Source organism: Ruditapes philippinarum, unplaced genomic scaffold (genome assembly GCF_026571515.1).
Source record: "Ruditapes philippinarum isolate M1 unplaced genomic scaffold, ASM2657151v2 ctg3716_1_1_1_1, whole genome shotgun sequence".
In the NCBI taxonomy this organism is placed as follows: domain Eukaryota; kingdom Metazoa; phylum Mollusca; class Bivalvia; order Venerida; family Veneridae; genus Ruditapes; species Ruditapes philippinarum.
In genome coordinates this window covers 1,515-145,693 of record NW_026862329.1, presented here as the reverse complement: position 1 = coordinate 145,693, position 144,179 = coordinate 1,515, and the positions used below count along the sequence as shown (strand labels likewise).

The window sequence follows — 144,179 nt, the reverse complement described above, 5'->3', positions numbered from 1 at the left end:
GTTGACGGGGCGGAATGGAACCAGGACAACTTTGATCAATATCACTTGTCGAATCATTAAATTATAAGTTACAAAGCCTAAACCACGCCCACTATCAGAGAGGGGGTTCTCCCTCAACCGATAAGAAAGTACGCCAAACCGGTTACACTACGGCCAGTAAAGGGAGATCACTGCAGAACAAGGTTTCAAGGTTTCAAGGTTTATTTGAATACGTCAGGGCCCATATGGGCATGTGACAATATAAAACAGTGCATACATACAAAATAATACAAAATGGCAAATAATATGTAAAAACAAAATACTACAAAATGGCAAATTATAAATGGTCATACAACTCCATGATGTAATAAAATTACTGTAATAATTGACTGATAATGGAGGATGAGAGAGAAAAATCAAAAATCATTGCGAGAAAAAACAAAGAGAAAAGACATAATCTAATAAGCTAACATTATTTAAATAATAACATAATAAGTTTCAAAAGGATATCTTTATTACTATGGTTCATTAATTTTTCAAATTTTAAAGCACTTGGACGTTCATAGAAATATTTATCAAGATACAGCTTTCTTGTATTAACTAAATGTGAACATTCAAAAAGATAATGGAATTCGTCGCCTAAAGAGTTACTGGTACATAGGTTACAAGTTCTAAGTTCTCTTGGAATATCATCAAACCTTCCTTTTTCAATAGGAAGTTTGTGATTCATACTTCTAAATTTCTAAATTTAAAGAGAATTAAAGCTAAATTCATAGGTAACTTGCTGAGGTATGGCTCAAAACAAAAATCCTGTTTATAAATCCTGTAATTTAGACATTTACTGGAATTATTAATTGTACTTCTCCAATTTTGCATAAAATGATCACGCAATCTTAAGTTGACAGTATTCTTGAATGAAGCAGGAGATTCCACACTTTGATTTATCCAAAAATGCGACAATCCAAGATAATTTAAATTATTTCGAACAAAACAGACCCAATCTGATTTAATATTATTCAGAGTATATAAATTATGAGTTGTTCTATATAGAATGCTGATTATCTTATCATGTTTAGAATTAACTATTTTACCCCAGTAATTGAGAACTCTACTTTTAATTTGTGTTGAAAGTGGGGTAATACCCAACTCCCCATAAATCATAACATTTGGAGTACTCTGTTTCAACTGTAGAATTATCTTTATTTTAATTGAAATTTATCCACAACACTCACATCTTCAACACCCCAAACTTCACACCCATACAACAAAATGGGTGCTATCATTGTATCAAACAAGTTGTAATTGCATATCTATTGTAAATTAAGTATCCTAGATTTCCTAATTACAGAAAACATGGCTTTACGGGCTTGATCAATAAGGAAATGTTTTAGTTATGCTGAATTTACCATTAAATGAAAATTGGACACCTAAATATGAGAAATGCTCAACAATTTCAAGGACAGTCCCCTCATAGTGAAAGTTAGGCATATTACGCAAACCTCTATTGGTTTTCCAAAATATAATAACTTTGGTTTTATTTGTATTTACTTCAAGATTCCAAAGCTTGCAGTAGTCAGACATAGCGTTTAATGCTAACTGAAGCTGCTGAGAGCTCTCTGACAATATTAACAGTGTCATCTGCATACAATAGTAAATACAGTTTAAGATAAACTTCCATTTCCTCATCACTTAACATATCATTTATATGTTCTTAAACAGTTCGTCCTCAAAATCATTCGGACATTATGCAATTCGTGCCAATATTTGAATGGATATATTCTTGGCATATATTGTCTTGAATTTATATTACGTATACCAATCATTTCAATTTTACTTGTTATACAATTTATTTTGCTTCGACCAGACGTTTCAATCTTTATCGCAACAGAAAAACATTTCATAATTTCAGACATGTCATTACTTTGTGAATTTATGCATTAGGTTCTATTTTTTCACAAAAGTATGCAGCTTAATTATTAAACAACGAGCACATACCAAGAACATGGAGAAAATAATTGATTTGTGCTTTGAATATTCAATTGTAATAGAGAACGATTTTCAATGCTGATTGACTGTTCACATCATTTGGCGGCGTCTTTTATGTGTAGCATCAACATTTAACTTGTATATCAAATTATATATAAATACATATCAGTTGATATAATTTGCCGCCAATTACTGATTGGCCTTTGAGTCGGGGTCAGTTAGCAGATTTAAATGTTGTCTTTTAAAATAACGATTGCGCTCGAGGTCACTTATACCCAATACCTCTTAATCCATTTAATTAAATGAACCTGCTTATAATTATTATTAAATTACAACTTCTGTTGTTTTTTTTTTTGTTTTTTTAATGGTAATAATTACAAATCGTATGAATATTATGAACATCGTTTAGTATTAAATAATTATGTTTTATTCATTGTGGTGCTTGCTTTCTTAAAAAAATAATAAAATGCATTGATTTTTCAACTGGCTTGTACAGATTGACAAGACTGGGTACATTAGTAAAATTGATAATATGAGTTAGTGAGTGAGTAAATGTTTGAGACGAGTTTACACAGAAAGATCAACAACATGAAATTCAAATAAACGTAGCTTTTGTCGGGCGAGATGTTGAGGCTTTTCATTTTACCAGCACAAGTACGTCCTGATTAAGTATAGACGAGTATGTTTATATGATATACATAAAAAAATTGAACTTGTAATTTAAATAATTTTAATTTAGTGTTATCTGTGTAAAACTATAATAAAACATATGTCTTCTAGTCATAATCAATTTACAAATGCTTCCTGATGTAGAATTGAATTAATGTCAACAGGTAGACATTTCGTACTTTCGATTTCCACAACCATAATAATAAGTTTAAACATAATGCACTGCTTACTGTTATATCTGTAAATTTACTTAATACAGGTGCATTTTACTCAATATATTGGTATAAATTCAGTCTACTAGCATTTAAATATTATTCATGTTTAGTTTCTCCGAAATACAGTATCGTTGTATTACGAGGTTCTTCGGAAAGAGTAAAGAAATATTATATTATATAAGTACATATATTATATATTTTTGAAATTGTCACGCAAATAATGAAGTCAGCACTGAGTACTAATTCGTTACTTATAACATTTTGCTACCGTAATGACAGATTATTTCACGATTAGCGTTACTTTCTTCAGTTGATAAACATCTGACATGATACCAAATGTGTTTTAAAAATAGTATTAATTTTACGTAATACATTTTATTAATCTATATTTGGCTCACCTTGGGTAATTCCCGGTCTATATTTGTAACATATGAAAAATTACTTAAGAATGACAAATATAAGGAGTGAATGAGATGAGGATTCCATTTGCTAATAATCATAAAGCGATATCTATTCTCATTTGCTATTCTATGTCTACTTACATGCTTTATATCATATCTGTTCCAAATTAAAATATATTTAATTTACTTATATCCTGATATGATTAGAAGTAGGCTCACTCAAAATATAATATCCTTTTTCTTAACTTTTTCTTAAAGAGATTCACGTTTATATGCTCTTTGAAATTATTTTAAAATGTCTACAACAACATATATATTAGTTTGTAACGTATATTATGTAAAATAATTAATTGAAATATGTAAAATGAATGTATTATGTAAAAAGGTAAATGTAAATAAACGGGCCTTAAACGTGGTTCCAAAAAAAAAAAAAAAAAAAAAAGAAGTAGGCTCACTTGATAAAAAGTTGTGAAAGTACATTTATAAAGTTACCTGAACTTTAGGAAGAGTGTTGGACTGTGACTCAGGCGACCCGGGTTCGATTCGAAAACGGCGCAGGTCACTTTCGTTGTAATTAATCATGAAATCCTTTCTACGGCCATTTGCACTGTACCCCTGCTCTGACATCTACGGAAATTAGAAATTCCTTGAGATTTTTGCTCATGATCAAGCGCTTGCATTTCACATGTGACGTATAATGACGTCACTTTGACCCCCTAGAGATCATACTTTATTATCTTTAAAAAAAGACAGACATGTCAGATTTTAATAAATACATACATGTATGTATAATAATATATTATACATATATAAAATAACATTACCGTTTTTATTTCATCTTATTTTTAAAGAGAAATCTTCTATATATGGTGTTTAATATAATGCATGTGTCTGACGTTCCTTTATTTTCTCTACTAACAGGTTATTATATCGTTGCATCGACGCAACCGCCTACCGCATCAATGTTGGATCATATCAGTTATCCTCGTTTTGGATTTGGTATAATCATTGTAGCATGTTGCTTAAAGCAGGAAATTTGGGTGTTCATTGAAAACTTCAGAGACAGAAGACTTAGAAGACATGATGATGTGGAGAAAAATGATGCTCAAACAAATTTAGAAACAAACCGAATAGTTAGATCTGTATCAAATGAAAACACAAGTGATAGCGGCATATCAACCTATGCTCAATCTATTGACATTGAAAGATTTCCAAAAACAGTATGCAACGAATAATTAAAATTACTAATGCAAGCTAAGTGTTCCAGTAAAGTTCAACGAAATTGTGTGTTGGAAGGAGGCATTCGATATTTATTCATATGTAAAATAATATTAGCAAGAAGTCAATTTTACGATGATGTTCACTAATACGGCTCAAATGTTTTGTTATGTCCATATCTGTCCTCAAAAGTGCTTGTTATGTCAATTTACCATATCTCAAAAGTGATTTACTAATTATACATGTTTAAACCATGACAAATAATGTCTTTCATTGATATTAAAAATTATGTTAAGATAGCATACTAGTTACTCATCAGTTATTATGTGGTTTTTATTATAATTTAGATAGTGCTAGTAAATCACATGGGGTGATACGAATCTTTTGCCTAACGCTGCCGTTGTTTTAGTACCAGTTATAATTGTAAAGTTTCTATTCAAAATAACTCAGATTCAATTATAAAGGGTTGATCCATCGTGTAATATCCCGGTGTTTCTCTACTTCATAACTGTGGCAAGTATAAACTTGTTTCAGATTGTTGTGTAGTAGCCAATAATATTAACGATGTATCGCATGTGTTTTTAAGACCATTCATTCATTGTTTCTTCATCAAAAAGTTGGTGTTGGCTTCTTTCATTTTTAGCGTTAAATAACATTTTGGTTTTTTTTTCCTGTTCGAACATCGTCGTTTCTATAAAAAGTAACATGTCGGATATTCCACATAATTATATTTAGCTAATTTGGTACCGTTTAGGGAGCGGCATAGAGGATAACGAAATGTTCCAGAAAATAATATTGAAATTCTCTAAAAATAGTTGTTTTGTCATTTACGTTCTGTTTCAATTTCAATTGTGTGAACATTTATTTTTAAGTTTTTTAAATATGATAAAGTAGGATTAGTGACGGCATATTGTACCAACACAGAATCATAATGTATAATTAGGTAGTGTTAGGTGTAAGACAGAACGTACTACGGTTTCGTTAGAGCTTTTTATGTGTAGACACCACTTAACATAAATCTTACCTTTATTAACATAGCAATAAAAGAAATGAAATGATAAAAAAGATAAAAATAATGATAATAACAATAATAGTAATAAAAGAAAATAATTAGCATAAATCTTACTTTTATTGACCAAGAAACAAAAGAAAAGAATTGATAAAAAATAATGAAAACAATATTAATAATAATAATAACAAAAATTAATAATAGAAAATAATTACAGACAATGATATTACAGAAAATAATACGATGCAAAACAATTGTACAAAGCGTACAATTTAATTTAAAGACATTTTCTACAGTTTTATGAAAAAATAATCCTTTCATAGAATTTTCTAAATTTTTTGTATGATGAGTAAAATTTAATGACGAATTTAAAAATAAAAAGAAAAATATATGTTGACGTGTTGGATTTCTTGTAAAATGGCAGTTTCCATGGTAACCGTATATCTAAATACTGCCAAAATAGCCTAACTGTGTTATAACGAATAGAAAATGTATAAGATAGCTTAAAACACACAACTAGTATTGTTTTATGCAAAGATAACCTTATCTAATGATTCTGTATGAAACAAATGATAATCTGAACATATTTCTTTAAAAAATGAGTTTTCCATGTTCCTCAACCGAACAAAAAATGAGAAAAATGAATATGAATTCTCAGAATAATTAGAGATATTGAAAAAAGTGTTTCATAGGATTTTCTATTTTTTTTGTATATTGTGTAAAATTTAATGACAAATTCAAAAAGAAAAAGAAAAATATATGTTGGCGTGTTGGATTTTTTGAAAAATGGCAGTTTCCATGGTAACCGTATATCTCAAAATTGTCAAAATATCCAAACTGTATTATAATAATGTATAAAATAGCTTATTACACTCACAATAAACATAATTTTATACAAAGCTTGCTTTATCTTAGGGTTCTGTATAAAAACAAACGATAATTTGGACATATTTCTTTAAAAAATGAGTTTTCATGCTTTTTAACTAAACAAAAAATGAGAAAAATAAACATGAAAATTTTCTGTAAAAAATTAAAGCTATCAAGAAATTTCTTTTATAGAATTTTCTACATTATTGATATATCAAGTAACATTTGATTGTGGATTCAAAAATAGAAATAAAATATATATGTTGAAGTGTTAGTTTTTTGTAAACGGGCAGTTTCCATGGTTACCGCATATGCCAACTGTCAAAATTACCACGCTTTCTTAAGAAATATCAGTGTTATACTAAATGTATTGTCAAATATAAAACATGTTGTAATAAGAATTTCTTTTTCTTTTGATGTTATATTAAGTAAATGATACTGAATATTTTTTTTAAAACATATCTAGGGCCATATTATTTTTTTCACTCGACTAACATACCCGAACAGTAAGAAAGTATTCAGAAATTTACAAAGAAAATAATGAAATTCTGAACATTTCTTGGATATTAATTTTGTTTTTTTATTCAACACTTTTAAAATATATCATTTTAAACTTCTTTGCCCAGTTGTCTGCCAGTAATCAAGTCGCGACGAACTTTTGTCACTATACGTTCACATGTTGAGAAATTATTACAAATGAAACTTTAAAGGTTTATGCCACAGTCGTATATACAGTCACATACATTTTAAATAAAAAAATGTCCGGTTTTCGAGTTATCTACAATGTTGATTATTTAAAGTGCAAAAGGTTCATTGTGAACATTAGCTAGGTTTTTTCCTTGCTTCTCATGACGCTGACATTTTTTCGAGTGATTGGGCAAAAAATTCAAAATTTGTGAAGAAAGTTTTTTTCCCCTATTCTTACCTAGATTTATGCCAATTGTGATTGAGATGACATGGTTCTCAAAGCATTGTCTTAACTGAAACTGGAAATGTAACACTCATATTTAACGGAATTACATAAATGTTTGTTTTGTCAGCAATAGCTAAAACTTAAAACCAATGGCTAACATAACTTTTGTCAGACATATACATGTATAAGTTATCTGTCCTTGAAATTACCAGAAATAGCAAAGTAAAATTCAAATCTAAGTGACGATAACTCAAATATGGGCTCGGTGACCCTATTTATTTAGCTTAAAATGTTTCTGTTATCTTATTCTAAGTTCATGCAAAGTTCAGATAAATTGTATTAATACGCAGTTTTCAGCCTGCCTTTATATCCATATGTAAGTGTATAGCATACGTCTTAAATATTTTCTGCCGATGGAAAAAAATAATGACGCACAGTAAACTTGGTTTAGCGTTTGAAATTATCTTTGTCCGATGGGATTGCAGAATTTCAAAATTAAAAGTTACAATTACTTTGGTAAATCGGCTAAACACTAATCAGTCTACCAAATGGACCGCCAAACATTAAATTGGTAAGTGTTCATAAGTTAGCATTAAAATTAAATCTGCCGTTCTTGACCAATTCAAATTTGTAAATGCTTAATAAAATGAAAATTCAAAAACAATAAATAAATAAATAAACAAATAGATAATAAATCAATAAATCAATCAATAAATCAATCAATAAAACAACTATATGTTTATGAAATCAACCTTGAGTGACCCACAGATGAGACTTACATGCATAAAAATAGGAAATTGCTCAATTTATAGTGCAATTCGGTCGTAGTAAATCTTATTTAGACCTGTAAGCTCGGTTCAATAAGAAACTTTTTCGCATTAATTACTTTTTGAGAGAATATTACACCTGAAAGTTTAGCGTCTCGATTTTGATATTTTCCGCTTGAAGGGCGTTTCATCTGGAGCCTCGATAATACATTTCTGCTTGGCAGCATTGGTTTAGAGACCGGCTAATTTGGACGCATGTGGAAAAAAAAGATACACAGTGTTAATATTTGACTTGCGTGGCACTCAATTCCTTTCATTTATTTCAAACATGAGATACTTTGAACAGAAAAACAATCAATTTTAATGATTTTTAGGGAGCTGACACTTTAAAAACACTCATTGTAAGTTATCGGAGAAATGAGTCAAAAATTAACTGACTGTATAAACAGGCAATAACAGTAAGTTCATAGTTATAGAATTGTTCTTATTTGCATAATATCACTCAACACCTCAAGTTCGTAATTTCTAAAGAAGTCGAATTATAATCGTTTCTGTGGCATAATGTGTCTTTAAGCTAAACTTTATAACAAAACAATGAGCATAATATCCCTTTGATATGTAAGTATCTGTTTCAATGTTTATCATCTTTTGTTCACTTAGCTTGTAAAAATATTCTTCCTTTGTTATAAATTTCTAAATATAGTATTTTCTTTCGTATATTTGGTCTGTGATGTTCAATAACATCATTTTCATGCATCTAAGTCAATATAATCAGTACTCTTACAAAGAAAATAAGGGATTTGGTTCTCTTTGTATGAAACGAGTATTTTACGAGGATATAACACTGGCTGGGCGACATCGAGGCATGTTTTGCTAGAGAAATGTGGAGGCTAATCTAATTATGATGTAATCGATGGTTTCATATCTCATTCATAAGTTATTGTTTTATTGTGTTAGGGTACGTTTAAGCATGTTATTTCAAAATACGTTTATCTTTCTTATAATATCAGCTTATACTTTTTTACATTGATTTAAGATTGTAGACTTATATTTAGTTTAATCTATGAATAGATTTTAGAAAACCCACATGATATCTATATTTAATGTGTCTAATTATATAAAGGTACATTTAGACCTGTATTATAGATGTATGTACTTCGTAGTAGTAAAATGTGTACTTCCTATATATTATTATCTACATACGACTTTGAAATAGAACAGACTTTTAAATATTTTAACGCAATGACAATTAAGTATAGATAGCGCGGAATAATTTGTATACCTAGTGGATTTAAATTTTAAACAGTCCATAATTTCATTACCAAAATACAAAAAAGAGCTACCAGCAATAGAATGCCTCGTAAGACTGGGGGCAAAGGCTAATACTTCCGGTTTCAGCCAGTTAAATGTTGTATAATTGGCTTAATTAAATCGGTCCATATACCCTAGCCGCCTAGCACCGGCTAAATGTTTGGGAGATTGAAATCGGAAAATATCACTGCAGTAAATAAACTCTTTTCACTTGATAAAATACGAATTTAAACAATTGTAAACACAAATCTAATTTATAAACTGTATATCTATATCTAGATTTTTTGGCTATATATAAACATACGTGATTATATGACTCATAGTTATAATGATCATTTAATTTAATTTCAATAATAAAGCATGATATTCTATATCAATACATTTTCATGATGACATTATTGACAGGATTCCCCTCCATGCTATCATTTTCCCTTTTTTTACACATAATATATCAAATGATATACAAGCTGTTAAGCTGAGCCTGCAATTTCGTGAAAATATCACAATGCACATGCTTTTTACATAAAGTTATTAAATACAAATATAACAACATATTTGTTTACTTGATTTTTACGAATCAAAATAAAACTAATTAACACAACATGACATTAACTGCTAATAATAACAGCTCCTTCCATAGGCCAAAATAAAAAGCATTCCATAAGAGACGTCGCTGCTCACCGGTGTCGCCAATGAATCATTATACTTGTATATCGGTTGATAAAAATTACCGCCAATTACTGATTGTCCTTTGAGTCGGGGTCAGTTAGCAGATTTAAATGTTGGCTTTTAAAATCCCAGTTGTGCTCGAGGTCAGTTATACTCAATACCTTTTAATCCATTTATTTAAATGGACCAGCTTATAATTATTATTAAATTACAACTTCTGTTGTTTTCTTTTTTGAATGGTAATAATTATAAATCGTATGAATATTATGAACATCGTTAAATATTAATTTATTATGTTTTCATTCGTGGTGGTGCTTGCTTTCTTTTAAAAAAAATAATTAAATGCATTTATTTTTCAACCAGTTTGTAGGAAAGACATAATTGTGTTTGTCTTAAACGACTGGATGCATTAGTAGATTGATAATTGAACTTAGTGAAAAAAGGTTTCAGTAAAGTTTAAACTTAAAGATTAACCACATAAAATTCAAATAAGCGCGAGAGATTGAAGTTATTTTGACCTATTATTTTTACTTTAGCAATTTGTGCAATGTAATTATGGTCGGTAAACAGTGAGGGTTACACGCCTTGTAACCTGATTATACACCGTGTAAACTTATTTTGACTTTCACCTTTTTACTCACTAAATAGCCTTGGCTGGGCTTAATGTCACTTTAATGGAAAATTATTGCACGATCGGCGTTACTCTCTTCAGGTGATAAACATTCGACATGTTCTAAATATTTTTTATTTTAATATTATAATCAATCACATGTTTGCCTTGAAGTAAAAATTTATTCATTTCGAACTCTTAATGTGTCTTTATCTTAATATTAATCTTACGCAATAGATGTTTATCTATATTTAGTTCATCTTGGGAATTCCCGTGCTATATTTGGAACATACCAAAATAAGTTGAAAATAACAAGTACAATGTATAGGGAGTAAATGAGGATTCCATGTGGTTTCCATAATATTATTGTTTTCTTTAATTTAATGTTAATACTCTTAAAGGTATTCTATCACATCTGTTCAAAATTAAAATCTGAGGTATCGAATCGTGTATAATTACCAATAAAGCATTTAATTGCGAATAACTGCTGAGGAACGTCAAAGAAAAATCACACTGGAGGTTCAAACTAGGATTTTGAAGCAGTTCAATAAAATAGTAGATAGTAGATCTCCTAATAAATCAATTAACAATAGCTCTTTATTTATCATCAAAGTCAAGTAGCTTTTATATGTTTGATTCGCATGGACATGATATTAGTGAATTTCCTCATACCTGTCTAAAATTCAGGTAACAGTCTTCCATTATATTGATAAAAATGTTTCACTATATCATCATGCTATGCAAGTTTATTCATTTTTTTTAATGTACCATTATTTTTGTTAACGCGTATAACAAAAAAAAATGTCTTTTAGAAATTCATCCCAATTTTTTCATTCCAGTGTGTGTTCTACTTTCAGCATTTATCTAAGGCTTGAAATATAACTACTGTATCTTAAGTCCCATTCAGGTATTAATAAAACCTTTTTTTAATTTGACAAGAAAAAAATGCATGTAATATTACTATATCAGTCCCTTTTGTTACTATTTTTATATACTGTTTGTACATTTTTTACAATTATAATAATGAAAAAACAGACTTTGTTTGTTTTGACTACTGTTTTGTATGTTCTAAAGAAATACATTTGATATTCTAATCTCTAGCAAGCCTACCAAAGTTCATGATGAATAATGTCTTCCGTCCGCCTATTCATCTATGATACACAATTCTGGTAAAATCCAATTAACCATTGAGAAGAAAATTTGGTCATCAGATGTCTACCATTTCATCGTCACTTGCTGCATTTCTTGCTTGGACGCCCTTTGATGCTTTGCACCGATGCTTTTCTTCCTATATCATGATATATCATTTGCCTCGGAACATATCACAAACATTTTGAAAAATAAAGTCGATGAAAGTTTTTGTTTTTGCTTATTTACAGATGGATTTTTATATTTCTTACCATGAGTAGGTGTTGATATTTGCAGAAATTAGTATCATTTTAGGTGAAAAAGAAAATATACATGCTTTGATATTTTTTATCATCTAATATAACTGATAATTACTGACTATTACTGACTAAATGACACAAAGGGAACAATGTTGCACTACCGTCACGTCACATTACAAGTCTTGTAAGACTTGTTTGTATTGGAATTACCTTACTTGCCAGATAGGCATCAGTGAAAGCATATTTATTTTTTCAATTTGATATCTGGTCCCTCTTTCATGGACAAACGATTAGTATAATTATGCAAATTTAAATGATTTGCAAAACATCCGGAATAATATACTATAGTACTTAATCTAAAGAGAAAATGACCTGTGTAAATGAATGATTTGGCAAGGTATCTGTAGTGAGCGCATTTTTGCGCGAAGCTTCTCAGTTGCTTCATTGCAGCAACATTTGTGTAACGATGAAATAATTGTTTTATCAGGGTTTCCACTGACCAATTTTAATTTTTTGGCAATGCGGAGGGTTCGGGCAATTTTATGGAGTACTCGTACTCGGACTCCAAATGTATTATAGCATCGTTAGATACCCAGGGTTGATAAGTATGTAATCAAGCGGAAGGTAAAATTAATCGATTTGCGTCGATATACAGCAACAGGTGTGTAAAATATCAACCAATGAAATCGCATTTAACAAAAATCCCACGGCTATTCGGCCGTGGTATCTGACGATGGAAATATAGACTAACTTATATACCACGCTCAATTGTATTCATTATCTTTCGATACAAAGACTGATAGCTCTCCAATTAAAACAATCATAATAGTTAACATGACAAACGTCATGTAAACCGTTTGGTTATTTCATTTTTTTTATACTTTTAGCTGTAGTTCCAATATCAAATTTCAATTTTGTATCATTTTTAATATTTGTTTCTCACAAAATGATACAAATTAAATCTTTACACTAAAGCAAAGTTGATAAAATCATTTGACAATACCAGTCAAAGCTGTATGTATATATACACTATCTTACATTGAAACAGAACTTCTTTGATAAGAGAATGTGGTATAAAAGTTTGAGTTAAAAAGTTTTATTTTAATTTTGGTTTACAAATGGATTAGTCGATAAGATTAGTACATGTAAAGGTTACCCTAAACGATGCTTACACAATGTGAAGATATTCAAAATCTTCATTAAAAATCTATAGAACCTGCTGTACAGATATAATTATGTACTAGCTTTTATAGAATTAGCGTAGATAATAAAGGACATTTACCGAGTATTCCTAAAGGAGATTTTCACTGTAAAATCATATAGATTGCTTAAAAGCATTTCCTTACTTTGGGCATCAAACAATTCCAAGAATTATATAAAATAAACGTATTATTTATTACATTAAAACGGATCTATACAACACATAGATGTACTTGATTGTCACAGAAAAAGCAAAAATCATTTTTAATGTCTAACTTTATTTTGAATTTCACCATTTATAAATCATTTCACACGAAATGCAGTAATTGACAAAACTATAATTGTCGTTTAGCTGACAACATAGACACTGGTATTCTATGCTATGAAATGAGGTTATCTTAGTGTATGGTGACAACAATAAAAACATTATAACAACATTTATTCAAGATACTATACTTTTTGTTGCCGACACTGTTGAGGCTAGCTTAATTGGTGGTGAATAATTCAAGTACTTATCCATGCATTATCATGGACACCAGCAGACACCAAAGTAGAGCCACAGACCTTATGTAAGCTAGGACCCTGACGTGACTCTCACCTACAGCAGTGAAGGGCATGCGATTTAAAGTCTGCAACTTAAACCACTTGGTCATGGAGACCCTTCAACATTATATGAAATTTACTGATTGAAATACATGCTATAAATCATAATCACGTGAGTGTGTATCGTTATAAAACCGCAGAAAAAATTAGGTTCTAAATAATTTATCCCATTTTCTGCACAATTGTTATATTAATTATGACCCTAGTAATAAACAATAAAAAATTAACGTAGGAAATAGATATCAATTTTGAAAGCATTGTTGTAGAATAATGCACGGTTTGAATTAAATGCGTAGGAATATAATCACGAAGACCGATAGGCCTTACTGATTAATTACAAAGCATTTAACGATACACCGTGCACTGTTGTTTTATAATTCAAAGAAAAACTAATATCTATTTCCATTGCCAATAAAAGAGAATTGATAGAAATATGTGAACAACATTGAGCGTAGAAGTAATTTCCCGACGTAAAATTAATAATTACTTCTACTATCTTATCTGACGTCATTTGGCGTGTACGCATTCCTTTTTTATATTTTTGTAATTATACATTTCATTACCCTGTATGTTTTATATAGAGGAATAGTGGGAAGAGTGTTAGAATTTACAAATTTATCACATCTCCTTGCCGTAAAAATGGTATTGCACTGTTGTGTATACATTTTGACCTGACGTCATTTGCGGTATACAGCGTAAAGACGCGCTAAATGTAAGCATTACACTATAAGTGAGACAGTCATTTCAGAAATGTTTGCTGTTTTCAAAAAGAAAAATTATATAAAATCGATCAACATCAAATCATGGTTCAATAAGTAAAATATGTAAGGCAACTTGTCACAAAAAATGCTCACCAAATGTGACAGACTTTAACATTTTCAGTGTAACTGAAGTTTAACTTCTTAACAGAGTCAAATATGAAGGTTTTTACTCTTCTAGATCTCAGTTAATCTTTGTTAACACATATTGGCAATCAGAAAAGATCTTATATATGAAAAATTTATGGAATATATGACAAAAAAGACCATTGTAATGAAAAGAAATAAAACAGAGAAATATTCAAATCTGCAGGTTCAACAAGTTATTTTGTCTTAATAGAAAACAATTGTATAATGAATCTAGAAAAGAAAAAGTTTTACCCTTTTCTCCTATTAAGCTATACACATTCATAAGAAAAACGCTAGAATATATTGCTGTAAAGTACGTTTTCTTGTAGTTGTTAGTATTTCATGTAGGCACAGTAACGAAGTTTAACATTCAGATATTTGAAGTCAAACATTTTATATTTTACCTGAAATAACTTGTCTCTAATCTTTATGAGGCACGTTCAGTAAAAGTCATGCAGTATGATTATAAGCAATATAAAATAACAACAGCCAACACATACAAGCTGGTAAGATGCCTTCCCAGAAACAATGAAAAAGGAATTCATTTTTACCGTTTTGGATATGTGATAAGAAGAATAATATTACTTTTGTGTAGTTTTACTACTTGATTAATTGAACTTGTTGAATGAAATAACATTATGCAAGTCTTTGTTTATTCAATTCATTCAATAAATTCAGAATTAAGCCTTCACTTATTTAATATCCTCTATGTAAAGTCTAGGGGCCTACCAAAAGCAAATCAATAGAAGTTTCAACAATAATGCCTGATTGAAAATATGACAATACTGGAATCACAAACATTGTATTAAATACATGTACTATGAATTTCACATATTCTTCCGATACACATACGTTAGTCACAACTACGAAATTGACAAATGCAAGTAACTTGATTAACAGCGCAAAAATGTCAATTAAAGTTTATTTAGTAGACTTTATCCTTCAATGATCAATTTCTAATTTTAACACCACTTAATTGTTTCTTCATTTCTTTGTTTGTTTGATTTCTGGTTGTTTTGTTTGGGTGTCTATTAAGAGTCATGTGGTGATTTTCCAGCTTGAAACACAGGAATCTCTCTGTTCATTATTTCAGGCACGAGCGGGCACATGAGGAGAGTCACAGATCTGCCGTGAGCTAGCTTGTTGGCTATCTAAAAAGTCATTTAGAAAACGAAAAAACTTTGGCAAAAATGCTAAAAACTTTTGTAGAAATACTGTATCATCTTCGGTTGGCTTTGGATTTGACATGGTTGATATCTTCAATATACGCTCTCTTTCAGAGTCTATGTATAAAGAATATACAGATGGATACGATACAAAAGGAAGTAAACATTTCTCTTTCAACCTTTGACCGATACCATCAATTTCAATACCAAAAAGGAAATGCCAACCGTCTTGGATAATGGTTTGAAGCTTTTTAACTATGAATTCCTTCTCTTTTTGAGACAGTTGTCTAGAAATTAGGTTATCACCACACTCTAAAAAATGAGGACAACTACCACATAATACAAACTGATACAAAACCTTCAAGCAGTTTGATAAACACAACCAAAAGTTATATTCGTGCCATATTTCAAGGTTTGAATTTTCTATGCAATATAATAAAACTGCTTTGCAAACAACACTAGAACTTTGTACACGAAACAGTGAATGTAAGTATGACTTAATGATTATTTTCATTACGACCAAACACCTGATTTGTACTATATTAAGATTAAACATCAGGTATCTCTCTGCAAATGCGTGGTATATTTTCCATTCAAAGTTTACATTTTCTGTTAGTGCCATAGGAGAAGGCACAAGAAAATATTCTTTGTCATGTACATATTTGTTCATTTCTGGTTTTAGAAAAGTATTACAACCAATCTTGACCCGCGTTTCATAACAGGGTATACAAACGTTAATATTGCAAGGAGGTGTATGGACATAATTTGCGCAAATATTTAACATTCCTTGTTGCAACAAATAGTGGCCTGGAGGCATATTTTCTTTTTGTACAAGCATAGCATGTGATGCTTCATGTTTAGTTTGATCGCAAGACGGATTCAAACATATGCAATCCCTTAGCGTGTATACATCTAAGCCTGAATCTAATCCAGAAGTTGTTGTACCTTCTGATTGACTCCCAAGGAAATAAATCATTCCGTATGTCTTTCCTGAATTATTTCTAATTGATTCATACAATACTGCGGCTTTCCTTCTCTTCATAACGTTTTCTTCATTAACACCAATATCATCTAATACATCTGATAATGCCGAAGAAAACAGCGTTGCATCTTTCAATCTGAAAGCGAAAAAACACACCAAAAAACAGTGCAGTCACTGATTCAAGTTTTTATTTCAGTATTTCGTTGTTTGTGTAGCTCAATCAATAAAGAAGTATCTGTTAATAAGCTTAAAACAAGACATAGACAATACCCGAACTTCCAGACATTCAATTTCTCCGAAAAAAGTTTTGTGCACGTTTAATTTATCGCACCAATTAAAGCATATTTTAGCAAATGTAAACCTTTGTGCTTCTTTTTTTTCGTCAAATGCAATGGACATCAAATACTAGTAACTGCATGTTTACATGCACACGTCATATTGGCAGATTGGTCAGTGTTTTCATTGACTGAATCGTCCGCTGGGATTGTTGGTATTTGCGATTCATTTCAGTGTAATAACAATACACATGCAAATACAGAGGGTAACCTATTTAGCTTTTGAATTTACGAAAATGAAAAAATATTTCATTGACCTACCTACCCTACCAAAACTGGCATGTGTCGCGGGAGGGGAGACAAAGATAATTTTAAAGCTTGCCTAGAGACACACTTACCTACATGTAGATACTTTGTCTAGATTTTCTTCCGATGTAACTGTTTTAGATTCATCATGTCTTGTATGAGTGTCTTTCGATTCTGAAAGATAAAAAACATCTTTTCATATATTGTACGTGATAAGTAATAGATTGAATCAATATTAAAGTAAGAATATTTAGTAAGAGGTATTTCCAAAACTTCAGTAATTTGTCGATAGATAGTTTAGTTACATAAAGAAGCTTATACACAATGTTATTAAATTGAAAACTAGTGTGTTGGTAATAAAATCGTGAACTTATCAATAGATATTTATAACCGCCATTTAATTCACTGCTTAACATGCATGATTAAAGTATTTATAACTAAAACATTCTTTTCAGCGACGTGACAAGTATTTCGCAAAAGTTAGACACTTTATCAAAAGTTATTATCGAACGATTATTTTATACCAAATATACTGCACTTAATACTGACCAATGTTTTGCAGGGACTGTTTTAACTTTTTCAAATTGATAGAGGACGTAATCTCTATATTACCACCAACTATTGTTGACAGAATTCTAGAAATGTTTAGAAGATGGTGATTTATATCCCCCTCCTGGAATAATTTCCATACATGTTCAATACTTCTTATATTTCTACTACGGACGGGCAGAGTAACAGTCCTGTTTCTTGGTTCACAAGTCCCTGTCGTTATCTGAGTTTGCACTGAAATGTTGGAATCAATAAAATCATGTTAAATCTATCTAAATAGACAACAAACACTTTGTATTCTTTAATCTTAAGGTTTTTTGTATTTAAAGTGTTATTTGTTTCTTTTTTACCTAGCTTGAAATTGACTATTGAAAGTGCTATTCATCTTAAAAGCACATTATGCCCAGAAACAAATGAATGTTTACTTTTTTAGAAAGACCAAAAATGAATTTTCTAATGTTGAAATAATATGATTTTAGAGAATGTAAGATGTTTGTTACCTGAGAAAAGTAGCAAGAAATAATTTGACATAATAGTAGAAACATGTAAGTATTTTGACTTCCATACAAAATACGAATTTACTATCACTGGATTTAACGCCAAAAGGCAACAGATGAAAAAAGATGGTTCGGGTTATAAGCCAAAAGCTTTTCGGATACTATAAATGTACATCTAAATAAAAAGGCTTTTGAGAAATAAAAATAAAGCATTTCTACGGCATAATAAGCCTTTTAGATAAACAAGCAGTGTGACACTTGTCAGTATATTAAGCTTTATTAATGAAAAATCTATCAGCTTTTCAAAATAATTTATTCCGCATCTACCTTTATTATAATATTTACAAATTACTATATTATAGCGAACACGGGGCCTGCTGTTAAACTGACATGATCGTACTAAAAATATTTTTTTCTTAACATTTTCTTTATTGAGCGAACTAATGTTCTACTTAAACAATCCTTGTATGGCAGTAAAGGGAAAGTCAATATTTGTTTTATTTCAAAAACACTAAGCTCTACCACAGCAAAATACACTTACTTAGATTTTTCTTGATTCGCTGCAAACTATGAGCTGAAACCACCACTGTAAGAAATACTGATATTTCTGTCTGTTTTCTCAAGGCGGTTGTTATGTCTTGAATGCGCTGATCGAATGCCTTACTCTCTAGATATTCTAGAAGTCCAAGAAGACCTGTGTATGATTTACACCTTACCACAAATCGGATACAACATTTTTCTGCAGGGAGAATTGTAGTGCCCGATTGCTTAAGTACATCTATCATCAGTTCCATTACGGCAAGTGTCAATTCCTCTTCATTTGGATATTGTTCCTTTGTCTGAAGATATCTTTGCACGCGTTTTCGTACATGTTCCTCATTAATTGCTTTAGGTTCAGGTGCGCTATTGATTTCTCGAAGAAGTTCGTTTATTTTCTGAACAAGCATATCCTCAGCAGAAGAAGCAGTTTCATCATTTTTGCTTTGGACATGTAATTCTGTTTCAACATCTTAAGAAAGAAATAAAAGTAGAATTCATGAAATTAATATTTCAGCTATAGACAGTTTTACATGTGTGATTGTTTCAGAAAAGTTAATCTGATTGAAAGGCAAAAGTAGAACATGTACAAGTAATTAAAATGTAAATCTGAGAAATTTTTAAAAAAGGATATTCACTTGTTAATATATTACCTTCTTGAATATCTGTATTGCCATTAGTACTTGCTTCAGTTTCTCTTTTCAGCAACTCTAAAAATCAGGTTTCAGGATAAAAATACCATTCTATAATGAATACTGATACTCAATATTTTAAGTGAAATGTTTTCTTGATAAAATAATTATGATATTTTTTTTTCTTTTATTGCATCGTTAGTGTTAACATGGTTTAACATGTTAACACGCTGTAATTGTAATTGGTTGTCTGAGAATTATTATTATATTTTATTTATCTAAAGTTATTCTATCAAACCAGGTGTTTTTTGTTTGTTTTTTTTGACAAATACAATTTTCTGCTAACAAGTAGCAAGAGGTATATTAATACGAGGTCCAGTGGAAAAAAATCTCCAAAAAATCCAAATCCCTTTTTTTGTGTATTTAAAATTTTCTTTAACTCGCAGGAGTATTGTATAGTTAAATACAAGAGAATTGTTTTATTACAAGGACAAAATGAGAACAAATAAACAAGATTAATTGATTAGTGTTAAGTTTTTGTTAAAATTTGCTTTTACTTAAAATATGCAAACAATTGTATTGATAAATATTATTATTGGTTTAGTTTTCACTTTAATGGTGGTATGTGAAACCCTTAGTCATTTAAATCAAAATTTAAATTGTCTAATATTAACTAAATAAACCAGTGTAAACTTGTAATGTAGCTCATTTTCTTCAATCATCATTTAGTTTTTAAAAAAATATCATGCACTAGTCTTTCACAAATTAATAGATAAAATAATGACATTTTTTAATAATCTGCTTTAAAGCATGAGTATTAAATTGTTACCCTTTACATCCTTTAGCATTTGTATTATTTCATGTTGTCCCTTGTCCGATTTGCAGAAATAACGCTGGCTCTCTTCGGCCAATTCCCTTTGTTGCACATTCGTAACTAAGCGCATGCAATATAAGAAAAACAATCCATTTTACAACTGTTTCTTTGAATTTATTTAAGCTCGTTTTAACAAACATGTATCGAGTTCTCATCATATATACACATTGTATAAAGTAGCAATTTCACAAGAGGCTGTGTAAGTATATTTTGATATATAGGGACATGTTTCAAATATCGTTAAAAGTATATTACCAATCAATTTTAACTTGCTTCAATCGCCATTCACCTAAAAACATGATTAAAATGGACTGAGCTTTCATGTACATAAAGTAATGCCATTTTTTAATAATCCGCTTAAAAACATGAGCAAAAAAATCTTACCTTCTACTTTTTGTCTTATTTCGTCTTGTCCATTTTCCATTTTGCACATACGACGAAGGTTCTCTTCAGCCAATTCTTTTTGTTGCACAGTCGTACCTAGACGCACGCAATATAAGAAATACAATCAATTTTATAATTGTTTCGTTTGATACCTTAAGTCTATTTTAAGTGAGTATATTTTGATATATAGGGGCATGTTCCAGTTATCTTTAAAATAATATTACCTATCAATTTGAACTTATATGATTAAGAATAAGTAAATTAAGACGTTCCTTTTTTGACATCATCATTTTGTCACACATAAAATATTATGACACAAAAAGTCTACTATTTTCACAAAATTATGTTGTTATTTTAGAAAATTTAGATGAATAACATATTTATTTTAACCTTGTATCTTCTTGATTTCTTTGCATATGTCATCTAATTTGATACTGTTGGCCACAAAGTCAGCTTTAATTACTGTCAAGAGTTCGGTTTGAAATTCTTTGAAGTCCTCCAATGTTGAAGATAATTCTATAGGCCCAGACTTGGTTGATTTAATTAACTTTTGACATTCGTCATGGTATTGGCGATCAATTTTTGACGAGAACTTTAGAAGAACGATTATCAGATCACTTCTATATTCATTATATTCATCTTCAGATAATGCAAGTGATGCACTGTGTCCTTGAATTTCATTTCTAAAATCGCGAAGAATCTTTATATCATTTCGTTCTTTAGAAGTAAGGCTGCTTCTAAATATATTCAGAATTACTAAACACAATAGTGATGTATCCCAGTTATGTAGGTCATCATTGACAGATCCTGCTGATGGAAATATGCGTTCGTATTGACTGTCATTCCGTATTAGATGCCGAAGTTTGCCACTATTGTCCGACAGAATTTGTGATAATGGTTTTCCAACGTTTTGGGCTTCACGTTTTAAAATCCCTTTCAACACCAATGGTCCTCCTTTTCCCAACAACAGAATATACCTCAAATACCTTTCGTTGTCTGAAGTTGCCATAGCTTCAGCTAGAAAATAAACAAATTTTCGTATTTATTTATTTATTTATTTACAATGAAAATAAAGATCAACATTTATATATTACTGACTTCAAATGCGATACTACATTCTTGAATTCATGCTCTCATTGTTAGCCAACAACAAAATTACATTCTAGTCATACATGTATACATTAATGTGTATTTTAAAACAGTATTAATTAGTTTTCAGTTTTAATAATCGTTTCCGTTTCTTCAAGGAGTTGTAACGTATAATATCAATGTCATTAATTTTTAATAAACATCAATAGTTTACGTGAACAGAAAATAAAAGTCCAGAACAAAACATTACGTTAATTTTATCTTAAGACGGTGCTAGGGGATTTACATGATATATATAGCTTACATACCACTACGGCCCGATCAAACTGAGTCTGCAGCACTTTCAATTTTGTTGTTTTGGGCGTTCTTAGGACTCTGTTTTACAAGTATAAAGTATCTTTTAACTACTTTTATTAAAGGTATTTGAATCTAGAAATATGACATAACGAACACAAAGAAATTGCATTTTTGCACACACGTAGTTCTACGATGTAGGAATCATTGCTATTTGTGTTCAAGGTATATACGGTATCGTATGCAAAGTGTTTAAGCGTATCAAAATTAGTGAAACATTGTTGCATTATTACAAAATTTTGATGAAATTTTGAAAAATTTAGGTCTTATTTCCTTTCACTTCATGTTAAACTTTATGAATACGTTAATCGTATGAAAAATGTAAGCATTGTTAAAATCTATTAACTAAGTTGCAAACAATTGATTTAAGAAAATTTCACACCTAAACAAAACAAGTTGTCAATCCTTTAACTTATACAAGATGATCAAAAAGTTCTCGGCCCGATATTCTTCTAGCCACTACATTGACATTTACACACGATACGTCGATACCGATATCTTATTGAAGATTAATGACCGAGTTACACGCGGTTTTACACAGATAAAGTAACAGAATAACACACTTTAATCAGTAGAGGGGTGTGTCAATTAGACCAAATTGAAAACTTGAAATCAGAGTCCTCATTTAGTACCTCTGTAAGAAAGGGATGTCCCCCAAGCAAGTCCATGAAGACTTGGGAACGAGTCCCCTTCCTATAGCACTGTGAAAAAAATGGGCTGCTGAATTTAAGAGGGGCGGCAAGGACAGCATTGGAGATGATTAACGGCCTGGGCGGCCAAATTCGGCCACCAACTATGCAACTGCCTAAGCTGTGCACGATCTGGTAATGTGCGACAGAAGGCGAGACCTGCGAAGCATTTCTAGGAAAGTTGGTAAAAGCTTTGGTTCAGTTCAAGCAATTCTGACTGATGTCTATGGCTTGTCAAAGGTTTCCGCTTGATGGGTCCTAAGACAGTTGACTGACGACCAGAAACGGACCAGACTTAACATTTAAAGGTATCTTTTCTCTCGCTACGAGGATGAACCTGGTTTCATCTACCGGATCGTAACATGTGTCCATCACTTCGATCCAGAATAAAAAAGCATGCAGTTGAAGCACCCTGGCTCACCCCTCCGGTGAAATTCAAGAGGGTGCCATCAGCAGGGAAGATGATGGCTTCAACTTTTGGGATAGTCAGGGGATAATCATGATATTAAGCAAGGCCGTACCATAAACGGTACGTACTATATAGACGAATTGAGATGTCTGTGTCAAGAAATCGCGCATAAAAGGAAGTGCACACTGACTCAATGCGTTCTTCTCCGGCACAACAATGCGCCAGCTCACACATCCCAAGTTGCGATAGCTGCTGCAACTGACTGCGGCTTTGAAATTCTTCCCAATCCCCTATATTCTCCGGACTTGGTCCCCTCTGCCTACTCCTGTGTCCCAAACTGAAAACAAGCTTCGTGGTAGACGTTTTGGAAGCAATGAGTGTCATGGAGGCGGTCAATGAGTTCTTTGAGGACCAAAATAGAGAGTTCTATTTTGAAGGGTGCACAGGTGGGCAGATTGCATTGATGTAGAGGGCGATTCTATTGAAAGTAAGATCATTAGTTGGGTTCTATTACTACCGAAAATAACTTCGGGTCGAGAACTTTTTTATCAATCCTCGTAATTTCTAGTATCTGACAACTAACGTTTATGATAAAATTATTACAATGTGATATCACGGACTTCAGATAATACTAATGCTATCATTAACAGTGAATCATGCCCCAACCCGCCAGCTTAACCTGTTAACTTTTGACAAAAGAAGCGGTATAAAGCAAAATATTTACTCGACCTACATTGTATGATGTTTCATTTGTGTAACAAAGTTTATTGAGTTTAATTGCCTTGTTAAACAGTTATTATCATCTGTTAACCATAATCTATATGCTTAAGTTACAGTGCCGATGACCCCAGGGGTCCAAAAGCAATCCCGACTTGGGTCTTCATATATATAAAATACGATGAACAAGATCAAAAAGGAAAGGCGGCGTTCAAAGAACGCAACAATCACACGATCCAGCAAGAAGTACCAGTGGCAAAGAGTCCAGGAGGACCCCGAACAAAAACAGGACAGGGCGCAAGGAAGATCACAGGCATGCTTATCACTAAAGTGGTACATAAAAAGAAAAAATTGTAACCGACAAGAAAATCGAAAAAAACAAAATAAATGATTTTGATTTATGGGCCCACAATGTAAAAGGTCATTGGGAAGGGGAAGGAGATTTGGTGAAGGGTGGAGGCAAAAAAACAAATAAATAAAAATAGGGGCAAAAGTATAGATACTTACTGTTGACGAGAAAGAAAACAACAAGGGACACAAACAATAGTGTCACCAAAATAGTATGTTCTGATGAATACACAGGGGCGGCGCCTTGAAACGGTCAGCAGCATACGTACTGCTGGGGAGTTTACATCGCTTAATGGTGCACCAAACCTTGCTATAAACATGTACCATGTTTGATCCTTAACTCCAGTTATTGTTCGGAAACCATTTTTCTATTTTAGTAGGCTGAAACCAGGGAGTTCAAACGCAATCCCAACCTAGGTCTTCATATAAGTTTGCTTTATACCAAGTTTGATCACAATATCTCATTCCTATCTCTAGTTATTATCCGAAAAACATTTTTTCTTGCATAGCAGACTGGCGTTTCCGTGAGTTTCACAAAAGCCAGAAATTTTATCTGGCATTGGGGGTGCCAGATGAGTCGCGCGCCAAACAACAACGTAATTTTAGCGCACTTTATGAATGATCCGCGTTTAAATGACGTCGTTTTAGAAGGGAAATATGTGCTTAGGATGACGTCATTTCGCCGTTGTTATTTAAGTTCATAAGCAATTGTGAAAAAGTAGTTAGAGATGAAATTACTTTAATTTCCATGAACATAATTATATCCTATTGAAGTAATCCCTTTTGAATATGAAATAATATGGCAGAATATGCAAGAAAAAATATCTGACATATTTTTGCGGTTTGTATCGGAATATCCGTCTCTCGGGACTCGCCCATGGGTGGGTTGCCTCAGGACGGATATTCCGGTCCGAACCACAACATATGACAGGTATTATTATTCTTTTTTTAGTAACAGTGACCTTATACCAAGGGGGTCTAAAGTAATCACAAAAGATGGCTATTTAGAAATTTTGATTCGAATAACTCGTTTCAAACTCTAATTATCGTCCGGAATCAATAAGATGGGCCGACCGACAGACATAATGACGCCTTTATACCATAAATACCCCCTTCACTCCGTTTGTGGAGTGGGGTGGGATATAAAAATAGGGGAAAAAACAATCAACTACATATCCTTTTTATTAATATACTGACGTAACACCAAGCATTAATATATCAAAGAGGAAAATAGCTCGGTGGTAAAAATACATGTTGATGTTATCTTGACATTGTTGAAGTTGTGACATGTAACATAAGCTACAATCAATGCTGGTGTAAAGTTTTATCGCATATTTTATCATTGCGGGATAAAAAATGATGATAGACGTTATAGCGATAAAGTTTAAATCTAACCAAGCAATGTTTTGGCTAGGTGAGCAAAGAATATTGAAACAAGTATACAATCACAAATATGTTGGTAGGCCAAGGCGTTCGAAAGCATTTGCCAAACAATGTTTTGTGGTCAAAGTCGCGGTCACCTTAATCTTTGACGAGATTACCTCAAAATCCGAAGGGATCAGCTGTTACTCATGATCAACATTTACGCCGAATCCAAGGACATAACAATTGTCCGTTGTTGCTGGTCGGACGTAGTCTCATCTACAGACCGACGAAACGCTGTGTAGTGAAAAGGGCATCAAACTTGTATATGGTTCACCCTTAAAGTCTAAATAAGATTATTTTCGTTTTGAAAAATAAACAGTATAAGTATATATGATATTTCTATCGTGCATATTAGTGATTTTAGGCAGATCAATTTTCACTGGTACACATTCTTGAAATTTGAACACAAACGTTGTGATTACGTAAAGATGATAAGTGTTTGTCAGAGAATACATGTAAAGATATGTTTCTTCCTCGTTTATTTCCATGCAGTTTCTTAGTTTCAGGTGTTTCCCATCGATTTTGTCAGTTCTTTAAAATTCGAAATAGCCCTTATACAAAGTCGCGTAATTAACTGTAATGATTGTCATTCAGCTGTCTGAATCTTAACGTATATGTTCTTAATATAGAAGTATTTAAAAAACAACAAATTATAGTTTTGTTTTCTTTTACACACGATTTATTGAAGCGTTTGTCATCTAGAGTTTATAAAAGGGTTGCTATTTTCCGAAAACGCTACTTGCAAATATACGTGTAATAACATGTTTAAAAACGCCATTTTTGTTTAACCTTGATATTGATATAATCAAAATCACAATTATGTCAAAATTTTGGATATAATCTCGACAATATAGTCAACTTATTTATTCACCAAAACATATTTTAACAAAATTGATTAATCATTAGTGACCTAGACAGTGAGTTACAATAAATATGTATCGAAACCTTACTTTAAAATATTATGATATTTTCAATCCGTACACTTTTTAAATCAGGTCGTTTCGAAAACAAAATCATAATGTAGAGATCAGGTACAATTACCATGTAACACAATGAAACAAAATCAAAAAAGAAGCTTAGGTTTACCTCTTAATTCCTCATAAATAGAGTAATCTTGCAGATTCAACTAACTTAAGTCATCTTACTTAAAAAGAGAAACATCGGCTTCCATTTTGTGTTATATGTTATCATGAAGTAACGATCATTTGCGCAGACTAGTCGGAAAGCCTCGTCGATTACGCATATTATATCAATAGCAGTGTAGAAAATTGCCGAACATTCAAGATAGTATTACAAATATGTATTTGATTACCTCATGTCATTATTCAAATTTACCAAAGATTGACGAAGGGCGGCAATGGAGGACATGCCAAATAACTGAGACAACAGACAAAAACAAGAGATCAACGAAGATCCTTGTTCGGTCTTTTGAACAAGAATGTCATTGTTTATGTCACGTTATATCAAAATTAGCCATTTTGAAGTTAAATATGTGGTATAATGGAGTAAATTAACGCAAAATTTAAACTTTTACATTTTAACTTCTACAAGTGTACAACGTCTTACTTAGTCAAAACCGAACTCCAGACTACAGCAGGCTTTTAGATCAGTATATATATGACACTTACTCACATAAAAATGTCATCAGATTATGTTACAGAATAAGTTATAATGAGTAACTATTTATCATATCCGACATTTATCCAGTACAATCTAAGGTTATTTCGCATATTGTAAAACAAGGGGTATAATATAAATAAATCATGTCATATTTTAAGTTCACATTGTGAAATAAATGCATTAATTTGGTAAAACTGTGTTCGTCATTCATTTGAATTATATAGAATATGTATGACTAATTAACCTTTAAAGTGTGCAATGCAACAAAAACTTTTCGATATTGCATACATCAACATCTATTTTATTTATAAGATTGGATCGAATTAATACATTTCCATACTGTAGAGTACAACCCAAGATCATTTCTGTTATTTATCATTGTAAATCTATGCTGCAGTTGAGAAAATGCCATTATAATTTAAAGTTGTTGTTGTGTTTACATTTTAGCGGCTTTTTGCAGACTTGAAGGGTTTTGCTATCTTTGTAAAGGACTACACAGGGCAATATGACTACCATGCCTATGATACAAACTAAAAAGTAAGGAATACCATACAGCACATATATAGCAGTCAGTTAAACAAATGGTAAATAGCATGCTCTAGACCAATCATATATTTTAGATGAGTCCGACGCACTAATCGCTAAATTTATACGAATATATAATATAATCACTTAGGTAGTCAATTAAGGGTCAATAATTAATACATGCTGATTTTGTTGACAACAAGGTCCTTTATGTGTCATATGAACCAGAAATTGATAACACGAATATAATTAACAAGTATACATTCGCCGCTCAATAGCAAATATTTACTATGTAAACGTAATCTTAAATCATTCAAAATCTTACGTCCTCAACAGTAGCACATTTACTTCAGGCAAGATGTAGATAAGTAATGTCAAGAAATATATTGAGTCATTCTTAAGTATTATTTATCTAATTGTCACTATTATCAAATTAAATTTATAGCAATAATTAGATTTTTTATTAATTTCTGAAGTCTTCCAGATAATATATAAAAAGTCACTTAAATGAGTTCAACTTAGTGACTCAACAGACCCATTTTTCTTCCAAGTCATCAAAGTTAACTTAATACCCTTTTGCCTTTTAATTCATTCCCGTATCGGCCCGTTTTAAATGTTTTAGTTCTTATCATTTCACTTATTAAATGTCTCTCCCCCTCCTTTCACCGCCCTTGTGTCCTTTTCCGTTTTCTGTTCGGTGCCTTCTGGGTGCCCTGCTGGTGTGACTTGATTTTGTCTGTAACGTTAATCTTTGTTCTCATTTTTTAATTGTACATTACAATGAGCTGATGCTTATTTCCTTAATAATTCATCGTTGTCTAAATCTAGAGCAGTTTCAACGCATGATAGTGTATGGGAGTGTATAAGGATACCAACGAAAACTTTATAAAAGAAGAGATTTAAGGAGTGAATGGGGATCCCATTATAATATTTACATGTATAATATTTTAAGGCAGATCGAAAAGCAACCTTTTATATATTTTACGTACAAATGTATTCAATTTCTACATTACCTTAATCTTGTATAACTGTTTTTTAACATAATAAACATTGGTAAAAGATAGTTGTTTCTATCAGAATCTGTTTTGATTTATTGAATATTGAATTCTTGTGAAGCAAATCAAAGATTGCCTGTTCCCATATCACGCATATTCTATCAGTATTTTAGTAATGTGTTTTTGAGTTGTTATTATTATTATTATTATTATTATTCTAAAGTTACAATCTCATTTTCTTCATAAAATTGACACACTGTTTACGATCAGTCCAAAACAAGATAGCATGTAATTTTGTTGTAAATAAAATTACTTTAAAAGTTTAAACTTGTTCTAATTTTGAACTACTTAGTTTGGTACATACAATCACTTAAATGGCAAATAGGACAGTAGAGTTATATCAAACAAATCCATGATCGATATAATAAAACTAATACAGGTAAATTAGTTTATGTGCGTGAATACTATATACATGCTATCTAAAATATTTGGAATACCAATTGCGCATTGCTATTTTAATAGCACCTATTTTTAGAAACTATCGGAGATTTTCCTGATTTTAAAATTAACTTCACTCATTTGATACTTTTCATTACTAGCATCAACACTATAAGGTAAGTTTGAATTGAATGAAAATTGATAATTTGGTGTGAATAAAATATCCGTTGAAATATGTAAAACAGAAATAATACTCTTTTATCCAATATGTAAATTATTCAAGTGTACATAATGCAAAATTGTTAATTGTTGACAGTTATTTACGGTCAATTTATCAAATTTAAAACAAAAATAAAAACAACGAAATTTCTACCTGTATATTCTGCTAGATAAAATGATTGTATAATGTTAACATGATACAACCAGCTATAGAATGAATTTTAATCAAAACGAGTACATGTATACAGGTACGCAGAAAATATTAACTTTAATTAATCCGTTTTCATACAATTCAATAAACATCGGTTTTCAATATCTAATCTAAATTTGTAGCTTTACAAATTGACGATTTATGAAATAACTATAAAAATAAAGATGCATGTTGAAATGCATAATGTGTACATTCCTTGTTCTTAAGTTTAAAACAAACTGTAAAATAATCGTGTACTAAGATGAAGACTTCCTGCTATTATTGTATGTCCTAACATTAAAATCTATAAAAACAGTTCGGCATTGTTTGTGTTCAACTGCACAGTGCTTCTGTATTTTTTCAGTTCAGCGATGACTGGCGGAGACGGAATATCCAACTGTGATACTTTGTGTAATCCGGACAATCATTATGAGTGGTCCTGCAAAACATATTGCCCAGGTAAAATTTTCAATCACAACTATAAACTTTTATTTATCTTCCGGTTTTCATTTAAGTTCTGAAGTTTAAATTTTTTATCTTAAAGTTTACATTTTTATCTTTATAGATCTTTAAAAATAGACTATTTATGCAAAGTGGATTCATGTAAACGGTAATCGTATTTACTACCGAATACTATATGTACAAGTTTACAAAGTTTAAATATATTGGCGAATTCACAAATACCTTTAGTATTAACATAGTTATGTTCTTTTCTTAAAGATTATAGCTTCAGCCCTGCTGTATCTACCTCTACTATTATACCAACTATTTCCGGAGAAGCTACATTGCAATCTGATCTAACCGTAGTATTGCTGGTCGCATTTGGTGCCTTATTTGCAACGGCGTTTATAATTGTGGCCATTTATATAATTCGTAAACAAAGACGAAATCACAAATTCTGCCCTATTATATATAACGAACAACTTCCTATACCTGTTCAAGAGACAGCAATACGGTATGAAAATGAGTTAAATGAAATAAAAGAAGAAATGCAATCTTTATCAGAAAACAAGGATGATCAGGTTGTTGGAACCAACAGTCATGTTGATACCATACCACCAGAGACAACTAATCCGGGTGACACCGTTCCACTTTTAGATTATAATTCACCTAGTGCCAATTCATTGAGTAACACATCTGATGGCGTTGAAGCCTCCAGGTTAGCAAATTGCAACGGGTTGAACAATTTCAACGAGCAACGCGGTAATCATGCTGCAGTTTGTTGCAGATCTTGTATAGAAATGAACGAAACATTCGGAAACCAAAGGCAAATTCCTCAAACTGAAAATGTAGGGTCTAGGATTAGTGATGCTGGTTCCGAAACTGATTTAAGTGATGACAGTATTACTGTACAAAATGATTCAAGCGATGAAGAAAGCAATGACAGTGGTGCTGCAAGACCTAAACGTGTAGTACGCGTCGTTACTGAAATTGAAGTTTAAAGCGACATTATGCTGAGTGTTTCACTGTCAAGCTGAGATAAATTAGTTGTACATTTCAACAGATTGACTATTATGATGGCGGTTGAACAAAATTGATAATGCCAACTGTTTAAGATAAAGTATATAAACTTCCTAAAATATAAAAGACTGCGCCATTCTTTTAAAACTTAACATTACCGATAATTTCGTAAAGATATTTAATTTTTTGTGGGTAACGGGGTTATTGACTATACAGGGGACGTTTATCATAAAATTGAAATCAATATGAAAAAATACAAAATGTATAAAGTTATTTAGAATTCACCTGAACACTCAGCATTTACTCTTGGATGGGCATAATGTCACCGAAATAGAATTTTGATTTAAAATTTCAATTTAAAACAGTTTACAGTTGTAGTATGATTTTTTTGTTTTTAATGTTGAATGGACATACGTCAGAATGTGATTTTGTTTCAAATTTTAGCTCACCAATGTCTTTCTATATATTATAATTGTGCTCAAAAATGTTATTTTTATCGATCTATTGTTCAAGAGATTTTATGTTCAAGTTTGTTGTTAAACATATATATAAGTAGCTGATCGTTATTGTTTTCAGTAATGATCGGTTAACTATAATACAAATATATATAAATTTGTGTAAAGCCATAATTGTATTTAAAGTCAAATTGCACTCGTTGGCAAGATATCATTAATATTTAACAGCCGTTTTCTTCAGACTGAAGCTGTTCATGTATTTTCTGAAACATATAGGCTTTTTGCAGTGATAAAAAGTGCGTACGATAAGGTTAATTGTTATAATTGATTCATTATTTAATTTCTTGAACGCTTTCATCTAGACTGTAATAATGACATCGAGTTTTGTAATATTTTTGTCATCATAGAATTCTTATTCATAGGGCATTTGAATGTTGTATATAATATCCACAAACATTATTTGTTTTACTGATTTATTTCATGTTAATTCTGGCATGTTGGCCAAAATCCTAAATATTTGAAAGTGATACAAAATCGAACCCAACGGTCCTTTGTCGATCCGATGTGGTTCGGTTTAATTAAACTGTTGTGTTTTGTTTGTTCTTTCTAACAATAAAACAAATTAAAATTAATTATCTGTTTTAATTTATATTGTCCCTTGTCTAAATATAAATCCAAAAAGTTAATAATATATAATGTAGATGTAAAGCATAAAGGCTATAATGTAGCGTATGACCCATCGAGTATGTTCTTAGAAACGATGCCTCTGTCATTATCCAGAAAGCAATTAGGTATATTGTTAGTAAATAAACACACTTGAATACAGTATATGTCCAAATTCAGAAAAGAAATAGGTATATTATTAGTTGATCAATACATTTAAAACCACGGTACACGTGAGGTTATAAAAATTAAAGGGTGAGACGACACTTAAACGAATATTTCTATTACTAACATAAATGACCAGTTTTAACGTAACCGTAATTCAGGCAAGTTACGAAAGCATTGAAGACAAAGGGTAAATACTTAAAAATTGAAAAATTGGATGTAACTGTAATTAAACATGAGGTGAACCTCCATACAGGCTTATGCATATACATGTTTGGCTTACTATGTTATCGTTTGCGATAATTTGTGAAATACAATGTGTGAAATACCATAGATGCGTTGATATTAAGTTCTTCATATAAAAATATCTGGTTTATATAATATTTTCGCAACGGTAATTATAATATTTTCGCAACACCAAATTATATTAGTTAAATCTAGACGACTACACGTAACAGTGTCAAAATCATTGAATCATAAAATGATATGTATATATTTTTATATAATCATGAAATCCTATTATAAATCCAAGAAATGTACATATTTAAATTTTAAGGAATCCCTTGAATGAACTTTTGAATGTTCCGATTTAGTAACATTTATGAAAACCAGGTCTTTAAATAGATTTTATTGCGTTGTCTCCAAACTCACATTAATTCAGGACTGTTATACGATAGAGCGATATCAAGGTATTGTTTCTTTATTTTAAATCTTTTTGAGTTTACTTATGCATTGGATCAACAATTTTCATACGTAACATAAAATTTATTCAATATATTTATATACGGTTAAATCATTTATAAACGAAATTCAGTTTTTCACTTTCACGAGTATCACGAGTCAATGATAACGAAAAAATGTACTATTTTCAAACGTCTCTCTAACAAAGTATATCAAAACAAATGCTAAGAAATTCGAATTTTAATTTCAGAATTTTGCTTCGTTCGAAATAAAATGGCGCCGGTATATGGCAGGAATGGATTTTCTGACTGTAAGGTGATTTGTGATCCGAAGAATGGATACTCTCACCAGTCGTGTGTTGATGAATGTCAAGGTAAGCCTAAATTTAGATAATCTAGAAATTCAAGTCAAGTCATTGAAGTTTATCAAAATTGGTTCAATCTTTGTACTGTACAGCATGATTAAAATAGCCTGAATAACATTTTTAGTCCTTAAACATTCTTTAAGATAATCTTGAAATTATACTTTAAAATGATAAACATACGTGGGCTTTAAATGTCATAATTCTAACTGAACGTTTATGTACATGTAAATTTCGTTACGAAGACATTTGCAACTGATATAAAAACTGCCCTCGCAAATATAGATTAGTTTACAGCATGACATTGAAAATAGGTATTGATATAAATAGATGTAGAAAACCTACATGAGACTAAATATATAGGTATTGGAAATCCATAAGTCTTATTTATATTTGCTATATATCATAAACTATTTAGGGTATGTTATGAAGTTAATTGTTCAAGGTTGAATTATTTTCTTATTCATTCATATATTTGTTGGTATTGCTCTTCAGTTATCTATCTTTTTTCTTACTTATCTATTTATTTATTTTAATTGATAAAGTCTGCCTCTTGTAAAATGTATATTGTACGTTTGTCTTTCGACAAACTTGGAAACTTAAGGTTGAGGTGACGCATGATAAGCGTAGCTTTAATGAAATATTGTATTTGAAAATACTTTACTTACACACATTTTTCACACAATCAGATAAAACATAGACGTTTCCTTGTTCTGTAAGAGTTTCTGTTCTTATCTACTTTACAGGGATATACAACTTTACCACCAAAGCTATCAACAGTATTCCTTTGCCAACTCCAGCTATTAACAGCGTCACAATTGCAAACTATACAAACATTCCACCCAATACCAACAGCGAAGATAGTATCACTGGATTGTATTATTTATTATCTATTCTAATATTTCTCACTATTATTTTGATACTTGTTATTTGCTTCCGTAAAAACATTTTAGAATTCTTGCAAAACATGATTCAGTGGACAAGAGACAAAATGTGTGAGATAAGCAACAAAAATTACAGAGATAACGTGCAAATGGGTGACTTAAAAGTAGAATCTGAAGACTTGCTAAAAAAGAAAACTAATAATACTGGTAACACAAGTAAAAATCTTGAACGCGAGCAAACATTTGGTAACAAAGGTGAAAATCTTGAACGTGAGCCAACATTTGGAAACACATCAGCTATTTCCATGGGAAGTTTAAGAATTCCAAAGAATGCTACGGAAATAAATGACAACGTTTTAACTGCTACAATCACAAGTAATGGCCCCGACCACAATTCCACTGCCAACAATGAAGGGACAGAAAGCGAAACAGACACTGATACTGAAGTTGAAAGTGGTTACAATTCTAATATTTCACCTACAGACGAAGCAAATAGAGTAGCCAAAAGCAAAGGGGTTGTTCGCGTAATTACAGAAATAAATCTCCGATGAATTGTTGTTTGTTCCTCAAAAAATATATAATAAAATAAATAATAATAATAATAAGCTTAAAAAGACAGCACATATCTTTTTGCATTGTATGATATAAATCGGTGAATGTATGCATATATGTGGTCATGCATTAATATTTATCAACAATATAAATGTACAATGATGACCATTGCCATGTACTTAAAATGCTTACATAAATCTCGTATTTACTAAAATGTACATATCCATCAATGCCAAAAAATATGTCATCTGTGTATGCGTGGCTTTCTGTGAGTTCCGTGTTGTGCTCTATTAAGTTATTGGTACGTCCCACCCTTTCTTTCTCCGTCCTTGCGTCATATTGCCCCAATTTGGTTTGATGCCTATGGTTGAAGCACGTTTTGTTGAGAACAACGACCTGTGAACACCGCCTTGCCTTGTTGATTTTGTCACTTTTTTAAAAAAAGTATTGACTTTGATTGATAATTTGTCATTTAAAACCATATCACATGGCATATGTGAAACTGTAATGTCAGTAAAGAATAAGTTATAAGTACCATTATGTTATGTTAGATAATGTTAAATAAATTTCTCTGTCATTTTTTTTTATATTATTCATAAAAGAATTAATTTTGATTGATATATTGTCATTTAAAACCATATCACAGGGCATATGTGAAACTGTAATGTCAGTAAAGAATAAGTTATATGTACCATTATTTTATGTTAGAAAATGTTAAATAAATTGAATGATGCTCAAATGTGTGATGTATCATACATAAGGCGATAGTTGTGATAGTGAGATTTGTGTTGGTAAACACGCTAAAAACTGACAGTGGTTCTTTAACTTTTGTTATTCTATTGATATGTCATTTAGATCAGTACATCAAATAAAAGAGTAAATGAAATAGATTGTTGATTTCAGTGTTGTTATATTTTTCTGGTCCTTCGGGATCATTGATGCCAGCACTACTAAGTGTTGAGAATTGAGTACCGCTCAAGCCGGTGCTAGAGGGCGTGAGGGATGTTGCACTTGTTCATTATCCCTCATGTACAGACTCAATCGAACCGAGTCTGCAATTTTCAAGTAATTTTGTTATGATTAATAAGGGATAACTTTGTTTCCAGATTTTATTTTCTTATTGTTTTGTTTGTGTGTGGGAGTGGGTTTCATTAACCTTATACACCAAACTGATCGGCATTGTACATAGAGACCGAATTCTACTGATGTATTTTATTGTTTTAGGTCTTAAAAAGCTATATCAGATTGCCATAAAGAGTCAACAGTTTGTATTCATAGACACATTAGCGGATTTTGACCACTGACATGAAAGATAAAACATTGAAAACATTAATTTCAACGTCAATACATTGTAATATCAAACATGTTTAAGGTCGTTGACTTTAAACCACTTGCCCCTCGCCGACAGGGACTTGGATTCTTTCATGTGAGGAAGCTTTCCAGCTAGCTTATGGAACGTCAGTGGTTCTACTCAGGTGCCCGTTCGTGCCTGAAATAATGCACGAAGAGGCACCTGAGGTCTTCCTCCACCAGTAAAGCTGGAACGTCGCGATATGACCTATACTGTGTCGATGTGACGTAAAACCCAATCAAAACAAAAACAAACAAACATGTTTGTTTAATCAAAAGTATTCGACGCAGCCGTCCGATTAGCAGCTAAATAGGTAGTGCGTTGGACTGTGAATCGGGCGTCCCGGGTTCAATTCCCGGACCGTGCAGGTCACTTACGTTTTGATTGATAATAAAATGATTAAAATCCTTTCGACGATCATTCAAACTGTACCTCGGCTCTTGCATGTACAGAAGTTATCAGCTCCTTGCGAAAGTGAAGGCAACAAGTAATGGTTAACTGCTTGACAGGAACGATGCGGTGGCTGAACTATACCCTGATTGTTCAAAATGAAAACTACCAACACCTCGACAGTATATGAAGCAATCACAAATATCTCAAAGCCGAATGCATAGTCACAAAATTATATAAATGCGCTGATTTTAGTTAAATTAACAGTATTTGATTTTAATAAGATTGGGCTTGATCCCTCCTGTGATGACGACCCTGATGGAAGTGGCGTTGGTAATTTTTCATTGAATTTATAGAGTTCAGCCACCGCTTCGCTCCTTGACAGGTTGTCAAGCAGTTTAACAGTACTAGTTGCCTTCACTTTCGCAAGGAACTGAAACGTCTGTACATACCAGAGCAGAGGAACAATGCGAATGACCGTAGAAAAGATTTCTTGATCAATTACTATGAAAATGACCTGCACCGTTCGGTTATCGAATACGGGTAGCCTGATTCACAGGCCAACACTCTACCCGACGCTCACACGAAGACCCTGTTTCCTCATATGTCATAAATACTGGTTAGGTCCAGGAAGAGTCCTCCACAGTGGTTCCAAAAGTTTTAAATGATAAAAACCTAACGATTTTTTTTAAAGAATTTGTGACTGTTTATTGCTGATATTTAGTGTTTCAATATCAAACCACTTACTGCACTGACAAGCAGTCCTTTGTAATAGTTTCGTAATAAAGCAAACGTCTTCAGAAATGCCTCTTTATGTAGGTAATAAAAGAATATCATAGTTACCGCTAAAGTATAAAGGTATTCAATAGAACCTTTTCCACCAGTATCGGTCGGGTCAGGCCAGTCTCTAGTAAGGCCAAAAACTGTTTGCTGTTTTAGATTTTTTTTCATATTGAAATCCCTTTTGAAATGGACTGTTCAAAACTCAAAGCTGGACAAATCCATTTCACTAAAGCAGCAGTATATGAAGGTATTCTAGTAATACCAAAATTATTCGTGGGGAACTTATTTTCGTGGTTATCGTGAATAAGTCAATTCACGAATTTATGATCCAACGGAAGGTAGTCATATAAACACAGGAGATAGGTTGAAAAATATACATGTATATAAATAGTTGGCTATGGTGAATTCACTAAATTTCGTGGGCATGAAATTTTGTGGATTTGTCACAAAGAACATGTTCGTTGGTTCTTAAATTCGTAGACGGTTTATTTTTTCAAAAAGTAAAATGTAAATAATTTGATGTAAAAAAACTTACAGAAGACGTATTAGATGTCGTTGGATCTTAAATTCGTAAATTGACCTATTCACGATAACAACGAAATTTAGTTCCCCACGAATAAAGTTGCAGAATTTAATAACAAAAAGACGTCGATTGCAATAAAACAAAACACTAATCGCATTGTCTGATATGTACTATTAATCTTTTATTAAGAATAAATGCTATACATTTTTTTATCTTAGCAAATACATAACAATAATATTACAATGAAATTGTCGTTAATGACGTTTAGAAAATATGCTTAATAGAGATCTAGCATCTATGTATGTGTAACAAGTAATAAAAAGTATAAAAGTGTAAAAAGTTCCCTGGATATGAAAGAAAAATTGGTAGCAAAAATCGAGGGTCTTCAAAAATAAAGTTGAAGCAAATGTACAACAAGATATGTATGTGAAATAACTCTTATCGGTCTATTTTGCATTTTGGAACATATCGCCGATTACTCAAGTTTGGTGGAAATGGCTGATAAGTTTAGGCTCAAATGAAAGAATAAGTACGTATCAACTATGAAAACAGTATTTTAATATCTATATTAATCCGAACAAATCTAATATTGGAAAGAAGAAAAATATTGATTTACATATTAGATAGGAACAAAAACATGAATTATAACCATTATTTTCAAAATATTACATGCTTATTCCGTTTTTAATATAGTAAGTGATGTACTGTTTCATTTGTTTTATAGTTGTTTTGATAACGGTTGCTAATAACTGCATTTTTGGAGTCCACCACCCTTCCCCCCCCCCCCAAGTTCAGTGATATACTCATGTGTTTCACTGCCACATGCGCGCGCATTAATTTGCATTATTCATCGGTTCCATACAAAGAACTTCATTGCCCTTAGGCTAGGTACACATATAAGCCTACAGCGTAATAAAGCAGTATGCATGGTCCTTGTAGTAAAACACACGTGTTACAGCAGAAATTGTCACCATGGTAATTATCACCATGGAAATTATCACCATAGATATTATACATATAGAAATTATCACCATGGAGATTATCTCCATAGAAATTACAATTATCAGTAACGAAATAGAGAGAGAGAGAACGTTTCCATATACTAAAGGATTGGCCATGAAACAATTGGCCATCGTGCGCAATATAGCGTGTTTTATATTCATGAAATATAACAAAACATATAATATATCTTTAACATAAAAAAGTATAATTCAATTAAAATCTATGAAAATGACGTCATTGCTTGTGATGATCACTTTACATTAGCAAAACTGTTCTTAAAGGCAATGACATGTATTGTTCTTTTTTTATTGATAGTGTTCAACTTTTTTCTTTTTTGTTTACAATCTACCTACGAAAAATTAGTGACAACTGATCTAGTTATTTTCTTACTGCATTCAAGTTTTTGTTTTTGTTGTTTTTTTTCTATCATTTTATCTTATAAATGCCGGCTGTAAAAATTATGATGATTCCTTTTTTTCCTCCGGTGAGTTTTTGTTTATGAGTCATACTTTCTTAACTCACTGATGATGCAACAGGTAAAAATCACGCAGACGACCTGGAAAAAAAATATTGATTTATTTGGATATATGCTTTAAAGTTATTGGTCAGTCTTTAGAAAGGTCATTATATATTGAAAGGCGTTTGGAAATTGCTTGTAAGTTACAACTCATGAAAGTCAGTCTTCAGAAAGGTGATTGCATTTTTGGGGACAGGATGAGGGTTGGGAATGAAAATATTACTTGCAGAACATGTGCACAACGATCTTCGTTAAATTTTTTTTAACATTTACGTTTTTTCCCGTATCAGTTTCCTCGTCCCACAATGGCCAAATTTACTATATTAAACCACGGATTTATATTATTTTAGTTAATTAAGATCCGTGGTTTAACTCAAAAGATTCTAGATAAATGTTTAGATATTTACGTGAACACTTCACGAAATAAAAATCCAAAGATTTTTGCTTTTATTTTAAACAAAACCGTACTGTCAATTTCCTTTGTTAAATGAACGAATATCAATAAAAAATATATATCATAATTGTAGGCTCCTTTTTCATGTGAAGCCATAAAGATATGACATTAAAAATAATATTGATTACATCTGACTTTAAACATACAAAATAAAATTATATAAAAATGCACAATATATATAATTGTATATAATAAAAGGTTACCTCAAGGGCGACAATCCCGGCGGCAATTCCAATTACGATGGCAATTCTGTCCTTCAAATAACTTTCAATCGAATCCCAACATGGCTGGAAACAAAATGAGATAGTCATAGAATCAGTTTAATGAAAACTTCTTACAAATCATGTCATTCGTTTCTATTTTAATTAGTAAACAAGAACTGTCGGAGGACAGTAACGCTCGACTATTCGAAAATTTGTCACAAGGGTGTTTCATTGAGTATAATAATGCTTACCTATATGAATACATAAAATTGTCCGAAAAGGTACAAACTCTTCAAGTTTCAATACATTCCCTTCAGTAGTTATGGAGAGACAAGCTTACATGCAAAAACTTAATCAAGAATTCATGTGTCGAAAAAGGGGCATAATTATGCAAAAAAGCAAATCAGAGTTATGGGACTTGTACCAATCATCTTAGATAATCACAGAGACCAAGTGTGTGAAGTTTCAATCCATTCCCTTCAGTAGTATGGAGATACCAGCTTACATGCAAAAACTTAACCAAGAATTTCTAAGTCGAAAAAGGGGCATAATTATGTTAAACAGCAAATCAGAGTTATGTGACTTGTGCCAATCATTTTAGAAAATCACAGAGAACAAGTGTGTGAAGTTTCAATCCATTCCCTTCAGTAGTTATGGAGATACCAGCTTACATGCAAAAACTTAACCAAGAATTTCTAAGTCGAAAAAGGGGCATAATTATGTAAAAAAGCAAAATCAGAGTTATGGGACTTGTGGCAATTATCTTAGATAATCACAGAGAACAAGTGTGTGAAGTTTCAATCCATTCCCTTCAGAAGTTATGGAGATACCAGCTTACACGCAAAAACTTTACCAAGAATTTCTAAGTCGAAAAAGGGGCATAATTATGTAAAAAAGCAAATCAGAGTTATGGGACTTGTGCCAATCATCTTAGATAATCACAGAGAACAAGTGTGTGAAGTTTAAATCCATTCCCTTCAGTAGTTATGGAGATAACAGCTTACATACAAAAACTTAACCAAGAATTTCTAAGTCGAAAAAGGGGCATAATTATGAAAAAAAGCAAATCAGAGTTATGGGACTTGTGCCAATCATCTTAGATAATCACAGAGAACAAGTGTGTGAAGTTTCAATCCATTCCCTTCAGTAGTATGGAGATACCAGTTTACATACAAAAACTTAACCAAGAATTTCTAAGTCGAAAAAGGGGCATAATTATAAAAAAAGCAAATCAGAGTTATGGGACTTGTGCCAATCATCTTAGATAATCACAGAGAACAAGTGTGTGAAGTTTCAATCCATTCCCTTCAGTAGTTATGGAGATACCAGCTTACATACAAAAACTTAACCAAGAATTTCTAAGTCGAAAAAGGGGCATAATTATGAAAAAAAGCAAATCAGAGTTATGGGACTTGTGCCAATCATCTTAGATAATCACAGAGAACAAGTGTGTGAAGTTTCAATCCATTCCCTTCAGTAGTTATGGAGATACCAGCTTACATACAAAAACTTAACCACAGGGACGCCGACGCCGACGCCGACAAATGGGTGACTGCATTAGCTCGATTATTCTGCGAATAGTCGAGCTAAAAAGTGAATAATGCAGCATTTTGTTGCAGTGTCCATTGATTGAATCAAAAAGAATTTTAAAATAACGGAATCCCCAAATAACGCCCAAAAACGACAAAATTGAAAATGTTGCAGACTAGGTTTGGTTGAGCCTGTTCATGGACGATAGTGGAAAGTGTCTGTTACTGTCCACGCACCATAGCACTGGCTTAAGCAGGATATAAAATAATTCAAAGCTCCTTTTGCAATCTTTGATGATTGATGCAAAAGTCATTGGACTGTTTTGAAGGTTCGTCCATATTTACAAACATCCGATCAGAGACCGCTAAGTTGTCGAATGTGATAAACTATAGCCTTTTATGCAACCATAGAGATATTAAGAATACTCAAACTGATCATATGTTCGGATGTGGTAAGAAGTCCGTATACAATAACTTGGACAAATGATTCCGACAAACCTTCGAGAGGAACAAGAATTGATAATATATATGTTGAACAGGCTGACCACCGTTTAAATTTTCGAAGCCTAAAATCGTATAAATTTAGGTACTGATTTTAATCTGATTATATGTTGAAAAGTTCACTCAAACATAAGTAGAATTTCGAAGACCTGAGGAATCAATTCCCGATTTCATTTTCATGAATTCCCGGTTTCAACTTCACGAATTCACGATTTCAAATTCAAGAATTTAAGATGGAGATCATGAAGCTGAAATCGTGAATTCCATATGATGAAAACATCAATTCACGAAGTTAAAATTGTGAACTCACGAAGATAAAATTTGGGGATTGGTGAAGTTGAAATTAATGTCCCTACCGGCCAATTGTAGGAGAACCTTTTAGTTTTACAGATTGTGAACTTACCTCATTGATATTAGAATTAGTTCCAGTCGGACTGGTTGGGCAATTTTCGTCTTCCAGGACAGCTTTTTGATCTTTCAAGTACTCATCTTTATCTGTTGGTATGATAAAAAAATATAGTAAAGTGTATTAATTACTGCATAATCATCGTTATTATATTATTATGTCACATAGGGCCTATAAACAGCTTTTAAATGACTTTCTCCGATTGGTTGAGATGAAATTTTAAAAAATAGTGAATATCAGGGTATATTCACTGTTTTTTCTTTCTTAAATAGATTTTCTGGAAAGCTCACAAAAGACGCATGCAATGACGTGACGTCACGCCAAGTTTGTTGTTATTTATCTGAGAAAACGTTGGGCAACTCGCAAATAAACGTCAAATTAGACTTTTTTCGTTACCGTCTTTCTATTTTCAAGAATAGTTCGAATGTAGCGTGCCATTGCGCTCATTAAAATGTCGGAGCCAAATAATTGAATACGAAGACAAGCTTAAAAATGACGATTATAATTATAATCTTACACAGGCTGCCGGTAAAGACCAGAATATGTAGCTCGATGGTAACTGTTTACAGCGGTAACGTGGCTCTGCCGTGTTTCCGCTAAAAAGTTGCCCGAGAGCTAGATATTCCCGTCTGTACCAAGAGCCGGTGTTTGATTCTTTTTGTTGCATATCCAATGTAAATTATTTTCGGAACAGATATTATGACTGATATTCTCATTACGCACTTTTTTCTTATAGTAGCGTATGAACATACAACTTCATTCATAACGGAAAAATTACGTCATCCTAAGAACGCGATTCATTCATAAAAGGCCACGTCAATGAGGTCATTTAAAGCACGCGACATGTCTTACATGGGGGGTGTATAGCACCGGTGTAAACGGTAAATAATCCTGTCTGAGATGCAAGAATCTATCATATTCAATATCAGATTTGATACCCCATATAAAAGCGATTTATAGACTATATAATAAAACAGATATGTACTTTTTAGCTTGTGAATATGATGTGATATTTCCTGAAAAAAAATTAATATAGACCGAGGCGATATTTGTATATTATTCGTAGGCACTTTTTTCGTGGTTTTCGTGGATATGTCAATCAATGAATTAAAGATTCAACGAAATCTTATTTCGTCTACTATATACAATTGTTATAACAATACTATTTGCATTGTACTTTTTGCACAAACAGACAATCTGCGCAAAAACATTTTTTTGACTAAACCACGAAATTTCATGCCCACAAATTCATTAATTTAAGTGAATTCACGTTTCAATTTTCATTTAAGTTACAATGGAGTAAACTGCAAGACATACGCTTATTTCATTTTGATACGTCAAGACTGGGGTCACAGACAGTCACGAAGTTTTACGACGAAAATTTACGACGGCTTTATGGATAAAGTCCCGTAAACATCATGATACTGTATTCTACTTTTTTATTTATTTGAAATCAGTAACGTTAAGCGATAATAATAAAAATGTTTTCCAAACCTTTAAGTTTACAGCAAGTTTTAGGAATTATCACATTTGCTGAGTGGTTCCATTTTGTAGCACCTTCAAACTCCTTGTAGCTGTCAATGCCACAACATTGGAACTGAAACAAGTTACTTCATGGTTAATCTGTAAAACAAGATCTGCCGGAGGACAGTATTGGCTCGACTATTCGAAAAAGTTGTCACAAGGGTGTTTTATTAAGTATAATAATGCTAATTACCTATGAATAAATAACATTGACCGAAAGGATACAAAGGCTTGTTATTAAGATGTTTTATCAAGTAAATCACTGCTTAATTATCATGAATGCATGAAAGTGTCTCAAAAAAGGCAAAAACCCTTCAGTAGTTATGGAGATAACAGCTTACAAGCAAAACTTTACCATGAATTTCTAAGTTGAAAAAGGGGAGAAAAATCAGCCTAAATGCAAGGTAGAATTATGGATCTTGGTCAGTGACCTACAATTATGACCCTAAATGCATATGTGAAGTTTTAAATAAATATCTTTAATAGTTATTGAGATATGTAAAACTTGCATGTAAACATTCACCAAAAGACTAAGTAGAAAAGGGGAGATGAATCAGCCTAACTGTAAGATAGAGTTATGGAACTTGGTCAGTGACATACAATTATGACCCTCCAATTATGACCCTAAGCACATGTGTAAAGTTTTAAGTAAATATCTTTGATGACCTTTAACCTTTAACCAAAATTTCTAAGTTTCAAAGGGGCAAATAATTCTGCAAATATTGCAGGCAGAGTTATGCAATTTTGCAAACTGATGTACATTGTTAATATAAAAAAGTATTGTAAATTTCAATTGAATTGAATATCTCAAGCAATAATTAAGATATTTGACTTTACAAAAAAACTTTAACCAAAATTTCTTAGTTAAAAAGGGGCATAATTATGTTTATATTGTAGGAAGAGTTATCCAACTTGTCAATCTGATGTACCTTGTTACTTTAAAAAAAAGTATTGTAAATTTCAATTGAATATCTCAAGCAATAATTGAGATATTTGACTTTACAAAAGAAATAAACCAACGCAGACGCCGACGCCGGGGCGACTACAATAGCTCTCATATTCTTCGAATAGTCGAGCTAAAAACAACGTTTATGATTAAAGATAAATATAAATACACGTTAACATGTATGGCATATACTGACTCCATTGTGTATAATGTACACACATCTTTTGAGTTGTTTCATAAAAGCGAAACATGACATTGTGGTATCTAGTGTTACGTTTGCTACAATTGGTTTCTCCTTGGAAGCGTATTAAAAGTTTTTGGGTAATCATTCGATTATATCATAATCTATTCTCAGACAAAAAAGACGTCTGGCTCTGTCGAACATAATCAATCAAAGTTGTGTGTTTGTGTAAACTCGACTGATTATGAAACAAATTAACAAGGAGGAACATATACCGTGGTAATAGTAAAACATAAAAAAAATTATCTTTGCCATTTGGAACAAGATATGTTTGTAAAACATGTATGCCCCTTATCGGCAGCTAATTAGTCATGTTATCAGGTTATTATGCATGACTTCTGACCCAGTGAACAAACAATAATTAAGGGTTATCTAGTATCTACTGGTCATGACTAGTCACAAAGTAATAATTAGTGTGACCCATAGGTTGTGTGCAGCAATTTAAGTTATTACAAATCTTACCAAATAATATACCATTAATATTATGAAATTATGAGGCCTCATTAATGACAGCCAATTTGTTATATTACATAAGACCTTCAAATGTATATACCAAAATTATTTTAAGTAAAATATAACAATATCAACCAAGGCAACTGGAGTTGTTGAGTTATTGGTCAGAAACCGTCATTTAGTACAAGTTCAATGTGACATTGACCCTTTCCCCGAAAATCAATAGGGGTCATCTACTGGTCATTACCAATCATCATACCAAGTTTGAAGTTCCTAGGCCTAAGCGATTTTAACAATTGATCAGAAACCGCTTTTACCTACAAGGTCAATGTGACCTAGACCTTAAACACCAAAATCAATAGGGGTCATCTGCTGGTATTGACGAATCACCGTACCAAGTTTTAAGTTCTTAGGCCTAAGCGTTCTTTAATTATTGATCGGAAACCGTTTTTACCTACAAGGTCAATGTGACCTTGACCTTTGACCCCAAAATCAATAGGGGTCATCTGCTGGTCATGACCAATAATCATACCAAGTTTGAAGTTCCTAGGCCTAAGTGTTCTTTAGTTTTTGATCAGAAACCGTTTTTACCTACAAGGTCAATGTGAATTTGACCTTTGACCCCTTGACCCCAAAATTATTAGGGGTCATCTGCTGGTCATGAACAATCACCATACCAAGTTTGAAATTCCTAGGCCTAAGCGTTCTTCAGCTATTGATCGGAAACCGATTTACCTACAAGGTCAATGTGACCTTGACCTTTGACCCCAAAATTAATAGGGGTCATCTGCTGGTCATGACCAATCACCATACCAAGTTTGAAGTTCCTAAGCCTAAGGGTTCTTTACTTATCACTCGGAAACCATTTGGTCTATGGACCGACGGCCCAACGGACCGACAAATGCAAAGCAATATACCCCCTCTTCTTTGAAGTGGGGTCATAATAAAGAACTGTGCGCTTCAACACAACAGTATAAAACACCAAATTTTGAAATATTTCTTGAATGAAATGTATGAAAACCATCGAATAATTCAGACATAAAAACATGTAGACCAAAAACTGAAAAAAAAATAAATATATGTACTTACATATACTTGTGCGTAGTCAAGACCCAAAGAGAATTCTTCCTTTGTGTCGATTTTTCCTTCATACGTGGTGTTAATGTTTTTCTTTAAGAAATCTTTCAGCTCGTCTTGAACCTTAAATGTTTTAAAAACAAATGCCGATATAGAACTTTTTTCATTTTTCAAATTATGTGAAATAGATAAGGACTTAGTTCCGCTTGAATATTTTTGATCAAGGTAAAAGAAGCAAGAATTGCTCTATTTCATTCGCCAGAAAAATGATTCGGTCATAATCTCCATCGTAAAAGTGGAATATATTAATATGTTATATTATCAAACTGTAAATATATCTGTTTCAAATTTTTATTCTAAATCAACAACACTTACCTTTCCTTGGAATACAGCAGCGATTATAATGGCGGCCAACTCCACAATAAGTATTATTATCAAAAAGAATGCGTACTGAAAAAAAAAGTAGTTCGGACATTATTCATGTGTCATTACAATTAGACCGGCAAAAGTAGTTCTTTCTCATAGCTAGGTTTGCTCATTGCAATAAATTTCTGGTATATGGGAGAAAACAATATTTATTAATGACAATGAAAATATCGTAATTGTCTCTCTTTTCCCAGTGATATAAACATTATATTTAGATCTAACTTAAGTAATTGTTTCAGTCAAGAAATCTTAAGTCAAGTTTTAGTTTATTTTAGTATTGAAACACTCTCGCATCTGTTATTGGAACCAACCAGTACTAAGCTTCTTGCTCAAGGAAATAACGGCTTGTCCCTGACAGGGTTCAGCAATCCTTGGATAACTAGTCCGGCGCGTTAACAATTCCGCTACGCCGCCACTAGTCTAGTTTTATGGACGTTAAGCTGTTGCAACTTTTCATATTAACACTTATTTGTTATTCATAAAATACGGAAATTGACGAAATCTACCGAAAATCAACGAATGTGATGAAGACAATATCTACGAAATATAATTCTGATAAAACTCACCAGGCCCAGTAAGCACTTATTTTGTTTCATGGCACCACAACATCCGAGGAATCCGATCAGCAATATTGCTCCGCCTCCTACCAGCAGAACAATGGCGGCTGATTCCAGCAATCCTGGGGAAAACGAAAACAGATATACTACTAATGCAAATCTCATACAAGAACAGTAGAATACTTACAACGAATGGAGAAAATGACTATTTGAAGACAAAAGGTTTTAATTTTTTTTTCATTGTAGCCACTATCAGCTTGTCTTCCAAGTTCACTACTTATATACAAATCGTAATGTGTTCCTGTTTTCAAGGGAAACTTAATATATGTATTAGTTTAGTGTCTGAAATCAATTTAACCGTTGTGCCCTTTCACAACACCATCGTATCCTTTTCTTTAAAAAAATATTTTCTTCTTCTGTCTTCATTAATACCAAATAATAGATTATTCCGTTTTGTATTTGCATATTAGAGGTAACTAGTCAAGTTAACAAAAATCTTTATTACATTTCACACATATAAACAAACAAAACATTAGTTTACGGTGGCACAGAGATGACATGTGTGTGTTATTTAGTTAAGTGGTGCGCACGAGATACTATGTGGTGCGCCCGAATTAGTAAGTGGTGCGCACGAGTTACTGTGTGGTGACTGGTTAATTATGTTGTGCGCATGACTTAGTAACTCTATAATATCTCGTAAGCACCACATAATTTATGGTGCGCACGGCTTGTTATCTCGTCCACATGACTTAGTAACTCGTGCGAACGACTTAGTAACTCTTGCGCACGAGATAAATAAGAAAACGCACACATATATATGCATGTCACGTCTGTGCCACCGAGATAATCAATATGCACTATACCCTAAATCAAAAATATTAACCTCACAGAATCTATAAAAAATGTACCAACCAGTGACATTAAAATCCGAATCATCAGCACCAACCTTGGTGAGAACGTTCATCTTGTTTTTGTCTACAAGTGCCCATATTCCTAAACCGAAAGCTGCCGCTCCAAGAATCTGGATGAAACAGAAAACATGTTACTACATAAAACGCGTCTACTAAGATAAATTTTATAATACACACTACTTGATTACATATCCACGAAAAGACATTAAAACCAAACCAACATTAGATTGCGTAATGACATTCAAACAATAAGCCAAAATGGCCGCCGCGCATGTGCAGTAAGTAACGTTAGATACTTGCCAACTTCCCAAATACGCAAAGCATTAAATACGCATTATGCCTAAGAAATAAATTTTTTGCAATCTTTAGAAAGGGTAACGTTAAAAGAAAAGCATTTCTGGGGCAATTTGGGCCTTTAAAATTTCAAGTTTTCTATTGAATACTATATACTTAAACAATAGAATAAAGTTTCCCAATCTGATGTCACCTCATGTATAAATGTAAATAAAAACGTTAATGGAAGAGAGTAGATTAATCAGTTTTGTTCGTGCTTGAAAAACAGACATTTGCTCTCTTTTTTCTCTTTGTGAAAAACAAATTCCGAAACTAACGTTAGAATTCCTGTATTACTTATTTGATCTCTTTGTAAAATAAATTTCCAAAAGTTTCGTAACGAAACTTTGTTACATTCGAGTCATCAATTACTTCATTTTCTCAAACGTTTATTGTTCTGTTTGTACGGTTTTTGGTACGGGTTTTGTACGGTCAAGGAAGAACATGCAAAGCGATGTTTGTAAAATGTAGAAAAAATAGCATATTCATTAACTTACAAAGAAAAGGAAGTTGATGACGAACAGAATGTATTTCATACACGACTTTCCGCAGCCTAGATCCGCCATTGTGACTCTTTATGTTCTGAAATAAAAGAAATATCAGTAAGATTATTAAAGGCCCATTTAAAATTATTAAAGGCCCATTAAATGGACTCCACTGGGATTTAAAAGCCTAAAAATATAACATTTGAATATCAAACATAAAAGTGCTAGGGCATTTTAATGAGAGATATATGCAAAGATAGTTAAGAAATATACTTGGAAATAAATTTAAAATCTTATTTAAATGCTTTTCTTAGCCAGATTTGAGTGAAACCGTTTAAACGATTTTCATTTTGGGTCATTTTTTTACAATTTGAATAATTATTCTGAACTAAACGAAGTGCGCGTATAATCTGAAATTTTGCACAAAGATAAGTTTTTTTTAACCTACATCAAAATATACATTAATCTGGAAAAAATATTTTCAGTCCCATCATCTCAAAATAACTCATAATAAATTTTATTTACTACATAGTTACTATCTTTTGCTTCTTAAATTGTATTTTTGGCAATAAGTATAGCAATTTTCATTGTGAGATAGTATTTTGTGCGTGTCAAAATTACATATGTATCTTTTTAAAGTTAAGCACTATTTACTTCAGGTGATAAGCATCTCACATATTCTGAATCATTTAATTTCAACATGGTAAAACACATATTTCACCCCTTCTATAGAATGAAAAAAAAACATATTCATTTGAGGAGTAATTAATTTACCTTTAACCCTTAACATGCTGAATATTTTAAATGGACTTGTCCCATTTCCTTTTTTGGGACTGTCCATTATCAATTTTAGGGATATCAATTTGAATATGTAAAGTTTGTAAGCCAACAATATAGAGCCTGGTCAGACTGCATGGACGTGCAGGCTGGCCTGGCTCAATACTGGTGGCAAAGGCTTAAGGCTTTCGGTTCCAGCATTTTAAGGGTTAAGACATGTCATGGGGTTTCATTAGATTGATTTATGGAGAAAAAATGATTTGAACGAAATTCCTTTCTAGATAATAGTCATTTGTACTCTTCTTGTTTTCAATAATATAGATTTTCTTTCTTAAAATCATGGCACGCATAGTTTGATGCCATTTGTGTGTAAACATTTACTTTCAAAATTGTAGCAATTTTTAGTATATACAAAAATATTTATTTTATCGGCTTATATTACAGATGCAGCCAACTAGCAACCATAATAAATCAATTAATCAATCATTCATAGATAAATCAATCAATCAATCAATCAACCAACCAACCAAACCAACAAACAGCCAAACCAACCAACCAACCAGCCAATGAACATATATTTTTCGGAATAGTCCTCTTCGTAAAGACATTAATGTCACGGTTCAGAACTGTTCATTATTTAGGGGAGAATATGTGTAAGCAGCAGGATAGCTCAGTCAGTAGACCCGCGGTACGGTATTCCGAGGGTCCCGGGTTCGAGTCCCGGTCAGGCTGAACATAGTTCTCACCCTGTGACATTTGACACCCAACGTTGGGCTATATACTATAAATTAACCAACGTCATTCTTTTTTCTATTTATAACCAGTCCTGTAGACAACTAAATACATGTATGTAAAAATATCGTTTTGATGAGAAAAAAATTTAGCACTCAGGTCTTTGGCATTTGTGGTCAATTCCTACGCATCAAAACTCCAAACCGGTGTTTAATAACCGGTAAACACAGCCAGACCGATATTATTTCTTAACGCAAACTGAAGTTTCCCACTCAAGAGCTGATAACTGGGGGGGGGGGACATTAATAATTTGTTAAATAGAATGATTTCTTCGAAGCTTCCGGTATTTCACGTGCGTACTCGTTCAATGGAAATAGAAATATTGGTTTGCAAAGTCAAACTTTCACGTCTTAAAAACGGACAGACGGATACCTGTATCCCTTTCACCAAATACCACTTACCAAGGAAATCAAAACTTTAAACAAGACCAGTCCTATACTTGTTATGATAAATACTTTTATTGGGGTAAAAATATAGTAAAATCATGCATAAATATGTCAAAGGTTTTTTTATCATCATTTATATAAAAAAATACGTTCAGTCAATTAATGTCATAAATATAATGTATTTTTGTAATGAGCCATAACACTGTTATTACACTGTTACAAATCAAACGCATATCTTAACCAGTGTGGTATGAGACATTCCAGTTGAGATTTGATATCAAGGCGTGTTACGTGTCTTAAATCGACAAAAAAACACCGACAAAGTATGTATATAATATGAAGGTGTGTATTTGGCAAAGCTTTAGCCGTCTTAGTCTTGAAAAAACGAACTGTGTGTCACATTACAAAAAAAAAAAAAAAAAAAAAACTGACCAAGTTGAAAAGTCGTAATTAAAGTCTGATAGTTGCCTCGACAAATGACGTCAGATCACGTACATTTTACTCGGGTGTTTACGGCAGTTCATTCTACTAAGCGGACGGCTTTTATCCTTTTGATTTCATATCAAATTCGTACACACTTAAGTTAACGACCTTGGGAAATAGATAATAAATAATGCAATTTAAGACTTCTTCCTATTCTATATCCTATATAGTAGGTCAGTCAACCGGGATAGCCACAAAATGATTGCTTGCTTTAAAGTACGTCAATTATATAATGTCCATACACTGGTGTTGAAGGAGAAATAGAGGATATTGATTGAGTGTATGTTCAATTCTGAATTTATTGAAAAAAATCACATTATGCGAGCCACTATTTTATCTAACGACTTCAATAAATTCAATAATGATTTTACAAGAATATAGGTATTCTACTTATCACATACCCAAAATAAAGATGTTTTAGGTGAAAAAGATAAAAATATTTATTTTCGCGCCCAAAGTGTTTTTTACAACGCTAACATTAAGTACGTCTTTTACACTGTGTTTGTATACCGCAAATGACGCCATGGGAAGAATTTCAAATTATAAATGTCAAAAAAAGAGAAAACTGTTTATAATAAACAGAAAATTAAAGTTTTTTTTCTATAAATACAGGATTTCTTTTCATCTTGTTGGATGAAAATTATCATATTTCAATTGTGGTAACCGCCATTCATGAAATATTTAATTTCATACCACGCGATGAAACAAAATCCTGTATTTATAGACAAAAAACACTTAAATATCCTCTATTTATCTAAAAATAATAGCTCAAACATGAAGTAAAATATTGTCATAATCTTTTGTTGTCAAGTATAAATGTACATCATACTGAATTATTTTTAAAGAAAGTTGGTTGTTGCGAAATTGTATGATTCATACATGTATAATGTCATATGACAAGTTGTTAATGTCTATTTCAACATCTGAACGAGGGCGGTGTTTACGGCATATATGAGTCTTATCAGTAGGTGTTTCACTATTTATCGCACACCCTGTAATCCTGAAAAAAATCCATATCGCCTCTCCTATCACGATGACCGTTGTAAATGGATTTTTCATATTATATTTATTTTTCCATATTGATTTCTGTACGAATATGAGACCATTCAAGTATAGCAACGCAAAAATTAGATAATTTGACGCGTCAGTGTCAATTAAGCTTGGAATGACTTAAATTAGAAAAACGCTACAACAAAATACAGTATAAAACGATTGTCTTAACGAAGCGGGAATAAGGAACTATTCAACAGAAATCTAATCAGCGCTGAAATTTTTTTAAGGTGGTTCTTATTTCCTAAGACAATACTTTCATTATCATGTTATATATTCCCCTAGATTTTGAAAAGTCTTCGCAAAGGGAAAGGACATGTTTGCGCCTGGTTATCGTTACTTGCTATAGACTACAATTGTTCTTTGGTGTATTGTAAGTATGAAATGGTAATTATCATAATTTTCACATTCTAACGTATGCAAGAGGACCATTTAATATATAGCCGCTATTTTATATGTTTAAGCAACTCTTTGTATGGGTAAGAGTTTGTATTAAGACGACCGTAGGGAGTCTTATCAAACTCTTACCCATATAACTGCAAATCGGCTCCTACAACTCGGTATCAGATAAAAATATAGGAAGTGTCACCTCTTTAATTTAGCATAACATCGTTTTTATCCCAGCAGTCACGTACAAACATGGGTGGGGTCCAATAACTTAATCTGGCATGTAAAACAAAGAGTTTTCAACAATACATAGGATTGTTAATGCAATTCATTCCTGTCGTATGAAACAAAATAATGTTTTGCTCACTTTTTTCTAGAAAATATAAACAGTCAGCAATTAATAATTGACATTTTTCTTAGAGTTAAAAGGATATCAAAAAGTTACTGTGTACTCATTATAACTGCAAATCGGCTCTTACTTGGCTTACCTCAACAGACGGTAGGATTTTGAAGTACAACACCAATTAAAACTAAGATGTACAGACAAATCTTAATGTGTGAAGGCTACTATTTCTTGATTTCGGAAACCTTATGTCTAGATGTAAGGGATAGGACATGTTCTATTTTGAAAATCTTGTCGTACCGATTTTTACAGGCCTCCCACAATGACAAGTAACAGATAATCAAATTATCTCCTGATAATGGGTGTAATGAATGAAATTCCATAACAATTAGGGCTAAAAGGTAAACATAGTAGTAAGATGGGGTAAAAATGATGTTGAAAAACTCTTAAGGAGACCCAAAGTTGTGTTATGTTCGAACCCCAAATTATTCCGAAAATGATTAATTCACGGTATTAAATTGTTCTCTAATTAGGGGAGGGGAGGTAGTTTGCAGGCGGCCAGATAGCTTAGTCAGCAGAGCCGCAGTACGGTATTTCGAGGGTCCCAGGTTTGAGTCTCAGCCAGGCTTCACATTGAAAAAAAAATAAAATATATATATATATATATATATATATATATATATATTTAAAATGGAGGTGTTTCAATCATTACTCATGGCGAAAAAGTATTTAGTGAGTAAAGTATGTAAAGGATCAATGTAAAGGAATCCTTTTTAGGGGAAACCTCAGATGATTCTTACAGTGTAGAATTACCGTCTGAATGCAAGTGTTGCATAGCTTTGAAAAGTGTACATCTTATCTCTAATTAGTGCTGTACTAAATCCTACCGTCTGTTGAGGCCTTACATATCTTTACCCCGTCCCAAAACGCTAGCATATACGTCTGCCTTTGTTATCTTCCCTAACCCACGCACTAAAGCTTTCCGGACCTCTCGTCCTTTGCAGCTGTCAACCATCTATCGCGCACCCCTTCCCCACACCGCATACTACACACCCACTTCTTCTATACCGATTTTCCCCCGCCCAAATTTTACTAGCTATTTTTACATCAACATAGCATTCCTTAGCTAATTTATCCCCCGTAAAAAAAGAAGATATTATGTCAACACACATAAACAGGCCACTCAAATCATTTCATCACTTGGTCCAGTTATTAATAGCGTAAATAATACACCACCTATAGGAGTATATCTGTCAAAAATATAATAAACGCGACATTCCATACATGAGTCAAGGTTTTGAAACTGTCACCGTACATTGCTTTCAGTAATGTGCCCAGTGATAAATATTCAGATTATAGAAAAAAAACAGTGTGCATTAACAAACATGATACATGTGTACGTTTTATCGCTATCTCAGAAACTTTTAGACCTATCATGTTTATGATAAACCATGTATATGTATTTATTTACGACCAAATAACCTGTCAAGAATATTTATAACCAGTTCATAATACAGCAAACTTATTTTTTTGCAGAAAAAAATTAGATTTCTTCATAAATTGTAAGCAGCCGTGTATAAAACTATATAAATATCATGATTATCCAATGAAATGTGGCGTTACAAACGTGCAGTAATATAAAAAAATTACATGCATGTATGTTACATCATTATCGTGCTAATCTCGCAGATCGACAGTATTTTACATTTCATGAGGTAACTGATTTTGGTGACTCACTGGGCTATATAGTACTTATCTGATTTAATTTATTAAGTCAGTATCACGGGTAGACAATCTTTGATGTCTTTGATATTTCATTATTCAATTTTCGTAACGTGATTGTTTTTCGTGACAGTATTACGTCACCAATCTCACGAGTTCGGAAACCATTGACATTTAATAACTTAACTGTTTGCGTGCCAAAATTTTGTGTTTTAATCCCACATTTCTGTAATGCGACAATCATTGAAACTTCACTCTTGTACTTCATTAGCGAGAATCAATTTTCGTGATATTTCGGATCACTTTTCGTGATATTTCGGATCTTTTTTCGTGATATTTCTGATCAGCTGTCGATATATGTTGAATGACTTTTCGTGATGCTTCAGGATCACTATTCGTGATATTTCTGATCATTTTTCGTGATGTGTCTGATCAGATTTTTGTGATTTCTCGATTCGAAAGTCTCACAGATCTGTAAATTTACAATCTTTAAACAGCCTTTACTATCTTTTTTATAGCGATCTTTCTATTGTTGTTTATGTTTTACCAATTTGTGTTCGATTTATACGTACAGAATTTATTTTAGTTCGATTGTGTATCGAGCTATAAGTTTATAGCCACACTTTCGAATCAGTTCCTGAAACCAACGTGTAAAGTTTCTGTATCTTCTCAAGGAAGATAATTAATGCCATGACAGAGTTATGACCATGCGTAGCGATATAAGATTACTAGTTGACGGGATGAAGCACTGGATGCAGCAATTTGTCATGATGAAAAAATCAAATGAAATGAGAAGATATGAAGATCAAGATAAGATTGGAGCAAATGATGATATATGAAGAAGAAGAAGAAGAAGATGAAGATGAAGAAGAAGAAGATGATGATGATGAAGATGAAGATGAAGAAGATGATGAAGATGAAGATGAAGAAGATGAAGATGAAGAAGAAGAAGAAAAGTTTGATATGTCCAAATTCTACACATAGAGTGCCTCGTTGTTTCAAGTACATGAAAATTTAATATAATAAAAAATTAACAATGTCTCTATAGTTATGAGCTAAAAAGTAAAATATTTCAGCTTATTCAACACGAAATATATAGATCCGCATATCGTATTTACATAAACTTTCTTCTTGAATCAGTTTAACAAAGAACTAGAGCTCGTTAAAGCAGGAATTTAAGATGTGTTAAAAAATAATATCCGGGTACAAACAATATATATCAGTAACGGTTATTATAATGTTGTTTGATTCAACAAGAGTTTTCAGAGGAGTCAGCATGCTCGACTGATTAAATATATACTGGATGCATTTATGAAGAAATAATTAAAAATATTAACAAATATTGAAATAAATTTTGTATCAATATCAAGAAAGAACTGAAATGTTCAAGTTCAAGCTCTTCCCACCACATTATTATATAACATGCATGTGACCATGCCAATGAAAGCGAAACAAAAATATCAACAGACTTTCTATGCAATAATGGAAAAGGAAAACAATTTAAAATCCGAAACAAAGAAAATAAAAGTAAAAATTAACGTTTCAAAATTCAAAATTCGACGCCGGGGTCAGTAGGACAATCCTTCATATTTATTTAGTCGAGCTAAAAATAAAAAGCATATGTTTCACGTGAATAAAAGCATGCGCATAAACTTTAGTCAGATTTCTAAGAAATACCGATATCGATAACAAATACATATATAACGAAACTAAACTGATTTTGCTTGTTTTAAAACTTATACTTATAACCATAATGTAAATTCACAGTAAAAATAGCATAGATCTATGCATAGGCACTGTGACATTACCTTAAATGCAATCATCCGCATTTCTGGTTAAATACGGGGTGTGGCAAAAATTCAGTTCACAAAATTCAAGTTTCAATATTGTAAGCACCTTACTGATTTGAAGATTTTTACATAAAACCAACATAAGCATAGTCGATTTATGTTTCGCATGAATTGATGCATGCGCACACCTTGAGTCAGATTTCTATGAAATATCAATTTAAAAAAGCAACAAAATTGAGCTGATTTTCCTTGTTTTAAAGCGTATATAATCATTATATAAAGTCACAGTCTATGAAAGCCACTGTGGCATTACCTAAATACAATCATGCCCACATATTGAGTCAGATTTCTATGAAATATCAATTAAAAAAATGACGAAACTGATTTTCCTTGTTTGAATTAGTATAAAATCATTATGTTTAAAGCGTATATAATCATTATGTAAATTCACAGTCTATGCATAGCCACTGTGGCATTACCTAAAATACAATCAACTAGATTTCTATGAAATATCAATTAAAAAACCTATGAAACTGAACTGATTTTCCTTGTTTTAAGGCGTATATAATCATTATGTAAATTCACAGTAAAAATAGCATAGATGTATGCATCGTTACCGTCATTACCGTGGTATTACCTAAAATACAATTATGCGCATTTCCGGTTAAATACGGGGTGTGTCAAAAATTCAGTTCACAAAATTCAAGTTTCAATACTGTAAAGACTTTACTAAGTAGAAGATTTTTTACATAAAAGCAACATAAGCATATCCAGAAATTCCATCCTTATTTCTAATTAAATTTTATTTGTATCTACTGGGCAATGCACGACATGCACGTGTCTACTGACAGCATGTACGTTATAGTATATTTTCTAAATGTTAGACACATGTATATAAACGCTACCAATATACACGTGACTACATTCGGAGCTACATCCGGGCACTTGCTGAATAATATAAACCCAAAATCATATGTATATTTATTCAAGAATATAAAATCAATATATGAAAAAGAATTATTCAACCATAGAGTACACAAAAATTTCAACATATATGAACATTTTTCCGAAGAATTCAACATAAAGGTCATATTAATTTTAAGCTTATGTACCAAAAATAATTTACTTTTATTTCTAAAAAGCTTTTTTATATTCTATTTACTGCTAAAGTTCTCAAAAAGTAACTCATATCCCAATTACCTTAACAATATTTTGCTTCTGTTGCTTTTTAGCAAGAAGTAATAAATAGCGATTAAATATTTTTTATTGAAGTTCAAAATACTATTTTGTTTACACTTTGCTTCTTTTATGATAAATTATTTCAAATTTAGCCCTACTTTCTTCAGGTAACAAGCATTTAACATGCTCTTAAACCATTATTTTAACTTTTTTAAACTCATTTCCGCTATTTAAAGAGAAGTCAAATGTATTTGTTTCTTAATCATAATATGCCTTTTATTATACTTTATAAAAATTATTGTTAATTTAAAATATTTTAAGTTAAATTCAACATCAGTGAATTGATAATTTTTGTGAAGACATCAAGTTATATTCAAAAAGAAATGAAAAAGTCCTGCTTAAAAACAAATTCGCATGAAATCTGGCATTAAATCAACTAGCATCCCACCATGCAATTAATGACTGATTTTGCAGTAAATGTATTTATCAACATATTTCTAAAGCGTGACTAACGCAGTAATGGCTATTTTTGCATATTCTGACCTATTTTTTGGTAATTTTCATAGATCTTATGTGCCGTTCGCAGTGTGTAAATTACTTCCTTCTTTTACCTGATATTTCACCTTTAAATACATTTTTAATTTTTTTATGAAAATTAGCAAGAATCTGGAGACATTTTGCGTGCACAAACGGACATCTTAACTTTAGTCAGATTGCACTTGTATTTTTATGCTATCAGGTTTATTAAGGAAGTTTAGAACACGAAACAATGTGCTTGGTTAGATTTATATAAATATAAAAAAGTCAAGTATTATTTACGTCAAGTATTATTTACAAACTATGTTTAAACTACATATAATAATTTTTAAGCCATACAATACACACAAAAAACCCGCCAACTTCCTGTTTGATAAAATGAAACCTCCCATGTCCTTATTGACTTTGGTCTTCATAGCCAATCTCCAAAACAGTTTTATCAAAGGTTCAAATGATAAAAGCATTGCTTACGTAATAATTTTTCCTTAAAGGATAAGTCATTGGTGAAGTATTTTACTATTTTTATAGAATAACACCTCATTTCTGAATAATGTTTGGCAAAAAGCACTTACATTTTTACAAAAGTGAGGTCATACGGCTCTAAGATAGTTTCGCTTTTCGTATTGCTGACATTTTTATGCTTATGTGCTGTTGGTTTTTCCTCCCTTTTTTGTTGTTGCTGCTGTTGGGTTTTCCTCCCTTTTTATTGTTGTTGTTTTTTTATAATTATTGTGCGGGGGCGGGGGGCGGGGTGCATACATAATCTTTAGACATTACACACCATGTGGCGGTCGAAATAAAACGCCCATATGCTTTATTTCAGTTTTGTTTCTCAATATGATTCAGTTTCATCTCCTCTTATGCTCTTTGATGTCATAATCAATGGTGCCGATTTGAATTAAATTTCGACCAAACAAGTAATTCATATATACATGTAAAATATCATTGAAGGATACCACGCCCATCGGATATGACCCAGTAACTTTATTTAAACGTCATTATTTACAAAAACTGGAAATACGCGGTTGACTGTTCCCATTCAAACGACCAAACATTCCTTTGATAAAGATAAAAATAGTATAATAGTATAAACTTTCAAATTCCATCCTCAAATATCATACCCGGGTTGCTAATGATCACGTGGTTATAATGGTACTTTAACTAACCATGAAATACATTTTAAAATGTTAAAGTATTCGCGTGACTATGTATACATCTCATTATTATCCTCTTGAATGCATTCTATTAATAGTGACAGGACAAATAAATTTGTTTTGAAATGTACAGACACACGTATAATTTATACATTGTACAATTTATTTGGGATACTGTTTTGTCACAGTTTACGCCTGAGCGAAAAACATTCTTAAACCACATAATGTATGATTGTTTAAAAAGATTTAAGATACTTTAAAATATTATCTTTCATCTGAAATCGACTAATTTGAGGATTAAGACGACAATTTAGTTTTAAAGTCAAGGTTGCAATGTTCTTAATTAACAATACGAAGTTAACTCTGTCGATCAAAGCAGTACACATCCAAATCCAAGCTGATTTTCATAAAAAGAATGAAATTGTATTAAAAAAATATTGTCAAGTGAACAAAAAAGCAGATATATTAACACATTGCTAACAGCATGTCCAATCCAAGTAAATTCCCAAATGAAGGTCAAAATATGCTAAAATAGCCATTACTGCGTGAGTCACGCAGTAGAAATATATGGTGATAATTATATACTACAAAATCAGTTATTCATTGCACATTACATGTAAACTATTACTTGAGTTGTGAATATTTTTACTTTTATTTTTAAAGCTTAGTTCATTTTTCTCAAAGTTGATTTTCTTGATTTCGGGATTTTTGGAGTTGGACTCTTTCTTGCCAAGGTCTTGATAACAGTCCAACTTTTTACCTCACTTACAAAAAAAAAACACTAAAAGATATATCAATGTGCAGTACAACAACTTAATTTATTTAACCTTACTAAAATAGCTAAGTTGACGTGACTTCAAGTGAAACATCCGACCGATGGGAAAGAGAGTACCGAAGGTGAGCCCATTTATATGTCAAATACAGTATACTACACAAAATTTTAAGAGATCTTAATCCATAATTGATTAAGAGGCAAATTTGCGTCAATATAACGCGCCACTGCTTTCTATTCACCTTGAATAAACAAGAGTTTACCTTTCCCCAGTATGAGAGCTTTCAATAACTTTAAAGAGGTACAGTTAAAAAAAAACAGAAATTTAATGTTTGTTTACACGCAGATGTACTTGTTTTAAAGCAGAACATTATGGTAAATAGGACTTGTTAGCAGAACACGGTTCTATTAACCGTATTTATACAATAATCTCTTGGGAATTTGTCATTTTGTCCTATTTTTTACCTGACTGAATGATGATATTATTAACAATATCGATCAGTTAGTTTGTTTACTTGCTGATTGTTAACATCGATCTGTCAAATGTACATTTCAAGTACATCCGTTTTAATATTGCTATCCGTCCGGGTCCTGTTATTTTTCTTATTTATTTTCCACTTATAAAGACCATTCGAACATTATAATCGCCCCCTTAGTGTAGAAACAAGTTAACTCTTATCAAATTTTAATAGGAGTTAAACCATTATTGTTCTAAGGTGACGATATGTGTTTTAACTTTATAACTTCAATTCAATACACAAAACAGCAACAATATCAACACAAATATATAATCAGCACATGGACAAAACAGTTTTACATATTTACGGTAGCAACTGCTCATTTCTCTGTCAGAAATGCTTTTTATTTTATTGATAAAAATATATTTTTGTATCTTGTTAGTTTCCAAAAATAGTACTTATTAGGCATATTCACGTACTCGCTTCTGCTATTTTTGCTCTGTTGGCAATTGGTATAGTTATATAGTGAATGGAAGTCAAAGTACTTCTTTGTTTACACTTTGCTGCTTTTACGACATATTACCGTACGTTCAGTGCTACTTTCTTCAGTTGCTGAAAATCTATCATGATTTTTAATTTGACTTTTCTAAAGAAATTAAAGATATGAATTTTTAGGGCATAATGTGCCCGTAAGTTAATTCGAGTAGCCGTTCTGTCGTTCGACAGCGACAGTGGTATGGGATTTGGCGAGGGGGCCTATAGTAATTCGAACTTAGTAAACTTAACCTCTTGGCCACAGCACCAGGTAAATTACGCATTTGTATACATGTATATTATATATCAACATGAGAATTATTTATTACTACTTTATTATTATCATTTTGTAAATAATTGTTGAAGGGGTGCTGATTTTCTTATGTCAAAATATATTTTATAAATGCATGTAGTTTTGAGTTTCACGTTCTGATTTACTTGAATGACACCGAACTACGATAATAAGTATATACGTATGTACATATACATTTTTTTCTAGTATACATGCAGAAGACGTCTACGTAAGTCAAAATTAAAACAACGATCCGAACATTCATTGAATTCTTTTTTTTTTCGATCGTTCAATTTGGTGAAAAAGAAACCCTATCAACAATTTCGTACAGCTTTTTATTCTTAAGTTTGCAATAACCATATACACACCAAATTAGATAGTAAACAGGTAACTGTATTTGTTTATAATACAACTTGCTGCCAAAAATGTGACTGATTTTTAATAAATATTTCTAACAGAACAAACTTCTGAACCCTTTAAGACAAATAACAAGACAAACTATAGCTTGTCACCCACACACGATCGAAGTTGTTCGATTATTTGCCAATGTATACCTATTTAAAAAATTTAACAGTTTAATATACGTAAAATATTAATCACCCAATTACAGTTATAATTAAAACGTGAATGTCTAACCAAATGAATTTAATTGAATTGAGTCGAAATTGCACACACTTTTCACGGGAATTTCATGAAATTAATTCGTTAAAAATTATCCATTTGTTGCAACCATGCATGTACAAATTTCTGTATTTCATTTTTATAAATAATTTGTATTGTCAACACAATCTTAAAATCTACATTCCTCCTGGCTAAAATATTTTTCATACTAAACTATATTTTTCATACTTAACTATGTAATTCATGCTAAATTATGCTTTTCATACTAGTAAAAATATGTTTTACGCAAATATGTTTATTTAAAACACATCTGATTAACCATTTTAAGTTTACTATATATATTTTGCGAACAAATAAAAACAGTTGGAACGAAAAAAGTTAATGAGTTACTAAAATAATATATATATTTATCCCTTGAGACCAATAGGGGAGAAAAATGTGCTTACCTTTTTCTAGTTAAGTTACTTAAATCCCGAAGAGCTCTATCAACAGTCAACGAAATATTTGTTTTACAATCTTGGCCAAATAGTCGGCTTTTATACAACGATTACTATCGCGGTCACGACTCAATGACTACTTTCAGATGACGCTTATAAATAATCACTGTGTTGAATACGCGTCGACACACATGTTTCATTCCGGTCACAGAAACCGTCAGAAAAAGGTATAACTCGTAACAATTCACTAATTAAAACTGTTTTAAAGGTTAAATGCTTTTTAAATGGTGCTATAAAAAAACCTTAAAAGACACATAGCTAAATTGTATGACATGACTGGATTGTCAATTAAAGCATCGATTAGATACTGAAAGATATTATTGTTTCTACAGTATATGTTTTACATATCTGCTGTATGGTTCCTGTTTCAGATTAAAAGAGGCATTGGTACGATTATTTGGACTCTAGAGCTTTTTACAATCCGATATTTCCATAGAAACGAAAGTAGCATTTCGCACATGCGCAGTCTGTGTTGGCAAAAAGGCAAAAACGGAAGAATACGTTTTATCAGTATATAATAACTTCATAAACAATTTGATGTAATCTAAATGATTAATCATTTGAGTTTAAATTAGTCAATATTGCATAATGATTACAAAATTCATATTTAGTGCAACGTATAAAACAAGCAATAAAGACCGTAAATATAGAAGTTGTCCTTCTTTGAAGAGACATCGATATCAGTGTGGTTATAATTTAATTTCTATATTGACAGAATGTTTTTGTTGTTGTTTTGTTTGTTTGTTGTTGGTTGTTTTTTTTCATAGGTATAAGAAATATTATGTCATTAATATGTTATACAAGCATTGCAAACATTTCTACATTTCTCAAAAACTTAGAAATGACAATATATGCCTTTTTGTTCTGTTTTACTTCGACAGAGTACCTTTAAAAATATATTTCTTGTTTGTAATTGTAAGATCACATTTTCGAAATTCTTTGTTCTTTTTCCATCAAGATCGAATGCTATAAAGCTTTATATAATGTAATAAAAGTCTCTGCTAATGGTCAGAATATGACCCAATAAGATCACCAATTAGTTACGCCAAAGTCTCCCACTGAAAGGAAAAATACTAACGAACAGAAAGGAAAAAAGCATTAAAAAAATAACAACAAAAACAACCTTCACCAATCACTTAACTGTTGGCACTGAAATTTCTTGGTATTTTTTTTTTATTCTTGGGTTATCGTACAATATAGATTGTTGACAAATCGCACAATTTTTATAGTCCATGTATACAAATAGTAAAAGTCGTGTCAATTTGCCGCGGGATGGCATTCCAAGGGTCCCGAGTTCAAGTCTCGGCCTGGCTGCAAACATTTCATACCTCAGGACATCTGACTATATGTATGAAGGATTCAACATTTCTTAATGGAGATACAGTTAATATGAAATATTGGTGAATGTGAGTTGTGAAAGATAAACAAATGTATAGTATAGATAGAGAAGGAAGACATCTTGTATAAATTACAAACAGTTTATTTATTTTCGGTGTATATATTTCTAACTTGTATTTTAATTAAAATGCCTGTATTTTTGCTTGTAAATAATTAAACTTTTAAGAACAAATAACAATAATTTTAAACGTGGCTTTCCATAATGTCTTACCTTTTTGCATTAAAGTCCATGAGGAAAAAAGTGTTTAAATCAAATGTTCAGTATGTGTTCAGTAACTGTCATTTTAAATGTATACTTTGCTGGAAAAAACTTCACGACCTGTAGAAGATTTATCAAGCGTTATTACTATATTAGACCTTCTATGTATAAATTAGTAGATTTACTACAATCAGATAATAAAGCTATACACTATGTACTTGTAAATTTAGGAAAATATATAGATGTAGCAAATAAAAAGCGACAAGAATTGTTAATACCAGTTGTTAATTCATAACACATTTTGGAATGTTAATTGGTTCAACTTATTATCCTTATTATAATACTATACTTTTGACGCTGTTATTTTCACGTCTTTTTTGTTTTTGGTGTTTTTCTTCTTACTGGAACTTTTTTTATTTCTATGAAGGATAATGATGTTGTGATGTTCTTTGTTCCTTTATTTGCAGATGTCTGAAACAAATTTTCTAGAATGTCATCAGTTAAAACTTTTTTATGTTCTTCTTCTTATTTTTTTTCTTTGCTTTTGTCATGTGACCACAGAATTATTTTATTTGTTATTATTGTATGTAACGAGATACTGTAAATGTATAAGTTACCGAAATAAACTATTTCTTCTCTTCTTCTTCCTGTATGCAATGAAAATACATAAATTTCTTTTCCTTTAGAAAATAATATTACACATATCAATTGATATGAAACATAAAATCGCCACCAATTTTCGATATCACGGACTCTAATTGAAAAGTCCGTGGTTATATGACAGTATTTTCATGAACATGCACTTACCGTGTAGAAAATTTAATCCTTTTGATTAATTTTATATTAAAAATAAACAACTTTTATTATCTGGTTTTATAAATGTAGATCTATTATTTTCTTGAAACTTTTCATATAAAACTTATGTTTAAACGAACTATATAGCTTTTTTTGTTAATATGTTCATATAATATATACACGTAAAACCAAAATAAAGTCCGTGGTAATACACAATACAGTCTTTTCACAAATATAAATAAAACATAAACCCTTATATAGACCATAAATATTAATAATTTTTTAATCAAATGATTTTAAAACAAGTTTGACATAGAAGAGAGGTAACAGTCGCTTACTGGAGGCCAATCGTTTCGTAACATGGGCGAATCGTGACGAGACGAATAATTAGTGGGGCGAATGTATATTACCGGAAGTAGTCTGAACGAGAAAGTACGTGATTTGTCCTTTCCATTAAACAAGCCAACATGGGTAGGTTGATTGTTAGCTAGTGCGTTTAGAAAATCGAATGTCATCTTTGTATATTTGAAGTATTGGTAGTATTTGATGGGTTTGAAATAAACTACAATGATATATCTATCATTTGTCAATGTAATTAAGCCATAAATATTGCAGGGATGGAGGTAATTCCAACGTTTAATCGGACACTTAGCTGAATTGTTTTTATTTTGACTTAGAGTAAATTTATCAAATTGACCGCATGTTAATGGTGTGAAATATATTTAAACTTACATTAAGTTGATGCGGCGCGTGGATATGTCTAATAGGCTTGAAAATCTATTGAGTGAAAAATTATATTGCAAATTTATCGATGTCGTGCCTTCAGAAATGCCAGTCGTTTATAAATTCTTATTGAAGATCAGAATCACCACGCTCTGATTGTCAGTTCTTTAAGACCACACATTTATCATTAAAAGTTTTTCAATTGTAAACATGAATTATCGTCTGACACTGACTGGAATTTGAACACCAGACCTGATTAGTTGACAAACACTATCCATGCTAAAAGTTGTGATCAAACACTAAAACGGTCTTTCATTTTGATTTTAGGTATCTCCCGTGATAAGTGGCATAAGCGTAGGTCGACCGGTGGTCGCATGAACCAACTTCGAAAGAAGAGGAAATTTGAACTTGGTCGTCCACCAGCACAAACAAAGGTAAATTATCGGTGAATTTGTCATAAATGCACATGGGTACAAGTTTTCAGGCCTGTGTCTGAATTTCAGGATTTTTCTAATACTCCTAAATACAAATGTTTCTGGGCCAAACTATTGACTATTTTTAACTATTGAAAGTAAAATTAAGGTAAATTCAGCATTTTCGGGTTTTGTCATGATTAGGGTTGTCATTAACATTTTTTGCAGAAGGTTTGTTTTGAACTTGAGGCGGTCATTTCTGTCTTTATCATGCATAACAAAGAGTGTTTTCTTAATTTTGAGGCGGCCCATAATGCATTTGAGACAGGCATTTTGGTAGCTTAAGGTCTTCAGCGTACCCGTTTATATATATGACATGACGTGAACGCTGAAGATAACCCCGTAGGGAAAGTCCACCAATAATCGTGCCAGGAATCTGACACGCTCGTATTTATTTATCGAACATGCCACGAAGTAAAGTGAAGCATACCTTGATAAAACGATATATAATCTGTTGATAAGCCAAGGATGGACAAATAAAAATCTTATTAGGAACATAAACTACCTAATAGTTTCCGACAGGTAAAAATTTCGGCACTTGGCCGCCATATTGCCAAAATGTTTGACCACGTGATTACGAGATTGACCTTTATGAACCCATGTGCCTCCAATATTTTTATAGATTACTTTTTTTTAAGATGTTGAAAAAGGTTATTTACTGACTGTTATATTCAATAAAATCATATTTAAATACTCAAAAATTTATGAAAATAAATAAAAACATTATCTTGAATAAAAATATCGAAATCATGTCAACAAAATGTTCTAAATATAGTACACAACTCTATTCAAATCTGTTCCCGCGAATGACGTCATACGAGGTCTCGCGTGGCACTTGAATGTCATGGCCGACTGTAGTCGGCGAAAATTGATGTTTTACAGTTAAATAGGCAATTTTAATGACGGTATTAATATTTTATTACTTGAATTGGTATAGAACGATATTTAAATAATTGTTTTACCGTAAAATGCACAAGAATTGATCGGGTCAAGTGTATTTGCAAGTGAAAAACAAGAATAAATCAACTTATGTTATTCTGGTTAGGTTTCGTAACGGGTCTAATCCAAAACTTTAATGCCGCATCTGATGAAAAACAAAAATGTTAAAAAGCGGCTTATAAAGTTTTGGAAGCCAGAACTAGCATTTTGGCCTCCTGCCGCCTCTTAAAGACAACCCTGCATGATGATATAATATGTAAGCAACAATGACTGGTTTTAGCTATTTAGTGGCAACATCTGTCTTTCAGTAAGTAGTGTAAGTATTCATGGTTTTACATAAGTTTCACAGATTAAAATCTTAAGTATTTTTTATTTAATGCATGTAGTTTTCCTAACTATTGGGATTTGAGTACTTAGTCTTGTGTTTTTTGACTTTATAATTAGACCCTGCTGTATGTTTTAAGATTAAAAATTGCGTAAGAATGCTAAAGATCACTTATATTTTACCCCTGGTTTAGACAACTTACAAGAAAGGTTTATGATGAATTGTTTAAACACCATCTTTCGCATGAAATTCTGTGATTTAAAATACTCTATCTGAAGCCTTTCTACGATCTACTTGATGTGTTGTTACCAAGTCTGTATTTCTTTTTGCTGTCAAACTGCTGGTTTATTACTAGTCTTTCAATCAACATATTTGCAGCTTGGTCCCAAGCGTATTCACACTATCAGAACCCGTGGTGGTAACAAGAAATACAGGGCACTTCGTCTCGATACAGGAAACTTTTCATGGGGTTCAGAAGGTATAGCTTCAGAATTATTTTGCATTCTCTTTATATTTTAACTTTGGTATTTTTGCCTGTTTAGACATTGGACAAAGTACCCAATCCAAAAAAGTATTGCTTTTCCAAATTGCAAGAACAAGTCCGTCTATATTAATGCAAGGAACAAAAAAGTCATTTTAGGAGTCTAACTGCATTGTGCAACAGCAAACTGTATTGTTGCATGCCAAACAGTGCCTTTTATAGTGAAAAATAAAGGAAGTGGATGAAAAAATCAGTATTTTACTCTGTTTGAATTATCAAAAGTGTGTTTTTCCAAATTTAACTTAAAAATCTAATTGATAAGAAAGGTAGTTGTGTAGACTTTAAAGTTATAAAAATGGAGAAAACATTGTTTTGACTTGCAATGATGACAAACAACTTAGGACACCTTTTAATCACACCATGTAAACAACATAGTTACCGTAAACTGAGCAAGTCTTATAACGTTACTTAATGACATTTATCTAGCGTTGCTTTTCAAATGATAAAACAGTCTCTAAGTAAATATATTCACCGTGTAATATATTTGACAATGTCATCTTTATTGTTTACAACCTTATGATCAGTCGCTCATTTATTTTTGCTCCAGCAGTTGAGGTGCTTTGACCCCTGGTGTTGGGTTAAGTTATACAAGGTGAGCCAAAATCATCTTTCCTGTTTCGGCGCCATATGACCTATTGTGTTCCTGCGCTGTAAAACATATTTTTGTTCCAGCAATTTCCAGAAAGACTAGGATCATCGATACTGTATACAATGCCAGTAACAATGAATTGGTGAGAACTAAGACACTTGTGAAAAGTGCTATTGTACAGATTGATGCCACCCCATTCAGACAATGGTACGAGGCCCACTATGCTGCTCCTCTTGGTCGTAAAAAGAATATTAAATTGGTAAGTTACACTGTATTGACTTCATTGCACATGACATGTTCAGTTTGGATGGAAGTACAAAGGAGCAATGGCATGCCCAGTAACAAAATTGAAGAAAAAATGGGGGATTTAGAAATAGGCTCTGTCTGTCCGATATGAAATCTACATTGGCAGGAGATTTTGGCTGCTTATTGATCAGCATTGAGTGATAGCCTCATAAGAAACACGAATATGCTCTCTTTCTATTTCCCCAATTTCTCAAAAAGTAAAACTAATAAGATTGGTTCCTAAAATGAGAAAAATTACCTTGAATGTGCTACATTTCTGAAGACCAAAAACATTCTGTTGCAAAGTTTTATGCACATTTCATGAATGGCAAAATCCTTTTTAAAGTCTGTTTTAGTGCCTACAAAAGCTACTTTTTGCAGAAAATACAAAAAACTTTAAAAAATATAAACCTTAGGAAAGTAGTTTATCTGACCTTGAAAAAACATGGCCACCAGGACATGTGTAAAAAAGTAGTACCATGAAAATAAACATCATTTATCTATCTCTTGTGTACATGACAAACAGACACACTTCACTGTTACACATAAAAAAGGTTAGATTTTAAAAGTTTGATTGTATTTTCATTTTAATTGTAGTTCATAAGGCTATAAATGATGATTGTTTTCTTGCACTACTTTTTTACAAAAAATAATGGAGGCCATGTGCTTAGAAGGACATGAGATATGGATTTATTTGGAGTTAAGTTTTGAAAGATTTTTGTATTTGCTGCAAAAAATAGCTTTTGTAGGCACTAAAACAGACTTAAAAAAGGATTTTGCCATTCATGAAATGTGCATAAAACTTTGCAACTGAATGTTTTTGGTCTTCAGAAATGTGTTCAAGGTAAATATTCTTGTTGTTATCATTTTTATTTTTGTTTATAATTGTCCTTAAAATATAAACCTGGAAGTGTACTTTCAAATGGTTCATCATTTTAAAATAAGAGCTGTGTTGTTATATGAATTTTGGCCTACTTTCACTTTGGACAGACTTTGTGAAAACAAACATGGCTGACAAAGCGGAATCACCTTAAACTGAAGCAGCTATTCATGGATTTGTTCCTTGCTGACAAGTATTGAAATTGAAGGTTAACTCCGGGCCTTTTTACCTTCTATAACAGGGGCCGGTATAGGGCTGCTTCCCCAAAGAAAATTTCTTTAAAATCATGCAGTTTTCCCCAAAAATTTAATTTACATCAAGTTTTTTCTTCCCCTTTTACAAATATACTGTGTAATTTTTCCCCAAAATTAAGGGCTGGGCTGCTTCCCCAAACTGTGAAAAAAGGCCCTGTTAAACTACACATAGACTTGCAATGATGAAAACCACCAGGTGACGTATTAATCACAACATGTAAACAACTTCTATCATACAAGCTGAGCAAGTCTCTCAACAAAGCAGCATGTTCATTTTAAAACTGTGTCAAGAATGATGTAACCGTGTTATGAGTAACATATGATCTGTCTGAATAGTAGCACTTTGATAGCTTGTTGTCCTAAATTATCAGTCTTTTTAAAATCAGTTTTGTGCAAGTTGAAATCTCCATTAAATGCTATTTTAAGGGCCAATCCCCCCCCCCTCTTTGAAAGTATATATTTCCCCCCATATTTCTGAAAAAGAAGAAAATCACAAAAGTTAGGCAGGAAAGACGACATAGTTTGAAAAAAATAGTTGTATTTCACAATTTCTGAATATCATCTTTTTACCACCCCCCACCCCACACCACACACACACCGGTGTCCTAAAAGCTAAAAAGCACTGTTGTAAATATATAGAAAACATACTTTTAGTCACTTTCACAGTCACTTTCACGGTCACTTTCATTACTTTATTTGGAAAGAGGCCTTAGCCTCTTGATTTTGGGAAAGATTAGCTCTTAAATTACTAGTTTGGGAAGTGAAAAGCTGGTGTAAGTTAAGATTGTTGGAAAAAGTGCATGTTCAGGAAAAATTCATTATAAATGTGAAAAATTACTGACTGGTTGGCAGATGATGTGTTCATTAACCATCTTTCGACTGAAGAATTAATGTCGATGATTTTTGCCTGATGCCAACATTAATCTAAAATAGTTTGAATGATATACTCGTACCTTACTGTCAAGTTATTTTCTGCATTAAATTTTAGAACATATTAACATTGTAAGAGATAAATGTTTGGTTAAAGTTTTTGAGGCATTTTCGTATCTCCAGACGAAGTTCTGTAACTTTGTAGGGTCGTTCATAAATGCAATATTAAGGACAGATAAGCATCGTTAGATTATCAACATGTCAAGTTGGTTGTCTTGGTAAAATGTCTGTGACATCATCTTTAATTCTAGTTTAATAGAAGAACAGTAATGTTAGGGGATAGATTAATTACAGTGACCCCTGTGTTGTGTGATAAACACACGGGATACAGTTACTATAAGTTGATTTAGTTATCGCCCATTCCTTTTGTTACACCTTTTGTAACTTGCTTGTTAACATTGACGGGTCGAAATTTTGTCATTGAGACAGATTCATGCGTCAAAGCCTGAATGTGTCGAAGCTTTTTAGCAAGTACCTGCGTCTGAGACTCACCAAAGTTCTACTGTATATTGGCTGTCAAAATGAGATTTGTCCCTGTGGCAATATTGGAGAAACCCCCCCCCCCCCCCCCCCCCCCCCCCCCCCCCCCCCCCCCTCCCAAAAGGTAAAAGAAAAAATACTGTTGTAAATTTATAGAAAAATATAATTTCGTTCGTTCTTTACTTTATTTGGAAAGAGGCCTTAGCCTCTTGATTGTGGGAAAGATTAGCTCTTAAATTACTAGTTTGGGAAGTAAAAAGCTGGTGTAACTTCAGATTTTTGGGAAAAGTGCACGTTTTTCAGGAAAAATTTATAATATAATGTGACAAATTACTGACTGGTTGGCAGATGATGTGTTCATTAACCATCTTTCGACTGAAGAATTAATGTTGATGCCAACATTAATCTAAAACAGTTTGAATAATATACTCGTACCTCTGAATACTGTAAAATATTTTTTCTACATTAAATTTTAGAACATATTAACATTGTAAGATGATTAAACTTTAGAGATAAATGTTTGGAAAAAGTTTTTGAGGCATTTCGTATCTCCAGACGAAGTTCTGTAACTTTGTAGGGTCGTTCATAAATGCAATATTAAGGACAGATAAGCATCGTTAGATTATCAACATGTCAAGTTGGTTGTCTTGGTAAAATGTCTGTGACATCATCTTTAATTCTAGTTTAATAGAAGAACAGTAATGTTAGGGGATAGATTAATTACAGTGACCCCTGTGTTGTGTGATAAACACATGGGATACATTTACTTTAAGGTGATTTAGTTATCTCCCATTTCTTTTGTTACACCTTTTGTAACTTGCTTGTAAACGTTGACGGCTCGAAATTTTGTCATTAACTCGAGACAGATTCATGCGTTAAAGCCTGGATGTGTTGAAGCTTTTACACAAGTAACTTCAACTGTGACTCACCAAAGTTCTACTGTGTATTTGCTGTCAAAATAAGATTTGTCCCAATGGCAATATTGAAAAAAAAAATTACCGAATAGCTTCTGTTGCGGACTATGGTTTTGAGGCATTTTCGTATCTCCAGACGAAGTTTTGTAACTTTGTAGGGTCGTTCATAAATGCAATATTAAGGACAGATAAGCATCGTTAGATTATCAACATATCAAGTTGATTGTCTTGGTAAAATGTCTGTAACAATTTGTGCAATAAAATAAATGCAGCTTTAATGATGATCAATTTTTGAATGATGTAAATATATATATATAATATTTCTTAAGAGTGTTGTAAGAATCATTAATTTCGTTTTATACATGCAGTAAATTTTCAAACAAACATTGCTGGACTTGATTATACTCCTGTAGCCTCCAAGATGACAGAATTTCACAATTTATCTATAAAAGTGTAATTAACTGAGGGACTGTAGCTATTAAGTCTTGAGGTAAAGTTTTGTGCAGTTTGTTAGAGAAGCATTTTCGTATCTCCAGGCATAGTGATGTTGCTATGCAGGGTCGTTCATAAATGCAATATAAAATACAGATAGGCATCGTTGGACAGTTGGTATTTTCCAGCCAATTGTCTTGGTATAACGTCTGTAACAACAGATAGGAAAATAAGATACATGCACCAGGGGCGGCAAAATCTATTGTCCATATTGCTCAGGTTTTCCCACAGCCTTTACTGTTAACAATTTTTAAGAATTTACTGTATAAATATCATACGGACAAGTTGTGAAATGCTTTAGATAAAAATGCACAAGTTAGTCAAGATTAGATTTTGCCGGCCCTGGTGGATCAGATAATGAATACCATTGTAATGTTGCCTGGTCTGCTGATAGGTTCAGTTTTACCATGCAAACTATTGGACTTTTAATTTGGACAAAACAATCATTTTTTCAGAGAATATTTTAGAAAAGGTACTAAACTGAAAAAGGGACCAGTTCAGAATTGCCATGAAAAGTAAGTTGCTTTTGTGTTAATTTGTATTATTATCCTAACCAATATATTTCCAGACAGAACAGGAAGAGGCCAACCTAAACAAAACCAGGTCAAAGAAAACAATGAAGAAATACGAGGAGAGACAAAAATCTAAACAAGTAGAGCAGGCCCTTGAGGACCAGTTTGCTACTGGCCGTGTTTTAGGTAGGTTTGCGAAAAGTTGATTGGCTGGGACATTCATCATGAAATAATGAAAACTTGCCTTGTCCTTTAAATTTGATGTTGAAGCAACAAAATTTATGTTCACTTAACTTTGAAATATTATAAGTTTACAGAAAAGGGTTGCCAGATTTTGGAACGTTCGTCACAAAATGAAAACTTGCCTGTCCTTATAAATTTTATGTTTAAGCAACAAATTCATGTTCACTTAACTTTGAATATTATAAACATAGGGAAAAATGGCCTGATTCTTAAATAGGGACCCAGGCTAGATCTAATTGTGCATGACTTGTACATCACAATTTCTGTAATTTCTAAAGAATACAAGATAATGTTTAATAAGATTGTTGACTAAGTTTCTCAAGACTTGCAATGATGACAAACAACTTAGGACACCTTTTAATCACACCATGTAAACAACATAGTTACCGTTAACTGAGCAAGTCTTGAAATTGTTAATATTTTTTTGGGTCTTCTATAAGTGCTAGTAAGAAATTTTATTGAAACAAAACAAGTACTACTGCAGGCACAACCTTCTGTTTAAAGAAAGATAACTGCACTTGCTACTTGTCTGAGGGATACAAGCTCAATAAATGACGCTTTTTTGTGGCAAATTGACAAAATCAAAACAAAATTTCCAAATACTTGATGGTTGTTGTATTTCAACCATATGATCCTTGTGGTTTAAAGATTAGCAAAACAAGCATAGTCAAATATAATGATATTTTGTTTGTATGCGTTCACATATATAATTTAATAATAATTTAAAAAAAAATATGAACAAAACTTGCAATGATGACAAACAACTTAGGACACCTTTTAATCACACCATGTAAACAACATAGTTACCGTTAACTGAGCAAGTTTTAAAATATCTAGGATATTTGATTATGTTGGCAGGAAATGTAGTAATTGAATCAAGTTCTGTCATTTTTGTATAGGAAAGTTGGGAAAGTACACAGACTTGCAAGTTAACTTGCGTTTGCCTTCTCAGATCTTTTCTTCTGAGAAGTTAACCGCAACAAGAATTCTTGTGACAACTATTATCTGACATTTGAAAAGATTATGAGCTAAATAAGACTGTGGCATACGTAATTTGTGCTGATGTTCAATGTTAATATGCTTTTAACAGTGAAGGACTTGCAATGATGACAAACAACTTAGGACACCTTTTAATCACACCATGTAAACAACATAGTTACCGTTAACTGAGCAAGTCCTTTGTTAAAAGTTATTGAAAGGAAAATTGAACCTTTTCTAAGCTAAATGGACGAAACCATTTCTCGTCTTATGGAAAATTGCAAAATAAGTAATTACTGTATATCAAACAGTGTTGACATTGATCAGATGGCACAAATTGTCATCTTAATGCACTAATGGGTTTACTTTTATTTAATTATTCATAAAGAAGAGATATCATGGAATTAACCCTATGCTGTACTAAGGTGATGAATATGCGCAATCTGTTCTTAAGATTAGGTGTGATCTGTTGAGGGCAGCAGGCTAATGGTTAAAATTCATATTAAGAGGGTACACCACTAAGTCCGTAGGACTAGCTTCATAAAGAGGAAATATTTATTACTTCCATCACAGTTTTGATTTGTTCCATCATGAAAATTTAAAAATTATTTTAGAAAAATTATAAATAGAAACAGATGCTTTTGATCTTGCATGAAGTTTTTAATGCCCTGTATAAGTTTGTTAACAACATATGATGAGTTTTTATGTGTAATTTCTTGATGAACAGTGATTGTTTCAGTGTAGCTCTGATGTTGTTCCTAAGAAGTTGGTGAAATAATAATCAGTTATTTTTGAGGAGAAAAACAACATTTAATGAATATTAAGACTTCCTTTTCTCATGCATGAATTTCAGATTTTTAGAGATTCGAAGAATGATCTTGTATATTATTCATTAAAACTATGGATCCCGTCAGGCATGAATTTCAGATTTTTAGAGATTGAACAAAGTTCTGCTGTACAGTATTATTTGTTAATTTGAAAATTTGTTGCTTATTTGATGCTTACAAAATGTACATTTTATTCCATCAAGTGTTTGAAAGTCGGTAATATTAGATAATGTTTTTTGGTGGCAAAAATGAAAGACTTGCAGTGATGACAAACAACTTAGGACACCTTTTAATCACACCATGTAAATAACATAGTTACCGTTAACTGAGCAAGTCTTTACATTCACAGATGAAAATTTGTTTGCTGTAGGGTTTCTGGTTTTCAGTTTATCAGTAACTTTCTCATGATCAGCCTTTATTCTGTGCTGATTTTCATTCTTTTGGTTTTAAGTTTAAGTGTTTTAGAAGGAATTGTTAAAATGAGGCTTGTTTCTTTTCAAAAGGGAAAAATAAATTTTTTTTTTTTTCAAAAATAACCCCTAAATTGTTTGATATAATTCCATTCTAGGTACAACATATGATGAGGTGATATGTGCATTCCTTGATTCTGATGATAGTTTCAGTGTAGCTCTGATGTTGTTTCTAAGAAGTTTGTGAAAAAGTAATTTGTTATTTAAAAAGAAAACGTCATTTGATGAATATTAAGACTTCGTTTTCTCATGATGATGCATGAATTTCAGATTTTTAGAGATTTGATGATTGAACTATGATCTTGTATTTTATTCATTAATCAGTAAAACTATGAATTTAAAGACTTGTCCCTTCAGGCATGAATTGCAGATTTTTAGAGTTTTGATGATTCAACAAGGATCAGCTGTACAGTATTGATCGTTTATGTGAAATTTTGTTGCTCGTTTGATGCTTACAAAATGAACATTTTATTCTATCAAGTGTTTGAAAGACCGCGGATATTAGATGATGTTTTTTGGTGGCAAGAATGAAAGACTTGCAATGATGACAAACAACTTAGGACACCTTTTAATCACACCATGTAAACAACATAGTTACCGTTAACTGAGCAAGTCTTTGCATTCAGTTATTCACTGATTAAAATTTGTTCGCTCAAGGGTTTCTAGTTTCAATTTATCAGTAAATTTCTCATGATCAGCCTTTATTCTGTGCTGATTTTCAGTCTTTTGGTTTCAAGTTTCAGAGTTTATAGAAGGAATTGTTATAATGAGGCTAGTTTCTTTTCAGAAAGGAATAAAGGGAGATAAATAATTTCAATTTCGGTGGATGTAATTTTGTTCTAGGTACAACATATGATGAGGTGATATGTGCATTCCTTGATTCTGATGATAGTTTCAGTGTAGCTCTGATGTTGTTGAAAAAAATCTTAACCTTGACCTGCTGAAATAACACAATTGTATGATTTATTTATTTCGAGCTGTCCTTTGTTCTTTTAAGGTGTTTAGATGGTTAAAAAAATATTAAAGAAATTAAAATCGAAGAGATCTTGGGGTGCCTGTTACCTAGTGGTTAAATTCAAACATTTAACCCTTACTGCTGTCAGTTTGAATCCAGCCATGTGAGGAGACCTATCTGGCTGGCTTACAGAACATTAGTGGTTCTACTTGGGGTTGGCATGTGACCGATTGTGTCAGTGTCATTTAAATGGTTTGCAATGATGAAAATTCTTAGGACACCTTTTAATGAACCATGTAAAAACTATAGCGTTACCAAACCTGAACAAACTTGATCAGAGATACTGTATTTGTTTTCTATTAATTTATAAATTTTAAAGGTTGGATAACCAAACTTGCAATGATGACAAACAACTTAGGACACCTTTTAATCACACCATGTAAATAACATAGTTACCGTTAACTGAGCAAGTTTTCAACCATATATTCTGTATTTCAACTATTTCTTTTGTTCTTTAACCAAATAGGCTGTAAAAAAATGAGTATTTTAACATCTTGCCATAATGGAAGTAGGTGTTTTTGGAAATAATCGAATCAGGAGTAAATATTGTTGTTGGTCAAGCTTTTCGTAGTTTCCCATTTTGGACCACCTTTGTTTTAGTTGTAATTGGTCGTGCTTTTGAGTTTTCCACTTTTGAGTTATTTTTGGTCAAGCTTTGAATTATTTGCGAGTTTTCCATTTTTGAAGACCTTTGTTGTAGTGTTAATTTATCGTTTCTAGTTGCTAACAATGCTGGCTTCTGTAATTAAAGGTGTTGGAAGGTGATACAATTTGCTGTTACAATATGTAGTATAAAAATGACCAGACTACTTGGGACATGAAGATTCCATTTAAATGTGCATTGTATGTATTCAATTTAAATTTGCATTGTATGTATTCCATTTAAATGTGCATTGTATGTAAACTGCTTTAAGTCTTGTCTTGAGCTGAATTTTTTTAGAAGCAATTTCAAAAAGGGGGAAAAAAATGTTTGTCGACTTGCAATGATGACAAACAACTTAGGACACCTTTTAATCACACCATGTAAATAACATTGTTACCGTTAACTGAGCAAGTCCACATTGGGGAAAAAAATCGAGCTAAGTTGCAGTAAATTTTGCCACTCCAGTATTCCATTGACCATTATCTAGATGTAGTTAAATTTTTATGCAGAAACAAAATTACATTATCTTGCAATTTCAAAGAATGCACAGCCACTTGTTGCAGCTATCTTCTCCAAGTCTCTTTTTTCTGAGTTTAATTGCGTGTTATTGAAATGGTTTGCAATGATGAAAATTCTTAGGACACCTTTTAAAGAACCATGTAAAAACTATTAGCGTTACCAAACCTGAGCAAACTTGATATATTTGTTTTAATTTGAAGATTACTTAATCAACTTGCAATGATGATAAAAAGGGCTTAGGACTTTGGAATCACACCATGTAAACAACATAGTAAATGTTCACTGAGCAAGTTTCCAACTTCATATTCTGTTTTTAACTATGAGCATGATGCCTCTTGAAGGAAGTGCATATCTTCACGGCTTTGTCGTCTGTATGTTTGTATGCATCTTGTACGGGACATAGCTCTGAAACTACTAGATGTATTAACAAGAAACATAGCATGACCCATTGTAAAAATTCAATACATATTGAGTGTAATACATGTAGTAATTCATGGCAGTATGATGACAATATATGAGTGTAGAGATATAGCATGTTCTACATGTATATATATATATCTTGATGTTTACATTGTCATAGTTACACTGATTGTCATGCTTGACTGAATTTTATTACAAACTTGATTATTACCCGTTTTCTTGTCAATATATAATGTCAATATTGCCAAAGATATTTGCCGAGGCTCTGAAGTTGGTTAATGTGGCTGATAAAAAAGTAACACAATTGAAATTTTAAACCATCAAGAACATAAATTAGTGAATATATCAACCTTGACTGGAAACACTGCTGTGTTTCCCAATAAGTAAAATTTGCAATTAAGGGGTAGCTTATACCAAGTCTGTTCTCATAAAGTTTACTTATACAGTATTTAAGGTATCAATATGAAACTTTGAATGCTAGCTTATCATGACCAGGTGCAGTTGTTAGACAAGGGGCGTAATTATGAATTAAAAAACTTTGTCTACCAAAGGTTGTTGCGTTGTTCTAAATAGGTTGTGTTGCATATATGTTGGAAAAAAGGAATATAAAAAAAACTTGCAATGATGACAAACAACTTAGGAGACCTTTTTAACACACCATGTAAACAACATAGTTAACTGAGCAAGTTTTAAAAGATCTAGGAATGTGGTTATGGACTTACTTCCAGCATTTTTTGTGTAGGAGAGTTGAAAAAAGTACTCTTCTTTTGAGATTTTTACCAAGAATTCTTGTGACAACTATAGTAAGACATTTGAAAAGAATATAAGATATACAAGACTTGATCATGGGTTATTTGTAGTCAGTACTGATATTCAGCAACAATGAAGGACTTGCAATGATGACAAACAACTTAGGACACCTTTTAATCACACCATGTAAACAACATAGTTACCGTTAACTGAGCAAGTCTGTAAGAAAGCTGAAGTCTTATCCATTTTGTATTTAATTTCAGTCACTTCTTATCCTGTAGGACTCAAGATCCCAAATGAAACAATCAGTCTGGACAATGAAAATACAGGTCCAAAAAGGTTTAAGGAAAAACCAGGTCGAGAATCATACTAATGGAACATAATCTGTTTTTGCTGACTTAAAGTAATTTATACCAAGTCTATGTTCTCAGGAAGTTTACTCGTACAGTATTTAAGGTATCAATATGAGACTTTGAATGCTAGCTTATCACGACCAGGTGCATTTGTTAGACAAGGGGCGTAATTATGAAAGCTATATTTGTAGAGTTATGCCCCTTTTAACTTTGAATTTTTGTCAAAAATGGTTATTCTAACAGACAAGCATTAACCCCACACAAGGTGCTGTTGTTTGAAATTGTTTTCATGTACTTCATAGTGTAGCTACTAAACCAGTAAATGGGAAAATAGGGAGAAAATGAAATCAAATTGGAATAGCTGCATGATGTTTAGTTGGAAAACAATATGATGCTTTTTAAGGGGATAAGAAATTTGTGGGTTTTAACAAAAGTATTTTATTGAGTTATTGTAAGCAGGATGATGATAGCTTTAGACTTTAAGAAGATGGTTCTTGAGTCGTTTTGACTGTACCATATCCATCTAAAGATTTTGTCTTATGTTGTCATAGTTACTCTGACTGCTTGCATTCTAAATTTAGAAAACAGATAGCTTTGTCACCAGTATAGACACGGGCCAGCTAGCACATCTGATGAGGCTTCCAAGACCTGATACTGTTACCTAACTTATTTGGAATTTATATTCCCCAAAAAGTGTGGTCATTGCTATTATATTATTTTAATTTACAGGCTTTTGTAAAAATATTGTAAAACATCAATCTCAGATACTTGATCAGACAAACAAAAAAAGAAAATATTATTTGCTCATTTGTAATTTGGATATAAATTTTATGTGTAAATGATAGTCCAGTAACTTAAGACCTTTGTAGAGATGTGCTTGTGGTTTTGACTATCCTTTCTTGTGTTGTGTCCATTGTTATTTTATAGAATTAAAGGTTTATATGCATTTCAAAATGATGATACTTGGGACGTAATTCAGATAAAACCCTGATGAAAATATATAGTATCTGATTGATCCACACTTCTCATAAATTGATGTTTTAAGTTAATTAGGCTTTATATTTGTTGGATGATGGTGTCAATATTTGGCACTGACTCGTGATTGAGACACCAAATGATGATACTTGGGACGTAATTCAGATATAACCCTGATGACAGTATATAGTATCTGATTGATCGACATGTCTCATAAATTGTTGTTAACTGTTATACTTAGGATGCCTTATATCTGTTGGGTTAAAAAATTTGACGGCCAGTGTCAATATTTGGCATTTTGAGACACAAAATGATGATACTTGGGACGTAATTCAGATATAATCCTGATGACAATATTATAGTATCTGATTGTTTCTTATCCCCTGGTCTAGAAATTCTATAATTGCTGACTATACTGCAAAATCTTGACTCTTTAATTAATACATTTGCAAACCCTGCAGAAAAGCCCTCTGTAGAGAAATTGCCTCTGCAGGACAATGTCAATTCTTTCCAAAATTTGAAAATCAATTCGGCCTTATGAGCAACACCTCAGGAACAACAAAAAAATCTTTGTCTACCAATGGTTGTTGTGTTGTTCTGAATAGGTTGTATTGCATATATGTTGGAAAAAAGGAATATAAAAAAAACTTGCAATGATGACAAACAACTTAGGAGACCTTTTTAACACACCATGTAAATAACATAGTTACTGAGCAAGTTTGAAAAGATCTAGGATATTTGATAATGTCAGCAGAATTTGAGAAATGTGGTAATTGACTTAGTTCCGTCATTTTATTGTGTATGAGAGTTGGGAAAGTACAAAGACTTGTTGTGTTATCCTTCTGGGATCTTTTTTTCCAAAGCGTTTTATCGCAACAAGAATTCTTGTGTTAACTATAGTTAGACATTTGAAAAGGCTATAAGATATATAAAACTTGAGCATGGGTTATTTGTAGTCGGTACTTGTATTCAAACAGACTTCCCGAAAGTTGAAAAAAACTGTCAGACATTCGGTCTGTCGGACCAAATAAAATTGATCAAAATCAAAGAAAAACTTGTGTTTGTATTTCTATTGTTTTTTATTTTTTCGCCGTAAAAATCGGCACAATCCGTACAGCGCATTTTCATCTCCTCCCTGTCATACACCAATGATTCATGGTTCTGCTTCCATTTTTCATTAAATTTTGTCTCAGGTCTATTCTTTTCATCCTTTTATTGCTGTTCTGCGCACTCTTCTGGCGTAGATTTTCGTTTTCCCCAGGTTTTGCACCTTTAGCGACGCCATTTTGTATACATGCGGCTTGGATAAAAGCCGGACAGTCGGACCAATCCGGAATAAAAAATTGTCGGACCTGATCAAAATTTATCGGACATGTCCGTCGGACCGACGTATTTCGGGAAGTCTGTTCAAATTGAAAATGTTTTAACAATAAAGGACTTGCAATGATGACAAACAACTTAGGACACCTTTTAATCACACCATGTAAAAAACATTGTTACCGTTAACTGAGCAAGTCTATAATAATGCTAAACTCTTTATATTGTAAAACTTCTAGTCCCAGGGGAAAGATCCCAAATGACACAAGCATAGTAAGTGATAAAATGAAATGAAAACAAAAAATGTTCCATAGTATGATTCACAAGAACTTTTTCAGACCTATATTTTCATTGTCCTTGGTGTAATGATGGATTTGCTGACTTTAAGGCTTTTATATGTGCATTCTATTTTTATGATAATAAATGTTTCTGACTAGATCTCCTTATGGAAATATACAATGATATTAATATGAACTTTGAGCTGTAATTTGGTTTGAAAATATAAGTTTGTTGTTGGGAGGAAAATTGCACTGTAAGATGCAAAGTGATGATATTTGGGACGTAATTCAGATTAAAAAAAACCTGATGACACAATACATGTATCTGATTGCATAAACATGTACTTCCTTGTACTCTGAATAAAGCTGAACTTGGAAGTTGTTGTGACAATGATAAACATTGCTGACTTGAATTACTTGGCCCTCAAGCTTTTGGAATAAATGAATTTTGTTAAGATTCATGTGAAAAGCCAGGAATGTGACCAGGGAGGGTTAAAAAAGGTTGATGTAGTGTCCTTGTCGTAATAATGAAGTGGAGGAGCACCCGAGGTTTTTCCTTTATTAGTTACAGAAAATGTCACAAAATGGCTTACTTAAGAGTGCTAGAAAACAATGGGAAAAACCTGCCTCACGATTCTCCTAATTCAGTAATGGTAAAAATGTAAATGAAAAAAAAAAAAAAAATGAAAATCTTGTATAAATTTTGTTTTGTTTTGTGTATTTCAGCTAAGATTGCATCAAGACCAGGCTGCACTGGGCGATGTGACGGTTATATCCTTGAAGGCAAAGAGCTCGAATTCTACATCAGAAAAATGAGAACCAAGAAGGGGAAATAATCTGTGAAATATCTGTACAGTGTGAAAATAAAAAAAAGGACAAACAAAATTGTTTTTGCTGCTAATTTATAGGTTTTAAAGCAACACATATTTTTGTGCCCCCACTTTAGTGGCGGGCATTTAGATTTACCCTTGTCCGTCCGTCCATTCTTTTTTGTGTCGCACATAACTCAAAAAGTATTTGACCTAGAGTCCTGAAACTTTACAGGAATGTTGATCAGCATATGTAGTTGTGCACCTGGGTATTTTCGTCTGGATATTTTTATGCCCCCACAATGTGGGAGCATATAGCGTTGCACTTGTCCGTCCGTCAGTCAGTCTGTCCGTACGTCCCGAAATCTTGTGAACGCAACTCCTCTTAAACCGGATGGCAGATTTTGCTTAAACTTACAGGGATGAACAACCTTAATGTGTAGATGGTAGTAAAGGAAGGAATTTTCGCTGCGACTAAATTTAACAGAATTATGGCCCTTTGTTGATTTTTTCACTATATACTATGTAGAAATTTTGTGAACGCAACTGCTCTTAAACCGGATGGCAGATTTTGCTTAAACTTACAGGGATGAACAACCTTAATGTGTAGATGGTAGTAAAGGAAGGAATTTTTGCTGCGACTAAATTTAACAGAATTATGGCCCTTTGTTGATTTTTTCACTATATACTATGTAGAAATTTTGTGACCGCAACTCCTCTTAAACCAGATGGCAGATTTTGCTTAAACTTACAGGGATGAACAACCTTTAAGTGTAGATGGTAGTAAAGGAAGGAATTTTTGCTGCGACCAAATTTAACAGAATTATGGCCCTTTGTTGATTTTTTCATTATATACTTTGTAGAAATTTTGTGAACGCAACTCTTCTTAAACTGGATGGCAGATTTGGCTTAAACTTCCAGGGATTAACAACCTTAATGTGTAGATGGTAGTAAAGGAAGGAATTTTTGCTGTGACCAAATTTAACAGAATTATGGCCCTTTGTTGATTTTTAGTTTTCAACTTGTGGCACATGTAGTCCAAAAAATATTTTACCTAGAGTCATAAGATTGACAGAACAGTGGCGTGTGGGGGCATCCGTGTCCTATGGACACATTTCTAGTTTAGTATTTATATAGTTATTGCCCTTGACTTAGTAAAATTTTGCAATTTTCAACTTGAGTCGCATGTAACTTAAAAAGTATTTGACCTAGAGTCATGAAACTTTACAGGAATGTTGATCAGCATTTGTACTTGTTCACCTGGGTATTTTCATGTGGATTTACTTAGTATTTTTAGAGTTATTGCCCTTGACTTAGTAAAATTTTGCAATTTTCAACTTGTGTCGCATGTCAAAAAGTATTTCACTTGTAGGCCTGAAAGTTTACAAGAATGTTGGTCAGCATGTTTACTTATGCACCTTTGGGTTTGTTTGTGGATTTATTCAGTATTTGTAAAGTTCTTGCCCTTTACTTAGTAAAAGATTTTTAGTTTTCAAAAAATATTTGACCTAGAGTCATGAGATTGACAGAACAGTGGCGCAGTGGGGGCACACGTGTCCTATGGACACATTTCTAGTTCATTTTCATGTGCATAGTGATCCTTGTTAGTTAATGCCTGTAGTTGGTCCACAACATCTCATACTGCTGTCCAGAGATAGAAAGTTTTTTTTGTCCTGAATTTTAAGCATGATTTTCAAGATATTTTTCGCTGATGTAATAGACTGATACTTGTATAAATCAGTTTATTTACATTTAACAAACCAAAATTGAAATGGTGTGTCGGGTTACTTATAAATCATACACTATAATCTTTAGTGCATTGGCAGGCACATTCCAGTCACACTCTTATCCATGTAACCATGCACTAAATGAAGTATGTGATTTATACATAACCTGAAACAGAAGCTTTATTATCTGGTTTTCCATCGTTCAATGTAAACAAACTGTTTCTGACAATTCTAGCACTAAGCAGTCTGAATTTTTGCTCCTCCATAGGAGGGTGATTTGAGAGATTTTGATTTGTTAAAATCTACCTTGATAGGGGCATCTGTGGCCTTGGGGGGGGTTAAGGCCATTGACTTCTCACTGCTGCACAATCTACTTGTAAATACGAGTGGATCGGTGACTTCTCACTGCTGCACAATCTACTTGTAAATACGAGTGGAATTTCCGATCCTTGCCGTCACTTTATCATTCATAGGAATATTCCTTTGGGTACTGTTCTTTAATAGCAACCAGAAAGAATTAGCAATTTTCTTGTTAGTTATTTCACAGAAACAATTTCTGGGTGGCTATTGTTAATTATATTTGATTATTTACAAAATATAACGGGTTCTTAATCACTTTCCTATTTACATATGTAAAATGAGGAAAATACGAGTTTGGTACACTTTCAATAAAGATAAAATTTAATAGAACTGCTTGTGTGTTTTGAGAGATTTTGATTTGTTGAAATCTACCTTGATAAGGGCATCTGTGGCCTTGGGGTTAAGGCCGTTGACTTCTCACTGCTGTGGGTTCGAAACCCAACTGGGACTTTAGGTTCTTTTTAGCTCACCTGTCACAAAGTGGCATGGTGAGCTTTTGTGATCGCTTTTCATCTGTAAAATTTTACTTTAAACAACATCTCCTCATAAACAGCCAAGACAATTTCATCCAAGCTTCACAGGAATGTTCCTTTGGTAGTTAACTTTAATTATTGTTCAAAGAATTTAATTCCAAGCAGAACTCTGGTTGCCATGGCAACCAAAAAAAAACTTTTATCTTCTTTTAGAAAACGGAAAGAGCTAGAGCTTAGATATTTGGCATGAAACATCATCTAGTCAGTGTCTACCAAGTTTGTTCAAATAAATACCCTGGGGTCAAAATTGGCCTTGCCTTAGGGGGTCATTGATTTTCCTTATTTGTATATAGTAAAAACTTAAAAAATCTGCTTTTAAAAACCTCAAAGAACTAGAGCTAAGATATTTAGCATGAAACATCTTCTAATGGGTGTCTACCAAGTTTGTTCAAGTAAGGGACCTTGGGTTAAAATTGATTTTCCTTATATGTGTATAGTGAAATCTTATTAAAAGAGCTAGAGTAGATACTAAGCATTAAATATCTTCTAGTGACTGTGACTGTCTACCAAGTTTGTTCAAATGAAAGCCCCGGAGTCAAAATTGGCCCCTCGGGGGGGGGGGGGGGGGGGGGGGTCATGTATATAGTTTAGTTAAAACTTAAGAAATCTTGTTATTAAAACGCCAAAGAGCTAGAGCTTTGATATTAATCATGAAACATCTTCTAATGGGTGTCTACCAAGTTTGTTCAAATAAATGTCCCTGGTTTAAAATTGGCCTAAGCCCAGGGGCCTATATACAGGTGAGCGATTTCAGAGCCATTATTGCCCTCTTGTTTACAGAAAGTTGTTGCTGCTACTCTTGAAGCCTGTTCGTGCCAGAAATAAGTGAAGGGCACCTACGGTCTTCCTCTATTAGTTCAGCAGGAAAGTTGCCATATGACCTGTACTGTGTTGGTGCCACATAAAACGGAACCCATGGAAGGATCGTGTTGTGTTTCCCTCTTTACAAGTAGAAACCACGACTCTTGTGGGTGATGCATGAGCTTTATGGCACTGAATGAACTTTAAAATTACCTTAATGTGCTAATAGGTCAACTTGATTGCTCAATCAATTAATAAATTAAGCACTTCTTTACTTGAGTTTTAAGGCATTGATTCATTTTTTGGGTAAATAAAATAAGATTTCCTAGCTAACACTTTTTCAAAATTAAACCAAAAAATATTATTATCAGTTTTCCGTCTTGTGGAAGGGAACTAACTCTCGATGCCATAATCAGTTTCATATTTGAGTTTTGTCCCTTAGAGTATCAGGAAATTTTAAGAATTTCTTATCTGCTTTTTCTGCCTTGAAAGCTAAAAGAAAAAAAAAGAAAAAACATTAAAATATGATATGATTAAAAACCCATTTACCAGATGAATACCAAAATGGAAGAGACTGGTCTGTTTGTACATGAAATTAAGCATGATGCCTTTGTGTGAAACTATTTAAAGCAGTTAATTACATGAAAAGGAACAAACCCCTTACCTTCTACAGAAGATTTTGCTCAATTATGCTTAATGCTAATGTATTTCAAAACTTCCATGTAGAAAAATGACCAAAAAGTACACATACTTATATTATCACAAAAAAGTGACTTAATCTTGCCAAGGAATGATGTGCCAACAATCTTGAGTTTCAAAGTAATACATATATGAGCCACGCCATGACAAAACCAACATAATGGGTTTGCGACCAGCATGGACCCAGACCAGTCTGCGCATCCGCGCAGTCTGATCAGGACCTATGCTGTTCGCTTACAAACCCTATAACAAGAAGAGAAACTGATAGCGAACAGCATGGATCCTGATCAGACTGCGCGGATGCGCAGGCTGGTCTGGATCCATGCTGGTTGCAAACCCATTATGTTGGTTTTGTCATGGCGCGGGTCATATATGTATTACTTTGAAACTCAAGATTGTTGGCACATCATTCCTTGGCAAGATTAAGTCACTTTTTTGTGATAATATAAGTATGTGTACTTTTTGGTGTACTCTGATTCTCATAAGGTGAACACATTGGTGGTACTAAAAGCATGTAATTCTGTTTCAAAGCTGTTACTTTGTGTTGCGGGAAAAAAAGGTGAGATGAAAAACAAGAGGGCAATGGATCGCTCACAAGAGAAATATGTCAAAAGGTCACAGTGGAGCCTCTTTTCACCCAGAAGCACAATTTGCTGTATTTCATTGGATGTGCTTGCTATGAAATTCAATGGTAGATAGATAATGTTTGCTATGGAAGTAACTGGTTGCCATGAAATTTTACAGTTCTATAAAGTAAATGGCTGCTATGAAGTCACTGGATGCTATGGAAACTAAGCTTCGCTTCCGTAGATTAAGAGATTTCTTTTTAAAGTTTTTACCATTTACATAAAAAGAGAATCAATGTTCTCGGGACAGGGCAAATTTTGACCTTAGGGCTATCATTTGAAGAAAAAAAAACTGTAGAGATCCATTATAGAGGTTACATGAGCATCAGATTTATAATATAAAACCATAAAGTTGTGTTACATGATCTTTACATAGGACATAACTGCAGTTTAAATTGCATTTTCAGAGGTAACACAATATAATTAAAAAGGGATAATGAAAACTTACAGATAGCTTGGGCTTTTCAGTTATTTATGTTGTCGTGATGTGTATCCGTAGTAAGCTATATAGTATTAACAAAAAAAAAAAAAAAAAACATAAAAAAGTTGTGTTACAGGGTTTTAATATAGGACAGTTTAAATTGCATTTACAGAAGTAACACGATGGTAACTATAGTAAGCAATAATAAGGTAACTTGAAGATTTAGGTGAGCTACAAACACCTTATAATAAACAAGGTATGTTTGTAAAAACATTTTATGCCCCCAATGGGGCCCCCAAAATTATTTCCTTTGTGGTCAGGTTTTTTTGGGGACTGATTTTTTTAAACCTGGGTGACCAAAAAAAACCCCAATTTGGGGGTTTTATCTACTGGCCCATGGTTTAGAAACCCAGGAAATTTGGGGTGCCCCCAAAAACTTTTGGTGTTGCAGAAATTTAATGAAAAAAGTTATCAAAACTTTTCCCAAAATAAAATATAAAATAAATTTTTTTGAATTAGGGTTGGGGCCTCCTTAAATGAAGCCAATTTTTTTTAAATTAAATAAGACCTTAAAATGTTTTAAATTATTTTAAATAAAAAAAAACCCAACCCCAAGGAAAACTTGAGTGGGTTGAGTAATTGGTCGAAATTTTCGTCTTTACGTCCAAAAGGTCAATGTGTTTTTTTTCCCAAAAATCAATGGGGGGGTTTTTTTTTAGGGGCCAAAACCAATACAGCTGTGAAGTACAGGTAAAGGGCCTATGAGATGTTGAGATCAGAAAGCAGTTTTTACCTATAAGGTAAATCTAACCTTGACCTTTGACCCCAAAATCAATAGGGGTCATCTCCTGGTCATGAACAATAATCATACTCAGTTTGAAGTTTCTAAACCTAAGTGTTCTTAAGTTATTGATCGGAAACTGTTTTTACCTACAAGGTCAATGTTACCTTGACCTTTGACCCCAAAATCAAAAGGGGTTATTTACTGGTCATGAACAATCATCATACCAAGTTTGGGGTTCCTAAGCCTAAGTGTTCTTTATTTATTTATCGGAAATCGTTTTACTTCAAAATGTCAATGTGACCTTGACCTTTGACCCCAAGATAATTAGGGGTCATCTACTGGTCATGAACACTCAACACACCAAGTTTGAAGTTCCTATGACTTAGAGTTATTGATCGGAAATCGTTTTTACCTAAAAGGTCAATGTGACCTTGACCTTTAACCCTTGACCCCAAAATCAGTAGAGTCATCTACTGGTCATAAACAATCATCATACCAAGTTCCTAGGCCTTAACGTTCTTTAGTAATTGATTGGAAACCGCTTTAACCTACTAGGTCAATCTGACTGTGACATTTAACCCCTTGACCCCAAAATCAATAGTGCTCATCTACTGGTCATGAACAATCATCATACCAAGTTTGAAGATCCTTAGCCTAAGTGTTCTTTAGTTATTGATCGGCTATACAAATTAATAGTTTTGAAAGGACAAAAAATTATAGTTTTTGAAGGACAAGAAACATATAAAAAATAGTTTGTTCTAGAACATGAATCACTGGGCAAGGAAAATAATTGTAATTTGGAGATTAAAGAAAATTATTGTGGCCACTTGTAACACTCACAAAGACTTTTTTTCATTTTTTAGAAGAGCTCCACTTATCTATTAGAGCAACACTTACCACATGCACTTGAAAATGTTTGCAAAACATGAAGATTACATGAATAACTAAGTAGACAAGAGATGTCAGAGAGGGACCACACTCAACTCATCTATCTACAAGAAAAGAATTCTCACCTCAGAGTATGCTAAGATGGGTGTGAACCCCACAAGTGAAAGCTTAACACTACACTGAGGATACTGATAGCACTACATTCACCATCCTGATATCACTACACTAAATATCTTGATAGCACTACACTTATTATCCTGATATCACTACACTTACCATCCTGATATCACTACACTCACCATTCTGATATCACTACACTAACAATCCTGATAGCACTACACTTACCATCCTGATATCACTACACTTACCATCCTGATAACACCACACTTAACAACCTGATAACAATACACTAACCAACCTGATAACACTAAACTTTCCAACCTGATAGCACTACATTCACCATCCTGATATCACTACACTTAACAACCTGATAACACTACACTAACCAACCTGATAACACTACACTTACCAACCTGATATACCAACCTGTTATCACTACATTAACCAACCTGATAACACTACACTTACCAACCTAATAATACTACACTTAACAACCTGATTACACTACACTTACCAACCTGATAACACTACACTTACAAAAACCTGATAACACTACACTTACCATCCTGATTACACTACACTTACCAACCTGATAACACTACATTCACCAACCTGATAGCACTACATTCACCATCTTAATAACACTACACTTAACAACCTGATAACACTACACTTACCAACCTGATAACACTACATTAACCAACCTGATATCACTACATTAACCAACCTGATAACACTACACTTACCAACCTGATAACACTACACTTACCATACTGATAACACTACCCTTACTATCCTGATAACACTACACTTACCAACCTGATAACACTACACTTACCAACCTGATATCACTACACTTACCATCCTGATATCACTACACTTACCAACCTGATAACACTACACTTACCAACCTGATATCACTACATTAACCAACCTGATAACACTACACTTACCAACCTGATAACACATACACTTACCATACTGATAACACTACACTTACTATTCTGATATCACTTCACTTACCAACCTGATAACAATACACTTACCGACCTGATATCACTACATTATCCCATTACTTCATGAGCATTTTGTGAAAAATGGCTGTTTTCATTGAAAAGTCTCCAGTTACGAGTTCAAATTGCTATAATACTATAAAAACTGCTTCAACACTAATCAAACTTGGCACAAATGTTGACTGCACCATTGCCCTTGCAACAACATGCTCAAGCTTAAATTTTCTGTTACCATGGCAACGAGGGGACATCTCAAAATTGCCAAAAATCACTATTGTGCGTTGATTTTTTCCATCATAATTGATTTCAAAGTGCTGCAACTTCTCAATGGATTGAGATAGAGTCAAATGCTTTTCAGCGTTGGTTACACGTTACCTTATGATCAATCTGAGGTCATTTATTGCCTCTCACAAGTCCAAAATTTTCTTGGCGATGAGGGGGCCTCCGCCCCCCTTTAAACCCCCCAAACAGAAGGGGGCACATCCCCCTTCTGGCAACCCCCTGATGTATCTTTTGGTTGGTGGCCGCGCCGAAAAAGTGGTCACTTTTTTTAACAACATTTCTCAAACAAATACAAGTGTTGGGGGCCTAAATAAGGCATTTTTTCACCATTTGAGACAACAAAAAGGGGGGGGGTGGGGTGAAAAAGGCGTGTATATGAAGTAATGGGTTAAGCAACCTGATATCACTAAACTTACTATCCTGATATCACTTCACTTACCAACCTGATAACACATACACTTACCAACCTGATATCACTACATTAACCAACCTGATATCACTAAACTTACTATCCTGATATCACTTCACTTAACATCCTGATAACACTACACTTAACATCCTGATAACACATACACTTACCAACCTGATTATACTACACTTACAAACCTGATAACACTACACTTACCATCCTGATTACACTACACTTACCAACCTGATAACACTACACTTACCAACAGGATAACACTACACTTACCCATACTGGTAACACTACACTTACCATCCTGAAAACACAAACCCCTTTACCAACCTGAAAACACTACATTTACCAACCTGTTTTAACACTACTTTAAAAACCAAAACCCTTTGATATCACTACTTTAAACCCAAAACCTAAAACCCACTCCCACTTACCAACCTGATAACACTACCCCTTACCATGTTTAACAAACCCTTAACATCCTGTAAACCCCTTAACATTTACCAAACCTGATATTTACTTTAAAACCCAAAACCCCTGATATCACAAAACTTCCCTATCCTGGTACCCACTTCACTTCCCAAAACCGGGATAACACAACCCCCACTTACCAAAACTAAATTACCCAATACACTAACCAGAAAAATTTAGCTTATAGCCTATTAAAAAAAGAAAAAAAAAAAATTTTAAATTTTCCCTTTTTGCTCCCTAAACAGAAAAATAAGGATTTTGCAATACTTTCCCTTTTTTTTAATCATAGTCAATTTTTGCTAAATGTCCTAAAATTTAGACCTTTCAGACAAGTAAATCTTTCAAATTCATAACCATAACAGTATCCATGTGACTTAAAACTAACAAATGATCATTACAGTATCCATGTGACTTAAAACTAACAAATGATCATTACAGTGTCCATGTGACTTGAAACAAACAAATGACATAACAGTATCCATGTGACTTGAAACAAACAAATGACCATAACAGTATCCATGTGACTTGAAACAAACAAATGACCCTAACAGTATCCATGTGACTTGAAACAAACAAATGACATAACAGTATCCATGTGACTTAAAACTAACAAATGACCATAACAGTATCCATGTGACTTGAAACAAACAAATGACCATAACAGTATCCATGTGACTTGAAACAAACAAATGATCATTACAGTATCCATGTGACTTGAAACAAACAAATGACCATAACAGTGTCAATGCGACTTAAAAACTAACAAATGACCATAACAGTATCCATGTGACTTGAAACAAACAAATGACCATAACAGTATCCATGTGACTTGAAACAAACAAATGATCATAACAGTATCCATGTGACTTGAAACAAACAAATGACATAACAGTATCCATGTGACTTGAAACAAACAAATGACCATAACAGTATCCATGTGACTTGAAACAAACAAATGACAATAACAGTATCCATGTGACTTTGAAACAAACAAATGACCCTAACAGTATCCATGTGACTTGAAACAAACAAATGACCCTAACAGTATCCATGCGACTTAAAACTAACAAATGACCAAAACAGTGTCCATATGACCTGAAACAAACAAATGACCCTAACAGTATCCATGTGACTTGAAACAAACAAATGACCATAACAGTATCCATGTGACTTGAAACAAACAAATGACCATAACAGTATCCATGTGACTTGAAACAAACAAATGATCATAACAGTATCCATGTGACTTGAAACAAACAAATGACCATAACTGAGTATCCATGTGACTTAAAACTAACAAATGACCATAACAGTATCCCTGTTTGTAAAGTTTTCAGCTGTGACGTTTAAAGCCACTACTTTTAGTAGATGTGGAGATACCAACTTAAATGCAAAAACTTAACCAAAGTATGATGCCAATGCCAACGCATGGATGCGTACAATAGTTCGAATGGGTGAGGTAAAAATTTATTAAATCCTATTCAAATGTTCAAGCGCTATTTTTTCCTTGCCATCTGGCTGAGTGTATACTATAATAATATAGAATTTTGTTTAATATCTTTTTGAGTCTTGCCGCACACATGTCAAGTTTCATATGAAAAAGGTCATTTGTTAACCAGAGAATAAAATAAACATGGAGATTAAACTTACCCTTGCCGTTGTTTTCCTGTGTATTTCAATGATTTCTGCAACTGCTGTGTCTAATATAAGCTCAGAAGTAAATCTTCAATCAGTTTGGAATCATATTGACAACATCGATTCTCAGATTTCAAACCTTCAGGACTTTGACAAATATATTGGATCAAAACTAGCAATGAATAAAAATGGAATAAACATTCTAAATAATGCTCTGCAGCACTTCCAAGAAACATCAAACAAATGTATAGAAAAAACTGATAGCTTAACACAGAAGTATGAAATCTTATTGAAAAAATATGAGGCATTGGCAGCTAAGACATTGACAGCCAAGATCAGCAAACCAAAACATTGTCAATCTGGTTGGTTCCCTTATATGAACTCCTGTTACATATTGATGAAAGAAGAAGTCGATTGGTTCCAAGCTCGAAAGTGGTGTAGAAATAACCAAGCAAAACTTGTGGAATACAGGGACATGGATGAATTGAACTTTGTTTTATCAAAAGCTAAATCCTATCGTAATTGGGATACAGATAGATGGGCTGGATTCTGGGTAGGAGCTGATGATCTACAAAGTGAGGGAGTTTTCAAATGGAGTTCAAGTCACACCCAAGTACACTTTAACTACTGGTTACCAACACAACCAGACAGACTTGCTTGGGAGGAAGACTGCATGCAGACACTGGTCAATAAAAAGGGCGAATGGAATGATCTCCCTTGTGAAATGAAACTACCATTTATATGTGAAAAGTACATGTAGAGATGTACACCAATACTTGAACATTCATATATATAAAAGTATAAAGTATCTTAATGAAACATTTGAATCTTTGTGTGTGAAAAGTATGAATGTTAATAACAGTTCAACATTTACATCTGAAACAAGTATTTGAAAGAAACTCAGGAACAGTAAATCTCTGTAAACCGTTGTAAGTTTTCAAGTTAACACTCTGAAACATGTAACTTAAAATCATATTCATGTATATGTAACCCGTGTATCGTTTTCTGTGTATCACTAGTATATTGTATCATCCGTGTTATGTTGAATTTGGTTGGTATTTGCCTAACTCTTGTGTTGTCGTTTATTTGCCTAACTGTGGTAATATTATTGTATAGTCTGTTTTGTAAGAGAGGTCACTGTAAGCTGAAAGGTTGTATGAATGTACACTAATTTTTCACATGCATGACCATAAAAACCCTGCGAAACATCTTCTTGCTTAAGTAAAATATTTCCCTAACTGATAACATACATTACAGTATAGTTGTAATATTAGTTGTTACTTAATAGTAAACTTGAAATCGTTTATTGAAAGTTCTTGTATGCTGAAACTGGTAAAAATTTATAGATTTGTAATGTCATATGCTTTTCCATTGATGAATTGGATGAAATGTGTAATTTTTATTATTTTGTTAATCAATTATTTGTAATTGTATTTTAAATACCGTAAAACTATACAAATTTTAATATATAGCTTTTGCAATAGAAAAAAATAACATTCACTGATACAAATCTACAAACTTCTTTCATATCTATACATACAATAAATATTTTGCAATTTCTGATTTTGTTCAGTCCATTTTCTGATAAATCTGTGATATGCGGGCTTCATAACCTCTGCTCCCCTTACAAAATTCCATTTTCTTTAGTTTCGCCCATTGTTTTCTCGTTTAGGGCACACGCATTGCCATTCTTTTACTTGAAACTGAAACTGTTCTATTTAATTAAACGCCTATTTCTATATACATATTCAATGGCGTTGTACAAAAGGATAATAAAAGTATGTACATATAGATAAAAAAAAACAACACATATGCATGGCAAATGAACTACAAAAAAATATGTTAAAGATATCAGCCGTGTAAAATATAAAGTATTAAAAACTTTAAAAAAAGAAAGAATAGTTATAAAAAATAACAATAAAAAATAATTTAAAAGAAAATAAAAATTAATGGTTATTTCAGTAAAATTTCAAACACATTTCCACATCTCTATCAGTTTACAGCCCCATCACAATCTTAAAACAATGCGTAAAAATCTCTAAAATAGTAGGTTTTGACATTTTTCTTGAACATGTCCAAAGTCGAAGACTGTCTTATATACAGAGGCAATTTATTCCAGAGAGTTGGACCAACGGTACTAAAACTTCTGTCGTTAAATGTTTTCCTTTTGTTAAAGGGGACAGCAAAACAATAATCCATATTATCAACAGATCTGAGATTTGGTCTTTTTATGACAGGCTTGTGTAACAGTTCTGTTAGATAAACCGGAGCATTGCCCATAAAACAGTTATACATTGTACATAGTATTTTAAAATTGATCCTAGCTTTAATTGGTAACCAATGCAGTTCCAACAAAGAGTCTTTGGAACTATCATATTTTCCGCGTTGCAAAACAAGTTTAGCGCACATAATTTATTCTGGATACGCTGTAATTTCTGTAACTCACTTTCTGAAATGCCAAACAATATAGCGTTGCAATAATCCAAATGTGAGATTACAAGCGACAATACTAGGATTTTTGTGGCGTCCTGAGTCAGATATTTGCGAATGCTCTTTATTCTCAAATACTTGGGGACAATACGCCGCTTTTGATGGAATGGCACAGAAGTGTCACATTGAAGGTTCCATGATAACCGCCGTATGAACACATCTGCGGATGTTTCTAAATTCAAAATTTCACCATGACCAAGATTAAGTGATGAATTCGGCTACTTAAGCCGGTGCTAGGGGGCGTGGACGGTAACTTGCACTTTCCATTATTGTCCATGAGCAGGCTATATCAAACCGAGCCTGCAACATTTTCAATTTTGCCTTGTTGGGCTTTCTCTATTTGATATACGGTATACATAAATTCATTACATTAGTCAGAATTCAAGATCATCAAAAATAAGCCGAAATTTCAGAATTGTTCTAAGCAGTAAAACAGTACATGAAACTATTGAAAAGTAGAATCGTTATATGTACAATTTAAATTCATATCTAGCACCATTTCCCTTATCCTGAATACACTCAATGCAATGAGTAATTTGACATAATAGATACAAAAAGTGTGTTACCATACTTAATTACATATACATTGTATCTTTATTTTCACAATTCGTAATTTTTATGTTTTGACTAAGATGGCAGAGGAAACGCGGGATACATTCTGTATTCTCAGAATGTTTTTAACAAATACTCAGTCAAACACATTCAGATTCTGCAATTTTTCCTCAGTATGTTCTTGTATTGCTCACGAGCACGAGGAATTAACCTTCCTATTCCGAATTACTTAACAAGGTACCTCGAGCTGCCACTTCAAGTCGAATTCCAAACCATGAATATCGATCTTTGAGCTTACTCGAAAAATAACTTAAGCATAAAATTCATTTAGTGTTGTTGTTGTTTTTTTTTAAATTTTTGTCTTCCAGCTTCCTGAAAATTCAACTCCACCCCGAAATTCAACTAATGCTACTTTTCGATTGATATCTTCGAGAACAGAAGATTTAAACAAAATAACCCATTAAAGGCCTCAATATTCCGGCATGCGCAAAAGACATTATTCCCCCTTATGACCTGGTCAGGAAACAAAAAAGTAAACAAAGGGGCATGTAAGTTAATAAAGAACTGAATCAACAAGATTTAAATGAGAGTGGCTTTGTTGTTATTAACTTCAAAATTAAAGGTGCGTTTGCTATTCAGACCGGATGACTTTTGAATCGAGACAAAAGTTAAGCACTATACGACAGGAATAGAATTTTGTCCGGTAAACTGATTGTTCGGTAAATATAAAGGATCCCAGTATAGCCGGGAATCGAACCCTGTTGTTGTATTCCAAACTGTTACCCACTGTGCTAAGAAAAGGTCAACTTGATTGGTGAATCAATTGTAAATTGAGCACTGCTTCAATCGAGTTTTTAGGCATCATTTGTTAGGCAAATTAAACAAGATTCCTAGCAAACACTATAATGAGCTTTAATCATTTTTCAAAAGTAAACCAAAAGATATTATTGGAAAATGAAGTTGGACCAGTTTTCTGTCTTGTGTAAGGGAACTAACTCTCGATGGCATGCTCCGTATATGAGTTTTGTCCCTTGGAGAATGGAAATTTAAAGAATTTTCCATTTGCTTTTTTTGCTGCTTCAGAAAAAAAAGGGAAAACATTGAAATATGATTTAAAACCCAGATGAATACCAAAATGGAAAAGACGGGTATACTTGTACATCAAATCGTATTGCAAATAAGAGTACAGCGTGATGCCTTTGTGAGAAATTATTTAAATTCTTGCCTGCAAACCCAAAACAAGAGGGCCATGATGGCCCTGAGGTCGCTCACCTGTATATAGCCCCCCACCCCATTGGCCAATTTTTACCCAAGGGTTTTTATTTGTTTATTTGAACAGACTTGGTAGACACCCATAAGAAGATGTTTCATGCTAAACATCTAAGTTCTAGCTCATTGGGTTTTTTTAAAAGAAGATTTTTTAAGTTTTTACTATACACATATAGTTAAAAACAATGACACCCCTGGGGCAGGGCCAGTTTTAACCCCCGGGCTTTTATTTGAACAAACTTTGTAGATATTTACTTAAAGATGTTTCATGCTTAATATCTAAAATCTAGCTATTTGGATTTTTTCAAAGAAGTTTTTTAAGTTTTTGCTATACACATATACGGAAAATCAATGACCCCCCCGGCGGGCCAGTTTTGACCCCAGGGCTTTTATTTGAACATACTTGGTAGACATTCACTAGAAGATGTTTCATGCCAAATATCTTAGCTCTAGCGCTTTGGGTTCTTTAAAAGAAGATTTTTAAGTTTTTACTATATGCATATAGGGAAAATCAATGACCCCCTGCGGCGGGGCCAATTTTGACCCCAGGGCTTTTATTTGAACAAACTTGGTAGACATTCACTAGAAGATGTTTCATGCCAAATATCTAAGCTCTAGCTCTTACAGTTCTTTAAAAGAAGATTTTTTAAGTTTTTACTATATGCATATAGAGAAAATCAATGACCCCCTGGGGCGGGGCCAATTTTGACCCCAGGGCTTTTATTTGAACAAACTTGGTAGACACTCATTAGAAGATGTTTCATGCAAAATATCTAAGCTCTAGCTCTTAGGGTTGTTTAAAAGAAGATATTTAAAGATTTTTCTTTCGGTTGCCATGGCAACCAGAGTTCTGCATGGATTTAAATTCTTTGAACAATTTTTAAAGGTGACCACCAAAGGAACATTCCTGTGAAGTTTGGATGAAATTGGCTCAGTGGTTTATGAGGAGATGTCATTTAAAGCAAAAGTTTACGAACGGACGCCGGACGAAAAGCGATCACAAAAGCTCACCCTGTCACTTTGTGACAGCTGAGCTCAAAAACACCAAAAGAACACAATAGACCTTCTGCAGAAAATTTTCAGAACTCTAATTAGTTAAAAAAGAAGACTCTGTATAAAAGGAGACTGGTCTACAAACTGAGATGATGGACAAGTATTCAAAGCTTCACTGGGTTCCAACAATGGTGATTATAAGAGGTGACTAAATGGGTCTGAATAACTGAAGTCTATGCATCTCTAGGCTCTGGCAGGTGAGGTGGTTTTGACTCCTCGTGTTGCTTTGAAGTTTGTAACACTTGAGGTTAGCAAAAATCATCTTTCCAGTGTCAGCGCCATATGACCTTATACTGTGTTGGTGCTTGCACCATAAGTAAAATCAAACAAACAGGGTTCAGAGATTTTTAGAAAAATGTTCGAAAGCTCATACTTTGGCATTTGATTGGTTAGAAATTTGCACATTATTTAAACTGACCAATGAAACTCTTGAGACCAAACCTAGGGGGCGAAAGGATGCACCCCGAAGCCTGATGGATTTAGAAAATACAAAGAGACAACAAAGTGAAGCCTGGTTGAGTAGGTCATGTTTAATTACTCCCAATTTATCAAATAAAAAAGAAACAATTGCAAACGGTTCAGATGTATATTTACAAAAAATTAAATAAACATTGACATAACTGAAAAAAAAAATTTTGTTTTTTTTTCAAGATAAGCAGCAATTTATCATAGTAAAGCAGCCACTACTAACTAGATATGAACTTCTCTAATCATCTGTATTAAAGTAGTAATGATTCTGTACACTACTTATTTTGATTGAAGATCAGTTAATACTACTATGCAAGGAAATGTGAAGAAATTTTGCAGCCAATAAATGAAAAATCTGTTGTTTTTTTATTCAGAGCCTTTATCAAAAAACATGTTATTTATACTAACTTACAAGTATCATAGCCCCATGAGCAAATTCTATGGAGCAAAATTGGCCTTCTATTAAAGATAAACTTTTATCTAGAACTTAAAAGTACTCGACTGAGATCTAGAAACCTAAAATCTGTATTTCTTACATAGATCAGCTGGAGTTCTTAAAACAGAAATATATGCAAAAAATGATTAAGAAATATACACTCCGAAATAAATAGAGGATATTCAAGTTTTGTCTATAAATACATGATTTATTTTTATCGAGTGGAATGAAAATAAATATTTCATGAGTGGCGGTAGCCACGAGTGAAATATGGTAATTTTCATGCCACAAGATGAAAATAAATCATGTATTTATATACAAAACTTGAATTTTCTGTTTATTATATACATTTTTCTCTTTTTTGACATTAAAATTTGAAAGACTTTCCCTTAAATTTTGTGTACTGGCAGAATTTTAAAAAAAGTAGTCCGGCAAGACACCAGTGAAAATACGGAAAATATGTTTCACTGCAGTGAAAAATAAATTTTTACAGTGAAAATACGGAAAATGAAAATACGCATTTTATTTCATCAATATTTCTCAATATTTCATTTGTAAGTATATAATAAACTGAAATAGTACTTTTGTGCTATTTTCACCTACATCAAATCGAAAATTCATCTCGAAAATTTTTCAGTCTCGTCATGTCAAAAAAAAAACTTGGTGGAGTCTCTTTAATCGAAATAATTACTTAATCTGTAATGTAATAAAATAAAAGACAAAATTACATGTAGCCCAGACACTTGAAATTAGTATTCATATCAAACACAAACACAGTTTTCCTGTACTTTCATTTCAAACAGCTTGTCTAGGCTAATCCCCTTTATATCGCATATTTTTAGACATATACCAAAAAGGAAAGCTTAATTACGCCAATTATATATAATGGTCACATCTTCACAATTAGTCCACCGTACCAGCTTTCCTATATGACTAACTTGTAACAACCAATTTCTCCTCAAAGGGCAGACAACTTTTCCCCACACAAGGTGAGAGACAAATAACTATTAGATTTAATGTCCATGATCAACTGTCACCAAAAATTTACCCCTTGCCAGAGGATAGAACCAGCTACCCATTGATTTCAAATCCAATGCTCTCCCTATAATGCAATCGGACAGACTTTTAATTAATAACTGGGTTTTACTTAAAGCTGCATGCCTCCAGATAAGCCAAAATATTTCAAGAAAATTAAACTTCAGCAATATGCAGAAATATTTTAAGGAAAGTAAATTGGATTCAAACTTCAAGTAATACTTTACAAGTTAAATGCAATTAATTACCAATTTTAACCTCTTTTTTTTTGGTAATTCAAGTGGACTGTAAGTACCGTTTGCAAGGCACCTCATTTTGACCAACTTAAAAAATATCAATTCACTCTAAAAAACAAGCAAAATAAAAAGAATCAGTCACATGATTTTTACATAACAAAATCTCAAATTGGTCATTATTAACACACTATCTTAATCTACAATGTTATCACATATCTACATCACTGTCTACATCCCTCCGAGGGGATTTAACAGAAGAAGAATTTCAAACAAAAAACCTAAGTCATTAATACATGTATTTATATATCAATAATCGTGAAAGAAAAAAACGAAATTTTCCATAACAACAAACCATTCTCAACAGAAAATCAAAAACGAAATGCAAAATGGTTGGTTGTATATGAAAAATAATTTCTACTTCTATACAATGTAAAAAAACAACATATTTAATGTAACATTTAAATGCAAGGAAAAATACTTCTTTTTTTTTATTCGAAGTTGAAATATGCAAACAGTTGGCCAAAACAAGTACATATCTTAACTCCCTACTTCAGCAGTTGACTTTTTGCCAAGATTTAAAGGTCATTTAGCAAGAAATATTTAAAAGTTATCATGTTCTAGCACTTATATACATACATGACATCTCTGCAATCATTTTCAATAAAACCAAAAACCTCTAAAGACCAGAAAAGAAATCTATATAATATCTTGAACTCATTCATCAGAAACAAGCCTCTCTCTTTCAATATTGACGATTGACTGATTTAAAGAAGAAAAAAAATTTACCACAATTTCACCTACACTGATGCAAAAAGAAAAGAAAAATTGTATAAACTTGATTTTTTTTAACAAAAACATACTTGACTCTGTTCACAAACAATACACAAAGGTAAGTAATAATGAACTTAAATCTATTCTTCTCTATTTACACAGCTTGTCAAAAACAATCAAAATCAAAGTACAAAAAGAAAAAAAAATTGATACCAATTGAAGCATAAATGTATGTAACTTACAAAATACATTACTAATAATCTATTAATGAGCATCTTTAAATTAATTGACTAAAATTTTGTTAATGATAAAAAGACTCTTGAAAATACCTACTGTTTCAGAAAGTCATGTCGAAAATTCACTAAAATTTAATATCTGTTATAGCAGTATAGTCAACATTGTTTCTATTTAAAGCCCTGTCCAGTCATAGGCAATTTGTTGACAAAAGGTCACCAACAAATGGTAGTCTCAATTGAAAAGGTTTTATTTTTTTTGTGGTCTTTAACCAGTGTTAATCTCATTCTTTTTTTCAATTTGTTGACAAAAGGTCACCAACAAAAGGTCAATTTAAAATATAAACAATCAAAAAGAGAAGTAACAAGAGCTGTCCGTAAGACAGCGCGCTCGACTTTTTTATTGCTTGCCAATAAAAAAAGTTTTTGCAGTAAAAGGCAATACAAGAATCTCTGTATTTTTAAAGTGAACAATGGCCATGAGCATTAAGATATTTAGTATATTGGACATGTTTGGGAATCATGATTGTAAACAAGTATTCCAACTTTCAAATTAATATCTCAAACAGTTCAGTCAAAAAGTGGACTGGTACTAAAAACTTAACCAAGATTCTAAGTCGATAAAAGGCCTTAATTTTTAAAACAAATCCTTGACAGAGTTACCTTCTCTTGCGTACAGATGGGGGTAATGATGTGAAATAGCATTAAAAGTTTCAAAGCAATATCTCAAAGGGTTAAGGCAATAAGTGGATTTTACCCATATTCAATGTATTTTCTAAGTCAAAAAGGGGCATAATTCTGTCAAAAACCTTGACAGAGTTATGTCCTCTTGTCTGTTGATGAAGGTCGTGATGGTAAACAAGTATGGTCAGTTTCAAAGCAATACCTCCAATGGTTTTGAAATAAAGTGAGGTGGTACAAAAAACTTAACCAAGCTCAATACACTTTCTAAGTCAAAAAAGGGCCATAATTCTGTCAAAAACCTTGACAGAGTTATGTACTCTTGTCTGTAGATGGAGGTTATGATGGTGAACAAGTATGGTAAGTTTCAAAGCCATACTTGTAATACTTCTGAAATAAAGTGGGGTGGTACGAAAAACTTAACCAAGGTGTGACGCCGACGCCGACGCCGGGGCGAGTAGGATAGCTCCCCTTTTCATAGAAAAGTCGAGCTAAAAAGTAGTTCTCAATCAACAGTTTTTTTTTGTGGAGTGGCCTTTAACCAGAGTTGGTCTGTTTTTACAGGTGTGACTATACTTTACATCATACATACACAGTCTTAACTCAGTTAATATTTATGCATATTTTTTTCCGTACTAGGCATAAACCATTCCCATATGTATTTCAGATAATTCAAAAATGACGGAAGGCGTTTACGGCCTTCCATAATCTTCTTCCTATAATATATCACAATCATAATATATAGTAACGAGAGTGTGTGAATGTTTAAGAGTTTCGGTCCAGCAGACGGTCTGACCGACATTAGTTGTCATTTGCTCCGGAAGAACCAGTAACAGAATTTCAACATCATGTAGCCGAAAGCAGCCGAGTATAAGAGCTTCTCCCGCGTGGCTTGCACATCTTGCTGCTTCTCTATTTTCGTCAAACGTCTGTGTAACTTTGTCAGCTGGAAATACAAATTAACATATTTAGTATAAACAAGAGCCATGTCAACATGGCCATCCCCCGCCGAATGTGTTTGCTCATTGGAAGAATGTATATGTAGTAGAGCGGAATAATTCCATTTTAAGAGGTCTTTTGGTAATGAAAACTGATGGCTATAGTGATTAAAGATTTGAAACCTATGTGAATACTGATGGCTGCAAATAACAAAGGGCAATTACTGAAAAATAATGCAGGGTAGGTTATCATTCTTGTGTGCTGCATCCCTCCTCAGTAAAATCTATCCACCTATGAAGTTTCAAGTTGATACCTCAAATACTTTTTGAGAAAAAAATTGAATTGAAAAATTAAGTATGAAAAAGAACAAAGGGCAATAACTCAAAAATTATAAAAGGTAGAGTTATCATTCTTGTGCAGTGCACACCTCCTGAGTGACATCTATGCACCTATGAAGTTTCATTTTGATATCTCAAAGGCTTTTTGAGTTATGCTCTGGACAAAAATTAATTTTGAAAAATAACAAAGGGCAATAACTCAAAAATAATGCAGGGTAGAGTTATCATTCTTAAGCACTGCACTCCTCCTCAATGAGATCCATCCACATTTGAAGTTTCAAGTTGATACCTCAAATACTTTTTGAGATAAGCTCTGGACAAAATAGCATGAAAAAAAGGGCAATAACTCAAAAATTGTATAGGGAAGAGTTATCATTCTTGCGCACAACATTCCTCCTCAATAAGATCTATCCACCTATGACATTTCATGTTGATATCTCAAACACTTTTTGAGTTATGCTCCACTCAGGTGAAAAATTAGGTATGAAAAATAACAAAGGGCAATTACTCAAAAATTATGAAAGGTAGAGTTATCATTCTTGTGCACTGCACACCTCCTGAGTGAGATCTATGCACCTATGAAGTTTCATGTTAATATCTCATAGGCTTTTGGAGTTATGCTCTAACAAAAATCAATTTTGAAAAATAACAAAGGGCAATAACTCAAAAATCATGCAAGGTAGAGTTATCATTCTTGTGCACTGCACTCCTCCTCAATGAGGTCTATCTACCTATGAAGTTTCAAGTTGATAACTCAAATACTTTTAGAGATATGCTCCGGACAAAAATGTCGGATGGAAGGACGGACGGAAGGTCGGACGGACGGAGACTATTTCTATATCCTCCGCCGAAATTTTTCGGCGGGGGATAACAAGAGACACTGTCAGGTGAGGGACAATGCTGAACTTTTTTTATTACTTTTTCTAAAAGCAAACAAATACATGTACATGGTTTAAACAAATATTTAAAAAGAAAACTAAAGAAATATTTTTTAAGTTTTTCCTTTTACTGTTATTTAAATAGGGCTGTCAGTGTCTAGTCAGACTTGTTGTTTTGTCCAAGTATTTATTTCCATAAATAAATGACAAAGAAAATATAAGCAAAATTCATTCATCTGGTCAAGGTTATTTAAAGGCCAAGATCATATCTAAATTTAATTATCAAATTATTTCACATGTCCGTTTGGTCACAAGTGTTGTGCATGTATGAATCAAATCCTTAGATAAATAAGTGAACAAAATTATGACAACTTAACCAAAATTCAATAATTTGACCAACATGACTGTAATAATACCCCTATTTATTTTCTTTGAAAAGGTTGAGCTAAATTGACATTACACCTTGTATACAAGTATATTCTAAGATTATACACATTCTTTGAAATTTCTTTTCATCCAAACTTCACTGCAGGGCCAGCAAAATCTGATTTTGACTTACATGTCCATTTTCATCTGAAGCATTTCTTAACATGTCTCTATGATATTTATATAGTGAATTTCAAAAATTTACACCTGTCCATATAGGCTGTGCGAAAACCTGGGCATTACATACAACTGATTGTGCCATCATCCATATCATTAAAACAGCAATATTAAGGAAATAAAAATATATTATTACTAAACTGAGAATATAGGGACTGACTTATGTAGAAATTGGGAGATCCATATAAAATCAAATCTTCCCAAACTAAAATAAATTTAACGTTTTATTGTTTGTTTTTTTGCTTAATTGGGTTTTAAGTTACACTGAAACATTATAGGTCATAATGGTGACGTTCCAGCTTTACTGGTGGAGGAAGACCTTAGGTGCCCGTCCGTGCATTATTTCAGGCATGAACGGGCACCTGAGTAGAACCACCTACATTCCGTAAGCTAGCTGGATAGCTTCCTCACATGAAATAATCCAAAGTCCCTGTTAGGACTCGAACCCACAGCGGTGAGGGGTAAGTGGTTTGAAAACGCTAAGGCTTTAGTGAAATTCTCTAGAATAACATCTATCAACAACCACAATCTTTGTCTACCAAAGGGTGTTGCTGTGATGATTTTATTTAAACCCATTTTTTGGTTTCAACTCGAAGACCAATCCACCTAACCGACTTTCCTGTTATAAATCGATGACCAGTACACTTAACCGACTTGCCTACATAACAAACCAGTAATAACCAATTTTTCAGCAAGTGATTTTTTTCTACTTATTCCCACATGATTTCAAATTCAAAGGCGAGAAGAAATTATTATCAGATTATCAGACTCAATACCTGAAATTACTTGTCACAGAGTAATGTCCCCTTGTCAAAGAATTGAACCAGCAACCACCCTCGATCACAAATCGGTTGCTAAGCGAGCGGATTTAAAGTATTTACCTGATTACGCAGCTGGATTGTCTCTTCTTCACTAATCATCATAGAGTCGGAGTTGGACACCGGGGTGTATACCTCCTTTATTGCCATCGTCCTAAAATTTGTAGAAAGAAATGATTCATTGTGACATTTAAATGCATTATATTTACACAATTTTAAAATATTAGAGCATTTAAAACAAAAACCCCTACAAAACGCTAGTGTACAAATGTACAATATATCTTTATATTTATTGATAGTGTATCATTAAATTTCTATAAATGTGCTACGTTTAATGCCATAATGACAAGGTAACGGTCATAAGGCAGGTTTTTAGCATTTACAAATAGCCAAGGGCCTTAGATTATTCCCCTTTGTACACTGATTCAGAAATGAGCAAAAACATGAGTTAAATGACAAAATATCTGTAACCTGACTGGAAAGCTTTCGTACATAAAACATTTAAGAATTCTAGACAGATTCAAACCCTTGGCAGTGATGGGCAAGTGTTATGATGTATCATGTTTATAAGTAAACTAAACAGTTGCTACTCAGCCATGCAGTTCCCTTGGATAGACTTAAATCAGTTACAAAATTCTATACAGAGTTTTTTTGCTTTTTTTTTAAAACTTCTATCAATCTACAAATATTTAAGGATGACAGTTTCACAGTTTTAAGTTCAACTTTTCCAAAAGTTATCAGTCTGAAAACCTTAAAGATACATGTATACTCATCCTTGCATAAAATATTTTACTCACAGAAATTTACTGAAATCTATGAAATTCTTACTAAATATGTTTAATGTTTAATTTGAATCAAAGATTGAATAAACATTAACTATTACAGGACAAGTAAAGTAAAGTAAAAAGCAAAAAAAAACAAAAAAACTGCCAGTTTTTTCTATGACACTCTACATTCATATTGTGACCACCTATAGTGTAGAATTTTAAACATGATATATCTCTTTTGTGTAAAATGAAAACATGTTTACTCTACATTTACAAAGAGACTGTGTTGCAATTATCAGTATTTTGTTATATTAAAATTGAACATAAAAAAGCTTAATTACTTAAACTGGTAGTCATACCCATTTGGTACATGATTATGAACTAATTCTTCTTGATCTTCCATTGATTCTCCTCTTTCAAGTGACCCATATGGTTCATCTAGAGTTAATGTTCTTGGTGGTGTCTGTAACCCGCCAGTGCCATGGTATCCGCCCCTCGGAATATCATCATCAAAATTCAGTCCCCTTATTTCGGGTTTGGTCCCAATATGTGCACCGCCACCTGTAGGAGAAGTAAATATTGCAATGTACTATTCATTTAACAAACTTTAATTAACTTTTAAAGTAGTTACTATGTACATCTGATGATCAATATATACATTTTTCAATATATTTGAGAAAATTAAATCACTCCTACAATGACAAGCAGGTGTTTCAGGAAAGTTGAAAGTTCTTTAACATCATGCATTTATCCCCTAGAATTTAATTTGCATTTAGATTTTTTCCCATATATTTTTCCCAATTAAGCAATTTTACGATGCAAAATTTCCCAAACTGGGCATGGTTATTTTTCCCAAAATAGCTAGGAAAAGGCCTGAGCTATTACATTTACACAGTGACAATTTCTTGGACTAACAGGTCTGTTTCCAACTATTTTTGGAAAATGCCAGAGCTATTCAAGTCAATAAACTTATATGAAATTAGGCAAACGTTGGTACATGTAAAAAAATCCTTTCATTTTTCCAATTTAAAGGTGTCATTCGGTATTTCATGCACCGCTTCAGTTTTCACTCGGAACACTCAACAATTATTATTAATCCTAAAAGTTGCGATTGTTCCGTTATCAGAATACTGCTTCTATTTTTATTGAGTTACATTAACAATAGTGGCGCACAACTAGAACTGACACTGAAAATTTTCCTGATAGAAATTGAATTCTATATATTTTTGAATTGTTTTTTATTTGATTTTCTTTTAAATATACACATGTAGTCTATAGCCGAGCAAGCCCGCTTTGCAGTCCCGGGCCTTTGACTTCCCAGAATTATCAAAATGAGAAATCATAAACATCCTGTGTAATCCTTGTAATCAACAATTAAAATTAAAATCACCTGCAAGTAAAATTCTTTCAGGAACATTCATCTCATGCCTTCTCATTTCTTCTTCTTCCCTATTTCCCCATCCAGCGCTCCGCCTTGTATTGAACTCGGTGTCTCCATTCATGACTGGTATGGAGTCAGGAACCTGCATCTTGTTACTGATTGACGAGATAAAATCTGGGTCATAACTTCTTGGCTGAACATCACTATAGTCTGATGGCAAACTTGTGATTATACTTCTGCGGCCTGTCTGAAAAATACAGTTCAGTATAAATGTCATAGAAAACTTAAAAGATGTTGAAATATACTTGTCATGGTAGAAGTGTTCACTATTTAGGGGAGAAGATGTGTAAGCGACTGGATAGCTCAGTCGGTAGAGCTGCAGTACGGTATTCTTTCACACTTCTAATATTTCTGTTATATAAAAACATATTTTAATTAATCAATATTTTTTATGGTATTTAATTTTTGGATAACAAAAAAAAATGAAATAATATATACATGTAGACTTATAGCTGATAATTCTTTCAGAACTCATATTTATAATTATTTTTCCAGGGAAATTTCACTATATTTATGTCAAAAAATCTTCTTTATATCATGAATGTAATTGTTTGCAAGTATGTGTTATATTATATATAATATTATAACCCATAATGGTATTTATTTCATATATTTATCAAATTTAAAAAGTGGAGGTGAAAAGACCAGGGTTTTGAGGGTGAAACATCCAGGGGTGAAACATCCAGGAGGTGTAAAGTCCAAACACCCCCAGGTTTGAGTCCCAGTCAGGGTACACTTTTTCTCACCCTGTGATATTTGGCACCCAATGTGGTTTATCTGTGTGATTACACATCTTCTTCCCTAAATAGTGAACAGTTCTGAACCATGATATACTGCCCTGCTACATGTATATTAAAATTTGACCTTGAATTTCACAGAGTTACAGATCATTATGAAACTCTGAGCTATATATTCAATTATGGCCTGTTGGGCGCCAAATGTCACAGGGTGAGAAAAATGTGCAGCTTGACCAGGACTCGAACCCCGGACCCACCCTACACTGTTCTGCGGCTCTACAAAATGAGCTATCCCGGCCCTTACACATCTTCTGCCCTCATAAGTGAACAGTTCTTAACTGTGACATACTCCCCTGCTGTATTGAAATTTGACCTTGAATTTTACAGAGTTACAGAGCAATGTGAATTAAACTCTGAGCTATATTCAATCATAGGCGCCAAATGTCACAGGGTGAGAAAAATGTGCAGCCTGACTGACTTGAACCCGGGACCATCAGAATACTGTTCCACGGCTCTACCAAGTGAGCTATCTGGCCGCTTACAAATTTTTCCCCCTAAATAGTGAACAATTCTGACAAACTTCCCTGCTATATGTAAATTCGTCCCCGAATTTCACTGAGTTACAAAGCAATGTGAATAAAACTTTGAGTTTTATGCAGTCACGGCCCCATGATGGGCGCCAAATGTCACAGGGTGAGAAAAATGTGCAGCCTGATCGGGACTAGAACTGGGACCCTCGTAATAGCGTTCCGCAACTTTGGCGAGTGCTGACTGAGCTATCTAGCCTCAAAGGTGAACAGTTCTAAACAATGACATACTCTAATGGAACCATTTAATAGACAAACTCTGGAAATTTAAGTGGACAAAAGGTGTACACGTTTCCAATAGGGAGTTACTGTGCGAGACATTTAAGAGATACATAAAATTTACTTTTTTATTTTTTCTTATTCTTAATTTGCTTTTTTCAGGACTTAGTGTAATTTAGGGGACCCAGTGATAAATAAACTGCATATTTTCCCCAATTTTGTTTTCCAAATTGGGGCCTAGACCTAATGATATTGCGTAATTGGAATAAATTTCAAAGTGTTTTGTTCAATGTCATGACAAAAAGCAGTGCCAATGTAAGTATAAACCAGGTATCTGTTAATATACATACCTGTTTAAACGAACATGCTCCAATGTCAATACCAAATATTAATACCCCACCCACTTTTTTTCTGAAGAGGTAAAGAATAACTTTGGATTCAGTGAGCATTTAAATATGAAATAACAGTCTATCGTAATCTTACATATTCTGATTCTTCATCCATGTTTTTCTCAAACGATGATTTTGACAGTGTCTTATACATAAAATGACAAAAAAAGGTTTTAATCCTTTACTTTCTCAATCATAATTGAGCTTCCGGTTTGTGCGGATACCTTTTGATTTTCTAGTAGTTAAAAAGCGCGCGGAATTTGAAGCTCATTTTACTTCGTCATTCTCTGGGTGAGATTTTCTTTTTAAAAATTTTACGAATATTGGATAAAGCTTTGATTCTAAAAGATAAGGATAAGTAAAATTGTGATCATATCTTATCTAATCTGTAAATACATGAGCAGTATTATTGAAGATAGATCTACAGCTTATAAGTCAAAAACAGAATCCCAAAAGAATGTCCAAAACAGCAAAATTGAAAATGTTATAGGACCTCGGTTTGATTGAGGTTGTTCATGAACGGAAATAGTTATTGCAAGCAATCGTTCAATCTCCCTAGCAACGACATAAGCAGAATACAACATATATATATCTAAGCGAAGTTTTGAATTTCAAAACATCGATCATAAGCCTACAGCGGTTATTATGGAAGAGTGTGAAGGCATCTAGATCTATGTTAACTTCACTTGTCAGATTAAAAAATCATACATTTAGCCATAAGTATCTGATATTATTATTATACATAATGCATCTAAATGACAGTATCATGAGCAATTCTGGGAAATCACTTTAAAAGCGCGCCTTTAGAAGACAATGAAGACTCTTGGGAGCCCAATTAATTTATGTATATAAAGGGCAGGTGAGTACATGTAGATTTATAAATTAATAATGCTGGCACTAAAAATTTAAGTATGCCTACCCTATGCTCTTGGCTTGGAAGACAGATGACTTAAGTAACGTAGGTTTTAGAACATCAAGAGAAATATAGTTGTTGCATAGAAAAAAATACATGTCTGTAAAAAAAAAAAATAATAGGTTGACTAATTTTCTCAAAGCTAAATATCAATACTGTAAAATTTGTATTTTTTATGAATTTGATTAAACTACGTCGAGTTAGCAAAGAGAAAATGTTCATAGAATTTCTTTATTTGAAAATGTAAATATTATACCCCGGTCATATATATATATTCACGGTCCTCACATAATCATGTTTCAAATGTTTTCCAACAGTTAGATGACGGTCACTTAACGACGTCATTTGACAACGTCTCCTAGCAATACCAGAATGAGGACTGAAAGAGATCCATGATGGGCGCTGCAATTTGCCATTAGCTGAAATGTCCACGCATAAGGTGAGAGTCATAAGAGTTGAGCCCTCAGATGGTACGGGATCTTTACCCCCAGTGAGGGCAGATACAAAGAAACTTATGGAACAACAGATTATGTTGGCAAATAAAAGAAGTCAAGTATTTACGTACAAGGGGCCAGGAAAGACCCGAAGTCGTTCTGTACCCGACAGAGGATTTAAAGTGGTTCAAGTTACGCATGCACGGGAACAGAGTTTACCTAGATATCGCGATGATTTTTACGATTCAAGTGACGAAGAATTAGAAGAGGAGGAAGTCAAGTTAACAAATACACCAAAGCAGGAAGCAGAACAACTGGCAGTTGATATAAGTATGAGTTTAGAAGACAAAGAAGAAAATCATAGAGAATCAATGGGATGTATCAGCCAATAAAGGGGTAGTTTGTACAGACACGAAAATGAAATACGAGGTGGAAATAAGGTATAAAGTTTTCCACCCTTGTGCTTAGCATAATTATACTTCAGTACTACTTATTACTAACTAAAAACGATTATGAAATAATCACAGGTGCAAATATTCTTGACTTAATGTTTTATTATATCTAATGTATATTATGTGTTTCACCGTGTATATCCAGTAACGCTGGAATGTGAAAATTACGCACGATTCGTGCAATAAGTAACGCAGAATTGTGCAATAAATGGCCGATACCTGACAGGATTTCCAACGCGGTAAGTTAACTGGCCAACATATTTTTTATTAAACCGAACTGTAAAAAATCAATAGCTGCATACGGCTGCAAAGACATTACTCTTTATCCATCATCAAGATTATTTCCACGAAATTGTTTACTTTCGTGAAAATGATGAGTGAACTACATTCCGGCGTTACTGGATATACACGGTGTATTTGTTATTTGTTACATGTCTACGTCCTCGTAATGCCTCGTGAGGTTTTGACAATAATGTGAGGGATATATCTATATTTTATTTTTAATACACATGAAACAAGCATGCTTTTGTACTTCACGGAAAATATTAATAATTCTGGCTTTCCCATAAAAATCGGCCTATAAAGGGGTTAAAGTGCGGTGTAAGTGAGTCTATTTTTTTGAGCTAAGATTGTAAGTCCAAGCTTACAGGTGCAATCCACAAATCTATATCAAATTTACAATATGTATGTAAAGATACAGAACAAAATGACATTTAAGTGTATTCTTATTTGTTAGTGTACCTGACAGTTCACGTTTCTTTGCTTAAGATTATTATTCCGAATAGTTTTTTGTCAATTATAATTGGTACTTAGATATTCGGCTTGATTTCATTCTTTTCATGTGAAGGTATTGGTAAACCATCGAGAGCATTATTTGTTAGATTTGAATTGTACATTTTTGAAAAACCTTATGAATGAAATTGATGTAAGCTGCATCACATTGTGTAATACTATCACCCTCGGGATTCTTCTTCAATTGTAGGAAAATGAAGACCTTGATAAAAAAGATCAAGATGTAAAAGCAAAAAAGGATAACATTTCGACCACTTCTAACGAATCTGACCAGGAAAATGACAAGGAAAAAGAAGAAAAAGAAGATGAAGCTTCCAAGTTGTTTTGGTTTCATTTCAACTTGGATAGCCAAAAGGAAGGAGAAAAGACGTCAAAAGAAAAAGAAGGCTATAGCTAGCCGCGCCCCCACACCAACGCTAGGTAAGAATTACACACACACACACACACGCACGCACGCACGCACGCAAGCACGCACAAACACACACACCTTGCTCGCATTTTGTGACAGTTAGAAAATATATGAATATATGTTTCCTGCTTGTAAGTATATTTTCGTCAAACTTTTATTTAAAGAGAAGAAACTGCGTACTGAGAAGACAAAAACTTGTTTTATTTTATTTAACAAGATAATTCATTGGCAATACTCTTTCTATTTAAGTTCAATATGAGCATAGAAAATCACGTGGCGGGGAGTCTTTTACCATTGAGGTAGACTGCAAACCGATAGTGATGAAGCCGATATTGCCGCCAATAAAGACAGCTGGCGGGCCTGTAAGTATAAATCTTATATTTTGAATACAACATACTTTCTATGCTTCCCGAAATATATCTGATGTATGTTTGAAAATTGTATTTTTGAAAACAACATACTTTCTATGCTTCCGCCTGGAAGTATTTCTGATGTATATTTGAAAATTGTATTTTTGAATACAACATACTTTCTATGCTTCCGCCTGGAAATATTTCTGATGTATATTTGAAAATTGTATTTTTGAATACAACATACTTTCTATGCTTCCGCCTGGAAGTATTTCTGATGTATATTTGAAAATTGTATTTTTGAATACAACATACTTTCTATGCTTCCGCCTGGAAGTATTTCTGATGTATATTTGAAAATTGTATTTTTGAATACAACATACTTTCTATGCTTCCGCCTGGAAATATTTCTGATGTATATTTGAAAATTATATATGTATTAATAAGATATATCTATGTAACTGCACTATTTGCTATTTAGTCAGTATATAAAAATGTCAAAATTTCCTTAATAAACGATTTGTTAATTTGTCCAGACTGAGGTTCATATAACATACGTACAAAATGTAATTAGAATAGTAAGTGTAAAAGCCATTTGAAATTTGCTCTTCAACATCAACTAAACGATGATATATTAAATCTGCAACATAAAGTTATATTTAATCCAATGTATATATCCGGCAAACAAATGCTACAAATGAACTAAATCCCATTAACGCTATATAATTAACGAGAAAAAAAGCGAGTATTGACGAATATGTGTATTGATTAACAACATCTATAAATTTACAAGACAAACAACGGCACTATATGGAACGTAAGGAATAGCCAATAGTCTAAGATTTGAAACTTTGGACTTTTATATTTTTTTTATATTGTTACTATGATTATATACAATTTAGACAAAATTGAGAAGTTTCAAAAGGAAAGTTTGAGTTTTGCCTTTAATATTTTGTTACATTTTTAACAGATACGCCTAGCATGTGAGGCTCGGCAAGAGAAAGCTGAGGCCAAAAGAAATGAGGAGTTTATCCAAAAAGAAAATACTGGCAAGAGAGCACCAGAGAAAAAAAGTAAGCTCACTTATTTTGCGTAACAACCGTTTGATTACATATAACACGTACGTTCAATAACAGAATTTACCTTCTTTAAAGGAATGTGTGTTTTCGTAGACCTGATGTTCAGACAATAATTACAAAAGTTTTATATTTCGCATAATCATTATACATTTTAGATTATGATCTCTATCATTAAAAAAGATATTATTTACATAACACATGTTTTTTTAATAGCATCAATTCACATCAGACAATAAATCATTACATAAACACCAGGTAAATATCATTTACATCACATCAATATATATTACTAATATCACACCAGACACTTTATTTTTGACATCACACCAGATACGATATCAATTACATCACACCAGATACTATATCATTTACATCACACCAGATACTATATCAATTACATCACACCAGATACTATATCATTTATGTCACACCAGATACTATATCATTTACATCACCATAGATATTATATCAATTACATCACAACAGATACTATATCATTAACATCACACCAGATACTATATCAATTACATCACAACAGATACTATATCATTTACATCACACGAGATACTATATCAATTACATCACACCAGATACTTTATCATTTACATCCCACCAGATACTATATCAATTACATCACAACAGATACTATATCATTTACATCACACCAGATACTATATCAATTACATCACACCAGATACTATATTATTTACATCACACCAGATACTATATCATTTACATAACACCAGAAACTACATCAATTACATCACACCAGAAACTATATCATTTACATCACACCAGATACTGTATCATTTACATCACACAAGATACTATATCATTTACATCACACCAGATACTATATTATTTACATCTCACCAGATACTATATCATTTATGTCACGCCAGATACTATATCATTTACATCACACCAGATACTATATCAATTACATCACACCAGTACTATGTCATTAACATCACACCAGATACTAAATCATTTACATCACACGAGATACTATATCATTTACATCACACCAGATACTATATCATTTACATCACACCACAAACTATATCATTTACATCTCACCAGATAATATATCATTTATGTCACACCAGATACTATATCATTGACATCACACGAGATACTATATCATTTACATCTCACCAGATAATATATCATTTACATCACACCAGATACTATATCATTGACATCGCACGAGATACTATATCATTTATATCACACGAGATACTATATCATTTACATCACACGAGATACTATATCATTTACATCACACCAGAAAATATATCATTTACATCTCATCAGATACTATATCATTTACATCACACCAGAAACTATAACAATTACATCACACGAGATACTATATCATTATCATCACACCAGATACTATATCAAATACATCACACCAGATGCTTTATCATTAACATCACACCAGATACTATATCATTTATGTCACATCAGATACTATATCATTTACATCACACCAGATACTATATCAATTACATCACAACAGATACTATATAATTTACATCACATAAGAAACTATATCAATTACATCCCACCAGATACTGTATCATTTACATCCCACCAGATACTATATCATTTAGATACTATATCATTTACATCACACCAGATACTATATCATTTACCTCTCACCAGATACTATATCATTTACATCACACCAGATACTATATCATTTACATCACACCAGATACTATATAATTTACATTACACCAGATACTACAACATTTACATCACACCAGATACTATATCATTTACATCACACCAGATACTATATCATTTACATCACACCAGACACTTTATCATTTACATAACACCTGATACTACAACATTTACATCACACCAGATACTATATCACTTACATCGATCACGCTAGATACTATATCATTTACATCAAACCGGATATATATCATTTACATCACACCGGATATATATCATTTACACCTTACGAGTTACTATATCATCACAACACACATAATTCTATATATGCAATCTACATTACTCAACGACATTGATAACATTCAATTGTCACAATTTTCTTTGATATATTTTAGAACTGAGTGCAAGCAGCGAAAAAACGAAGCCGAACACCAGTTTCAGGAAAGAGTGCGACTCAGTATCAGCAATAGACAGGCAGACGCTGAACGAATTAGGAGCCGCATGTCATCTCAAAGAGCCAGTATTAGCCGGATGTCAACCAGAGCAAGAAGTTCACTGGCTGTTTCCTCCTCTTCAGAGTCTGTCGACGAGGGCAATAAGAAAGCCCTCAAGGTCGGCAGTTCTCACTAAATTTTAGGCCGGCCGACACTCCCTATAAATAGTAGGCCACATACATTTTGCTATTGTCACGTGATAGGACATTTTCTTGACATAAACTACAAAAAGCAACTTAATCCCTTTTCCCTTACTCATTTTTAATTTTATAATGTAAAAATTCTTTCCTTTTTTTTCATTTTATTATCAGATGATCATCTTTTCTCGCCGTTTTCAGCCTTTACTTTTGTGATCCTTCTATACGAATTTCAAATCATACTGTGTGTAACATATGTCCATGACAATTTATTCATCAGACAAGCATTTATTTTCAGTTTGTCTTTACTCTCTTCATTTTTAAACTCCTGCTTTTGGAAAACAACCTAATATCATTTCGCTCTTAGTCATGCTAAATTTTCAATTGACCAAATTCTGTGAAATTTCAACACACTAGTTATATTTTTGCACTATTTTCAGAAGCAATACTATGTCGATATATTATTTTATCTAAATGATTAACTTTACGAAGTTTACATTCATCTTCCTTAATTAAAAATAGCATCTTTGTTTTTAAAATCTTTATAACAACCTGACCGTGATGAATATCATCTGCCTTGAACAAAAAAACAACAACATAAAACCACGAAAAACAAGTATCAAATCTACATTTTGACCTTGATTTATCAGGGTCAAGTATGATGATACTTACCAAAAATATCTCATCTCATTTTATCATCCAATCATCCATGTATTCATCTAAAAACTCCAAGAAACAAGGCATTGGTCTTTTACTTACAGTTTAAGAAAACTCTAAATCTTTAAGAATGCATTTCTTATCATACCGTACGTGTAAATTTGTTATATTTTCTAAGTTTCTTTATTTTCATATTTAGAATCTGGTTAGTAAGAAAGCACACCTAGATCATAAAGTATTTGGACATTCTCATCTTAACAACAACAAAAAATATTTCCGGCTTACACTTTACATACTATCTAAACTTTCTTTTTAACAATAAAGTTTAAAATTACACTTTTTTGATAATTCATTATAATTATGTTAACAACCTGACCGTGATGACTTTCATCTACCTTGAACAAAAAATACATAAAACCACGAAAAACAAGTATTAAATCTACATTTTGACCTTGATTTATCAGGGTCAAGTATGATGATACTTACCAAAAATATCTCATCTCATTTTATCATCCAATCATCCATGTATTCATCTAAAAACTCCAAGAAACAAGGCATTGGTCTTTTACTTACAGTTTAAGAAAACTCTAAATCTTTAAAGATACATTTCTTATCATACCCTACGTCAGGCTACGCGTTCATTACAATCACTGGTTTGTTATATTTTTAATTTTCATTCATTTTTTTTTTTCAAAATCTGGTTAGTCTGAAAGCGCACACATCATTGCGTATATTTTTGGACATTCTCATCTTAGCAACACGGAAATATTTCTTGATTTACACTATACATACTATCTTTATTTTTTTTATACTAGTATATGGCTATAAATATCATTGATATCCAAGTTTAATTTTTAAAATTATTTAATGACTATTCACGTGACATGGCTCCGATATTTTAAGGCATAAAGACACTTTGGCCTGCTGTTATAGGGATGTTGTCGGCTTTGGTGTTTTTAGGCATTTCGGCATTTTGTTTTCAAAACTTGCACAATCTATTTTCCTGTTAACATTGCACCATTAATAATAAGACTTAAAATAGGTATATCAAGAAATTAAATACATCTACAGTTTTTTACATGTTTTCCTGATACATACATTATATAAATAAAAACAATTTTGGATCACAAAGCAGACTGAACTTGTTGTTGTTGTTGTTTTTACTACCATCTTTACTTCTCAGGAGTACAATGGCGTTAAACCTGTGTAACAGTTCAGTACCATATATGAAAAAATCACATTTTCTGGCGTTACCGCGAAGCACTATTCGAATACATCGGCGTTACCTCATAAAACGACTTGCATCCCATTTTATCAGCTTATTTCAAATTTTTATATCACCAGAAGTTTAGTAAATGTCACTTGCCTACCTAAAATCGAAATTATCCGGCATTGTTGTACTTATAAGAGTCGACAAAAAGCCAAAATCTCGCACAAAACGGTAATCAAGTCATCATTTTCACGAATGATCTTAAAAAGTAAACAATTTCGTGGAAATAATCATTTGAGGGATAAAGAGTAATGTCTTTGCAGCCGTTTGCAGCTATTGATTTTTTTCAGTTCGGTTACATAAAAATTATATTGGCCAGTTGGAAATCCTGCCAGGTAGCCGCCATTTATTTCACAATTCTGCGTTACTTATTGCACGAATCGTGCGTTATTTTCACGATATACGCGGTGATCGTACAGCGTACATCTCACGGATCTGAAAATCTACCGAAGATTAATATATCGATGGCATAGTGCTATAAGGGGATAAGTGAAAAATGACAGTTTTGAGATAATCAAGAAAAACTGTCTGCTGCTTTTATTTGTTATAATTTTTAAAAATGACTTTGCATGCTTGTAAACGAGTAATATTAGAAGCATTATAATCATTTTTACCTATTGTGTGGTCGTTGGTTAGTTCAAAAATCATTTAATAATTACTTAACACCTTATAACATTTGCTGAAATGACAAGTTGCATTTCGGTAAAAGGCGTTATCTGCCACTTCACTCCTTTTAGAATAAACAATGTAACCATATCATAAGTCAACATACAGTGACAACTGCCACTTACCACCTGACTTTCTATTACTTTTGAAATCAAATGATCAAAGAATTTTTATAAGTCTCAGTGTTTAACAATATTTCGGTTGTTTTCTAACATACATGTATATGCCGACATGCAACTTTCAACTTCTCCACTTAAAATTATTGAAAAAGTGATTGAGTCCAAAATGATAACAAACTAGTTCAAAGGTATTTTTTAAATCCTATTTTAGCATAGCTGAAGGAAAAATAATGCACAATGACGCCAAGTTTTAAAATAAAATTTATTTCATTTCAAAACCTTTAACATAAATTTGTGACATGTGCTTATATTAGCATCATGTATTAACATTAAAACAAGTAATTCATTACCTTCGTGAACAAGAACAATTAAAAAGAAACAGGATAACAAATTGTAATCAATTAATTGTCCACAATCTCAAGTTTGAAACACAATTCATGTTATAGTTCATATTCATAATAATGTTATTCATGATGTATTAAAAACAACTTAGAAGTGTATTTATAAAAGTGTTTATGCTGATAAATGAAAGTATTTCATTATGTTTGCATGATTTCGTAGTTCATGCTGTGTTCATTATTACAATTGCCAATGGACCGTTTCCTTACAATTAAATCATTTTGAAAAAAAAATCAAAATTTTATACTCAGTTATAGTTCAACATTCATCTGATTCATGGTCTTCTCTGTGGGGTAGACTACCATAAAATGAATGGTATCTTGGCGGTATTATTTGCCTTTGGCACAAACTCAACAAGTCGTCATATTTTTTTTTCGATATACATATCTGACTATCATATGCATTCTTTAATGCATAGCCCTCAATTGTTCTCATTTTTCTTCTCAAATTAGGCCGTGCAATTTCAATGAATTTGAATTCAGTATTAACTTCATACTTGTAGTAAATTCTGTTTGGCTCAGATTTACGGTATTCAAATACGTGTACCTTTGTCCACTGAAGTGTTGAACCATCTGCTGCCTTGCTTCTATTAGCCACAGTATGATCTGCCAAATCCTTAAAATCTTTTATATCAGATGTAGCCACTTCAATTACTTTATATCTTGGCTCACTGGCTTTGCTATTCGACACAGCTGACATCCAATCCGTAGGACCAAACATATCATGCTTTTTCGTAGCTTTTTCGATAGTGGCATGTACAGAGTCTCCCTCCATTTGCGAATGTCCACGTTCAAAAAAATTGTGAGTGATTGTGTTAATAGGCATATTCTGTACACAATATAAACACATACTGGAGAAAGGAAGATTTCTGTTCTCTCTAGAACAGTTGTCGGAGTAGTATATCAAATGGTCAACAACTCAAAGACTTTCATTAAATTTGTAAAGACATATCATTCCTTCCTCGCTTAGCAACTGATTCATACCACATGTAACATGATGCATGCTTTGAGACTATGTCAAATACAGTAAAATTATATGTAGCTAACTTCCGGCTGTAGTAAACTTCACCTATTTCTGTTTTGGGTGAAAACAAAACTTTTTGAAGATCAAAATTTATTACACGTGTATTTGTATCTTCCAAGGCCTTTTCTTTGTCATTCTGTTTCTGTTGTCGAATTTGCTCTTTTCTTTGTTGATGTTCAAGGTATTCACTCTCTCTTTCTTTCTTTTTGGCATCATCAAGACTTTTATACACTTCACAAAAGGTGCATAAGTCTTTTTTGGGGTGATGAAAACCAAGATTGAATTCCTTATTGAATATAGAGTTATACAGCCAGAGCTTCTCAGGAATTGTGTTGCTTTTCTCACACTCTTCCACATACATTCTATACATTTTATTTACTGACAAGCCCTTTTCAAGATATTGCCTCTCGGTATCCCTTCGGCAGTAATGTGAATCTACTCTCTGAAATTTGTCTATGTGTTTCCGTATTCCATCTCTGGCTGCTTTGGAAACTTCAATCTTTTTATGCCGACCCCTTCTATCTGTAGTGTCATATATCTTGTCTCTATTCATCGTGTACTCGATTACCTTTGGTCCAACATCTAAAATATTCATGAAGCTACTTTTACAAATTTGAATCAAATCATCACTATCATCATTGAGCGGAAGAAAATATTCATAAGTTAATTTCCTTCTAGATTCATCATTAGTTGTTGTTCGCCGTTTTTTACTTATAACTTTTATATGATGTGATATAAAGTTTCGTTGAGTCTCATATGACAAGTTCCAGTAATGGTTGAATATTTCCTCTCTTCTTTCTTTTTTAATTTTACTTGTGCATCTGTATTTGCATTTACAACTGATTGCCTTTGATGCCTTCATCGGAACTGTAACCCCTTTCTCATTTTGATAACATTGTCCATGCTGCCGCCTTCTTTTTGTAATTTCACGTTGCCATTTATCAGGTTCTCTGGTGCGTTTCCTAGAGTTGCTCTTTTCATATTCAGGAGTTTTGGCATATGAATGTACACATGGTTCCTCAAGGTTTGTATGTGCATAATTTTTAATTTGATTATTATTTTCTTTGGGTGAATTTTCATATTCAGAATCATCAGTACTTGTACTTGGCACATATTCAGATCCAGAATCATTATTTTCGGAACCTTGACTTTCTGTTTCTGGTAATTCAATACTAGATAAAATATTATTATCCAGACTTATTTCAACTTCACTTCCTATTGAATCATTTAAACTTATATCAATAGGATCGAATGGTAGCCCATCAACTGGTGCATACAAATCATTGTCTAGTTCATCTTTAAGAGAGGAATTGTTGCATAAAATATTACCATTTTCATCGGTAATGAAAAAATCTGAAACACTATCTTCTTCATTATCATTTGTAACATAAACTTGTATAAGGCATTCATCTAAGTTAATATCTTCAAGTGGTAAAGTCGGTTCGATTGTTTTATCGGAAAAATTGCTTTCATTTTTTGCATTACTCGCTTCTCTTCTAATAAGTTCATTGATAGGAACATCATCGTCTGAATCTGAATTTTCAAAATGTATCTCCATTTTCTGTTTAACATGAACAACTGGTATATCTTTTTAAAATCAGCTTTTGTTCATACTTTGTTCACAAACAACTGCGAGTATACTCTCAAGATGAAAAATATGGTTTGCGATCAGTTTAAGTAAAGATTCTCTGACATTGTTTTGATGACATTGAATAAAGCGGTCGAGGGACTTCTCATACATTTCATTCACCTGCAACTTCTTTTGCTCTAGTTGTAAAAGACGTGACCTTGCATATCTTGCTTCTGGTAGGTCCATTTCTAAAAAAGAGAAATAAGTTAGATATCAATTTGAACAACTTTGAAAGAATGTTATCATTTTCTTTTATATCAAATAAAACTGGAATTAGATTGAAAGTTTTAATCTTTTAAAGTGACAGAATATTCTCAATACAAATGATACAAATGTCACGGCTTTAGGAAACCCAATATGTTACTTTACCTCTAATGTGTTATCCAATATAACTTATCCGAGTACTATAACACTTTCAATGAAATCAATTTTAAACAAATATATACATCAAAATCTTCACTTTAATACGAATATAATGTGACAAAATACCTGCTATATAAATTGTTTATCTGCAAAAGTAGATGCTGCACCAAAAGTCATCCATGTAAAGTGTTTCTTCTTTTCAAAAATAATGCGCCTTGAAATTAACATTTAATAATCTAGAATCCAAATAATTTTATCTTAGCTACGTTATTTTCTAGAGTTTACCAAACATAAACATTAAAATTATTGCTTTCCATGTTATTCTGGAACAAGAAATGAAAATGGTAAATACTTTAAATGATTTAGAAATGCGTGTTATGATATTTTAAACGGTTAGCTTTGTAGAGATTTAACAAAAGTTTCAATTATACAAAGACGTATCTACCACTTATCCCCTTTTAGCATAGAACACAATGCTGAATACCCTAATTGATTAAAAGGTGATATGTGGTAGATATCACCATTTTGCCTTTTAATATTTTTCTATTTTTACTTATCACCTTTTTTTCAAAGCCTCATTGTGGTTTATGTGACGTATGTACAATGACGGGAACTAGATAGGAACATGCGCCCAAGTCTGTAGTATTCAAATATGTTATCATGCAAGAAGGCGTTAAATAACACTTATCCCCTTATAGCACTATGCCATCGATATTGTGTGCATCGACCGCGTAATCAGTATGTAATTGACAGATTAATAAAACCAAACAATATCTAACAATATCTACATGTAAAAATTGCTAATTGTGTTAACATGTTTAAACAGACAATCATCGGAGAGCTTTCACAATTTTGATAAAACTTTTCAAGGCGAGAAGATATGAAGACAGTTTCTGACACTGCAGATGAAGGAGATGAATCACGTGATCGAGCGTTTATCATGAGTAGCAGGAGATAGGGACAGCCTTCAGTAGGTATATTGGAAGTGTCTCACGAATCGCCCACGCTGGAACATCTACAACAAAGGAAATCAGCAAATTTATTTGTGTGTGTTTGCGTTTGTTTACCCTCGCCACCGAAAAGAGACCATACGGGCGAGCATTCAGCAAATTTACTTTTTTGGCCGCACCTTTAAATGGATGGAAAAGTGTGCGCTGCGCATGCGCTCGCTCACGCGCGTACGCAAACGTTTCTCATGCGCTTCCTGCATGCCCGTTATACATGTTATAAACACGCTGTTCATACGCAATTTAAACGTTATTTGTAAGGACTGTCATCAATTCCTCCTACTACCCTTCGCGGCGTGAACGTCGCTCGGAGGGCATATGTCTCACCAGATGGGCGACCTAGTTAGGTCACTTAGCTGGTGTGATCTAACCAGGCCCTACAAAGAGCTGATGCTCCAAGAAGAGGTGCCTTTCCTCTATATTGTCTTCTGCGTTCAAGATCGAAGAACTGGGTTCTAGAGAAGATCTACGACGAAAGACGGCATGAGAAAACCTCCGTTGCGGATCTACGATCAGCGACGTTGCAGGCAAACTAAGTCCTCCGTTGTAGGCTCTACGACCAGCGTAACAGAGGCTGAGAGTCTGGCAAATATGGCAAAGCCGGGGCCCAGTATAAATAAAACTTAAAACACACACACACACACTGTCATCGATAGCTCGGGTTAAACGTACGCTCGAAAGCTATGCGTTTAATTAATTTTTCTACAGTTTTCAAACGCAATATATACGTTTCTATCAAACCCTAGAATATGCAATTATATAGGGGCATTCATGTGATAATGTGTGTGTGTATTTGCGTTTATTTATACTCGCCACCGGTTTCCATATGGGCGAGTCCTCCAGAAGAGTATTAGTTATGATAGTGCAATTACAGATACAGAAAGATGCCCCAATTCCAGAAGCTTCTCCTGGTTCTTTAACGTGCCAAGTGTTTAAAGCACCCATACACGGGACCTCGATTTAAAGTCTCATCCGAAAGACTGATTAGTAATTTTAGTTGGCCAGCCCGGGAATCGAACCCACAATGAACCCAGTAGCTCTCCGTATCGTAACCGTAATCAATCGTAGTAGTCCTTGTATATCCGTAGCGATCCTTGACAATTTTTGAACATGCACAAAAATTTGCTACGGAAAAATCAACCGTAGCGTATCCCTGTTAGTCCGTATTAAACCGTACTGATACCAGTACGGTCCGTACGAAAACCGTACTAGTCCGTTCTGATTCGTAGGCCACCAACTTTTCAAGGATTTCCACGGTTTGGTACGGAGAACTACGTATTTGTACGGATACCCTACGTACAAGCTACGGTTTTAATACGGATTAATACGGCATTGTCACGGAAAGCCATGATCGTAATACGTTGCACTACGGAGAGGCAAGGATTAGCACGGTCTTATACGGTTTATTGCGTTGCAACACGAAACGGTACGGAATGGTACGGTCCATCACTGTTTAGTACGGATGAATTAAGTATCATGCACTTTTTTCAAGGGTATAAATACTACATTCTTGTAAAAAACAGACATATTTGCGGAAACATTCAATAAATGATAATTGCCATTTATTTGCTGCAACTTTACATTGAAATGACTCAGATTGCGGGGCAGTGGTCGAGCTGCTTGATGACATGCATAGAGGTAAAATATATATTAATATCGTGCTACAATTCATAAGTAATAGAATAACATTTAATGTTACATATTTTACAAACTTTGGATTGTGAAATTTGAGTAAATATGTACATAAAACGAAGTGTCTCATAAGCCTCGGACGTTGGCCCTTGAGTGATAATAAGATTAATTAACAAGCTTTTTACATATTGTTTAAACATAAACATTTATGATAATTATGAACAGCAAATCTTAAAATTAAAAGAGAAGCAGTATTGATCAACATTTTTAATTAATGATTACTAATCCATATCTTATCAGGTAAGAGAAGACAGAGGATGGTGTACTAGAGATGGGCTTTTACGAAGACCGCTTCATGTTTAGTATGAGGCTCTCATGGCCGAACTTTTTGAGGATCCAGCGTCCTTCAAGAAATTCACTTTAATCGGACCTGATGTGTCCCGGGGGTCGGACGCGATTGAGCCGAATCCTCTCCGCCAAAATCATTGAACTCTGCAATTCGTTTTCTAGGTGTTCTTTTCTTGTGAGGCATTTTGAAAATGAGCAAGCAAAAGGTTGTGGACGGATGTATAAGGTCCGAATAGATCCGTGGCATTTCGTTCTTCTCCGTATCAATTCGTTCTTCTCCGTATCAGACCGTACTTATTCGTACTAACCCGTGCTTATACCGTAGTGTATCCGTAGTGCGTCCGTCCTGATTTGTGTCGCTCCGTATCAAACCGTGTCGGTCCGTAACAATTGTTATTCGTGTCTCTCCGGGGGCTTTTGGTGGTAAATCCGTCGGACTCCGTACTCATACTGTTGAGTGTCAGTACCGGAACCGTAGCGGACTACGGAATTTCACATTTCCGTAGTAATCAGTGAACGATTAGACCGTAGCTCTTCCGTGGCATTATCCGTGAATATGTGACCGGGGCTTTAGGCATGTTAAATGTTGACAGGTCATTTTCTATTCCATTACACGAGAGAAAACTGATTTGGGTAACTCCCACGCATACTTTTATTGTTGATAATTCCACGCAATATTTTATGTGCAGGCAATATCTATGCAGGTTATATCCTAGATATTGATTGAAAAAAATCATGACTGATGCATTTAGCATCAAACTTTCATAGAATTTTGAATAATATTAAAAATACCGCCAATAGGTCCTTGATAGAAGTAACCCAGCAGGCACATCAACGGTGAACAACGTTAAAGTATGGTCAGATTTCAACGTTGAAATAACGTTAGATTTATGTTCGAATTTGAAAGTTTAAAAAACGTTGAAGTTCAACGTTGGCACAACGTTGAAGTTTCAATGTCATTTCAACATACTTTAATTCTAATATAAAGCAAAGTACTGTAACAGAGTTTAACAAAAAAATCAAGACACTATTAAATACTTCAGCTATTTTATTTCAAAACTACAGTTCAAGTGTAGCTTAAATTCAAACGATTTAAGAAGTCCTTTTAGTTTAACAATTAAGCTACAATCTGTTCCAATCTACCACTAGTACTTCTTCTAGAGCTCTCTGGGTATGTCTTAAGTGTTTCATGATGGTGTTTGAATACTTCTACTGCTTCTGCAAATAAAATAAGAAGTTACTAGTTGACTTGGTCAATCTCAAATTATATATAATTAATCAACTTAGTGATTTGTTTTATCTTAAAATGCTTATCTTCTAAGATTTACATAATAAAAAATCATAGAAATTAAGATACAGCTGAAGTTTCATATTGACAGTAAATTATGTACAAAAAACAACAATTTTTTTTAAAAAAGAAGCTATTTAAGTCTGACCTATGATTGGTAAGAAAAACTGCTCCAATCAGTTACGTCAGCATTTTCCCAAGAACAGTCTTTTCCATGTTAAATTTATGGTATAGAAGCTACAGCTGTAATACTCTAAATTTCAGCCAGGACCAGGGTCTAGAATATAAAATAGACTTATTATTCCCTATAAATTCACGGCAATTAAACTTAAAATTTAACACTCACCTCAAACAGTTTAATCAATATTTGTTTTGATAATGCAATGGATTTAATGTATTTTTCAAACTAATTCACATTTAATTTTACTATCACTAAGATATAAAATTAATACAGCTAAATTGACGAATCGTCTTGGGACGTAAATTATATGGGGCGAACAACACTTCATCTGCTTATAGGTTACAATAATATGATAAATAAATTTCAAAAAGGCATGGCTTGTAAAATCATAAATTGCCAAGGACATCAATAACTTCGCGTAAGGCCTACCAAACCCAAATCATTCAATTAGGTCGCGTTTTGATACAAAAGTCTAAAATATTAGAAGGAGGTTTTGTATTTCTGTTTTTATTAGTAAAATTACAGTTGTCATTTTTCATATTTTGCAGATATGGAAGGTTCCATCTCGGATATTGTTTGTGAAACATTTCATTCACGGATAGGTCTCAAATATTGACCACATGAACAGTCTACACGGCACAGGACCTTATAAATGTTGTGGTAAAACATTTTATAGCCCAGCAAATAGGAAACGTTACGGGTTGATATTAAGATGACATTCAAACATAAGTCCTCTAGATTTTATTACCTAGTAAAATAAAAGACCCTTCTAATATTCTTTAGGGTTTTTTATGCTTTAGATTAAAAAAACACAACATAATACAAATGTAATGTTAAATACAGACACTAATTTGAAAAAAAGTCGGTTACATAAAAGACTGAGTGATAAAATGACTTGAATGTCTTTAAAATCTTAATATAACGAATAACATAAAATGCCATACCTGTCACGTTTCGACTTGCCACAACATTTACAAGGTCCTGTGCCGAGTAGCCAGTTTATGTGGTCATTAAGACAAATGTTGTCCAACATTATCCACAAACAATATCCGAGCTGGAACCGTCCATATCTGCAAACTATGAAAAATGACAACTGTAATTGTGCTTAAACTGAAATCGACCTCCTTCTTATATTTGAGACTTGTATTTTAATTTCTGCGATTAATTCATCTATATCGAAACTTCATTTAATATATTCACGTGAGTATGTATTCTGCTATCCATAGGGGCTTTATTCTATCCAGGACCTTTTGGCGGTATTTTTAATATTATTCAAAATTCTTTGAACGTTTAAGGCTAAATGCATCAGTCATGATTTTGTCCATTCAATATCTAGGCTATAACCTGCATAGATATTGCTTGCCCATAAAATATTGCGTGGGAGTTATCAACAATAAAAGTATGCGTGGGAGTTACCCAAATCATTTTTCTCTCATGTATTGGAATAGAAAATGACCAGTCAACATTTAACATGCCTAATATTTACATTTTCAAATAAAGAAGTTCTATGAACATTTTCTCTTTGCTAACTCGACGTAGTTTAATCAAATTAATAAAAAATACAAATTTTGCGTGAATGTTACCCGAAATATAATTGTTCACATTGAAATTTCTGTTGAATTTTTGAGTGTTTGTAAAAGCTATGAGCACAGGGGTGGAAACTAAGGTATAGGCGGCAACAGTTCTTTATTCCGCGTAGGCTGCAACCGGTCTCGTATGTAAGTAAAAGGAATATAATAAAGAATTACCTGAAAAACACATGTGAAGCGAGGTTTTTAGGCCGCCATATTGTCTGTACGCGTAACCGTAAAAGTCACGTGATTCCCTACCGTGTTTCCTCTTTGGTAGCTTTGTTGCGTTCTGGAGTCCCCTAAACTGTTGCCATGGACGTTACATAACTTACTCGATAACACTTCTTTAATCATTTCAATGGTCAAAATGCAGTCTGGGTATTTATGTTTGTTTATTTCAAATCTAACTGACTAACATACTCATTGTTTATGACCCTGTTCATCCGCCCGATCATTACTGCAATTTTGTGCGGATCGAGGGATAGATCTAGTTTAAGTTCAGGGCTTTTTTTCACAGGTTGGGGAAGCAGTCCCGTCCTTAATTTTTGGGGAAAATTACACGGTATATATGCTAAAGGGAAAGAAAAAAAATGGTGTTAATTCAATTTTGGGGGAAAACTGCATGTTTTAAAGGATTTTTCTTTGAGGAAGCAGCCCTATATATAACGACCCGTGCTATAGAAGAAAAAAGCTCTAAGGTTATTTCCTTTTCTTTTTTTTGATTGAATAAGTATCATATTATTTTATCCTCATACTGTTTCTTTATTGTGTTTCATTTAGATATATTAGCATTATGGAGTGTAAAGTGTGGCGCTTGGAACGGTACGCGCGGATGACGTCACAACCTATAACCGGAACCGGAAACGTCGGTCAAGATGGATGGGAGGTAAAGCAGTCTAGCGTTTGTTGTGATGTCTCGATACAGATTTATATATTTCGTCTGTTTAGGTTAAAATGTGACTCATAGTGATATTTTCTGGATTTTTTTAAAATCTAAATTCAACCTTTGTTTAGGCCTAAGAGGAATGCTATTTTTTATAGATATGGTCAATTAAATCTTTGTTTAACAAGAATGGTATTTTTATAGATAGGACCTAACTTCTATATACACATAATGTTAACATTAGGTAGATAAGAATACACCGCTTGGCAAATTTCATTAAGCACACTGTTATCAACTGTTTAAGCATTTAAAAAACAAAACAAAAAACAACAGCAAAAAAAAACAAAAAAAAACGAAAGCCCATACAAATAACTTCATTTTCCGTCAGAATCTTTATTGCATAATTTCAGCACTTTGATATCAAGAATTTCATTTAACACACTATATCTATTGTATTCACCTTTTTTATATAAAAAAAAGACAACAACATCAGCAGCAAACAAACGCGTAAAGGAAGCTCATAACAAAAGCCCATATAAAAGATTTACAATAGATAATTTCAATTTACATCAGAGTTATGATAATTTATTATCATTATTTCAGCACTTTGATAACAAGAAGGACACTCTGGAGTTGACATTAACATCCAGTAACCATCTGTTGATCCATCATGGCAGACGACAATTGGTAATATCATCATTTTCACATTCAATCTACCAGTACAATGATACGTGTAATTTGTAATGTTTCAACTTTTACGAACACGTTGTTTTTTGTGTGTGTGGTTTTTTTTAAAAAAATAAATACATGTACATGTAAACAAATTTATTGTTGGCAGTTTCGACATGAGGTATTTGAAAAGATAACGACCTTTGTTTGGCTTATTTTATAGTCGATTTTCGGTCATATTCCCAATTGAAAATAGTATTTTGTTTTCTCAATCCACAGGGAAAAAAATCGCAATTGAATGTTACAAAATAAAAATATTGAATAACAAATTCTAAAATCTTTGAAAATAAGGGTTCTTCACTGTAATAGTGCTTAAATGATTGAAGATGCCATCCTAGACAGTGATTCTTTGCATTCATTTAATCTTTGCAAAATTTAATTCATGCATTTTCCCCAATTTTTTAACAAAACATCGCTGAAGTTCCCAATGCCATGGGTATGGGTCATGTTCCCAATATCCTGTGGAAAAAACCTGAAAGTAGAACAGGTGTCATTATGCAAATAACCCGATTTTGACGACGGGAAAAACGCGTAATCTCATGCTTTATATAATTATGACTGTATAGCCTACTAGCTATGGTTTCCAAAACTTTATAAGCCGCTTTTAAAAAAGTTTTGCATTTTCATATGATGCGGCAGTAATAGTATTAAAACGGATACTCTGAAGACCTTAAGCTAGACCTTACAAGCCTTGCCCGTTTCCTTGCTTTTTCTGTTTCAATTTATATTAACCTCTACCTGTCTACTTTAACATTGAAATATATCATAAACTTTCAAAGCTTGGATATCTAGAGCTATGTCGATTCTTATTAGAATTTTGCATTGCATGGAAAAAGACTTCTTTGCATAATTACTCTTGGTTGCTGCGAGCAACGGTCCTATGATGACAATAACTGGGTATCATAACATAGTGATAACTATGGGTTTTGTCCTTAGCTTTTGAAACCTAAATATAGTAACATTTTTCATTTATTTAATATTTAATAGGAAAGCATATCGTTGACTGGTTCCGATTCTTGGATCAAAGGGATCAGCAAGGGTGACAGTACTATGGTTGTTATGAAAGCAGAGACACAGTCTAGAAGGTTTAGGATAAAGTTCTCGCCCACCGCGCAGTGTACTGGAGACGACAATTGTCGCGCATGCGTAGAAACGCTTAGCAAATATTTCCCAATTAAAATTCCGGACGACGGAGTGTGTTCACAGCAGGTATATTCATTTTTTTTTCGGACGAAGTTTGACTTCCTGTAAAATTAACATGGAAGGACTGAATATAATAAAAATTACAAACTGAAATCGTCATTCTAAAATAAAATGTAAAGGACAATTCTAACGAGAAGGATACTATTTACCATTCTAAAATAAGATTTTAAGGATAGCTCTATGATAAAATGTAAAGGATAGTTGAATCATTTTTAAAATAAAAATGCAGAGGATAGTTCTAAAATAAAATGTACACGTGTGTGGATAGTTCTTTAACTTTTAGGTTAACTTGTAAATGATTACAAAACGGAAAACAAGCAAAAAGGGCACCTGAAATTAAAGGCGTTCTTCTTTGAAAAATCATCAATATCAATATGCTATGATTTAATTTCAATGTTTACAAAATGGGTATTTTCTTAAAAGCTGCAAGAAGTTATTTTCATGTCATTGTTATGCAAGCATTGCCAACATTTCTTTTTGTATTGAAAACTTAAAAATAACATACTTTAACGTACTTTTACACGTTAAACAGTTATACTTCGGCCGAGTATCTTTTTAAAAGATACTTCTTGTTAAAATTCTGTCGTTTAACACAATATGTTCGTATTGAAAAAAAAAATATACATATCTATTGAAACTTGATTGCAATAAATCTACATGTGCTGCACTTTAAAGGCCCATTATGCCCAAGAAATGCTTTTCTTTTCATTTCTCAAAATATTTCTTTTACTTGGTCTCCTGTTATAAATTCCAAAAAGCTATTTATTGGCCATTTATCTGAATCATATTTTGCTTCTGTTGCTTTCTTAAATTAAGTAATAGTTATAGTGATTTAGTATCTTATATGAAAGTCAAAATACTACTTTGACACTTTGCTACTTTTTTTAACAAATAATTTCACACACGGACTACTTTCCTCAGGTAATAAGCCTCTGATGTGCTCTAAAACTATTATTTAAACATTATGAAACTCGTGTTTACCCTTTCTGAAGAAGGAAAAATTAATTCTGTTTTAAGACATAATGTGCCTTTAAGTAAAACCTTGTTATCACGAAGAAGCATTTTAAGAAAGATTAGCACATGTTTTTCTGTTCTTTTAGAAAGATATCAACATACAGCTGCAGTTTTACTCCAAATTGATATTTATAATAGAATTATGCAATAAATCTATGCATAATAACACAATGCCATCTGTTTTAATACTTTAAATTTTTCATGTCTTATAGTTGTGGCGTGGGAAAGGGGGTGGGGTGCAAAAGTTGTATTATTTTCTTTCTTTCGTATCAGCTTTAACTGTTTAACATAAAATTGCCTATGAAATGATGCATTATAAAGCCATAAAAATCCTTACGTAGCTTTCGGTTAGTTAATAGGTAGTTAATTCAATAATAATAGTTTGAAACTTTTTTAATTACATATCAAATAAGCTATACTGTATAATAATATTAATTCTTTAAGGAAATATGATTCTTAAAAGAAATAATTCTCTCATCAAAAGTAATGAAAATGATACTTGAGGAAATAAATATTTTCAGTTTAGTTTAGTATTAAATTTAAACGTGTAACTTTACAAAAACTTTACTTTGAAACACTTTCTTTCAGCCTGAAGTATATCTGGAAAAACAAATTATTATTAAAAAAAGCATAGTTGCAACTCTTTCTAGATCCCTAAAGGTGAAATCGAAATTATGGAAAATAAATATTTCAGTTTGGTGTAAAGTTTTTTAACTTTAAATGTGTTATTAAGACTTCATTTTGAAACACGTTCTTCAAGTCTCTAATACATGATTTCGTCTTCCGGACCAAAAAGCTACGGTTTTATACATAAAATACATAGTTGTAACTCTTTCTGGATCCCTAAAAATGAAATCAACTAACCTTTGTTTATTTGTATATTAGGGATTTTTAAGGAAAAAATCCTTTAAAGGGAGACACAGGCAAATTTTTCATTTCTTCGTTTTGATTTTTTCATCATTATTCTGTAAATGCCCTGAAAATGAATACACTAGGCAGTAACAGGAACAAAGCTTTTCTCCTTATGAAGAATAAAATAGTGATTTCTAACTTGACCCACGTGGGTCAGGTTAGAGCTTAAGATTTCACAAAAGTTGTCACAGTGAACTCTGGAAACGTTAAAGAATATGTCAAATTAATGACTTAGACTTGTTTTAATCATACAATATCCACAATATATGTTATAGTAACTTCCAGGGTTTGGTCAAGGCACTTCACTTGTTTCAAAACTACTTGGTGATTTTTTTTTTACCGAAATTTAACATCCTTTACCAGAAAAATATCATTTTAGCGTGATTTGAGTACATAAGATCATTTTAATATTTTTGTGATTAATTTGCCTGAGTATCCTTTTAAACTTCGTACAGTTGTAAGATATTTATTGACACATCAGTTAAAAGCACATAATGCCTCAGAATTACACATTTTTTTTTTAATTATTTTGAAATGCCACACATTTGATTAATAATGTTTTAATAATACGTTTAGAGCATATTTCATAACTAACAATCGACAAAAGTAGTGCTGAATGTACAGTAATGTATTGTAAAGATAGCAACAAAAAAAAACACAGTAGTATTTTGACTTCCGTACAAAATGTTGATTCAATATAAATATACAAATGTATACAACAGAGCGAAAGACGCATCAGATAGCTCTTCAATATTGTTTACAAAATACAAAACAACAAAATTTTGAGAAATAAAACTGGTAGCATTTCTGAGACATACGTAATGGGCCTTTTATCACAATATGTGTATTTAATTACATACTTGTAATTCATAGTTTGGTTTTATGATCGTTTTATCTTCTTCTTTTTTTTAAAACCAATAGATACCAGCCACTCAAACAAGCCTTACCGGAAGTAGTACCACATTGGTTGGTGACGTCACACTGAGGCAGCTTGCGGATGTAAGTAGAATATCTTTCGAAATATGTGAATCTTAATGTGGCAATTATTCATTAAAGACCCATTTCGCCTCAAAATACTTTTATTTTTATTTCTCAAAGATTTTGATTTTTGTGTACTTGTATAGTATCCAAACAGTAGCTTATTGGCAATTACCGGAACCATTGTTTCATCTGTTGCCTTTTGGCAATAAGTACAGTTGTATCATAGTTTGGGGACAGTTCTGTTGAAAATGTGACAGAGTTAAATCATATACATATACATGCAAAGTGCGTTAACTGGAGTGCAGGTATTAGTTACCCGCACTCCAGAGCATGCCCATTGATTGGTTCATTTTGTCCGGGGTTTACATTTTGTGACGACAGATAAACGGATTGCGGTGGAAATATCATATTCAGATGCTCGTTCATTGGTTACTTTTTTGTGGGGTTTCATATTGTGGTATCAGGGATCGTGTTTTTATGTTTGACTATGATACAAAAGAGAAAGAACATCAAAACACTCGGCAATCTGATTTATACTTGGGGGATACACCCCCTCGTATAAATCAGATAGCCTCGTGTTTCGATGCTCTTTCTATTACTTATATTGATTTTAGTATTTTGTATGGAAGACAAGTCAAAACACTATACTTTGTTTACATTTAGGACAAATTATTTCACATTTATCGCTACTTTTTCAGGCAGCAAGCAATAAACATTTCTCTAAAAGCATTTAAACATTATAAAATTAAAATTAATGTTTACCCTTTCTAAAGAAGAACAAATTTATTAGTTGCTGAGGCATAATGTTCCTTTAAATATGTATAAGTTCTACTTAGATGTTATTTACATGCATCCACAAAGAATAGAAAAAGAAGGAATCCTGTCAGTTTTGAGTTTCTGATCGCAGTTGCAAAATAGGAAACTTGTGCTGATTAATTTAACAATTTCAATAGAACAAAGTTAACGTTATCGGTTCGGACAACATTCCTCCTTCAATGAAAAACACACTGACGATTGATATTTGTTTGAAATTAAATAGGTAGGTCATTCTTATAAAAGAACAGACTACGAACTTTACCATGTCAAATACAGTATATGAGTCGAAACTTAGAAAATGTAATAAGTGTACTCAGTGTGCAGTATATGAGTCGAAATGTTAATTAGTGTAGCCAGCGTAAGAATTGGTCTGTAATAGGGCCTGGAGGCTCAAATATTAAGTTTTTCTCCGAGTATCACAGTGTTTCACTGTCATTGTGTGTATTTCAATATAAAAAGTCATCCTTTTCACTCCGCTTCGTTTGTACGAAGACATCGGTTGTTCTGCATTTGGACAACATGTTATTTTTTTCCCCTGAGCATACCTAATAACATTTTAGCTATAGCATGCGCAATCCAGTTCAACATTCTTTTTTTTAGACGATCTGCAACAAATCCACAAAACTGCCGGATATCTACGCCCGTTTTGGCGACGGAACCCAGTGCGATCTTGGAACATTGATTAAACTATGTCTCACAGACTCCAGCTTTCCTGCGTTTGTTGATCAAGTCGAGAAGGAGCTTGAAATCATCAAAAATGAAAGCGCCTGATTACAAACTGACTGATTTATATATTTCAAAATATTTTAAATTAAAGTTTCAAAAAACTATGAACGTCTAAATTTTATCTAAGCAGTTTCTTTTACATGAATTTTTTGATAATGATGATGATGATGATGATGGCGATAAGATGAAGACGTGAACGACAATGATAATGATAATGACAAGAAAAAGATGTTTGATACAAAGACATTGATAAGAAAAAGGTTTCATGATATTACCTGCCAGTAGGAAAACACATGAATGGAATGTTGAAACTTAATTTCTAAGAAATATTTACTTTGAGTATTTTGCATTTATATACATGTATATATATATATATATATATATATATATATATATATATATATATATATATATATATATATATATATATATATATATATATATATATATATATATATTTCAAATAGAAGACCCTGTATATTCTGTCCAGCTAGATGATCATTTATTTCTAATTAGAGAAAAACAAGAAGTGAGAAGAAAAAAAAAACTGAAAATATATACAGCAACAATTCTTTGTATTTCATGCACGTTTTCACAGTGAGATATTTTCCTAGGATATACGATGCGGTTGGTACAGATATGATTATCTTTATTAATATTTTTATCATGAACCATGCAGCTGGAGATCTTTATGAAGTGGTGTAGGGGGTTTTCTTACTAAAAAAAAAGATTAAACATTGACATAAGCAAATATTTGAGATTGTATGGCAACTTCCTGAAATATTTTTTTAGACGTAAGACTATCTGGAAGTAAATCTTAAGTATAAGTTTAAGAAAAATAGAATTAAGAGCACACTATGCATCAGAAACAAATACATTTTTACTTCTTTAGAAAGGTCATTTATGATTTTTTTAATGTTTAATTGACTAATGGTTTTCGAGAATGTAAGATGCTTCTTACCTGAAAAAGTAGAATAAATGTGAAATGATTTGTTATTAAAATAGCAAAATGTAAAGAAGGTAGTATATCCCATAACGCAAGTAAATTGTGTAAATAACTTATGAAATGTGCAGAAAGTAACGCCAGATTGTGCAGTTTCTTTTTATTTTTGGCAGAAAGGAGCCAAAACGGAGACTGTAACACCAATACGTGTTTTTGTAAAACAAAATTTGGAAAAATTAATTTGCGCATATAGCTGGTATGACAAATCACTTAACACTCGTCAATTGTTTTCTCTCCAGAAAATGAATGTGCATTTAATCATAATTCTTTAAAATGACGAAAAACGTTGAACTGTAACAAACGTGTCATTAATCTTTTTAAAAGGTTCATTTAGTCATATTTTATCTGTGTTTAGTCGGATGTTTTTGAAGAAGTTTTCGTTGTTGGATTTTTGTATTTTTTTCAGCATTAAAAAGTTTTAATATTTCGCTTTTGATAAATGATTTGGTTATTATAACTGATAACATTGGTTTTCATTCCGTGATGCCCTCTCAGGCTCTAAATTATGATTTACATCAATTTTGAAAAAAAAAGTTTATTTCAACGCCACATAGGATAACGTTCATCATAACTTTTGTCAAAAGATGCCCTTTCTGACTGCCCTGGCTATCTCTCAGCCTAAATAACTACAATTAAGGGATTTCAAATTATGATTTACATCAATTTTGAAAACAAAACTCATTAAAACAACATCGCATGGGATACGGTTCATCATAACTTCGGTAAAAAAGAAGTTTTCTTTAAACTTTAAAAAGCTTTCTTATTTCTCGTGCATTATCACAAAAATAAAGGTTAGTAATTCCAGCATCAATGTTTCAAGAATACCACCCCCACGCACCCCCCTTTCCCTCTCTCTCTCTTGCTAAATCTCCTTTGAACTTACTTAATCTCCTTTGAACTTTGGTGATACTTTACTCATTTCAGAAATTTCTAATACTATTTTTTCTCTTTTAATGATATGTATCCAGTATAATGGACTCAATTTATTATTAAAGGCACATTTTATTTTTTGGAAAGCGAATATTTTTTCCCTTCTTCCGAAAGGACAACATTTTTTATAACGTTAAAATAGCAATTTAGAGCATGTTTAATGCTTATTACCTATAGAAAGTAGCGCTGAATGTAAACTTATTTGCATAAGTGGCAAAATGTTAACAAAAGTAGTATTTTAACTTCCATACAAAAACTAAATCACTATAACTGTACTTATTGTAAAAAGCAACAGAAGCAAATGAAACGTTAAGCTTTAAGGTTATTTGCCAGTGAGTAACTTTTTGAAATTATAACAGGACACACACGTAAGCACACACACACACGCACACACACACACGCACACACGCACACACGCACACACACACACACAACTTATGAGAAATAAACATAAAAGCATTTCTTGGTCATGATGATTGAGACTTTAATACTCCTTCCATTACAAACCATTGTTGAAATAGACGAGCCAAAAAGTTGCGATTTGACGTAAACATCACATAAATGTTGATTATTTTTTTCTTTAAAATTATGTTACAAGTTGGTTTTTGTTACTTTGAAGCCATGATGCATTCTCAAACACGATTTTTTTTACCAAATATATAAATGGCTACGTATTATTTCTGGCGTTGATCTGTGTCCTTGCTGTGCAGTTATTTATGTATACATTACATACCTTTCAATTTTCTCTTTGTGACAATGAATTTATTGTACATTTAATTTTAAACTGTCATTCAACACCTACAAATAGTGTAAATAATACCTCTCCATACGACATCCGTGGTGCATGTTATTCTATACCCGTATTTATCACTTGTTAACAATTTGGGTATTCTTATTTTCAATAAATAGAAAAAAACCGGAAGTTGATGAAATAGTACGTAAACCGCATTTTCAGAAGCAACTACTGGTAAGCATTTCTTTATTACAGGATTATCGTTACTTTGTTTAAATTTTAAGCATTTTGATTTAGTATTTTTAGAATGACTTATTGTATATCATTTGGCAGTGATTTTGACATTAAATTAATGTTACAATTTAGCCGCTGGCTTGCATTTTGATTTTATCATGCATGCATACATGCATTTCTTATCAACAAATATGTTTATTTATATAAGCAAACTTGTAGCAGTTTAATCGAGACACGTAATTGTTGCCATGATAGTTCGCCTTGCGTTAATTTAATTATCCTTTATCAAGTTTCTCTTAATTGAAGGTTTTCTTTTCGCCATGCAATAATCCAAACTGTGTAATTTTATATTTTTTTTTAAATTTCTGCTTTTTTAAGTGTCTGAATTTTCAGTATTTTCGGAGACTTGTAATGCAGAATTGTTTTACATACCTCTATGGTGTTTTGTGTGCATTGCCAGATACAATCTGTTTTTGTTCTACAGTAAAAGAAATAATAATGACATAAAGTTATATTACAATTAAATGTTTATTATCAGTTACATTTTTTATGAAATAGGTAAACGCTAGTAAGAGTAAAACATCAACAAAACCGATTTAAAATACCGATTTAAATAAACAGCTCAATCTGTTTAGTTTTTTTCTTTTGAATGTCTTAAAACCATCTAACTAGCTTTGTCTTTGACCTACTTTTTCGTAGGCACGCGCCCGGCTGGAAGAAAACTGATTTCAGAAATTTTCAAATTGAAACAATCTCGTTGGAAAGAAGGGCAATAAATGTACATTTGATTTTAAATACTAGTACAATAACAAGTTATAATAAAATCCGGACTCTGATGCGATAAACCACTTATATGAACGTAAATGACAGAAAATGCTAGGGGATTGATTAAATACAATTGACATTTTTTTGTCAAACCGTGAGAAATTTGTTCATCATGACACACTAAAAAAACTCATAATATAATGGCTTTTAAAAAAGAATTGATGCAATATAGGAGAAACCCACCCTTAAACAATTGCAGACAAAAAGGTGTAAGATGTTCTGTGGACAATAAAAATCATCCTGTTATTTAAATAGAAATTATTAATACCTTTAAAAAGATTTTTTTTCGGTAACATTTCATTAATAAAAAACATGAATGGACATTGTTGTCATGCAGTTATGGGAAGTTGAAAAATGACAATGCATTGTATTTTAAACTTATATTCTAGATAAAAAATAAATGATAATAATAATAATAATAATAATAAACAGACATAAAAATTTTAAATATCCCATTTTATCCCATTTTTAAAAAAATTTAAACAAACAAAAAATTTTACAGTCCGTAAAAAAGCAAAGATTTTAAAAAACAATAAAATAAATATGAACATACGATTACAAATATAAGTATTAGATAAGAATCATAAGTGCATTGAGAGTGGCTTGAAGCGGGGGGGGGGGTTAAGTGTAATCTCGTTCATTAATAAAAAACAAAAGGATTATATGTTGACAAGTATTTGTTGTTAGTATGTATGCACAATTTTAAGCAGACCGCATAATAACAACAAGCAATTAGTGTTTAGTAGTACGTCAGTAGGTCTTTGGTTCTGGGAACGATGAAAATAAATTTAAGTAATAGTATGGGTAGTCACGTTTACGTCATTGTTTTTTTTTATCAAGTAGGAATATTAAGTATCACGATTTACTATTTATGTAAATGACTTCTAGTTTTATCATGAAATTATGTATAAGCATGAACTTGTGTATACACTAGAATTCGTCAATACTTAAGGGATTGCACCCTTCCCAATATTTGCACCAAGAAATCATGCCATTACAAATGCAATCAGTTACGTATATTCACATATAAAGAAATACATACTAAACATGATATAGTTATTTAAATTAATTGAGAATGTCAAAAAAAAAATTACTCCATTATAATTAATAATTTCGTATTGATATGCTTATCTACTAAATTGTCTCGTCTTTCAATCGCTTTAATACAAAATATTGCCAGTTTTCTTAAAACCAATATTCTGTTTAAATTTAACAATTGTATGAATATACAAAAACTGGTATTAACACTATTATATCTTGAAATATACAAATATACATGCTTGGAAAATTGTTATAAAATGGACATATTAATGCAAAGTGAAATTCGTCTTCTATATCCCCAGACATACATATTGTGCATTTTCTTTACATGTCATATCTAATAAGTAAACATAATCATAAACAACAAGTAACATTTCAGACAACAGAAGAAGTATAAAGTATATCTTGTTTTGCATTTCAGTGAAAACTCATTAAACATACCAACAAATACATTTTTGGAAAAGAATCTTGCTTTTAGAATAAATTAAAGCCATATGTACCAATTCTTTGTAATTACTGAGCCTTCAACTTAAAAAATGCAACAATTTGCAGACGACAATTATCAACACATCCGGTTTGTAAGTAGGAGATTGCTCTTGGCATAGGATTGGTTCAGAGTTATTATCAACAAAGTGATCAAAAGTTTGCTTTTTGTTCCGCTACATAAATTATATCGGATGACAATCCAAAGTGCAATGTGGAAGAAATTTTCAATTCTTTACTTTAATTTCAATTTAGTAAACGTGACATGATGGGGCAAACATTAATTGGTAATACACCACTGGGCTGTTAAATCTAATAGCACATTTATTATAAAGATAAGAACAATGCGGTAGAAGGTTCAAAATCCGGAAATACATCATCAGTTAATATTACAGACGACTGCAATTTTATATCAATAGCACTGTTATCTAATCATTTAAAACACAATTTAGAACATGTAAATAAGAAGCTTAATTTGTTTCATAACGCTAGTTGTGAAAATTCTTCACATTACCTTGAAGAAATATACAAAAAGTTTCTATATTCAATATGATTTTAAATATTTGTATTCATAATTTCGCTGAATGTAATGATATTTGGGCTAAGGATTAATATTCCTTTGACACCTTTTCTTCTTAATCAGTTAAGTGCAGCTCGTTCAAGAATGCAAAGGTTATTCATCGCCGATATTTAAATTACATAATGAACATATTGTTTCATTGTATGGGACTCTGCTCCAACTGCTGAATTCTACCGGAAGCCTATATTTTTTTGTTAAAATTTTTACAATATATTTAAGGTATTTAACATGAAAACAAGTTAAATATTCCAAAGCTATGTATAAAGAGTTCTACATATTCTCCATCTATGCTGTTTTTTTACATAAGAATACCACTCATAGTGGACAAATCGTTCAACTTGATGCAATTAAGCCACTAAATACATTTACCCAAAGTTTGTGTTTCAAAAACATTATTCAATCCACAGGTTAATTAAAACATGCTAAATGTCTGCTTAACCAACTTTTTTCCCAAATTTTTAACATCAATAGCTATGGGTCTCCATTAACAAAATTATTCGGTGTATTAGCTTTTACATTTAAAATGTGTTACAAAAACTTAAGTTGAACACGATAAGTGATATTATTGTTCCCGAATCCCCATATCTCCCAGGCGTAAAGGCGTAAAATGATATTG

The 144,179-nt window shown here is 32.6% G+C and overlaps 9 protein-coding genes, 1 long non-coding RNA gene and 1 other non-coding gene across 14 annotated transcripts; 6 read left to right on the top strand and 5 right to left on the bottom strand.

Annotated features, from left to right (window-relative positions):
* Positions 1-13,460: 13,460 nt before the first annotated feature.
* LOC132718668 (uncharacterized) lies at positions 13,461-27,167 on the bottom strand. Of its 2 annotated transcripts, XM_060702384.1 has the most exons (10): positions 27,012-27,167; positions 21,285-21,911; positions 20,895-20,990; positions 20,466-20,570; positions 19,658-19,714; positions 19,009-19,476; positions 17,971-18,204; positions 17,514-17,595; positions 16,804-16,976; positions 13,461-15,843 (listed from the first exon to the last, which is right to left on the bottom strand). In XM_060702384.1, the coding sequence occupies exons 2-10, from the start codon at positions 21,901-21,903 to the stop codon at positions 15,782-15,784; spliced, it is 1,896 nt and encodes a 631-aa protein (XP_060558367.1). In that variant the 5' UTR covers positions 21,904-21,911; positions 27,012-27,167; the 3' UTR covers positions 13,461-15,781. The 2 variants fall into 2 exon arrangements, with proteins under 2 accessions (XP_060558367.1, XP_060558366.1); XM_060702383.1 differs by having other exon boundaries at positions 13,461-16,976.
* A 3,082-nt stretch (positions 27,168-30,249) lies between these two features.
* On the top strand, positions 30,250-36,029 carry LOC132718667 (uncharacterized). Of its 2 annotated transcripts, XR_009624131.1 has the most exons (4): positions 30,250-30,371; positions 30,633-33,345; positions 33,588-33,710; positions 34,445-36,029. XR_009624131.1 is itself a non-coding variant. In XM_060702382.1 (3 exons), exons 1-3 carry the CDS (start codon positions 30,284-30,286, stop codon positions 35,131-35,133), a joined length of 900 nt encoding a protein of 299 aa, XP_060558365.1. In that variant the 5' UTR covers positions 30,258-30,283; the 3' UTR covers positions 35,134-36,029. The 2 variants fall into 2 exon arrangements, 1 of the variants encoding a protein (XP_060558365.1); XM_060702382.1 differs by lacking the exon at positions 30,633-33,345 and having other exon boundaries at positions 30,258-30,371.
* Positions 36,030-38,332: 2,303 nt separating this feature from the next.
* LOC132718666 (tetraspanin-18-like) lies at positions 38,333-63,619 on the bottom strand. Its single transcript, XM_060702381.1, has 10 exons — positions 63,470-63,619; positions 49,759-49,843; positions 48,930-49,038; positions 48,027-48,139; positions 47,410-47,484; positions 47,047-47,157; positions 44,288-44,390; positions 42,791-42,882; positions 40,358-40,441; positions 38,333-39,739 (listed from the first exon to the last, which is right to left on the bottom strand). The coding sequence occupies exons 2-10, from the start codon at positions 49,825-49,827 to the stop codon at positions 39,680-39,682; spliced, it is 816 nt and encodes a 271-aa protein (XP_060558364.1). The 5' UTR covers positions 49,828-49,843; positions 63,470-63,619; the 3' UTR covers positions 38,333-39,679.
* Positions 63,620-66,272: 2,653 nt separating this feature from the next.
* Positions 66,273-83,922, top strand: LOC132718665 (small ribosomal subunit protein eS8-like). The gene is made up of 6 exons (XM_060702380.1): positions 66,273-66,383; positions 66,963-67,069; positions 68,751-68,850; positions 69,586-69,761; positions 74,306-74,435; positions 83,764-83,922. The coding sequence occupies exons 1-6, from the start codon at positions 66,380-66,382 to the stop codon at positions 83,871-83,873; spliced, it is 627 nt and encodes a 208-aa protein (XP_060558363.1). The 5' UTR covers positions 66,273-66,379; the 3' UTR covers positions 83,874-83,922.
* LOC132718669 (small nucleolar RNA SNORD58) lies at positions 79,043-79,118 on the top strand. The gene has a single exon (XR_009624132.1). It is a non-coding gene; the product is annotated as a small nucleolar RNA SNORD58 (small nucleolar RNA).
* A 10,598-nt stretch (positions 83,923-94,520) lies between the features above and the next one.
* Positions 94,521-96,184, top strand: LOC132718658 (aggrecan core protein-like). The gene has a single exon (XM_060702375.1). The coding sequence runs from the start codon at positions 94,623-94,625 to the stop codon at positions 95,382-95,384; it is 762 nt and encodes a 253-aa protein (XP_060558358.1). The 5' UTR covers positions 94,521-94,622; the 3' UTR covers positions 95,385-96,184.
* Positions 96,185-100,560: 4,376 nt separating this feature from the next.
* Positions 100,561-111,797, bottom strand: LOC132718659 (uncharacterized). Of its 2 annotated transcripts, none has more exons than XM_060702376.1 (5): positions 111,659-111,797; positions 109,582-109,819; positions 108,533-108,752; positions 107,488-107,578; positions 100,561-104,794 (listed from the first exon to the last, which is right to left on the bottom strand). In XM_060702376.1, exons 1-5 carry the CDS (start codon positions 111,716-111,718, stop codon positions 104,657-104,659), a joined length of 747 nt encoding a protein of 248 aa, XP_060558359.1. In that variant the 5' UTR covers positions 111,719-111,797; the 3' UTR covers positions 100,561-104,656. The 2 variants fall into 2 exon arrangements, with proteins under 2 accessions (XP_060558359.1, XP_060558360.1); XM_060702377.1 differs by having other exon boundaries at positions 108,551-108,752.
* LOC132718663 (meiotic recombination protein REC114-like) lies at positions 111,796-137,838 on the top strand. The gene is made up of 6 exons (XM_060702379.1): positions 111,796-111,855; positions 131,251-131,356; positions 131,957-132,040; positions 133,070-133,291; positions 136,133-136,210; positions 137,609-137,838. The coding sequence occupies exons 2-6, from the start codon at positions 131,264-131,266 to the stop codon at positions 137,777-137,779; spliced, it is 648 nt and encodes a 215-aa protein (XP_060558362.1). The 5' UTR covers positions 111,796-111,855; positions 131,251-131,263; the 3' UTR covers positions 137,780-137,838.
* LOC132718657 (uncharacterized) lies at positions 114,350-119,778 on the top strand. The gene is made up of 4 exons (XM_060702374.1): positions 114,350-114,575; positions 114,814-114,926; positions 115,885-115,987; positions 118,081-119,778. The coding sequence occupies exons 1-4, from the start codon at positions 114,434-114,436 to the stop codon at positions 118,320-118,322; spliced, it is 600 nt and encodes a 199-aa protein (XP_060558357.1). The 5' UTR covers positions 114,350-114,433; the 3' UTR covers positions 118,323-119,778.
* On the bottom strand, positions 122,359-125,135 carry LOC132718656 (uncharacterized). The gene is made up of 2 exons (XM_060702373.1): positions 124,570-125,135; positions 122,359-124,268 (listed from the first exon to the last, which is right to left on the bottom strand). Exon 2 carries the CDS (start codon positions 124,006-124,008, stop codon positions 122,359-122,361), a length of 1,650 nt encoding a protein of 549 aa, XP_060558356.1. The 5' UTR covers positions 124,009-124,268; positions 124,570-125,135.
* Positions 128,461-130,433, bottom strand: LOC132718664 (uncharacterized). Its single transcript, XR_009624130.1, has 3 exons — positions 129,844-130,433; positions 128,867-128,995; positions 128,461-128,648 (listed from the first exon to the last, which is right to left on the bottom strand). It is a non-coding gene; the product is annotated as an uncharacterized LOC132718664 (long non-coding RNA).
* Positions 137,839-144,179: the final 6,341 nt, after the last annotated feature.

Bases quoted from the DNA above. Each gene is read 5' to 3' on its own strand.
- LOC132718667 (XM_060702382.1), top strand. From the start codon at position 30,284: ATGACTGGCGGAGACGGAATATCCAACTGTGATACTTTGTGTAATCCG. The intron at 30,372-33,587 runs GTAAAATTTTCA...TTTTAATTTCAG, and splicing joins CTGCAAAACATATTGCCCAG to AATTTTGCTTCGTTCGAAAT. The intron at 33,711-34,444 runs GTAAGCCTAAAT...TCTACTTTACAG, and splicing joins GTGTGTTGATGAATGTCAAG to GGATATACAACTTTACCACC.
- LOC132718656 (XM_060702373.1), bottom strand. From the start codon at position 124,008: ATGGAGATACATTTTGAAAATTCAGATTCAGACGATGATGTTCCTATC.
- LOC132718665 (XM_060702380.1), top strand. The intron at 67,070-68,750 runs GTAAATTATCGG...ACATATTTGCAG, and splicing joins GTCCACCAGCACAAACAAAG to CTTGGTCCCAAGCGTATTCA. The intron at 68,851-69,585 runs GTATAGCTTCAG...TTTTTGTTCCAG, and splicing joins CTTTTCATGGGGTTCAGAAG to CAATTTCCAGAAAGACTAGG.
- LOC132718658 (XM_060702375.1), top strand. From the start codon at position 94,623: ATGGAGATTAAACTTACCCTTGCCGTTGTTTTCCTGTGTATTTCAATG.
- LOC132718668 (XM_060702383.1), bottom strand. From the start codon at position 21,903: ATGGCAACTTCAGACAACGAAAGGTATTTGAGGTATATTCTGTTGTTG. The intron at 19,715-20,465 runs GTAACAATTTAA...CCTGATTTTTAG, and splicing joins AATGCTAAAGGATGTAAAGG to AGTTGCTGAAAAGAGAAACT. The intron at 18,205-19,008 runs GTAAGTGTATTT...CCAACATTTCAG, and splicing joins GCGAATCAAGAAAAATCTAA to TGCAAACTCAGATAACGACA.
- LOC132718659 (XM_060702376.1), bottom strand. From the start codon at position 111,718: ATGTATAAGACACTGTCAAAATCATCGTTTGAGAAAAACATGGATGAA. The intron at 109,820-111,658 runs GTAAGATTACGA...TGTATTTTTCAG, and splicing joins TGGATGAAGAATCAGAATAT to ACAGGCCGCAGAAGTATAAT. The intron at 107,579-108,532 runs GTAATTAAGCTT...TACAAATTTTAG, and splicing joins GGGTATGACTACCAGTTTAA to GACGATGGCAATAAAGGAGG.
- LOC132718657 (XM_060702374.1), top strand. From the start codon at position 114,434: ATGACAAGGAAAAAGAAGAAAAAGAAGATGAAGCTTCCAAGTTGTTTT. The intron at 114,576-114,813 runs GTAAGAATTACA...TTTCTATTTAAG, and splicing joins CGCCCCCACACCAACGCTAG to TTCAATATGAGCATAGAAAA. The intron at 115,988-118,080 runs GTAAGCTCACTT...GATATATTTTAG, and splicing joins GAGAGCACCAGAGAAAAAAA to AACTGAGTGCAAGCAGCGAA.
- LOC132718666 (XM_060702381.1), bottom strand. From the start codon at position 49,827: ATGGCGGATCTAGGCTGCGGAAAGTCGTGTATGAAATACATTCTGTTC. The intron at 40,442-42,790 runs GTAAGTTCACAA...TTTTGTTTCCAG, and splicing joins CTAATTCTAATATCAATGAG to CCATGTTGGGATTCGATTGA. The intron at 39,740-40,357 runs GTAACCTTTTAT...TTTTTTTTCCAG, and splicing joins CCGGGATTGTCGCCCTTGAG to GTCGTCTGCGTGATTTTTAC.
- LOC132718663 (XM_060702379.1), top strand. From the start codon at position 131,264: ATGGAGTGTAAAGTGTGGCGCTTGGAACGGTACGCGCGGATGACGTCA. The intron at 133,292-136,132 runs GTATATTCATTT...TAAAACCAATAG, and splicing joins ACGGAGTGTGTTCACAGCAG to ATACCAGCCACTCAAACAAG. The intron at 136,211-137,608 runs GTAAGTAGAATA...TCTTTTTTTTAG, and splicing joins CACTGAGGCAGCTTGCGGAT to ACGATCTGCAACAAATCCAC.